The following is a 120,156-nucleotide window of genomic DNA, read 5'->3' as shown; positions in this document are numbered from 1 at the left end:
TATATAACACAGTCAGTCACCACAATTAAAGTAATTTAAACTCAAAAGTAAAGGCCCCACCAGGTAAAGCACATACAGTAGACACTCAGAATTACAAACACCTCTGGAATGGTAGCTGTTTGTAACTCAGAAATGTTCATAAAGCTTAGAAAAGCATGGTTGTTCTTCCAAACATTTACAACTGAACATTAACTTAATACAGCTTTGAAACGTTACTATCCAGAAGAAAAATGCCCTTTCTTCATAGTTTATGCTTAACATAGGTCTGCCCCATATTTGCATTTTAAAATTTCTCTCTGCTGCTGCCTGATTGCAGATGTCCAGTTCCAAATGACCTGTGTGTTTTACTGGTCAGTTTGTAACTCTGGTGTTTGTAATGCTGACATTCCACTGTATAAAATTATTTGAGGCATGTCAACATAAAACAGGACACAGTTGGTAATAGAGTTGTAATAGCTGCAGAGCGTGTTAAAGAAAAACACTCAAATAATATTGTACATGTTCTGTTGCTCCACAAAGAAGCCACAATTAAATCCCACACATATCGGAAGCTTAACAATACAAGCCACAATGCCGAGTTCCTGCTCTCTCTGTTTTTCAATTATCTGTAAAACTAAACAGGTGATATGAGAGAAATTCTGAAAGCAGTAGCTTCAACTGATGCATAATCGTTTTTCTTTAACATGTATTAAGGGTTCTCTCCTACTGGCCAAGGTGTCCCTATCATGAAAAAAAACATGAGCTGGGGCCAATCAGCCTTGTTGCTGACCATCAAAACAGACATGAATGGCCTCTGAAGTCAGAATTACTTCTCTCATCCAAATTTAATAGTGATTGCTCCAGGTAAGGCTCCTGTTTAGTAGCAGTTCTTTAGATAAATGTGCTTCAGTCTCCAAGGCTGTCACACTTTTCTAGTACTGTGCTGCTCAAGGAGGTCAGTCAGCCTCCAGAGGACAACGCTGTGGTCCCTCTGGAGGTCCTCCTGCATGACAAGGCCTTTCCATCCGCGGGCCCGCACTGGTGCTGGGGTGGATGTGGCTTGCCCTGGAGATGAGGTGGACTTGGCCTGGCCCTCAGGTAGGGTCAGTCCACCCAAAAGACAGACAAGGGCTACGTCTACACATGAACGCTACATCGAAGTAGCTTATTTCGATGTAGCGACACCGAAATAGGCTATTTCGATGAATAACGTCCACACGTCCTCCAGGGCCGGCAACGTCGACGTTGCACAGCACCACATTGAAATAGGCGCTGCGAGAGAACGTCTACACGCCAAAGTAGTACACATCGAAATAAGGGTGCCAGGAACAGCTGCAGACAGGGTCACAGGGCTGACTAGCGCTTCCGGGGCAACAGCTAGCCGCTCCCTTAAAGGGCCCCTCCCAGACACACGCAGCCTGCACAGCACGAGGTCTGCAGAGCCATAGGCACGCACACCTCGAGCGACGCAGTCATGGACCCCCAGCAGCAGCAGCAGCAGCAGCCGCCGCCAGAGGTCCACCCAGCCGCCCCTGCAGGAGCAGTGCTCGCCCTGCTCCATGCCATGCAGGAGGCAAATGAGCACCTCCTTGCCACAGAGGAAGAGCTGCCCGCAGGGGAGGAGGACGCAACCCCCAACCCTGCATGACCCTGCCCCCCGCATCGCCGCCGGCTGCAGAGCTACCCCACAAGCACCGACTGGTGGGAGTGGCTGGTGCTCGGAGACTGGGACGACGACCACTGGCTCCAGAACTTTCGCATGAGCCAGCAGACATATCTGGAGCTGTGCCAGTGGCTCACCCCCGCACTCAGGCACCAGGACACCGCCATGCGGTGTGCCCTCAGCGTCGAGAAACGGGTCGGCATCGCTGTCTGGAAGCTGGCCACTCCAGACAGCTACCGATCCATGGGCCAGCAGTTTGGCGTCAGCAAGGCCACTGTTGGGGCTGTCTTCATGGAGGTAAGAGGACCCACGGGGGGAGGGGGAGGCAGCCCTGGCAGGGGAGTGGGGGGAGGGGGGTCCTGGCAGGGGAGGGCCACACACACCCTGCTCACCCCTCATTGGTGCTCTCCCATGTGCTTCCCCTGCAGGTCGTCCGCACCATCAACGCCCTGCTCCTCCACAGGCTCGTGCAGCTTGGGGACCCGGATGCCGCCATCATGGGCTTTGCCACCCTGGGCTTCCCCAATTGCTTCAGGGCTCTGGATGGGACTCACATCCCCATCCGTGCCCCGGAACACAGCGGAGGACGCTACTTAAACAGGAAGGGCTACCATTCAGTGGTCCTCCAGGCCTTGGTGGACAGCCGAGGCCGTTTCCTGGACATTTACATGGGCTGGCCTGGTAGCACCCACGATGCCCGGGTATTCCGGAACTCGGGCCTGTGCCGCCGGCTGGAGGCGGGGACCTACATCCCCCAGCGGGAGATCCCTGTGGGGGACACCACCATGCCCCTCTGCGTCATCGCAGATGCGGCATACCCCCTCCGGCCCTGGCTCATGCACCCGTACACGGGCCATCTGTCTGCCAGCCAGGAGCACTTCAACCAGCGCCTGAACCACGCGCGCCAGGTGGTGGAGCGCACATTTGGCTGCCTCAAAGGGCACTGGAGGTGTCTCCTCACCCACCTGGATGCGGGCCCCACCAACATCCCCCAGATTGTGGGCGCATGCTGCGCCCTACACAACCTCGTGGAGAGCAAGGGGGAGGCCTTCTTTCAGGGCTGGGCTGTGGAGGCCGGCAGGGCCGATGTGCAGCCACCCGCTGCCCCCAGTCGCCAGGTGGACCCCGAAGGGACCCGGGTCTGGGAGGCCCTGCGGGCCCACTTCAATGAGGCCGTGGCGTGAACGCCGGCAGGCCCCCCACTGCCCCCCGCCATCCTCCACAACACTCCCTGCCCCTACGCCCACACCACAGAGCACCCAAGAGCACCCCCCCCTTTTCTTGTAAATAAAAGCAGACAGTTGTTCGTCAACTCAAATATCTTTAGAACTCTTATTATTATTATCAACAAAAGACTAACTATTTACAGGGAAAATCTAACATATATATATATATATTATAAATAGGGATAAGATGAAAGGGGAAGACAAGGAAGGGGAGAACTATTTACATGGGGGGTAAGGATCAACATTGTAACAGGGGTCAAATATACAAACTATTTACAACAAACTAACTTAAAACTGGGGGGACTATATACAAAGGGGGGGCCACGTCCTCGGCCCCACACCCCTAAAGTCCAACGCTGGGAGTGGGCAGCCGGGATCCCCACCTCAGCCTCAGCCCTGGCCGGGGCTGGCTGGGGGCCGGGCAGACCGGGAGATATGGCTGGCGAGTGTCAGCTGGCCCCAGGTCCCCCTCGGTGGAAGGGCCCTCGGTGGTGGGTGGCGGCGCGACGGTGGACGGTGCAGTGGCTGGAGCAGCGGGTGGAGCAGCAGGTGGAGCAGGCAGGGTGGGCGCAGTGGCGGCCGGCGTGGCATGGGGGGGCCAGGTGGTCCGCGATACGGTTGAAGGTCCGCATGTAGGCCCCCCACGCCTCCTGGCACCAGGCCAGCGCCCGCTCCTGCAGCTGGAGGTGGCGTTCCTCCACCTGCAGCCACTGCTCAGCGACCTCCAGCTGCCGATGGCGAAGGGCCAGCAGCTGGGGGTCCATCGCCGTCAGCTGGTGGTGCTGGGTCCGCTGTCTTCCCCGCCCTGGGGCTGGTCAGTCCTCCGCCGAGGGGCTGGCCTGGAATGATGGCCCTGGAGGGCTGTCCGGGATCACTGACACCTCGCCGGCGCTCTCTGGTCTTTCCGATGGTGCAGCTGCGCAACACAGGAAGGGGGGGAAGAAGAGTGGAGACAGCCGGTAGCGTGGGCCCCGAGCTGTGGCCCTTGTCCCCCCACCCCTCTGCTGCAGGTTCCCCATCCCCATCCCCGGGAGATGCTGCTGTGATGGGGTTCAGGGGTCCCCCTGCACTGCACCCCGTCCGCTGGCAGGAGTGACTCTCACTCAGCAGGTACAACAGGAGGTTTATTAGGCAACAGATGCCCAGTTTGTCACAGAAGCGACAGTACAGCAGTCAGAGACAGTCCTTCCAACCCGTCCTGGGGAGAAGACCCCGAGGGGTGCCCCTCTGGGGCGTAGCTTTCCCCCTCCTCAGGCTGGCTGCCTTCTAGCTCTCCCTTCCCCTAGCCTCTAACTGCCGCCCCCCGATTCAAACCCAGCTCGGGTCCTCCCTCCTCTTTGTTCAGGGCAGAGGTGTAACCTGCCAGTTGTAGCCCCAGGGTCATCCTTAGCCACTGGGAGCTATTCATCTTGTTTCTCATATCTAGCCTGAGTCTCGCTTTTGGACTCCCCCCACTCCATCACATGCTGCTGCTGCTGCTGGGTGTCCCACCCCCTCCCCCGGGGGACCCTAGAGGTTCCGCTCCCCCCAGCCCCGGGGATGGGGCATGGCACTGTCGTGCTGGGGGGGCAGGGGCTGATGCACTCTTCTGAGGGACATGCCACTGCTGTCCTTGGGGCCATGGTCATCTGGGCATGTGAAGGGCCCTGGTCATATCTATTACCCCCGCCCCTCAACCCTGGGGGTGTGCACCGGGGGGGGTATATACCTGATGGTCCACTCCCACGGTCGGGGGACACCCGGGGGGCGGACGCCCGGCTGGAGCTCCTGGATGGCAGGACGATCCTCAGGCTGGCGTCGCTGGAGGAGGACTCCCCCTCCTCCTCCTCCGGTGCCCCAGGGGTGGGCTCCTGGGGGGGCCCCCGGGGTGCAGGGCTTGCCTCCGGGGTGGACTCCACCTCCAGGGCCTGCTGGGGCTTCTCAGCCGAGGTATCAAGAGTGGCCGGAGAGGAGGTGGTGTGCCGGGGGCCCAGGATGTCCCTGAGCTCCCTGTAAAAGGGGCAAGTGATGGGGGTGGCCCCAGATCAGCCGGCCGCATCCCGGGCCCGGGCATAACCCTGCCGCAGCTCCTTCACTTTACTCCGGACATGATCCGGAGCGCGGGCAGGGTGACCCCGGGCGGCCAGGCCCTCGGCCAGCAGAGCGAACGCATCCGCGTTCCGCCTCTTGCTCCCCATCACCTGGAGCACCTCCTCCTCGCTCCAGAGCCCCAACAGGTCCTGAAGCTCAGCCTCTGTCCAGGAGGGGCCCCGCTGCCGCTTCCCCGCCTGGCTCCCGGGCTGGGAGCCCTGGCTCCCCTTGGGGGGGGGTCCCCTGGGGGCGCTTAGGGGGCTGGCGTGCGGACTTCGCAGCTGGGGAGGGTGTCTGGGGCAGCTGAGGGACGTGCAGGCTGGCCGCGTGTCTGGGCTGCCGCCTGCACGTTCTCTCAGCTTCCTGCACAGGAAGGGAGGGGGCGGGGAGCTTTAAGGGGCCGCTCCACGCGGCCACCATCGAGCTCAGGGGCTGGAGAGAGCGTTTCTCAATCCCTCAGCTGATGGCTGCCATGGAGGACACCACAATTTCGATGTTGCAGGACGCAGATCGTCTACAAGTTCCCTACATCAACGTTGAACGTCGAAGTAGGGCGCTATTCCCATCCCCTCAGGGGGTTAGCAACTTCGACGTCTCGCTGCCTAATGTCGATGTTAACTTCGAAATAGCGCCCAACACGTGTAGACGTGACGGGCGCTATTTCGAAGTTGGCACTGCTACTTCGAAGTAGCGTGCACGTGTAGACGCGGCTAAGGAGGGGGCAACAGTAAGTTATTCATGCAGCGCAGCCCCTCAGACCCTGCCCTCCACTGTAAGCAAAAACCAACACTCCATGGGCCAAGGGACAGGAATGTCCTGGGACCAAACCCACGTGTGGCGTGCACAACAAGCTCTGCCGCACAGGACTCCGCGGTGTATCTGGGACCGTGCTGACCGCTGCTCCCCCAACCCCCCGGGGAATGGGCTTGTCGCCAAAGGGGGCGGTATCTGGCCAAAGAGGAATTCCCTCATGGGTTGCACATGAGCTGGGAGCAGCCTGGCCCTCCCTGGAACCCTCCCCGGACCCCACAGCTATGGCTTACAGTGCTGTCTGTAGGAATGGATGTTGTCTTCCATCTGCGGGCACATCCGTGTGCCAGGAGCTGCTCTCCTCAGTGTCAGGAGTCACGCTGGCGCCCTTGTGGTCAGCCCCCTTCCACCCATTGCAGGTGCTGGCAGGGTGCCCCCCTCAGGGTCTGGGGCTCATCCAGCCTCCCATGAGGCTGGCAGCAGGCGGGTGCTCATGCCTGGGGGCTGTCTGCTGGGTCCAGGTAGTGCACACTACCTCGCACATGGTTCCACTGCTGGGACCACAGTGTGAGGTCCCGCCCAAGAGGGCCAGGTGATGCTCACAGTACACCCCATCTGCGCTTGCCTCCTGCACCCTGGGGTGTGTGGCATGTGGGATACTCACCAGAGGGACCCTTGCCCAGCTCTGAAGATGGGCGGCAGGTGGCCTGGCTGGCGGGGACCAGCTCCAGGGTTATGACCATGGTGCCACTGCTGGCCTCCAAGGCTGTGTCTACCTCTGGCCCTGGCAGGGGTTGGGACTTGGAAGCCTGCTCCTCCTCCTCCTCCTCCTCCTCCAGGGACTCTGGCTGCAGTGAGGGGACTCCAGCTCCATGTCAACAGTATGGGTTGAAGGTGATGTGTTTCCTCCCCCCCCGCCGCCCGCCCCGGATGTCGTGCAGCTCCTTGTAATAGGTGCAGATGGCTGGTCCTGCCACGAAGCGTCAGCCAGCAGCCGGTCCCAAATATAGCCCTGCCAGGGCTCTTTCACCTTCACCCACACCTGTTCTACGGTGTGGGGCTGCAGTTGGGGGACCCTCTTCTGCCAGGGCAGTGGCCATCCAGCCATAGATAGAAGCATTATGGTGCTTTGCCTTGGGGTCCCAGAGTAGCTCCTCCTTGCCCCACAGTTCGAGCAGGGCCTGCACCTTGGCCCCAGTCCAGGATAGTGACTCCTGGGACCCCATGGGCTGCTCCCTTAAGGGTCTGGGGAGGGGGTCTTGGGGTGGCTGACTGCCAGCTGTGAAGGCTTTCAAGGAAAAAGTATCAGAGAGGTAGCTGACTTAGTCTGTATCATCAAAAACAACAAGTAGTCCTGTGGCACATTATACACTAACATTTTGGAGGATAAGCTTTCATGGGAAAAGACCCACTTCATCAGATGCATGAGTGGGGGTTCCAGAGTAGAGTCTAAATGTATAGGCTCATGAAAAGGAGGGAGACTCAGTCAAGAGAAGGGCCAGAGTTGACAAGGTCAGTTCGGTCACAGAGGATGCGGCCCATTATCAGCAGCTAAGGTGGAGTTGTGAACATCAAGAGAAGAGAAACCAGGTCAGTTCAGTCAGGCAGGATGTGGCCCATTGTCAGGAGCTAATGTGGAGGTTCAGTCAGGCAGGATGTGGCCCATTGTCAGGAGCTAATGTGGAGGTTCAGTCAGGCAGGATGTGGCCCATTGTCAGGAGCTAACGTGGAGGTACTTGCCAGACACCCACTACATATGCAAGAGATGCAGCAAGGACCGTCACTCTCGTGTGGGTCTTTATAGTCACAACAGACGCTGTAAATGAAGTCCTCATTTGGAACTTTGAAGGGCGCGATCCATAGTCTGTGCAGACTGAAGATTGCCTACTGATGTGGAGGTGTGAACATCAACAGAGAAGAAACTCAAAGGAGTGACTGTGAGGGCATGGAGAACCACAGATGATACCTCTGCTGCTTGCATGCTCTCAGCTTCCTCGGCTCCCTCCAGCTTTAAGAGGAGCCAGAGGCAGGCACCATAGAGTGCTGATAGCTGTGGACAGGGTGTTCCCTTGGTCACCTGCCGCAGGGCCCTGGAGGCCTTCTCCCCTGACAGAAGCTGCCACCGGACTCCCACCCCCACCCCACTGTCCAGATCAGCTTTGTCAACAGAGGCATTACACCTCCTGGGAGAGGGATAAGACTCAACAAAATCTGTTAATTTACTGTCAACTGCCTTGGGAATCTGGATGCTCCCTGGGTTTTGTCAACAAAACCCTCTCGCGTAGACATAGTCTTACAGATTTAGTTTTGTCTTTGCTGCATCAGACTCTGGAGTGTGCTTTTCCGGCTGGTTGTTAAGTTCACTGAGGGAACCTCCTGTTTCCCTTTCTGAACTTTTTCCAATATCAATGTATCTTTTTTGAGATGAAGGAACCACATCTGCATGCAGCATTCAAGAGGTACCCATACTGCGGATTTATGTAGCAGTAATAAGATATTCGCTGTCTTACACTCTGTCCCATTGTTAATGATTCCCAGCATTCTATTGGCTTTTTTGACAGCAACTGCACATTTAGTGGATGTTTTTAGAGGACTATCCCCAATGACTCCAAGATCTTTCACCAATGGTAGCAGCTACTTTAGTTCCCATCGTTTTATATGTGTAGTTGAGATTGTTTTCCAATATGCAGCACTGGAATTTAATTATTGAATGTTATCTGTCATGCTGTTGGCCCAGTCACCCAGCTTTCAGAGGTCTTTTTGAAGTGCTTCACAGTCTGCTTTGGACTTAACTATCTTGAACAGTTTTATGTCATTTGCAAGTTTTGCCATCTCACTGTTCACCCCTTTCTCCATATCATTTATAAGTATACTGACTGTAACGGGGCTCAGTATGGAAACTTGGAGACACCACTAGTTACATCTCTCCATTCTGAAAACTGACTATTCCTACTCTTTGTTTCCTATCTTTTAGCTCTCTGATACTTATCTTTTAACCAGTTATCAATTCATGAAAGGACTTTTCCTTTTATCCTATGACTTAAGCAACTTACTTTGCTTAAGAGCCTCGGGGAGGGACCTTGCTATTCCTAAAATAAAATGACTACCAACACTCACTAAATTGCTCTCACCCTCTGCTGCCTAAACTATGTGAACAGTAAGTTCTTCAGGGCAGGAACAATGTCTTACATCTTTAAAGTTATGTACAAAATACACTATTTACTGTAACTGACCTATTCCAGACTGGCAGCTGAAAGTTTGGGGATCCCTTCTGTAAACACTGCATTGATCCTTTTAGTGCGGAATCTCCACCACCGAAATTAAGTCTGAATGGGTAACAGTGTGTGTCTTACTTTTCACCCCTAACCTATCAAGCACCTAGGTCCCATCCACTCCCACCTGATTAGCTGGGGAAAGAGGCACTGCAATAACATAGCAAGGGAAATATCTTTCATAAGTAACAGCCCCAGTGTGGGCAAACAAAAGAAAGGAAGGCAGCCCACAGATGCCCTTTAGTCATGATGTTCAACGTCAGGATCAGAAGATAGTGAGTAATGGAGCAGTGTTCCAATGCTATGACTTTAGCCACAGGTTTTTATTTATTTTTTCAAGATACCAAAACTCAAGCAAAACAAGCATTCAGAAAGACAACAGGAGTAGAACCGGACCCATTAAGCCAAAGAAAACCTTTACCTACCCTATTAATACCTTTAATGTTTTAGTTAGTATGTGGCAAGGCCATTTCAGTCTCTACTGTAGTCAAAACCCAAGAGATTAATTCTTTTTACAAAAGCTTCTGAAATCAGACCTTGGTTGAGAGGTTTTGTGCATACCTATAATTGTTCAGACTACTAAAAAGTCAAATTAATATATTTTATTCACAACACAGACTGTACATATATTTACCCACTTTAAATGAAATACATAGATTACACAGTTTACATGGAATTGAAAAGTAATACCTAGTAAGACACAGTAACTGGTAAAGTATCTACAATATTAAATTACTCTCAAGCTTATTTTAAATGTAAAAACAACTTCACACATTTCACTGTGAATCTCCCATCAGTTTCTAGGAATGGTTTCTCAAAGGCATTATAATATATAGACACAACATCTTGCTGACAAAATGTAAAACATCACAAAATTAAAATCCTCTTAGAAAAGTTGCAATGAAAAACTGTCTGTAAACTCATAAATGACCAATAATTCTTGGTCTGGAAAGTAACATCCACCTTTAAATTTGTGTAAACTAAAGTAATACAATTCACAGATCAGACTCTGTTTACACATAGAGAGATAAATGAAACAACTTGGAAGGTTTGCTTTTGAAAGTTTTTAAACAATATTTGTACATGTAGAAATTTAAACCTTCCCACATCTCCTCTATAGTGCAAGGGACAATTTGCATTACAAAATAAATTGAGGCTATAACCAACATTATCAAATCAGCCTAACTACAAAGGTCAGTACTGCCACTGATTACTTAAGCCAGCTGTGTCCAAAGCATCCCAAGCACTAGCTCACAGGGGTTCTGGATGAAGTGGGAGAATTTCATGACATACTTTGTGCTTTGTATTGTTGCCCTTTCTGGCTGGTGATCAGTTAGTTATACAATCAAGTACTTCTGCACTGAGCTTTGCCACCCAGGAAGCAAAATGATCCAAAGCACAGGATATGACATGAAGTTCTTCCAACAAATCCACAAACTCTATACAGCCTTGGCTGAAATTCAAGCAGGGAAACCCCTCCCTCCATACGCACAGCTCAGTCTAAATCTGCTCCATTTTAATCTCCAGACTAACCTGAATTACCTCACAACAGGTGGAGACCCATCAGATTAGTCAAACAATCCACCACCTGGAGCACATCCACTAACAGACTTCACAGATACTAGTGGGGACAAAGATTTCTTTGCCTCTGCACTGCCACAGAAGGTGTATTCAAAAAGTCTGTATGATGCAAACTGTCAGCTTAAGCATGAGACTTTCTCTGTCTTCCCTATCATGTCATTTTTCCCAAGTCATCCATAAACCAGGGTGACCTGTGAAAATAAAGCTAGAGGAAGAGTGTCCTCACAAACTCTATTGCTGGCTGAGCCCAATAGATCGTGATCTACCACAGGGGTGAGCAAACTTTTTATGTCAGGCCCCTTTTCATCCCTGCAATTAGCAGCACCCCTGCAACCTGTCCAATATAATCCAAACTCAGGGACATTTCAGTTACGTTCATATGAAAAAAAACCTTTCAGCATGTGTAAGAGAGTAAGTCTGCAAAACGCAAAAAACTTTATTAATTGACATATACCTCTGAAAAAACAGTAACATATTTCAACATTTTTAATGAGATGGATGAGTCTGAGACCCAGCACTGATTATGCTGCTCCCCTTATGAAATTTCGCACACCCTTGAAGGCGCCCGACCCCCACTCTGCTCACCCCTGATTTACCTACATGTTTATAGAATCAAGTCCTAATTTGAGATGAGAAAGAGACAGATATGATGTAATCCTCAGGATCAGGCAAGTCCACCAGAATCTCAGTGTATGGGCATACTTGGCCTTCATTCATAACAATGCTAAACACAATCTGCAAGAACTATGAGCTGCTTGTGTAAACGGATGTCAGTTTTAAGGCACTATTAATGCTATAGGGAGAAAAAGGAGAGTAGTGAATTAGATGCAAAGGAGGAGGGAAACAATAGAAATAAGATGACAAGGATTCAAGTACCTCTTCACTGTTTCTTAGCAACTACCAGCTGCCAATCGATAACTTCCAGATAATTTTTTAAATTAAGCTGGGGTTGTCTCTCTCTCAAAGTAAACACTGACACTCCTGCACAGAGTGTAAGGAGCAGATAAGCCTCCTGAACTCAGAACATTTTAAAGTAAACTACATATGTATGATTTAGAGTGGGAGAGAACCCCCAGCCCACAACCAGGATCAGGCCCACAAGGCTCTGGGCTCTCCTCCCCAGCTTCCAGCCTGTGGTGGGGTGGAAGTGTGGAGAGCCAGGCCTCCTGAGGGTCAAAGTCAGTCAAGCCAGGGCCAGATCCTGCCCACGGGCTTGGGTGGGGAGAGGGGAGGAAGGGGCTTCCGCATGGTACTGCTGCTGCTCTCTGTCATTCTGGGCAATCAGAGCAGCAGAAGGCAGTACCTGGGAGCAGGGCAGTGGGAAGGGTGCAGAGCCATGTATGTTGCAGGGGTGCGGCACAGGTAAGCTGCACCCCCATCGCTCAGACTCCACACTCCTAGACCACTCCTGTGCCTCTCACCCAGACCCCCTCCTGCACCCTTCCTCCCACCCAGACCCTACATCTGCAGCCTGCTCCTGCACCCCTCCTCCTGCCCAGACCCACCAATCCCCACCCTCAGCCAGTACCCTCCCTCCTGCCCAGACCCCAAACACTAAGCCCACTTCCTGACAGCCCCCTAACACAATGGGCCTCTCATTTTGGCCCCATCCCAGAGCCTAGAGGGGCCCATAAAATGTACTAACCCTAGCTCCCCAGGCTGTGTGTGCAAGGGGAACATGTATATATTTTGCTTCTCACTTGTGTGGCCTCCAATTGATTTTTCTGTGGGTCAGTGGCCCCCAACCCAAAAGTGGTTCCTCACCCTGATGTAGAGGTTAGAAGAAAGGGCAGGGAACAAGGAAGAATCCAGTCATAGTCATTAGCTCAATGTCCCCCCTCAGGCTAGTCACTTCATCTCCTCATGCCTCTTACAGCTGGAAAACTGGAAGTGGGAGGGAGGTGAAGGGAAGCAGGATCTCACTGAAATGATCATTTATAAGTACAGTGGGTAGTTACTGTATTGGAAATAAGACTGATCTGAAGAAGTGGGTCTGTCCCATGGAAGCTCATCACCGAAAAAAATCATTTTTTTTTTAAAGTGCTACATTTCTGCTGCTTTGTTTTGTTGGAGTACAAACTAACACGTCTCCCTCTCTGTAACAGTGGGGAAATAAGTTATGAAATCAAAAACCCCTCCCAGTTCCATGTTAGTAATTAAAAGCAAATTCTAAAAGCACTGGGAAAGATGCATTATGGAAACATACAGCACAACATGGGTATCCTGTCACAAAGTGTAGGAAATATATTGACAACCGTAAACAAGAAAAGTGGGTAGTTTCTGTCATGACTTTTAGAGGATATAATTAGAATAATATGCCCCAAAGTTTCAGTAAAACTTGATTTATTACAGATTGATTTTATTTTTTTAAACGGCTACCGTGTCACTAACCCTTCTGAGTTTAGCAAAGTGCCTGTTAAAACTGCACTAAAGCTAACCAGGTCATGTATTTTGCCAAGTTTATGGATTCTTGGATGCACAGGAGGCTTTGGCTCTGACTTTCAATAACTTGTATTACCCAGCTTCACTGTGCTGATTGCTACGTCTTCCTGTTTAATCAAGCATCATTCTAAGCAAAGGTTTGTCATATTCAATTAGACTGCAAAGTACATTGTTAGATCCACTTTAGGGACTTACTAAGAATCAAGGAAGAACAGTCTGAACTTTAATAGTAACAGAGAGGGAGCATCTGGGCATACGTTTTGTACGTTGGACAGACTTCTAACTCCCTTAGACAAAGAGTTAATGGGCACAAAACAGACAAAAATACTCCACATCCACAAACCGGTGAGTCAATATTTTAATGGAGTGGACCATTCTGTTAATGACTTAAGAGTTTGCACGTTACCGAAGAAAAATTTTCACACCACTGTTGAAAGGGACGCAGCTGAGCTGTCTTTTATATTCAAATTCGGCACATAAACACATGGTTTGAACTAGGATGGGAATTATCTGAGTCACTATAGGGGCTCATCTGCATCCTTGGCTTAATCTAATTCTTGACCTTCCCCACCCTTCTACCCTCTGATTTGCTCACCTTGATCATTTTTTTTCCTGATTTGTCCTCCTAGATTACTGTTTTTGGGTCTCTGTGCCTTAAATATTGAGTCTGTTCTGGTCTGGCTATGGTCTGAAGAAGTGGGTCTGTCCCATGAAAGCTCACCTAATAAATTATTTTGTTAGTCTTTAAAGTGTTACTTGACTGCTTTTTTGTTTTGATAGTCTGAACTTTGTATTTGTTGGAATGCTTTCAGGTTATGCCTATTCGTCTAATGTGAAAAAAATTATGTAAGCTAAAGTAAATCTCACTGCAAGAATCTAAAAACAAATTGTGACAGAATTACATTCTTCAGTGGAAGCTTTCCACACAATAATATTCCCAAACAATTTCTGCATTTGGAAGCATTGTATCAGGATGAGGAACCTCCAGCCCACTTAAGTCCCCTATTTAATATGACTGAGCCCCTGGCAAGTCTCTGTGCCATGGACTGGAAGCCCCAAGCCTCCGCTATCCCCTGTGGCTGGAGCACATGTGCTGGCTTGCTCTGCTGTGCGGAGAAGTCCTGAGCCTCAGCACCTCCCCTGCAGCTGTGAAAGGGCAATGCCTCAACTTCAGCACGAATGGGGTTTTGTCCCATTTTTGCTTCTCACTAAGGAACAGGTGAGTCGGTAGGGAGGGAGAAGGGGGGGGGGGGTCTTTGCTTTTACTTGGGTGTGGCTCCCAACTAATTTTTCTGTACATCAGTGTTTCCTCTCCAAAAAAAGCGTCCCCCACCCCAGATATGGTTATTTTATACAGCAACTGAGTGTTTGCTTCTCTAAGATCTACCCCTTTAATCTCAAACTCTTCCTTCTATACAGGTTCCAGGTACAGGGCATTTCTCCAGACAGATCTATTGGGAAAAAAGTCATTAAATTTGCCCCCACACCCTATAAGCTTTTCCGCTCGCCCGGAAGACAGACATTCTCTAAAAAGCATTCCCCCGGCAAGTGTTCACAATCATTTTCATAGCTTAACGTTAATCCAATTAGTCCTAAATATACACAGTCTCTTGTGTTCCACTCCTCCAAATCTTCTGGACACTGCAGAACAGATGATTAGATGAACTACGTTTTACAATAAGACCATATGTGAAATTTTAAAACTGTACCAGCCAAGCACACATACTCATGACACAGAACACTCAGTTTCTGTGCATATTTTGGCTCACTATATTCAAGAGGAAACTTATTATGAAAGCCAGAGATTAAGATCTCAAATGAATGTGGACGTACATAGGCTATCAAAATAAAAGAGGGATAGTGGTTTGAGCACAAGCATCTCCTGTAGCCAGCTCAAATGCTCTCTTTAATTTGCCTGATTCAGCTGCCTTATGCATAAAATGGAAAAAAAAGCTAGTGACTTGGAATGGCTATTGTGAGAATTCAGTTTCCAATATCTGAAGATTAAAATAGACTACTTCAACCTATTTATTTTAATTACTTTATGTTCACAATTGCCACTGATAACAGGAGTAATGCCTGTGGACAGAGAAGAAACCTGTAAATATCCATATGTGGATTTAACAATTACATTGTTAAAAAGTCACCATAACATATTTAAAATGCAGTTTAATTCTGTTCCAGCAAAGCACTTAAGGACTTTCTTGATGTCAAACATATTCCATAAAGGTCTATGGGCTGGACTGGAGCTGAACAACATTTTAGACACATTTACTCACTTTTGAATTACACTGCAAATTAAAATAGTTACTTTTCATTCTGAATGACCCAAGTAATTATAGGAAAAAGACCCAGCATACAACTGTGTTAAATAAAACATGTTTCAGAAAGATAAGCCTAGAAAAACACAGTTATGGCCAATGGGTCACTATTCACTTGTGCCCTCAGGCAAATGCACATGCCCCATTTACTGTGGATTTTTGTGCACCTCAATAAAGATATATGAAAATACCTTTGACACACAGCACTGTTTCTGGCTATGTGGAAGGCTTTTGGCTTCATAGGTGTACCCCCCGTACCCTGGAAAATAAATTGAGGACCTCTGCCCCGTGTGTCTGGAAACAGCATCCTGTGAGGCTCAGCTGCTTGAACCTAGGAAAGCAAAAGCAAGAAGAGACACCTATGCCTTTCAGGTTAATTAACTCCTTTCATTGTTACTACCAGATTATCAAGTAAATGCTATACAGACTCCCTACATTGCTACAGAATATGTTAGAGGACTCCAAAACAATTCTGCTGTAAAAATCTGAATCCTATTGCTTCTACACTGGCAATATTTTTAAATAAAAGTTACAAGCCATGTTGAATGTGAAGAACAGATCAGGAACGGAAGGTTTCAAAAATTTGCAAAGACAGCCTCCTAGGAAAACACAACCAGGGAAGGGCAGAGGGAGAGAAGTGATCTGTGCTAGCTGCTGTTAGCCAGCCTCCATTTTTAGTCAACAAAGATACCAGCACCTTCCCAAAGGAACAAAGTCTCTGCACCCAGGAGACAAAAATGTATAATTTATGTCCCACCATATTACAACCATTAATTGCGACCTATTTTAATCCATGATTTAACTGCCTGTACAGGTAATGTGTTCTACATTGTAGAACAGCCAGGCAGTCTGCATGTTGTATTGTGATACCTAGGCAGAGAGGGCGATTATGAGCAGCAGAAGGAAGGCTCATTGCCTTACATTCTGAGGTCATATGAATTTGTAATTATTTTTCACGAAGTAATTGTCAGATTTTGGACTCTAAGATGTACCTTCCATAAAGCAAAGTCAATCCGTTCCTATTCTTGGTGTGTGCTTTTAACAGCTACTTTATGTTTAAAATTTAATACTTGACATTTTCATATTATGCTCTCAAAGTGTCATGAAGAGGTATCTTTATTCCCTTTTTACAGGTGTAAAACTGAGGCATGAAGAGGTTAAGCAACTCACCTAAGATCACATGTGAGCAGGAGAACCAATACTTGGAGCCAGGTCTCTCTTGGCTCTGTTCAAGCCATCGGCCAATGTATATATAGAAGTTTTAAGAGACTAATAATTTTAATGCAAATACTTGGGCATGCAGCAACCTAAAAAATAATTAAACAGAACTGTGTACTTAACAGATTCTCTCCCCCAAGTCATTACAATTAGCAGAGATTTCACTGTAATCCAGTTTTTGCAATTTGAAAACATTTTTTGAAACACTGAAAACATTTGGAATTATTTTGCTCACTTGTAGTGGGATCCTTTCTGCAACACCAGAGAACAAAAACAACAGGCATTCTCTCCAAAGATGCTACGTAAGATGTACCATAATTTTAGGTATATACATTTTGAGGCTAAACAGTCTGAATGTACTATTCCTACAGACAGAGAAGCAGGACATTCATAACAAAACCGACGACACGAAACAATCAACTAACTGATCTGTTTAATCAGAACAGAACAGAGGCCCTGGTTCTTACCCAGATAAGCAAGAGATTCCGCTCAGGAAGATACCTTACAGATGCTCAGATGCTACAGTGACAGAATGGTATAATATGTAGGGTATATCTACACTTAAAATGATGCACTATAGCTCTTCAGTGTACACACTACCTACGTCAGGGGTCTGCAACCGAAATAACAAGAAGAGTCATTTTTTCAACTTCACTTACAAAAATCAATCCTTCAAGACCCACAATGCCTGTGAATATGAGACAGTCCTTAACGTCAAACTGTGCTTTTTATCACCCCTATTTAAAGAACAGTGCACACACAATGATTTGTACCAGTTAGAAAGGTAAGTTACCCCCATCTCCAGGCTTTATCCATCTCAGCCCCCACATCCGCCCTCTGTCCCCAGGCTTTACCCCCATCCCCAGGATTAACCTCCCTGAACCTCAACCTTTCCCCCACACCCACAGGCTTAACTCGCCCCAGCACACGCAGTTCTGCAGCATTTGCTGCCATCTCCTCCTCGGCACTGTTCTGTGGCTCCAGCAGGGGAAAGCTCAGTCACCCTCCCCACCGCTCTCCTGCCAGCTTAGACTTCCACCCATGTGGGGCGGTTCCCTGCCCAGCTGGTTTTCTCTGCCAGGCTCCCTGCTGCAGCTGACTGCTCAGTAGCTCTAGCTGCTGCCACTTAAATAAAAAAAACAAATTCAGTTGGCTCAACGGCCGGCAACTGAATTTAGTCTTTGTTTAAGCGGCAGCAGCCTCTGGAGCCACCAAGCGAAGTCAGCGGTGGTGGCACTTGGAGCCACAGGTTGCTGACCCCTGACTTACGCCGCTGGGACACGTAATCCACCTCCCAAGGGACAGTAACTAGGTCAACAGACGAATACTAAAATAAAAGTATATGTGGAGATATGTGTCTCATACAACTGGAAGGGACCTTGGGAGGACACAGAGTCCAGCCTCCTGCCCTCTTGGCAGGACGCAAGCACTATCCTCTTTTTAATCTATTTGCCCGAGATCCCTAAATGGCACCCTCAAGAACTGAGCTCACAACTCTGTATTTAGCAGACCAATCCTCAAACCACTGAGCTATCCCTCCCCCACACAGGGGGAGGTTGGTATAGCCACATTTCTCAGGGGTGTGGATTTTTCATACTCCCAAAAAACAGTTATACATATATCAGTTCCTAGCCTCCATCAGCCCTTTGACTAGCACAGATAGAGAAACAGGCAGAAAGGATGAGACTGTTTGACTAAGCACTTGCCTACAAAGGAGCATTCAACAAAGTTAATCTGAATTAGCTAAAAGTACGACTATGAAGTGGATTAGTGAAACCGAATTAAAACCCTATGAAAACAGCTTCATTCAAAACCGAAATGTCCTTAACTCAGTTTGGAAGTGAATTAAGCTAAACTCATTTAAGGCCACTTTAATTCTGAGTATCAGCCCCCACAAAGATTTAATGACATTTAAACCACTTCAAATTCACACATTTAATTAACTGGACTAATTTTCTTGGCTGTGTCTAGGTAAGCAAACCTTGAGAGAGGGTCTAAAGGCAACTGGGAGAAAATTCTGTATTATGTAGGTGTTTGGAGTCATTACACAGCTATATAGTATTCATGAAATATGTTATTTTATATATGAGGGTTAATAGATCAGCGGTTTCTTTTTAAATTTAGAACTTGCAATATGTAATGGCAAACACCAAGAGTTGATAATAATGTTATTTAAAGCATATACTTTATAGGTGTATACTCCCAACATCCTCCTGCACAATTCTTCTCAGATTCTGTCAAAAACCAAACAAATATTAGGCAGTAATATCTAAATACTGTAACCATAAACATTTTGTTTACAACAAATCTAGCCAAGAGCCCTATTGTTAACACTTACAAATTAAATCACATAATTTGTGTCTGGGGTTTTCTTTAACTGGGCCTTCCAGTTTTCAACATCATGTAGAGGATGTTACAATTAAGGTCTCTAATTAAGACACCAATGACACACGATTTTCTTCCCCATGTCCCTTTCTCTTTAATACAGTGAACCAGAGCATGTTGCCATATAATCTACTGGCACAAGAACAAAATTCCCATCATAGCCTCTCTGGGAAAACTTCTAAAATGGGATTATAACACTGTGTAGCACAAAACCATGTTTTTAAATCACTGCAGCAGAGATTCTCATTTCTACCATCAATGCTGGAAGTCAAGCACAACAAAATCTCATATAAACAAAGATGTGCAAATTGGGCAAGAACCACTGAACTATCCAGAAAAACTAGTCCTACATTACCTTAGTCATTGTAATTGTTTCTCCTAACAGGAGTCTTGAGGTCAGTTTATGAATAAATAAAGCCACAGCTACATAAGTTTCAGATTTGGGCTCTGAAATAGGCTGTTTGGTAGAAAGTTCAGTCTGGACTTACAAAGAAACCAAATCTTCCCCTAAAAAGAAACCAAATTTGAGAAGCTAACTAAGAAGTGCAGAAGTCATTCAAGTTTTCTCTTAACTTAGTGGAACTATCCTGGCTAGTCTCACTGGCAGCTTCCAAATCCTTTCCGTTTCAGATTCTCATGTACTAGCACAGGGTTGTGGTTTTAACTCAGACTGCAGGGGAATGCTAACGTTTAATTTTAGAAAAATGACAAAACCTCCTTCCCCTCTTCTCCTTTTCAAACATTCTAATCCTAAACCTGAACACTTGGCAATCTTCCTTTTCAGAAAGATACAGTCATTAGCTCCCAAGTACAGCCTTACACAGAAGATTTACTGTTCTCTCCTAATTTAAATATTATGGATGAGGGCTAATCAATGCAAGAGATCATTCTTTTCTTCAAAAATTTTGAGAGCATGCTGTCCAAAAAATCTTACTGAAATTCTTGATAAACATGTTATATGCAAGTTGCTTTCCTAAAGACCTTTTCGGTCAACAAATTAATCAACCCAAAGAAACATAATATGCAGATTTAGAAATTACATTATTATTTTCAAAATTAAATTTGAGGCCAATCCAAGCAACTTTCCTGAAATAGTGATGATTTGAAATACTGCATATTAAAAGTTTCCAGAATTTATATATATTCCTGTATTTTGAATAAAATGATGTATTTGAGTTTTTTGGGTTTTTTTAAAGATGTTTACGAACTTCAGTATTTCAACTTTTGCTTTCAGCCAAGAATGATGATCCTGGGACAGCCTCTTTCAGTCTAAAAGGAAATCTGGTACAAAGACAAATTAGCTGGTAATTGGAGAAATCTTTAAAGATCAATTACAAAGTTAACAATTCTACTTCTTATTGCTACAAACAGCAGACAACAGGGATGTTCATCATGCGACAAATGTTTTTTTTTTTCCGGGGCTTTGGCTTATGACTTATCATCCAGCTTCCACTTCAGAATCATATAGAATATCACTGGACTTGAAACAGTTACATTTATAGTAATTTATGTGTTGAGCGTCCCTCTTAACCTTAAAAGGTGCATTATCTGCAGGGCTCCCATTTTCCTCTTTCCAAATGACCCATTTGTACACTGCTTCTTTTTTGCAATACTTAATGTTTAGAATTTCTAATGCTAAAAGGCAGCTTTTTGTGAATTGTAATTTGTCCTAAACGTACTTAGGAATGTAGACTGAATGTCAGATGTTCTTTTGGTCACAGAAATAACTGAATTATTATAATACAGATTTGTGATGCAGATTCTCACTAAAGCCAATTTCTGAAAAACTGAAATAATGACAAGCAACATTATATTTAGGACATTCTTCCCTTTTTATTTTAATTTCCTTGTATGTCTAAGTTTCATTGTCAATATCTTTGTACTGGAGTGGTATTTGGTTTTATAGACTGATCAATCTAGTGGAATGGACTAAAACTATTATGCCAGTGGGTAAAACTGAAGCCACAGATGTCGGATCTCAAATGGTGCTACCATCACCAGCAGCCATGACTTTGCTCGAAAGTGAGTGAAAGTTGCGCTGTCCACTTTTCAGACTCTGCTGTTACAGAAAAAGCACCAAGCAGGTGGGCACCTTTCAGAAGATGTTGAGTTAAGATACCTGAACCAACAGTTTTGTTTCAAGTTAGTTTTTCAAGATGTTATCATGTAACAGGTTCCCATTTGCTGAACAGCTAACCATTAGCCAATGCTTCAGCACTTGATTTTTGTACCCATCTGAAGCAATGCATTTTCAGAGACATATTGCAAAGGTAACATTACAAGCAACTGTTGTCTAGGAAAGAGTTTTTATGAACTTTCTCAAAAGAGTAACTCACCACCAAGTAATCTTGAATTCATAGATAGGACGCTTGCAGTAATAATGGTTTATCAGGTGTTTATCACACACACCAATGCACTGATGATCCACAGTAATTCCTCTGTCCGACAGGTCTGTCACAATACAGTGCAGAAGATCGTATACATCAGCTACAGCTTCCCACGGGCCAAAAGATACATCTACCTCACAGTGATGTTCGAACAGTTTTGTCTCGCTTTCACTTCTTTCAAAACGTAGAGAGTTGAAAAGTGGACACTCATATGGGGTGATGGGCATTTCTTCCTTAAAAACACAGATCTTCAACTTTGCAAATCTTGCTTTTCTCTGCATGGCTCTAAGCTTAGCTATTTCAATTATCCGTTCCAAGTGTTCTAAACAACAAAGTAATAAACTGTGAATGTCAAGTGAGGAACAGAACATGTTTTAATATGGAATCTAATTACTACATCAGTGTGCCATGCATTACTCTTAACACAATGCTGGAGGCAACAAAAGATATATCAAGGGTTGCTTGCAGCTGGATATGGCACTACAATCATGAAATTAACCATTTTCATATTCAAGATTTAGTGCCTGCGTTACAGACATGCCTTAAATTCCAGTTAAACACAACCTTTTGACTGCAAGCTTTATGATGACTGCTTGAACAGTATGTCCAAAGTTCAAGTTGCGGAATAACCAAAGGATCACAAGACTATAAAAAAAAAAACACATTTTTTTGGTCTTAAGGTTGGATGTGAAGTCACATGTATGGTATCAGTCTCCAATTCAAGGTCAGTCTCAGACTGGCTTATTTTCAATATCAACAGTCTTCTCATACGATCTCTAGGTAATGAATGCTATTAGGTGCATACAAGAAACTGTGTGAAATACAGCAGTTTTGCTCATGTCTCAGAAAGCTGACAGTGCTACCTAACAGTTCTTTGAGATAGGGGCCTGTCTATTGCATGTCCACAGAGTATTTAGCCCATTTAGGCACAATACATGTAATAATAAATAGCTGTTGAAACATTTCCCAAAGACCTTGAATATACAACCTCCTACCAAAGGAAGAGATGTAGGCCTCAAGAGAACCACCTGTGCAAACTCAATGGAACTGTTTTGTTCAAGAATCTCTCTCACATTTTATGGGTTTCATCATGCTCTCAATGAAGTCTAAGGGAAAACTCATCACCTTGAATGATGGAAATACTGTGTGGAAGCTTCAAAAATGTGAAGAGCTGGGATGTCAGCGTATCTACCCGAAAGGAAAGCCAAAACTTGAATCACGGAAATGGACGTTAGGAGCCTAATACATTTGAGGATCTGAGTACGTATTACTCCTATTAACAGACAATAGCACGTGAACTTCAGGACTTTCCTCCTGTTCAAGAAAAACTCCATGTATTTGCTGCAGAACACTTAGCGCTATTACAAAGTGAACTCAGTCTTCTGAGAATTATTTACACTATACATATCAATCTACAAAGTCACTATTGCTTATTTACCTTTGTAATATGGCATTAAGCCCAGGAAAGCTTGTCGAACTTTTTCTCCTTTAAGAGGCTGGACTTCCTCTAAATTGTCCAGCAATGGTCCTATGGAATAATATTGAGCTTCCTGGTAAACTGACCTCACTCGCTCTCTTGGTGGGAGATCACCAGATCGCAGAAAGTTAAGTATGTCTCTAAACAGAAGGGGGAGGGAAATATTATTCAGTAACATCTTCAAAAATGTGAGGAAGAAATAACTTGATCATTAATCTAACATGCAATGGAGACAACATTTTACTTAGTTCAGCATTCCTCAAGTGCAGAAGGTAAGAAGCAGCTCTGATTTTAAATGGCGAATTCTATTTTCAAATGCACATTTTGAGTTTCATTTGGCATTTTTGAGCCTCCAGTTGGAAAGTGTGCTGTTTGCAAAACTAGCAATATGGGACCATAGTTTAAAAAAAAAAAACACACACAGACAGCAAACAAAACAGGATGCTTTAATCTTGCAAACTGAAACAAGAAACAGATTATAGCAGTGATGGGCAACCATTACTAGCAAGAAGAAGAGATGAGTAGCTCCCCTTTGTCTCCGTGGGTTGCAAGACTGAAACTGGTCACATGCATTAACCATGACCATAAGAATAAGACTAAATACATTAATACATGGCATGCTGAATATTGCAAAAACAAGCAGAAATACTTTAATCCAACAGTGGGCAACCTGTGACCCACATGAAGCCAACTGGGGTTCCATGTGTGACCTGCACATCTCCTCTCTGCCCTCTTCTCCCATATCCCTCACACACTGGGGCTCTGCTCCTCCCACTCCCTCTCAGCACCTTCAGAGCACCATGAATGGGCTGATTCATGCCCTGTCCCAACTCCTCCCCCGACCTCCCAGAGCTTTAAAGCCATGAACCTGCTGATTGATGTGGTCCAAAGGTGCTGGGAGGGAGGAAGAGGAGTAGGTAAGTTTGGGCCTCCCAGTACATGAGAAATGCAGGGGACAGACACGGGGTGCGCAGGCTGCACGTGGAACCCCAATTGGCCACAAGCAGCCAACGGGCTCCAGGTTGCCCACCACTGGTTTATAGTCTCCTATTGATAAGTGGTTGTAATTGTATTCATTAAATACTTATTTAAGCATAACCTTCAGCCCATTGAAAACCTCACAGACATCAAAAGAGCTCCAGGCAAGTGGGTAGTGTCTAGCTACGGAGTTGTCTTTACAGGATCAGGGCTTTCTGCAATTATTCTTACATCAAAATGAAGGGTTCATTTGAGTACGTTGAACAATGGTTTAGATCAGAATGCTCTGAAGATGGAAAAACCACTTTATAAACATTAGCTAATTAATCCTATTAGTCAACATATGACCTAAAACAAGCAAACTTAACCCTTCTCTATAATATTGCAGGAAAAATATAAAGTGCTGGCTTGGTTCTATGGTATATCTATTGTTTGACTATATATTGCTAATATCACAGTTAACTCAGTTTCCAGCAGTAAGCAGCTCACAAATGCCAAATCACCTTAATCAGACTAGGAAATTCTGTCTCTATATGTTTTGGACTTTATCACAGATTAAGGAACTGTACTGATTGGCTTCAAAGAGAATGAGGCTCTCCTCAACTGGAGAGATGAGGAACATCTCTCTGGGGAAAAGTATTTTGGAAATGAGGTTAGAAAGCCCCACATTGCTCTCTACATGCACTGGCATGATCCTGGAAATGCTTACTCTTTGGAGCAGCAATCACTGCCAACAAGTGGGACTTAACAGTCAAAATCATGCTCAAAATAAATAATAAGAAAGACATTAACTTATTTGAGATCTTTAGAAGGATAATAAACAGAGCACTGAATGTCGTACTTCCAGACATCAGCAATTTAAGAGACGTTCTTTGACCTCTGTAAAGTTTTGCCACCTATAGTACATAAATAGGTCTTTTAAAAACAATAGAAGTTTATCCTTTGCTTTCTCACTTGTTGAGGGAGTAGATGGTCCACATGCAAAACAAAGATCAACCCAACTACATTTTGCAGCATGCATTCACTGGAAAGTGAAAATCTCTGAAAAACAAAAATTTTACTCTAATCTTCAGCTCTCTCAATGCATTATAATTAAAGATGGGCCAAATTTCCTAAAAAAATTAATTATCTTTTTAGAGAAAATGTGGCAGTTTTGGATATGAATAAATATCTGTAGGCTTGAACCAGTGTCATATTTTGCCAGCATGCAAACATATCCCCCTGAATTTATATATGCCTGAAATTTAGGCAAATAAAAATCCAGGCAAAAGAAAAAGAAAAAAATAAAAAATAGTAAAAATTTGCAATTTTAATCCAAAACTCCACTCTGCCCCTCTAGTATCGGAGGGGTAGCCGTGTTAGTCTGGATCTGTAACAGCAACAAAGGGCCCTGTGGCACCTTATAGACTAACAGAAAAGTTTTGAGCATGAGCTTTCGTGAGCATCTGATGAAGTGAGTCTGCCCCTCTAGTTATTACAAATGATTAATAGAGCAGACTATTTTACATGAAAGTCAAGCTTGTAAATTTGTCAGACGACTAGTATTGCCTTTTTCTTAACCACACAATTATATTATGAACTTGGAAGCATGTCCCACGTCCCCAGATATTCCATTAAACATTAAAAACAGTAACTACCAAAGAGGACTTTATCAAATATCCTAACGTCACTGATACTCTCTTTTTAGGGTAAAAACCAACACAATGTCAACAAAAATCTCAAGAGAGGCCACAATGCTGTTACAAGAAATGTCCAACATCCAACTTCTAAAGGAAGGAAAAACTTGACTCTCTGGTTGGAGCTATTGTGTGTGTTTGTATGAATATGTGTAACTCACACACCTATGTGATTAACTGTCCCATTTAGTGATACCTTGACCACTTCACAGAGAAAGAATAAGTGTCCTCTGCAGTGTAAGCTCACAGCCCTTTGGCTCAAGCTGTAGCAACACCTACACTAAGCTCCAGCAGGCCCAAGTTCGCCTCTGGGCAGTTATATGTGCACACAAATCTATTCACTTCTGCTGTAACTTACTTTACCAACAACAACAACTAGTTATAAAAGTGTTTTTGGCATTGCAAAGTAGTAAAAACTGACAGTTTTCTGGAAGGAATTTTAAAAACTGTAGTTGCAGGTTAATCACATTGGTTTTGATTAAGAGATGCAGTTCAAATGGGACTGACTGAGAAGACTGCCTTTCTTAAAATTAGCACTTTCTACCAGAATAACAGTTTCAAAAGCAAAGCAGAAAGGACAATGCACCTACCCAAAGAAAGTTCCATCTCTGTCAATAAAGTATCTGCCATGAGCATCTGTTGGAATGTAGTGTCTTCCACTAAACATAGCAGCCAACATGGTGTCTTCATAGCGTCGTAGCGTTGATAGCCTGGTAGTGAAACACATGCCTCCTACATTAAGCGGAACAACTTCTGGGAACTGGAAAAGCAATTATATCACTTCTTAAAAAATATTCTGTGGTGCTTCATAAACGTAGATATAAAACTAAGTCCCTTGGCCCACAGAGATGTGAAAAGTCTCTATGAAACTCAGGAGAAGATTACAGAGCCAATATGGCACAAAGACAGTCTGCGAGAAGATCAAAGTCTGAAGTTTTTCCATAAAGTGTGGATGAATATAGAGAGGAAGATCCTCAGGCATAAAGGAAGGAGATTGTTTAAGGCAGAGAACTGATGCATTAAAGGCAATAACCCAAGAGTGATAAAAAGGTAATGAAGGAAGAATTTCAGAGAGAAAATGAGCAGGTAACAACAATTTTTGGCAGATATAGGTGGAGGAAGAGTTGTGCTGATCTTAGAGAATAAGAATTGCTGTTATTTATAAGAAGGCAGCAAGTATGTCTGTCTAGTATAAAAGACAACAGATAAATATGGATGAGGGGATGACATGGGTTTTGAGGGTAATACACCTGGATATCACGCAAAAAGGAATTCAGTGTCATGCCGCAAGCTAATTAGCAATGGAAACTAAACTAGAAACCCTTTAAGACTTCAGCATGAGGAGTAATGGATTCCCTGATGGAGCTCAAATGTAAGAACCTTACCAGCTCAGACGAGAACAGTGTTTCACCATCCATACCTGCTGAGGCAGCAGAGGCAGCGAGGGCCCTGCCTGAGTTGCAGTCGGAGTGGCAGGCTCTTGGAAATCATCCTCTGCATCTGAACTCGACATGGCATCGTCCAGATTTCCACTGGCTTTGTTCTGCCCTGTGACTACCACCATCCCTCTGGCTCTTGTAACCAGGTCTGCTGGGCAGGCAGCCGTGGCAATGCTAAAGGAGAGACAAGACCCAATTATCCGGATACTTTCCCTACCAGCTGCAGACAATCACAGGGCTGACAGGGAGACATAATTGCCCTGCTTTGCACAAACAACATATGACATAGTTATCAGGAAGTGAATCATAATAAGGATTATTACTGTGCTGTGAGTCAAGCTCACAGATGCACATGTATCTGGAGGAATGCAGTCCGTCTGGCAGTGCCAGGAAATCTCGTCAGACCAAAAGCAGGAGAATCCCTGTCACTGATTGAATAAAATGCTGATTTTCATTGGCTGTCCAAGTCTGTGTCTGATTAGCATACTCCTTTTTTAGCAGCAGAGCTGTCATATCCCAACTGAATTCCAATTAGTATTGGCTCACCTGCTGCTAAATAGCAATTGGCTGTTTGCAGTGTTGTGTTCTGAAAGCTGTTCTCTTATTGGTTGGAATGTACTGTATTAATCCAGTTATTGTTTACAATATTGGTGTCAAGTCATATAATCATCCTGCATCTTTCAAAGCAGTTTTGACTCTGCTGTGTGTCAGTACAATAACTTCAGATGCTTACAGCAGCGTGTTCTGCATATTGTGACTCATCTAAACACTTCTGGTGCACTTCTACCAATTCATGTAAAACGTTAACCTCAGAAATGAGCTAAAATCTAACATTCTAACCAAAAATATGATGAAGTTTTTCTGTGAAAAAAAAATCACAGTTTTGGATTTAAACCAATGCAGCCTCATGTGGATAATAAAGGTCCCCATCTTATATAGCAGAACAGCAAGACTGAGCAGGTAGAAATATTGTGTTCTCTTTTGTGCAGTATAGGGGGAACTTATAAGGGAAGGAACAGGGAAGTCAGCCAACATCACTGAATCCTCCTCTTCTGCCACAATTCTCTATTGCTTTGTATTTTCACTGTGGTCTTTTGCTCCTATAAAAATACTTGTGTACATACTGCAAGTGGAAGAATATCACAGCTCAACTTTCAGACAGCTAACATCGCACTAAATGTACATCTGCATTAACCTAACATTTGTGTCTACGGTAGACCCCTAATTACACAGGGGGTTGCATTCTTGTGCAATCCTGCCCTAAGCCAAATTTCATACAGCTTGGTGGAGCCAAGTTTCCTGTCTCCTGTGAGTGGCAGGCAGAGAGAGTCTGGTTCTGGGCTGATGCACTGGCCACTTCTCTCAGGGGCAGAAGCCCAACTCTTGGCTGTGCCACCCTGCTTCTATCAGTGGCAGCGAGAGTCAGGCTGCTGCCCCGACAAGAGTAGTTTCTTTGCTCCTGTCAGGAAGGCATCTCAGCTGCTGTCCCCGACAGGAGACAGGAAACTGACCAGCGCTGCAGTGCTCATCAGTTTTCCTGCCACTCGGAGACACGTGAACCAGAGATATGCGCAAGTCGAGTGTGCATATCGCAGGGGTACACTGTAGTCTCACTGAAGTTTGCAGCTGGTTTGTACATTACAATTTCTCTGAGTCTGTTTTGTCATGAATGGGACAGCTCAAAATAGCAAGCATCACTCCAAGATTAGGACCTTGCTTACAGGTTTTAGCTCTCTCTCACACTGACAGCCTAGCCTTGTCTCTAACATACCCACAGGGTGTCATCTTCTCTCCAACTTCAAATTCCCTCCAAAGCCTGTCAACAGAAACTCAGCAGTTTTTAGTATAACCAACCTGTGAACTGTACTAAACAGTTTTTATTCACACTTTACAAGGAAACAGGCTGCCAGTAGCCTCCTCCACAATAATCCACCTCTTTAGAATCAGTTACCATCTGCTTTGCCTCTCTCCTCCAACACTCTATCCTTTTTGGTCACAGGAGTAGGAATTCCTGGAGGCTTTGTTCTCAGATCCTGTCTGCAGTTGTCCTTCAGCACCTAGCTCTTGACGGTGTCTTTTGTTTTTATGTTTCCACATTAACAGTGACCTGCTTCCTTATCCAATGTAACTTATTTATCAAAGCCAGGCTGCTCGTACATAACTGACATACCACCACTGAGTTATTTTAAAAAATAAATTAGCAGTAATAACAAATATGATCAAAACATTTATCTGAAGCAAGAGAATCAACTTTACTCTTTTCCTCTTAACCCAACCCCTGCACCAACTTTGGACCAGCTATCCTTCATAAATGTCCACATATGTCTATAGTAGCTTTTAAAGAAAAAAAATGAACATCATTAGCACCACCAATGTCAGCTAAATTGACAGTGCTGACAGATCTAGGTACTGTAATATTTATATGGTTCCCATTATTGTAGAGTCTGAGCAACTCAGTCTTTGTTGTGTGTAGCCTCAGACATTCCAATGAGGTGTGGCAGGGCTGATGTCCTCATCTCACATGGAAGAAATGGCAGGTCAGAGAACCTAAGTGACTTGGCCAAGGTCCTGGAGAGAGTCTGTGGCAGAATAAGTAATTGCAGCTAGGTCTCCCAATATAGCATCTTAACCACTGAAACATTATTTCCATCTGAGTGTTTTAACTACCACCTATTGGCTACTTAGCAGGCTATGTGAAGTGAGTTTGATGGTCTAATTCCTGATCCAAGTGGGAGCTCTTCACTCTCCTGGTGGACACCGTGGCAGAACCCACACAGAACAGAATTTAAACATTAACCCCGCCTCCTCTCCAAACTAGCAAACTTGTTGGCAGTTTCTGCAGAAAGGCCAATGATGGACTGCTTGCAGGGCTAGTCCCCCGGGATATTAGAGACATGAGCTGGGCGAGGGTAATACTTTTTACTGGACCAACTAGTGTCAGTAAATGACACAAATTTTTGAGCTTACACAAAAGTCTTCAGGTCTGGGAAAGGTACTCCTTGTCATTACAGTAGATGCTCAACTTATGTGGGGGCATAAGTCAAATTTCCCACATAATGTGGAGGAACCAGGAAATTGAGGAAGGCAACAACCCTGGTCAGCTGGCTGGCTCCAGCGAGGGGAGGGGAAGGGAGCAGAGGACCAAGGGGCAGCTTGGCTCCCTGCTCCTTTCCACTTGGGGGAGACAGAAAACTGATCCGCACCACTTCTGGTCAGTTTCCTGGCTCCCACAGTGAGGTGAGGAGGGAGGAACCAGGCAACAGTCTGGCTCCCAGCTCTCCTCTGCTGGGAGGAGCTGGGAAACTGACAAGCACATTGTACATCCCCAGCTGGGGGAAAAAGTCAGGGAGAAGCCACATCGGCATGGCTTCTCCCAGCTGAGGAAAGCCAGTGAGAAGCCATACCACTACGGCTGCCTGTCCAGCTTCCCCCCCCCCGGGAGAAGCCACTCCAGGCAGACAGAGCAGCTTCAAGTTGCACTTAACTTGTGTAAATGCAAACTAAGTGCAACTCAAACTTGCACATTTCGGAGGTTTACTGTACAAATCTGGAACAGAATGAGTTAAGATGTTACAAGAGACTATTCCAGAAGCAGTGGGCAGTTAACATTAACGAATGATGATTTTATGGGCATAGATAATGAACTACCTTTTATGGAGGAGTTTATACATCCAAGCTCAGGCTTGAGGGATGCAGGCAGACAAAGAAAAACTACTATTACTGCCTCCCATGCCGTATTTGTCTTGCATGTGCAGAACAGTAGTCTCCATGGGCTATCAGTTCATTTACCTTTCACTGCCACTTGCCTCCATTAATCCCCAAATCCATAAAAAAAGGTGCTTTTTTAAAAAAGGACTGAAGAAAAATGAAAACGTAGCTTATAATAGAAACAGCTACTTCACTGCCTTACCAACAGAAACTGCAAAAGAGGCAAAAATCTTGTGAAGCAAGAAGCTGGCCTCTTATTTCTTCTGAAAAGGAAAATTTAATTTTTCTGATGGTTGATCCACTGAAGGAGAACAGACTGCCAACCAGCCCTAAAATAAAAATAATTATTCATGATGGGAACTACAGACATAACAGAAGACTTTATTTTCCATTAATAAAAGTCAGTTTTTAGCTTTGTAACGGCACTTAGTGCCAAAGATATTTTTACTTGAATGCTTCAGCCATATAACCACAAAGAATTCCCTTCTCTATTACTCCAAAAGCAACACACACCAGAATACTCTGCATGTGCAAACTACTGGGGATATTTACCCGTCTCCAGTCCTAACTAATTTTTAGCACAAAAACACAGATCACATCTTGGAACTAAAACGATTGAGAATTATATTCACAGAGTCCTGCAACAAAAGATGAGATCGTAACAAAAACAAGTCCTTTTAACAGCTCAGAGGATTGGGCACTACCCCTAGTCTCCAGTCTTTTGTTCAGGTCTAACTAATTCTTAATGGTTTTCATATCTTTGGCTAATTGCTCTTCAAAGTCCTTCTTAACCCTTCCTATTTCTACCTTACATTTTGCCTGCTATAGTCTATACTGGAATCAAGAGTAATCTGGACAGTTGGACATCGTATGGTAGAGACAGAGGCAGTTAGGGATCCAATACCCAGTTATCTCTTCTGGAGCTTGGAAAAAAGTAACATTGGTCAGGGCTCAAGGAGGAGTACAAAAAGGGAAGCAAAAAGACAGGAAGCAAAGGGTAGGAATAAATGGTAAATTTTCACAATGGAAGGGGGTAACTAGTGGCGCTCCCCAAGGGTCAGTCCTGGGACCAATCTTGTTCAACTTATTCATCAATGATCTAGAGAAAGGGGTAAGCAGTGAGGTGGCAAAGTTTGCAGATGATACCAAACTGTTCAGGATAGTCAAAACCAAAGCAGACTGTGAAGAACTTCAAAAAGATCTCAGCAAACTGAGTGATTGGGCAGCAAAATGGCAAATGAAATTTAATGTGGGTAAGTGTAAGGTAATGCACATTGGGAAAAATAACCCCAGTTATACATACAATATGATGGGGGCAAATTTAGCTACAACAGATCAGGAAAGGGATCTTGGAATTATAGTGTATAGTTTTCTGAAAACATCCACGCAGTGTGCAGCGGCAGTCCATAAAGCAAATAGGATATTAGAAATAATTAAAAAAGGGATAGAAAATTAGACGAAGCATATCTTACTTCCCCTATATAAAACTACGGTACGCCCACATCTTGAGTACTGCGTGCAGATGTGGTTTCCTTGCCTCAAAAAAGATATACTGGCGTTAGAAAAGGTTCAGAAAAGGGCAACTAAAATGGTTAAGGGTTTGGAGTGGGTCCCATATGGGGAGAGGCTAGAGAGACTGGGACTTTTCAGTCTAGAAAAGAGGAGACTGAGGGGCGATATACAGATATATAAAATCATGAATGGTGTGGAGAAAGTGAATACAGAAAAGTTATTTACTTGTTCCCATAATATAAGAACTAGAGGACACCAAATGAAATAGCAGGTTCAAAACTAATAAAGGAAAGTTTTTCTTCACGCAGCGCACAGTCAACCTGTGGAACTCCTTACCAGAGGACGCTGTGAAGGCCAGGACTCTAACAGAGTTTAAAAAAGAGCTCGATAAATATTTGGAGGTTAGGTCCATAGATGGCTATTAGCAAGGGGTAAGGCATGGTGCCTAGCCTTTTGTCGAAGGTGGGAGATGGATGGCAGGAGACAAATCGCTTGATCATTGTCTTTGGTTCACCTCCTCTGGGGAACCAGGCATTGGCTACTGTTGGCAGACAGGATACTGGGCTAGATGGACCTTTGATCTGACCCACTATGGCCGTTCTTATGTGGTACAGAACAGGTTAATAACAAGCCAGGCAACTGCAAACTAGAGAAATCAGCAGAATGAGAGAGATGGAGAGCACAGGATCCTATATTTCTGCTAGAAATATTACAACTCCCTGACTACAGTAGTCCCTAAAGTTACAGGAAGGTTGTGTTCCCACACCCCCTTGCATAACTTGAATTTCACATATGTAGAGGGGACGGCTTTTTCCCCAGCAGAATGAACATTCTGCAGCCAGTGAAGCAGCAGGAGCACCTGGAGCTCCTTTTGAAAGGTAAGTCCTGGAGTTGGGGGGGGCAGTTGGGGAGGGTTAAGCCTGGCTGTGGTTTGGGGCCAAGGGAGGGGGACAGAGAAGGTTAAGCCTGGGGTGGGTTAGAGCTGCAAGGAAGGCAGGGGGGCGAAGCTGAGCCAGGACCCTGCCTGGGGGTGGGGCAGGAGGCAAAGATGAGCTGGAGCCACGTGTGGGGGGGTTAAATTGGGGCCGGGTGGGGGGGAGGTTGAGCCAGAGCCATGCATGGGGGTCGTGAGCCAGGCCATGGGGGGTTGAGCTGGAACTGAGCGCCAGGGATTTGAACTGGAGCCGGGGAGAGTGGGATTTTGAGTCGCACTTAACTCGCATTTTGAGGATTTACCGTAATACATTTTGATGTAAAGAATAGTCCCTATGCTTGCAGGACTATTTGAGTTTGCCTGATTATATTGCCCTAACAAAGGAAATCAACTACTTTAGATTCTGTACTGCTCTGCATCACTTCACATTCCTTCTCTGAAGCAGCTATAAAATCACCGTTACAGATGGAACTTTTGCACAAGCATATCTGACGCTCAGACAATATTTCCTGACTTAACAGATCCCTCGGAAGGGCTGCTTCCCATCAAACGCAACAAGCAGAAAGGTCACAAAACAACAGCTGAAAAGGAGGTTAACCTAGAAAAGCTGTTTTAAATGCATTAGACACATGCCTACAGAAAATTTTTTCTGAATTTGCTCTATAGGGTCACATATTTTGTTGTTTCTATGAACTAAGCTCATAACAGGTGCCAGGGCTACTTCCATCTTCAATATGTTCTCTGTGATCCACTTTCCCATCTCTGTCTAGCTTGGGGATGTCCTGCACCTGAGCAGCCCCTCCATCATGACGGGATCTCTCTCTCCCCCTATCCTCTTTACTTATCACAACAGGGGCAACATGCCCCCAGTTCCATCTTCACCCCAGACCTCCCACCCCCATTCCCAATATTTCCCCTATGACAGAGGTGGTGTGACCTCCTTCCACCTTTCCCCCCTCCCAGGGGCTTATGCGGTCCCGCATTTTGCACCCTGCCTCTCCCTCTCTCTTTTCTCTGTGTCTGGGAGAGACACCACTCAAGGCATCAAACTTTTAAATTCAGCTGGGAGGATGGACAAAGCTGAGAGGGGGTTTGGTTGTGCCTGAAGGTGCAATGGCTGCCACCTGCCAGTTCTTTATTCACACTGTTACACCTGACCCTCTGTAATCTGGGTTCCCAATCTGGGGACACCAGTGATTTTGACCCTGGATGCGGTTGAAGCAGAGGAAGCTGGTCTGGAGGCTTTCCCCTGCTACTCCCATAGCGGCCAGGGGCAGAACATGGGAACAGAGGTCACAGAGCCACATGTCTCTCTAAGAGCAGAGTGCCAGGTAAGTGCCCCATCCCCTCAGTTACTCTCCCTCCCAGACCCCACCCAAGCACCCTCCACTCTCTGAAAAATTCTGTAACCCAGCATACCCTGTTTCCCAGGGTTGCTGGATTACAGAGATTCAAGTGTGTTTACATTGCCCATTGGCTATCAGTCCCACTTGGGGCTGACGATGGAGTCCTGTCCCCGTGTCCCCCAACAGCCGCCCAAGCTTCCATCTCGGCACAGGCTCACACCTGCCCCTCCCACTCCTCCAATGCTGGCAGGCATCAGCTTTCAGTGTCCCACAACGTTCCACTTCAGTCACTGGAAGGGATTCTTGTGAGGATACAAGTGTGAACATGAGCCACCACTTTAATGAGTGTGGTGGCTGTAGGTCAACTTAATTTTGTAGTGTAGACAAGCCCTCAGGATGCATAAGGTGCAGTTACATACAGCAGGCCTGTGGTCAAGTTCCTCCTTTGGCTCCCAGCCAAATTCCAATGCCTGTTTAAGGCCTTGCTCATATTTTCAAAGCAATTAAAAGATTAAGCTCAAGTTACTACAAAGACAGAACTTTGATCTATAATTCAGTACAATTGCATTCCTCTGGAACTCTGCAGACCACAAAGCCCAGAATACAACTATATTCCAGAAGAGATCAGGTGAATCCAGAGTCTGACCATCTTTAGGAAATATGACAAAATGCTCCTTTAGTGAAAATGAGTTTTTTCCAAGTGAAGCTCGCAATTTGAATACATTTACTGCCAATTCTGATCAGCCCTCAAACCCACCCACAGAAAACAGCCCCTCCTCCTAACAGAATTTTGACACTTGAAAGGGAGAGAGGAGTCCATGAAGTCCACTTGGCACTTCACTTTTGATCACTACAAAGCAGTGTTGCCTAAGGGACAGTGGCACGACATTAGGAGTCAAGAGACCCATTTCTATTACTAGCACTCCCATTGGCCTGCTAAGTGACCTTGAGGTTTGTTTCATTCATTCAAAACGGCCTCTATTTTGTCTGTTTGCTCCATCTGCAAAATGAGGATGAAGACCTTGAGCTCTTTGTACAGTGCTCAGAGATCTATAGATGAAAAGTACTAAATAAGACCTAGTATTATTACTTTTATTGATCTTAGATGGAAGGCACTCAGACACCCAGGAGATAGGCTGCCATATAAAACTCTATAATGTACTATTTTTATCACTGGCAGAGATATACAGATTCTACAAAGACAAATTATACTCTATTTCTTTGGCAGTAGACCAGACTACACAAACGTTTAGCTGACCAAACTACACAAGTGTTCAAAAATCTTTTTCCTCCTCCTAAGGGCATCCAACCTAAGTTACAGAGAGCATATGGCCTCCAAGAACAGAAGATGGGTTTGTCGCTTTATCAGATTCTGGCATATTTTTCAAAAGAAACATTTTGGTCTGACAAACTGGACGGGCCTACAGACTATGTAGCATATTACTCATATGTACAATAAGAAACAGGTGCTGACCATAATCAGAAAAACATCCTGGAGTTACAAATAGGATGAGTTTTCATTATATAACCCTCTTATCTTCACAATGTGAAAGCAGGAGGACTTGTCTTTGGCAATTATTTTAAATCTAACATCACGTTGGTCCTTGTTACTTAGTTATAGGATTACTCACTGAAGTAACATTAAAACTTTGAGCCTAATTTTGAGACTTGGACACCTAATAATTGGGAGCCTAATTCTGGTTATTTCCATTCTGCATCTAAGATATGTAAAGACACCATACTAGAGGCCCAACTTAAATGTATACCCCACATAAAAAAACACAGTAAGAGACCTAACAAAGAACCACCATGGCCTAACAGCCATGTTAAAAAGGCAGTGAGAGAGAAAAGGGCAGCTTTTAAAAAGTGGAAGTCAAATCCTAGTGAGGAAAATAGAAAGGAACACAAACACTCCCAAATTAAGTATCATAATGTAGTAAGAAAAGCCAAAAAAGATTTTGAGGAACAGCTAGCCAAAAATTCAAAAAATGATAGTAAAATGTTTTTTAAAATACATTAGAAGCAGGAAGCCCGCTAAAAAAGCAGTGGGGCCCTTGGACAATAAAGATATAAAAGGAGTGATCAAGGAAGACAATGCCATTGCGGAGTGATTAAATGATTTCTTTGCTTCAGTCTTCACGGCTGAGGATGTTACAGAGGTTCCTAAATCTGAACCAGCATTTTTAGGTGACAAATCTGAGGAACTCCCCCAGATTGAAGTGACATTGGAAGAGGTTTTGGAGTTAATTGATAAGCTGAATAGTAACAAGTCTCCAGGACCAGACGGTATTCACCCAAGGGTTCTGAAAGAACTCAAATGTGAAATTGCGGAGTTATTAACAGTGGTTTGTAACCTATCCTTTAAATCCGCTTCGGTACCCAATGACTGGAAGATGGCCAATATAACGCCAATATTTAAAAAAGGCTCTAGAGGAGACCCTGGCAATTATAGACCGATAAGTCTAACATCAGCACCAGGCAAATTAGTAGAAACAATAATAAAGAATAAAATTGCAAGGCATGTAGAAGAGCACAAATTGTTGGGCAAAAGTCAGCATGGTTTCTGCAGAGGGAAGTCGTGTCTAACTAATCTATTAGAATTCTTTGAAGGGGTTAATAAACATGCAGACAAGGGGCACCCAGTGGACATAATATACCTAGATTTCCAGAAAGCCTTTGACACGGTCCCACACCAAAGGCTTTTATGTAAATTAGGCGGTCCCGGGATAGGAGGAAAGATCCTTTCATGGATCGGGAATTGGTTAAAAGACAGAAAACAAAGGGTTGGAATAAATGGTAAATTTTCACAATGGAGGGGGGTAACTAGTGGTGTTCCCCAGGGGTCAGTCCTGGGACCGATCCTGTTCAACTTGTTCATCAATGATCTAGAAAATGAGGTAAGCAGTGAGGTGGCAAAGTTTGCAGATGACACCAAGTTGTTCAGGACAGTCAAAACCAAAAGGGATTATGAAGAACTACAAAAAGATCTCAGCAAACTGAGTGATTGGGCAGCAAAATGGCAAATGAAATTTAATGTGGGTAAGTGTAAAGTAATACACATTGGAAAAAATAACCCAAATTACACATACAACATGATGGGGTCAAATTTAGCTACGACAGATCAGAAAAGGGATCTTGGAGTTATAGTGGATAGTTCTCTGAAGACATCCACGCAGTGTGCAGTGGCAGTTAGTAAAGCAAATAGGATGTTAGGAATTATTAAAAAAGGGATCGATAATAAGACAAAAGATATCATACTTCCCCTGTATAAAACTATGGTATGCCCACATCTTTAGTACTGCGTGCAGATGTGGTCTCCTCACCTCAAAAAAAGATATATTGGCATTAGAAAAGGTTCAGAAAAGGGCGACTAAGAGGATTAGGGGTTTGAAACGGGTCCCATATGGGGAGAGGCTAGAGAGACTGGGACTTTTCAGTCTGGAAAAGAGGCGATTGAGGGGCGATATGATAGAGGTATATAAAATCATGAATGGTGTGGAGAAAGTGAATATAGAAAAATTATTTACCTTTTCCCATAATACAAGAACTAGGGGACACCAAATGAAATTGATGGGTAGTAGGTTCAAAACTAATAAAAGGAAATTTTTCTTCACACAGCGCACAGTCAACCCGTGGAACTCCTTGCCAGAGGAGGCTATGAAGGCCAGGACTCTATTAGGGTTTAAAGAAGAGCTTGATAAATTTTTGCAGGTTAGGTCCATAAATGGCTATTAGCCAGGGGTAAAGTATGGTTCCCTAGCCTTCAGTACAAGGGCAGGAGATGGATGGCAGGAGATAAATCACTTGATCATTGTCTTCTGTTCTCCTTCTCTGGGGCACCTGGCATTGGCCATTGTCAGCAGACGGGATACTGGGCTAGATGGACCTTTGGTCTGACCCCGTATGGCCATTCTTACGTTCTTATTTACATGCCTTCAAAGCGCCCTGAGTGCTCAGTTGGAATTTGGTGTTTTCATTTAGGTACCCAACTTTGAAAACTTTGAAAAAGCTTCAACAATGACAATATAACAATGAAAATACAACATGAAGTTCTGTGGCACCTTATAGACTAACAGATGTCCTACATGCATTTGATGAAGCAGGTCTTTACCCATGAAAGCTTACGCTCCAATATATCTGTTCATTTATGAGGTCCCACAGGACTTCTCGTTTTTGCGAATACAGAGTAACATGGCTACCCCACTGATTACTTGTCAGTTATCATACAAAGTCACTGCCCAAGAAGAACAAGGATTTGTTGTAATATTTTGTCTTTTTAAATAGAACAGATTGATTTTGTTACTAAGATGTTTCAGTCAATTATGAAAGATGAATTCACAAATAAATCAAGAGAAGAGAATTAATTATATTCTTATTTTGTTTAACCTGTGTTTTGATGTTCATTTATAGGTAGATGAAGTTGTGTCTAAAGCTGCTTCATTTCCTGCTCACCCTCAGACATCCCAGCATGCAATGGACTAGTGACATGACTTTCATCGTTGATCAGCACTGGAACAAGAAGTCTGCCTAAAAGAAAAAGATAAGCAAATCTTTCTGAGCGGGTAGTTACGCTTTCTGGTATTCTGGCACTAAGACAAATGCAGTTGAATTTGGGTTCATAACAGAGCAGGGGACTATGTAATTCACTCCAAACTCCTCCCTCCCATCCTGATATCTTGTCTAAATTGTTTAAGAGATGCTTTTTTAAAGTCATGGAAATATTTCTGTTCACAATAGGTTGTGTAAGGTGCTCTCACCTCCACACTCCAATTTTTTTTTTGTTTGTTTACATGAACAAAATTTTCGGACCCAAATTAAGCAGCTGGGAACCCTTTAGTTTTTTCAAGATCATAGTAAGGCCAGATCTAGTAAGGAAAATTATTAACAGACACTTGGTTAATAGGATATATCATTGTTCTAAATTAGGCATGGGATGCCTTAGTACCATCTAATTAATCCAATTATATAGGAATATGTCCTTCCAATTTGCAAACTGAAGTTCATTTAGTGGACAAGATCACTTCCTTGTAACTTGTTAGCTGACATTTTCCACCTAGATCAGGGGGTCTGCAACCAAAACAGCAAGAAGAGCCATTTTTTCAAATTCAGTTACAAATCAATACTTCAACAGCCGCAATGCATGTGACTATGAGACAGGCTTTAATAAATCACATCAAACTGTACCTTTTTGTCCCCCCCGTTTTAAGAAGAGCACACACAATGATTTGTACCAGTTAGAAATTTAACTTATCCCCATGCCCAGGCTTTAACGACCTCAGCCCCCGAATCCGCCCCATTACCCCAAGCTTTACCCCCTGCATTTCAGAGATTCTTGAATTATCAACGGAGAAAAATAATTTGATAGAAGACAGTTTTGACACTGTTCATTAGAGGACCCTTGGTAACGAAAATACTCTTTTAATGTACTTTACAAGTTATCTACTAGTGTCTTATTAGCTTTGATTCCTTGTGCTAACTCAAACGAGTTAGTTCACACTGGAAATTCACACAGAAAAAAACAAGATTTACACATGCAGAAACAAAATTCCATTGTATTAGGCCCCAATCATACAAATTTTCATGTGTCTAACTTTAAGAATATGAGTACTCCTTCTGGTCACCTATTAAAGCTAAGCACATACATAAGTGTCTGAATTTGTCGAGCTTCAGACTGTAACTTTCATTATTACTGCTATTCACATGAATGGAACCATAATGCCTGGCTTCTGCATGCTTACCTTTATGTTATGTTTGTGGGGAGTATGTGGGAAGATGAAGATGCTCAAAATAGAACTGATAAAACCCAGCATCAATAAATCAATTTTAATAAAAAAAAATTATTTTAACTCATAGTGTAGATGCAGCCAAAGACATACTGATAGGTAGAAATGAACAGAAACAGCATCACTTGCAGTAACCTCCCTAAATGCTGGGATCAAGTCTGCTTGTGTATACTGCCCCTTCTGCTTTTGCTAACACTAACAGTGACTAACACCAGAATCCTGCACATTGTCCCTTTCAACAGCTCTCTCTACAAAACTATTTCTCTCACTTGACAGGTTGACACTTCCAGTTTTTACACGCAGCACCAACAGTCCTCACTGCTTGCAACTCAAAGTTAGGAAGGGGTAGAGCACACTGTGAAAATCATTCTTATGCCACTTGGTGGCAGTATTCCAAACTAACCTGTTTTTTGTGTGTAAAACACCTGTTGCAGCCCTCCCAGGCTTTTCAAGGGAGGATTTCCCACTTGCCATGCAATAATTTTAAGGCAGTTTTTGGGAGTAATGTTCTCAGCTGAAGAATTTTGCTACGCGTTTCAATCAGACCTATACATTTTCAATTTTGATTTCTTGCCAGACCCTACTGAAACTATCATAATTTAAATGCTTGGTAGTAAACAGCTTTTCAAAAACTAAAATAAACAGCTCTTTCCCAGAACTGCATCCATCACCACAGTATGTCCATCAATGGGCTGCTTTCCCCTGCAGCAATTGGAAATGCACTACTGATCTGCCCATCTAGTTGCACATATCACAAGGCAGAGGATGTAACTGGTAAACAACTCTCCTCTCCCGAGGGGGAGAAAGGTACTCACTGCACCACAACCCCTCCCCCTCCAAAATAGGCAATTAAACAGAGACCTTTTTGCAGTGGGGCTGCAGCTATAAATGCTCCTGCTTCAGCTGAGGCAGCAGAGAGGAAACCCCCCCACTAACCGGTTATGGGCATTTGCTAGTTACTGGGCACGGATAGGGGTGCTCTGCTGGCATGGCACAGGGGTAACAGGCAGTCTCGCCCCTTCCCCCGCCCAGAAAGCCCCTGACTCCCGAGCCTGCCACGGCCCCTTGCGCGGGGAGGCCACTGGAGGTAGGCACAAGCAGCTCCCCCACCCTCACGGGGCAGTCTCCAGCGGGGAGAACATACGGGTCCACACAACCTCCCGCCAATGGGGAACCGTATCTAGCCCCCACTAGGGCAGGGTCCCCAACCGGGGGGGATGGGGAGGGGAGGGCAGTGGGGGGCGCGTGTTCACCTCCCAATGGGAAGCGAGGAGAGGGGAGGGGAGGGGACGACGCGCATCCTCGCCCTCAGGGGCACAGCCCGCGGCTGGGCGGAGACGGGCTGTGGCCTCCCCGACAGCAGCGCGGAGCTCAGCGGCGCCCACACGGGACGGCGCCCCGCCAGACAGGCCGTGCCCTTCCCGCTCCCCTCCCGCTCACCGGTGGCGGCAGCAAGGGCAGCAGCGGCGCGCTCACGGCACCTAGGCCGTCGGAGCGAAGCCCCGCCTCCCATCCCTCACTCTGCGTGCCGCGTCACCCGCTCCGCCCCTCAGACGAAGGCGAGGGCAGACGGAGAGGGTGGGGCCCTGGTGAGTGTCTCCTATTGGGCGGAGCTGATCGCGTGCGGGGCCCTCTGGCGGCTGCGGGGGCTGGTTGGGTACCCGGGGAGCGCTTCCCATCCCGGGGACTAGGCGGCGTCCGGTCCGGCCAGTCGGGAAGGTGGAAATCTCACGTACGGACAGCTGGGCAGGGTGTAGTGTAGGGCGTAGTGCTGCCAGCAGTCCGGCACGGAAGTAAAGCCCCCGGCCAGGCTGGCCTCGCCACGGAACGAGCCCCAGTCGGGCTGATGAACTGGAGCGATGCTGCAGCGCGCACTGGCGGCCAGTTACCTGCAAAACGCAACACCATCACCCGCGCCTGCGAGGTTGTTTACATGTTTTATGCACCCGCCGCGTTTGGCATGTTTGCGAAGCGTGGGTGCCCGCAGCAAGTTTATACTGCAGAACATCAATATATAATTCATTGGTCATGCAAATATCCTAGCTAAGAATGTATTTCAAAATATTTTTTCATATAGTCCTTCTCAAAGGCACAAGCGGGCTTGTCTGCACTTGCCCCCAACTTCGAAGGGGCCATATTAATCAGGGCGAGGGGGATTACGAATAAAGTACGGTAGTGAATATACAGTATTTCCATCCCTACGTCTACACTCGCCCCTTTTCAAAGGTGCATGATAAAGAGTGAGGGCAGAAGATGCTAATGAGGCTTGGTTTTAGGAATAAGGAGCTTTTGAAGACAGTGGTCCTTTCAAAAGGCCCCCATCTGCCTGGGCGATGCATGCTTTGAATGCAGCACTTTCAAATGGCCCCAGCCACCATTATGCTAAAGAGCCTGTTCCAACCTCATTCATTACCATGCCCCCTCTGAAAAGAAGGGGCTAGTGTAGATGTAGCCCTGAGGAATAAAGGGACTTCGAAGTAGCATGGGCACTTAGACATGCCTGCAGCTACATGCATGCTGGCACCTTGAAGTTTGAAGCGTGGAAGGTGGCGGGGGGGCAAAGAATTAGCCTAATGAAGTGCTGCATACTTACAACAGCACTTCATTAGTAACCTCCGATGGCAGGGGCAAGTGTAGAGAGTCACTGTATGAAGACGCATCTGTAAGTTACATGAAGTAATAGTGGCAGGATAACTAAAACAAATGGAAGACCCTATTTACAGTCTGAGAACATTTTTAATTTGACACTGCTGATATGCTTCAGGCTAAGTAAAGGCTGAAATTACCCCCCCTTTAAAAAAATGTAATTTGAAATCTGTGGTACGCCCACATCTTGAACATGGTGTTCAGATGTAGCAACCCCACTCTCACACAGATATATTGGAATTGGAAAATAAAATAGCAACAAAGATTAAGAGCACATAATGGCTACCCTAGGAGGACAGATTAGTAAAACAAGACTTTTCAGTTTGGAAAAAATACAACAAAGCAGGCTATGACTGAGGGCTAGACACTTGTGACTGGTATGGAGAAAAGTAAGAGAGGTAGCCATGTTAGTCTGTATTCTAACAAAAACAAAATGGCAGTCATGTAGCACTTTAAAGACTAATATATTATTCTGTTAGTCTTTACAGTGGTACATGATGCCTATTTTGTTTTGGTATGGAGAAAGTAAGTTAAGGATGTGTTATTTACTCACAACACAAGAAAGAGGAGTTATTTTCATCAAATAATAGGTATCTTGTTTAAAACAAATGAAGTATTTCTCTAAACACTGTGAACCTGTGGAACTTCTTACCAAAGGATGTTATGAAGACCCAGACTATAACAAGGTTAAAAAAACCAGTAACATTTCAAAATTTTGAGTGAGATGGATAAGCCTGAGACCCAACAGCTGCTCATGTTGTGCCCACCTTATGAAATTTCATGCCCCCAAGGGGGACCTCCCCTCCCCCACTTTGCACACCCCTGTTCTACATTTCTCTCTGCATGGTTAATGGCAATTTTTCATCCATACTTCAGGCCACAAAATATTTAGATTGAACAAAAACAAAATGTGGAATAATTGGCTAGGCAGCAGAACTGCTGGAAAAAATCTGGTGGTTATAGTGAATCATAAACTGAATGAGTCAGCAGTGTCATTGCAATTGGGAGAAAGGCAAAAATTCCAGGCTGTTTGAATAGGAGTGTTATATGTAAAAACACAAGAGGTAACAGTAAGACAGATAGCCGTGCTAGTCTATATACTATCAAAACAAAAAAGCAGTCCAGTAGCACTTTAAAGACTAACAAAATAATTTCGTAGGTGATGAGCTTTCGTGGGAAGAAGTGGGTCTGTCCCACAAAAGCTCATCACCTAAGAAATTATTTTGTTAGTCTTTAAAGTGCTACTAGACTGCTTTTTTGTTTAGCAAGAGGTAACAGTTCTGCTTCATTCAGCACTCATGAGGTCTCAACTCACATTTTGGGCAATGGACCTTCAGAAAGACATGGAAAAATTGGACAGAAATCTAAAGTAGAGCAACAAAATGACAAAAGGTTGAAAAAAAATGACCTATGAGGCAAGGGTAAAAAACCCTCTGCACATTTAATCTTAAGAAAAGAGGACTGAGGTTGGGACCTGCAAACAGTCTTCAAATGTGTTAAGAGGTGTTATAAAAAGGTTGGTTTCAATGTTCCCTGAAAGCACAAGTAGCAATCAGCTTAATCTGCATCAAGGGAGATGAAGGTTAGATATTAGGAACAACTTTCTAATTACAAGGACAGTTAGGCACTCGAACAGGCTTCCAAGGGGAGGTTGTGGAATCCCCATAATTTGGGATTTTAAAGATAGGCTATACTCAGTCACCTGTCAGGCATAGTCTACTTGAGTCTTGCCTCAGCACAAGGAAATGGACTAGAATTATACTACCTCTCAAAGTCTCTTCCAACCCTACATTTCTATGAATAAACTATTAAAGGAGGAAGGAACTGAAGAAAAACAATACAAGTCAAACAACTGATAAAATAGAATAATGTTATCTGCCTGACACACACCCTGTCATGAAGCTTTTCTGAAAAATAAGTATGTTTATAGTCATCCATTTTTAGTTATTGATTATGGTTATACAGTGTTTCATTCCAAAATATTTAAACCCTTTCATGTGTTTAAACTGACAAAAAGCAGATGCAATGGAGAGCTGCTCTGAAGCACGTGAACACTGCACAAAGCCTACTGTTGCTTGTGAAAGACAAGAAAAGAAGGCTACAGCTAACTTCAGAGGACTTTTGTTCAATAAAAAACAAAGTTTGATGTCAATCTGAAAATAATAAAGATGACTTTCAAGACAAAGCTAGTTGTTACCATCTACTTTGCTAGCCAATTGTTGAGACCCAGAAATTACAAAACTATTTTCTGTGATGCTCTCTTTTTTCTTTGGCTCTAGTGAGCAAATCAGGAACAAAAGAATTTTACTTACATATTTAGCATAGGAAATCAACTCAGCAATTGTGAAAGAAACTTGTCTTACTCCTTGTGCACCTATAAAAATATCTTTCAGTATAGATTTTTAGATTAGATTTTGACCAATTTAAATTGAACTACTTGCACTGCAGCAAAAGGAAACTCCTTAAACTGCCAATAAAGAAATAAAAGAATAATCTAGCCCTTTCATCCACAACAAAGGGATAGAGTTAGGCTAGACAGAGAAAACTTCTGATGAGAGCCCACAATAAGTAACTGAGGGAAAGACTGAAGGTATTTTCAAACTTTTAAGTTTCAGTCAATTGATCAGGAAATAAATGAGTCCATAGATAAAACTCTTTTATGGCAAATCCTCCCACTTTATTTATGGCAGTATAATTTATATTTCAATACTTTATGAACCAAAAGTTCAAAATGTTCCAACAAAGAAGTTTTTGGATTCTCCTCTCTCAGGACAAAAATACTAATGTTAAAGTGTCATATTTAGTAGGTTCAAAAATCAGTCTACCTTTTCTGCTGTAAATGTGTTTGCTAACACCATATTGTTCTTTCATTGCTTTCCTCCTCTTTAATAAGAGCTGCTTCAATGATCTTTCTTTTCTACCAAAGAAAACACAACTTAAGCGGTCCCCAGCAAGCTTCCATTAACAACCCCAATGCAAATACTAACAAAATAATTTATTAGGTGATAAGCTTTCGTGGTACAGACCCACTTCTTCACATCATAGCCATACTAGAACAGATTCAATATTTAAGGCACAGAGAACCAAAAATAGTAATCAAGGTTGACAAATCAGAATAATATCAAGGTGAGCAAATCCGAGAGTAGAGGGGCAGAAAGGAAGAGTGTCAAGAATTAGATTAAGCCAAGTATGCAAAAGAGCCCCTATAATGACCTAAAAATTTCCATCCCAGTTCAAGCCATGTGATAATGTGTCAAATCTGAATACAAAAGAGAGTTCAGCAGCCTCTCTTTCCAATCTGCTGTGAAAATTCTTCTTCAGTAAGACTCAGACCTTCAGGTCATTAACAGAATGGCCCACTCCATTAAAATGCCAGCTGATCAGTTTGTGGATCAGGAGTGTTTTTACATCTGTTTTGTCCCCATTAATTCTTTGTCCAAGCACACAACAGACTTAAACACACTCCTGATCCACAAACCCATCAGTCGGCATTTTATTGGAGTGGGCCATTCTGTTAGTGACGTGAAGGTTTGTGTCTTACTGAAGAGGAATTTTCACAACAGATTGGAAAGGCAGGCTGCTGAACTCTCTTTTATATTCAAATTCGACACATGGCTTGAACCAGGATGGGAATTTTTTAGGCCATTATAGGGGCTCTTTTGCACACTTGGCTTAATGTAATTCTTGACACCCCCCCCTTCTGCCCCTCTACTCTCTGATTTGCTCACCTTAATAACATTTTTCTGATTTGTCAACCTTGATTACTATTTTTGGTTCTCTGTGCCTTAAATATTAAGTCTGATCTAGTACGGCTATGATCTGAAGAAGTGGATCTGTCCCACAAAAGCTCATCACCTAATAAACTATTTTGTTAGTCTTTAAAGTGCTACTGGACTGCTTTTGGTTTTGATAGTATATAAACCTAGCATGGCTTTCTCTGTTACTAATGCAAATACATGTGAAATACAGGAAAAATAATTGCTAGCAAGGAAACCATGGGTGACTTTTTATTTAAAAGACAGAAAATATTTTCAGAATGATGACTAGTGCCTGGATAAAGTCCTTTAAATGTTCTAGTGAGACATTTATAATATGCAGCTATAACTATAGTACAAAGATCTTCCCTCTCAGTAGTCACACAGCCACTAACACAGCTTCCTCTGGGAGGGGAAGATAGTATAAATGACATTTCAGAGATTATTGAATTATCAACGGAGAAAAATAATTTGATAGAAGACAGTTTTGACACTGTTCATTAGAGGATCCTTGGTAAAGAAAATACTTATTTAGTGTACTTTACAAGTTATCTACTAGTGTCTTATTAGCTTTGCTTCCTTGTGCTAACTCAATAAACGAGTTAATTCACACTGGAAATTTACACAGAAAAAACAAGATTTACACATGCAGAAATAAAATTCCATTGTATTAGGCCCCAATCATACAAATCTTCATGTGTCTAACTTTAAGAATATGAGTACTCCTACTGATCACCTATTAAAGCTAAGCACATACATAAATGTCTGAATTTGTCAAGCTTCAGACTGTAACTTTCATTACTACTGCTAGTCACATGAATGGAACCATAATGCCTTTATGTTAAAAGCTGCATTAATAGTGCAAAACAAAAAAAACACATTTAAAGCATTTATCTTGAAAAATGAAATACAAAAGATCACTGCATTGTAAATGTGCATGAAATTTATTAACATCTCAGAAGTGATTTTTTTAAATAATTGAAAGATATTTACCAATTTTCTCATGTCAATTAGACTGAAACAGGCACAACTGTTCTACCAAAAAACACCATTTAGGACAAGCAGAGGCCACTTAAACAAACTTTCATACATTTAAATTTCAAATATTTCACAAACTATTTTTACAAACTCTTTAAAATTACAATCTGGAATTAAACAGATATAAACAAAAGAGCAGTTTCACCATAGTCCAGATTTTGCTTTAATTTCATTTGCAAACTGTATAAACAGTCGTATAAATGTAAGACAGTACATCAGTGAAAGTGTTGACCACATCAGAAAAGTGCTTTTATTGTTACAAGTTTAAGTGCGCTCACAGAAACAAACAAATGAACCCCAAAGAAAACAAAAAAGACAGTTTGAAGTCAAATGGGAGAAGGTTCCAAAAAAAGCAGGCCATGAACGGTACACCTCACTGATCTTGGTAAGACAGTCCTTATAATGGCATGCCAAAGAGAAAATAATTTTTAAAAGTTAGCATTTGCATACTCATTTCATTTGTTAAAAATCATTTTGCAGCTCCATGCATTTTCACAAATACAAATAATAATTCACAGTTGGAATGGCAAAAATTTCAGTTGTTCCAAAACTGCAATCCAAGCTAGGCATAGCCACTCAAACCTCTCCTTCAACTCAATATAGATATTTTTAAAGCAGGAAACCTCATCAGAAGTGCTTTGTATGGCAAAAAGTGTAATTTTTAAATCTCTGTATACTTGTAACATTTAAGATACACATATTTGTGTGCAAATTATTATTAACTTTCTCTACCATCACAAATTTTGAATGAAATGGCTTCTGAGTATAGTTTCAAGGCGATTTTGATGCTTTGAAACATAAAAACAGCACTAAACTAACTCCAGTGTCAATCAAAATAATCTGAGACATAAATTTTACGTTTGTTTATGTAACATTAAAATGGAAGCTTTCCACATTGATTTCTAAATTAAGAATGCTCCCAAACAATCTTCTTTTTATAATGCAACATATTGCTTCTACGTACCTATGTTATTTGTTTATAACTCTGTGTTGCCTTAATTTAATTTAACTGTGTTGCCTAGTTTAATTTAAGATGGGCACCAGATTTGGCCATCACTCAGAAAATTTTAAGCCAGGAGTGCTGTAAAAATAAAATCATTATTGATTACAGCATTAGCAGCAGTGTTTCCAGTAAACTGGGCACTTGGGTGGCTGCCCAGGAGAAATTCAGGTGCCGCCCAACTGTGTTTCTATTGAGAGTGCACATCCACGCATGCCTGGATGCACATAACAAAATTTATTCCACCCATGGGTAGAAAAATTTACAGGGCACACTGATTAGCAGTAATGCCTTCATTATTCACCAGTGACCCTGTACCCAGAGCACTGAAATAAGCATTCTATATCCTGGCCATTTTTGGTCCACTGACAAGTACAGTATTCTTGAGGCTGGTTCAGAATGCACGGGCCACCAAAGGAAAAACAACATATGGTTACCTCATTTTTTGTCATTTCTCATCTCCTTCAGCTAAAGAACTACCTTTAAAATATCAAATGCTTATTCTAAATCAGGAGTGAGCAAACTTTTTTATATGGTCCCACTTTTTGTCCCTGTAATTAGCAGGGCCCCCCCCAACCCATCTAGTATATTCCAAATCAATGGAAACTTCAGTTATGTTTATATGGCACGTGTAAGAAAATAAGTATACAGCATATAAAAACTTTATCAATCAGCAAATAAATGTGTATACAAAGACCCAAAACTAGTAACATTTTAATGCGATGGATGAGCCTGAGACATAGCAGCTGATCATGCTGCAACCTCTTGAAGAAATTTCAAGCCCCCAGAAGGGGGCCCGCTGCCCATTTTGCTCACTCCTGTTCTAAAACACTTTTTGTTAAAAATTAATTTCAATTTGATTTACAAAATGTCACCTATACAATAATTTTAACAAATTAAAAATGAGGATCTACTATAAAGCGCAAAGTTTGTGATTTTATATTTTCCTTTGTACATCCACATGCACCACAGTGCAGAGAAATCTGAGAATAGAGGAAATGGTTTAAATTCAGAGTAAACGAACAGTTGACTAGCAAGCTTGAAATGATTTAACACTTTCTCAGCTCCTCAGAATATTGAATTACACCAAACTGACTCGTGTGTTACTTTTGAATATGGACTAATAAGTACCTTCATATATTTCCCACTCAAAACCCAAAATAATGCAGTATATACTTTTCTATTTAACACCTACTAAAGATCTGAGATTTTAAAAAAAAACATTTACAACCAACTGAACTGAAATAATTCAAGTAGACAAATAACCTTGTGATACTCCATCTTATTACCTTATGTGCAAGATAAATCCAACAGATAGTCTACTCCACTGGTTCTGTCTGTTAAAGCAAATATATACACATATTAATATAAACTGCTACCACCCATTAAAACAAAATTAGTTATTTTCTATTACAAAAGTAACAATATCACTAATAGTACCTGTTAGCTGTTTGGTTCTTTTTATTATGCCAAAGACTCAATCAACAAAACAAATATTAAAAAAGTAAGACTAATTTAGTAGAAGCATTTCAGCTCCATTGTCAGATTTTCCAAAAGGAAAGCAATCATATATTTTTTAATACTTTTGGCACATACTTCCCATGAAGCACACTAATTCTACTGCTGTATCACAAAGATTTTTTTATTTGCAGTGTTATGCTGTGTTTGTCCAAGCATATGAGAGGGATAAGTTGGGTGGGTAATATCTATTGCCAATTTCTGTTGACGAAAGAGACAAAAACTTCAGAGCTGCACAGAGATCTTCTTTAGGTCTGGGAATAGTGCTTAAAGTGGCAGGGCTAACCATAAGCTGGAACGGACTATTAACACAAGGAGACAACACAGAAATTACTCAAACTGAAGTATCAGTTAACACCTTTTTGGACAGAGATACCAGATTACAGACTGTTGTAATGAGACAAAACCAGTATCTCTGGTGCAGGGGTTCCCAAACTTTTCAGCATCACACCCCCCTTTTGATTTTTGAGAAACCCTAACACCCCCCTCCCCTCTTCTTTACTATCATCCAACCCCCCTTTTAACAAAAAATTCAATTTGTAATTTAAAAAACACAAAATATTGACATAAAAATATTTAAAATTAAAACTAAGCACAAATAGTTTTTCTTGGCTCAAAAATGTAATAAAAATGCAATTTAACATCAAAGGCAGCAGAAACAAATGAATTTAACGTGAAAGATGACACTACATTTTCTTCATAAATTGGGAAATCCTAGGAGACCAACTATGGACCATCCAGGCTAATGGCAAAGGCCCCACCTTATGGGTGCCTGGTGTAGCCCAAGCTGGTCAGCTGCCGGATGACCATGTTGCTGGGGCCGCCCACCCAAGCCCCGCAATGCCGGAGACACCCGCCTAAGGCCCACGGGTATACATCCCCAGGAGCAAGGCGCAGGCCAGCCACCTGAGCCCCCACATTGTTGGGACCACCTGCCCACCTGAGCCCCCATGCTATGACGGCCAGCCACCCAAGCCATCCGCTGAAGCCCCCGTGCTATCAGGGCCAGCTGCCTGCCCACCCAACAGCCACCCAAACCACACACCCACTAGCCATGGGCTAACCACCCAAGCTGCCCGCCTGAGCCCCCGTGCTCCCGGGGCCAGCTGCTTGTCCAAGCCCCTGTGCTCCCGGGGCCAGCTGCCCACCTGAGCCCCCCACACTCCCAGGGCCAGCTTCCCACCCAAGCCCCCTGCACTCTCAGGGCCAGCCCCAAGCTGCCTACCCAAGCCCCCACACTGCCAGGGCCAGCCACCCGAGCCACAGACCAGTCGCTTTCGCCACCTGCCCAAGCACCTGCGTTGCCGGGGCCAGCCACCACACCAGCCACTGCCTGAGCCCTGCGCTGCCAGGGCCAGCCACCCAAGCCCTCACACTTCTAGGGCCAGCTACCTAAGCTGCCCAAGCTCCCCACCTACAGCCTGGTGCTGCTGGGGCCAACTGCACAAACTGCCCTCCCAAGCTGCAGAACAGCCACCCCAGACACCCGCGAGCCACCCGCCCAAGCCCCTTCTCTCCCCCAGAGCAGGCACCGCCAGCCCCCCCAGTCTAACTCCATCCTCCTCCCCTCCCCAACCCACGTTCACTCACTTTTGCAGGAGGCAGCTAGCTCCACGTGGGCCTTGCCAGCTACCTGCTTTCTATAGTGGCTGTGCCAGACTGCCCACATGAAATGGCAGGAGCTGAGAGCCAGAAGCAAGGGCCGGCTCTTTCTTGGAGTTGGGAGAATGATGAGGGAGGGCTGGGTCACCTCGCGCCCTCTCCTGGAATTTCTTCATGCCCCCCCAGTTTGGGAAACCATGGTCTAGTGTCTCCATGATTTTTGATGTCTAGCTGAGTTATGAAATCAAGCTCCCAGACTCGTCTTTTGAAGTTATTATGCAGGTTTCCCTTAAGGATGAGGGCTCAGGAAGTCAGTGATCACTTTATGAAAAGTGTTTGCCACAGGTGATAGGGCGTTTTTGCCTTTTATCATATTTTTAATTTTTATTCAGTGTAGAATTTCTCATGTCACCTGTGCAGTAGCAGGGTCATTTGAGACACTGGATGAGACACAATACATGTTTTGATAGGCATGTGTGACTCTTGATAGGCTATGCTGGGAGCTGTACTGATCATTGTAGCTGTAGAAATATAGCTGCAGGTTTTTCACTTGTCATGGTAATGTCTGGTACCACTATAAGCTGGCATGTCATGGTTTGTGGGAAGACTGATGAGGAGCTTGATGAGGTTAAGTGCTGCTTGAAGGACAGAAGATGGGATTCAGGAGATATTCTTTCAGGATGTGGTCCCCATTAAGTATAGTTTTTAATTCTCTGCTGTTACCCCGCTGTATGTTCCAGTTTGGGTGACAGATGACAACTTGCAGTGTTGAGCCAAGGGTTTTTTCTGTATTGAAGCAGTTTCTCTTGGGGAATTAAGAAGGCCTGTTTGAAGATGCAGTCTACAGGGCCCTGTAAGTTGAGCACTTGGACAGCCACCCAGGAGAGATTCAAATGCCCACAGAATCCTCAGCTAGCAGCTTGAGTTTCTTACGCTAGTGCATGTCTACACATATCTCAGTGCATATACCAAAATATATGCTGCACTTGGATGGAAAAAATTAGAGGGAACACTGTGAATATATACAAAATTCGTATGTACATTTGCACCCACAAAAATGAGCAGTGGATATCTTCAGATGTAGATACCTGCAGATATAAAGTAGATATCCCTGCAAATATTCAGGGTTCTAGATAAAAATCTGTATTCACATCTGCAAAAATGAGACACGGATATCCACAGATGCAGATGCCAGTGGATATAAGGCAGATATCCACAGATTTGCAGGGCTCTAGAAATCTACTTCTCTGGTGGAATGTCCTTGTTTGGTAAAGGCAGTGTAAGCACGTTAAATTGTATATGCAGGACTCTCTCCTTGGAGCATGTTTTGGGGGGTATGTGCTTTGCAATGGATACAAAGATTTTTGATGTGTCTGGGGCAGCTGCTTGATATGTGGAGATCAATGAGTGTCTTGTAGATATAGTTTTCTTTAGGGGTACACTGTTGAAGCCGATTGTGGTATCCAGGAAGTTTATGCTGGTGTGGCTATATTCTACATAGAGATTGATGGTTGGCTGGTAGTTGAAATTGTTGTGGAAATCGAAAGGGCATTTAGATTGTCTGCTCACAGGATGAAAATGTCACTGACTGATCAGACATATATCATTGCTTTCATGTCGAAATTTTCTAGAAATTCTTGAGATGGTCTAGGAAGAGGCTGCCATATTGGGGCACTATCCTGGTATCCATGGCTGTTTCCAGAACTTGGACAAATTGATTGTTGTTGAATGTAAAGTTGTTAAGGGTGAAGATGAAAAGGATTAATTTAGCAATGTGTTTAAAGTAGACAGACAATGGACAGCACTGAGATTATAGATTTTTGATGCAGCCATGATGAGGGATTTTGGAAGGCAACATTCACAGTGATAGGTCTGGGGTTCTGAAGGAGGATGTTGATGTCATGGAGTTTTGGAGGAAGTCAGTTATGTACGTCCTGGAGGAAACCTGTCTGTTGAGTAAAGACTGGTCTGAGGACAGTTTCTTCAAGTCCTGATATTCCTGCAGTAAGTGTGTCATATCCAGATATACTGGTTGTCTCTGGGGTTTCCTTCTTTGCATTTCTTGGGAAGCATGTAGAAAGTCCTGATGTGACTTTGTAGCAGATGAGGTTGTAGAGTTTCTCTTGGACTAGTCTCGGAAAGAATTTGATATCGTTTAACTCCTGTATGAATTGTGATGTGAAGTCTTGGAATTCATTATGAAAGGTGGTATAGGAGAGTTGTCAGTCAGCCTAACTGATGTAATCATCACAGTAGAGAAATACAATGGCATTTCCTTTGTCTGCTGGTTTGATCACTAGCAGTTGGATTTTAGGAACTGTACCGCTGTCCTCTCTCCACAATGGAGAGACTGTGATGGATCTGATGTTTGTTAACAATGTCACAGTTGATTTTTTTTCCTGAAGCAATCTAAGTAACGGTTAAGTATTGGGTGTGGGGGGGGAGAGATTATTGTTTTTCTTCCTTCTGCAGCAAAGGGCTCAGGGTCTCTTGTTTGAAATAGAGTAAATGGTGGAGTCTCTGAAAAAAAAGTCTTTAAATCATGATTTGAGGACCACTAACTCAGCCAGAGGTTATGGGCCTGTTGCAGGAATAGGTGAGTCAGGTTTTGAGCATGCAAAGTGCAGGTCATCAGCCTAGAGGACTATGATGGTCCCTTCTGGTCTTAAAGTCTAAGATATTACCTCATCCACATTATCTACCAAGTGAATATTTTATGACTTTAGTTTACAGGTTTCTCTTTTTTGAGAAAACTAGAACTATTACATTTTTAATTAAGCAGATTGAAGTGTAACTATCAGTTCCACAACTAAGAATAAGAAGAATTCCATTTTGAATTCTGTATAACCATTTCACTTGGAACACTACAGACATTTGATGCAAGTTAAGGACCAAATTCTGCTGACTTAAATAGGTCAATTTTTTAAAACGAGAAATTATTTGTACTTTAAATAACTGATATGGGTTTCAGGAAACATGACAATTTAGAGCTTATTAAACACCATGTCTATTAGCTTTGATCTATGAAGTATTTTAAAAATAGTTTAACATCTACTATTCAGAAATTCAAGAACACAGGTACTTCCTACTTTTTCTTTCTTTAGACAACTGTGCAGTTGCAATACATACACTGCACCTGCATACATAGTACTGTAGCTTAACAAGCCTTTGTCATCATTTAGTTCTATGAAACAATCACTGCATACTTCAAATCAGTTTGCTGAGCTATTACTGCTAAAAATCGGATATTTAAATAATTTTTCACTTTAAGCTGCACAGACACTTTGGCCAGCACTTGAGAACTGAACAAAACCATAAGCAACAGCACATTTAGCTGAGTGGTGTCAGGTTTTTAATGGCTTTATATTAGCTAAGCACAGCTGGCAAAGCATGAGCACTAACTGTTCAAAATGTCATAGCAGCCAAACACCCAGTAACAGAGCAAAGCCCATGTTAGCGTTCACACACAAAAAAGGTTTATCAGAAAGATTCAAGGTGCCCACAGCTAAGAGTTTTATGCTCTGAAAACATGAAACAGACAGCTATTCTACTTTACTCGTCCGTGTTCATTTTATCTTGCCACGGGACTTCCTTTCTACTGTCTTCTTCAGCTGGAACAAAAGAAACCAATTATGGTTTTTATATAAAATATATTTAATTTGAACTGATGGGGAAAGTCAACAGGTTTAAATGCACACGTGAGGAATTCTTCTGTGTATTTTCTTGAATCTCTATTTTGAATATAATGAGAAAAGTTAGAAGTTACCCTTAAGAAAAATAGTTTTGTCCTATTTTTTTATATTGAATTACAGGATGTGCCTATCCATTTACCCTGAGAGCCTGACACTGAAAACGTGCAAAGTTTCTGATAAACTGGTTACAAACATCATGTTAACACTGCAAATGACATAAGGAATTAAGCAAGTATATTATTAAAGACAGGGAAACTCAAGAAAGGCTACGTCTGCACTACGAGATAAATTCAAATTCATTAACATCAATTTTGTAATTCTGGAATTTATAAGTTAGAATTTGACCATCCTCACTTCCCGTGTGCTCCTCACAAAGTCGACTCATTGCTTCCACACTCAAATTGGCTAACCAACTGCTGCAGTAGTGCCTGGTGGGAACCTATCCCACAGTTGCCTCACCCCTGCAGCATTCTGGATATGCTTGCTGGTCTTTGACATCTTTCTACTTTGCATTTTCCTCATTCCCCTCCCAATTTCTGCAAATATGCTGATCCCTGGAAATAACACAGGGATCCTCAAAGTTAGACGAAAGAGGATAGAAAAGTCTCAGAAAGAAGATTTTTGACTTTATTGAAACTAATACAGGGACCCTGAAAAACATGAAGATACAGAGTTGCTGATGGGGAGAGTCTTTGGCTTTCCAGTGCACTATAAGACTTCTGTGCAATGACTGTTCTCAACTGGCCATCCACTGAGTGTCCCACCTCCCATTACTGCATGTGATCCAAATAATACAGGGGCCCAGACTGTATTTTAAAGTTAGAAGAAAAGAGGGTAGAAAAGTGTAGGAAAAAAGGAATTTTTGGTTTCCTGATTTGTTATATTGCCAACATGGAGCAATGACTGCTCTCAACCGGCCATCCACTGAGCATCCCAACTCCCATCACTGCATGTGATCCTGAAAATTATGCAAGGGCACGGACAGTATTTTAAAGTTAGACGAAAGAGGACAGAAAAGTGTAGGAATAGAATTTCGGGTTTTCCCCACCCATTATCTTGCCAACTCAGCTGCAACAACTGTGTTCTGAACTGGCCATCCACTGAGCATCCCACCTCCCATCATTGCTGAAGTAGCTGAAGTATTCCCCTCACCGCCCCCACGTTTATCTTAGCCACTGGGGGGAGACTTCCCCCAGTGGCTAAGATAAACAGCGGGGGGGAGTGAGGAGAATACTTCAGCAATGATGAGAGGTGGGATGCTCAGTGGATGTCTTACAAAAAGACTTCCCCCCACGGGCAGCAAACCATGCTGGGGTCTGGAGGAGGGGTTTAGTGGGAGGGCCAGCTGAGGTTGTCCTCCCCGAATATCTTAGCTGTGGGGGGAGGCTCCCCCCCCAGTGGCAGCAAGCCCTGAATATCTTAGCCACCGGGGGAGACTTCCCCACGGCAGCAGCAAAACCACCAGTATCTTAGGGGTAAGCGACCAGGGAGCTTTGCGACCGGGTGCTCGCGAACAGGGTGCGTGCTAACAGGAGGGAGTTTTGAGAGGCTCTCCTGGAGGAGGAGAAGGAAGGAGCAAACTAAAGCACCTTGGGGTAAGTGGCTGCTTATATTTGGAGGTTTTGGGCTTGTGTGTGTGTGTTTGTTTGTTTGGAGTTTCGAGTGCTGAGCCGAGTGTTTGTTTGAAAGGCCGTGTGCTCAGGCAGGCAGTTGGAAGCTGTGAGTCTTGATTAGGTTTGAATTGAAACACCGGGTGCTGATTGGCTGAGCTGTAGGCAGAGGGAGGAGCTATCAGGGAGGCCGAGCACTTAAACCCCGCTAGTAAGCGACCAGGGAGCTTTGCGACCGGGTGCTCGCGAACAGGGTGCGTGCTAACACGAGGGAGTTTTGAGAGGGGAGTTGAGAGGGGGAGCTTGGAGGGAGCCAGTGACTTCTATTGCCCTTAAACTAAATCCTTTATAACAACCTCTATCTGAAACATTTAATTAACCCTCATATATAATTAGAGTAGGAAATGGAGGCAGAAGCCCAGCAGCAGAGTGGGGGCTATCCTGTTTATTGTGTCGAGTGCAGTATGTATGACTACCTACCCTGTGGGTGGGTGGCGTATGTGTGCACTCGATGCAAGGAGCTCTTGGCCCTCAGAGACCGAGTGCATGCTTTGGAGGCCAGGGTGGCTGAACTGGAGGAGCTAAGGAAGTCAGAGGTGTTTGTTGATGAGACTTTCCGGGACATAGTAGGGCTGTCCCACCTCCAATCTGACAGTCCTGATGCTGTTACGGAGGATGAAAGGCTCAGGGAAGGAGAGCAGTCAATGGGAGCAGAGGGAAACCATCCCATAGTTGGGACCCTCCTTCCAGAGGGTGATGTTGTATCCTCTCGTGCCGAGGATACTTCTCCGGGGGAGGGAGCGCCAGCTGTTAGGAAGAAGCAGGTTTTAGTAGTGGGGGATTCGATCATTAGAAATATAGATAGTTGGGTTTGTGATGACCGGGAGAACTGTATGGTGACTTGCCTGCCTGGTGCGAAGGTTGCGGATCTCTCGAGGCATCTAGACAGACTTATGGGCAGTGCTGGGGAGGAGCCAGTCATTGTGGTACATGTTGGTACCAATGACATAGGGAAGGGTAGAAGAGATGTTCTGGAGGCCAAATTTAGGTTACTAGGAAAGAGACTGAAATCCAGAACATCTTTGGTGGCATTCTCTGAAATGCTTCCAGTTCCACGCGCAGGGCCAGATAGACAGGCAGAACTTCAGAGTCTCAATGCGTGGATGAGACGATGGTGTAGGGAAGAGGGGTTTAGATTTATTAGGAACTGGGGACACTTTTGGGGTAGGGGGAGCCTATACAGGAATGATGGGCTCCACCTAAATCAAGGTGGATCCAGACTGCTGGCATTAAACATTAAAAAGGTCGTAGAGCAGTTTTTAAACTAAGAGGTGGGGGAAAGCCGATTGGTGCGGGGGAGCACCTGGATCGGACGGAGACTTCTCTTACACGAGGCTCCATAGATAGGGATTCCCTAGAAGTTAGTCAGATAGGGAACATGGGAAATAATATATGGGCAAGATCAGATGTGAAACAATCGCATATAAAAAAATCCAATGCGTCTGTGAAAGGCAGACATATAAATAGTGGTAGTTTTTTAACATGCTTTTACACTAATGCTAGGAGTCTGTCTAATAAGATGGGTGAACTGGAGTACCTCATATCAAAGGAGGAAGTTGACATAATAGGCATCTCATAAACATGGTGGAATGAGGACAATCAGTGGGACGCTATCATACCGGGATATAAATTATATCGGAAAGACAGAACAGGTCGTGCGGGTGGTGGAGTGGTACTATATGTGAAGGATAATATAGAATCGAATGAAGTAAAAATCCTAAAGGAATCAAAATGTTCCATAGAATCATTATGGATAACAATTCATTCCTCTAATATGAATATGGCATTAGGAATATATTACCGACCACCTAACCAGGACAGTGATAGTGATGCTGAAATGATAAGGGAGATTAGAGAGGCTATCAAAATAAAAAACACAGTAATAATAGGAGATTTCAATTATCCCCATATTGATTGGGTGCATGTCACCTCAGGACGGGATTCAGAGATTAAATTTCTTGATGCCTTAAATGACTGCTTCTTGGAGCAGCTAGTACAGGAACCCACAAGGGGAGAGTCGATTCTCGATCTAGTCTTGACTGGAATGCAGGATCTGGTCCAAGAGGTAACTGTTACTGGACCGCTTGGAAATAGTGACCACAATATAATAACTTTTAATATTCCTGTGTTGGGAAGAACACCGCAGCGGTCAAACACTCTGGCATTTAATTTCAAAAAGGGGAATTACACTAAAATGAGGAAGCTAGTTAAACAGAAACTAAAAGGTAGAGTAACTAAACTAAAATCCCTGGAAGCTGCATGGAAACTGTTTAAAGACACGATACTAGAGGCCCAACTTAAATGTATACCCCAAATAAAAAAACACAGTAAGAGACCTAACAAAGAACCACCATGGCTAAACAGCCATGTTAAAAAGGCAGTGAGAGAGAAAAGGGCAGCTTTTAAAAACTGGAAGTCAAATCCTAGTGAGGAAAATAGAAAGGAACATAAACACTCCCAAATTAAGTGTCATAATGTAGTAAGAAAAGCCAAAAAAGATTTTGAGGAACAGCTAGCCAAAAATTCAAAAAACGATAGTAAAATGTTTTTTAAATACATTAGAAGCAGGAAGCCCGCTAAAAAAGCAGTGGGGCCCTTGGACGATAAAGATATAAAAGGAGCGATCAAGGAAGACAGTGCCATTGCGGAGCGATTAAATGATTTCTTTGCTTCAGTCTTCACGGCTGAGGATGTTACAGAGGTTCCTAAATCTGAGCCAGCCTTTTTAGGTGACAAATCTGAGGAACTCACTCAGATTGAAGTGACATTAGAGGAGGTTTTGGAATTAATTGATAAGCTGAATAGTAACAAGTCTCCAGGACCAGATGGCATTCACCCAAGGGTTCTGAAAGAACTCAAATGTGAAATTGCGGAGTTATTAACAGTGGTTTGTAACCTATCCTTTAAATCCACTTTGGTACCAAATGACTGGAAGACGGCCAATATAACACCAATATTTAAAAAAGGCTCTAGAGGAGATCCTGGCAATTATAGACCGATAAGTTTAACATCAGTACCAGGCAAATTAGTAGAAACACTAGTAAAGAGTAAAATTGCAAGGCACATAGAGCACGAATTGTTGGGCAAAAGTCAGCATGGTTTCTGCAGAGGGAAGTCGTGTCTAACTAATCTATTAGAATTCTTTGAAGGGGTTAATAAACATGCGGACAAGGGGCACCCAGTGGACATAATATACCTAGATTTCCAGAAAGCCTTTGACACGGTCCCACACCAAAGGCTTTTATGTAAATTAGGTGGTCATGGGATAGGAGGAAAGGTCCTTTCATGGATCGGGAATTGGTTAAAAGACAGAAAACAAAGGGTGGGAATAAATGGTAAATTTTCACAATGGAGGAGGGTAACTAGTGGTGTTCCCCAGGGGTCAGTCCTGGGACCGATCCTGTTCAACTTGTTCATCAATGATCTAGAAAATGAGGTAAGCAGTGAGGTGGCAAAGTTTGCAGATGACACCAAGTTGTTCAGGACAGTCAAAACCAAAAGGGATTGTGAAGAACTACAAAAAGATCTCAGCAAACTGAGTGATTGGGCAGCAAAATGGCAAATGAAATTTAATGTGGGTAAGTGTAAGGTAATGCATGTTGGAAAAAATAACCCAAATTACACGTACTACATGATGGGGTCAAATTTAGCTACGACAGATCAGGAAAGGGATCTTGGAGTTATAGTGGATAGTTCTCTGAAGACATCCATGCAGTGTGCAGCGGCAGTTAGTAAGGCAAATAGGATGTTAGGAATTATTAAAAAAGGGATAGATAATAAGACAAAAGATATCATACTTCCCCTATATAAAACTATGGTATGCCCACATCTTGAGTACTGCGTGCAGATGTGGTCTCCTCACCTCAAAAAAAGATATACTGGCATTAGAAAAGGTTCAGAAAAGGGCGACTAAGATGATTAGGGGCTTGGAAAGGGTCCCATATGGGGAGAGGCTAGAGAGACTGGGACTTTTCAGTTTGGAAAAGAGGCGATTGAGGGGCGATATGATAGAGGTATATAAAATCATGAATGGTGTGGAGAAAGTGAATATAGAAAAATTATTTACCTTTTCCCATAATACAAGAACTAGGGGACACCAAATGAAATTGATGGGTAGTAGGTTCAAAACTAATAAAAGGAAATTTTTCTTCACACAGCGCACAGTCAACCTGTGGAACTCCTTGCCCGAGGAGGCTGTGAAGGCCAGGACTCTATTAGGGTTTAAAGAAGAGCTTGATAAATTTTTGCAGGTTAGGTCCATAAATGGCTATTAGCCAGGGATAAAGTATGGTGCCCTAGCCTTCAGAACAAGGGCAGGAGATGGATGGCAGGAGATAAATCACTTGATCATTGTCTTCTGTTCTCCTTCTCTGGGGCACCTGGCATTGGCCACCGTCGGCAGATGGGATGTTGGTCTGGATGGACCTTTGGTCTGACCCAGTATGGCCATTCTTATGTTCTTATGTTCTTAGCCACCGGGGAGACTTCCCCATGGCGACAGCAAGCCCTTGAATATCTTTCCCACCCTTGAAGCCCTAACTGTGCGTAATCTATCATGGTGCTGCCTGGCAGCATGGCCAGCACTGAACGGCAGGCACATCTTTTTACGGAGGCAGGGGCTACCCACATGATGTGGATAAACATGGGAAAGACCCAAACTGTGTAGCGCCTGTGGGGGAGGGAAGGGAGTTCATACACAAATGTAAACCACTGAAAAGAAGCTTCTCGGCATGTTATGCAAGCACACTCCCCACCACAGCCTTGTTGACACGTGCTACAGTGGGACAGTGGCTGGAAATTCACAGTTTTCCTGTTACTGGAGAGCAGCAGCCAGAGCTGAGCAGTAAGGGGCATTGGGGGTTATATACAGGACACCTCTGGAGGCTAATAAATTTGATTTTAAGATGTAGTGCTTCCATGCTGGCCTTTAATCGAACTTCTGAATTCGAGCTTGACGCTATACCCATCAGGTAACTATGATTTTGTAATGCTGAGATTAGTGCACCCTAATTCAAGCTAATGGTATTGAGAGTGAAGACAGTCACGTGGGAATATCAAGCTATCTGCCTTAAATTTGAAATTACCTCATAGTGTAGACACAGTGAAACAGAGTAAAGTAACTGTCCTAACTACCAGGGTCTCACTACTCCATAGCTACGTCTACACGTGAATGCTACATCGAAATAAGCTATTTTGATGAACAACATCTACACGTCCTCCAGGGCTGGTGCCGTCGACGTTCAATGTCGACGTTAGGCAGCACTACATCGAAATAGGCGCTTCAGGGGAGCGTCTACACACCAAAACAGCCCACATCGAAATAAGGGTGCCAGGAACAGCTGCAGACAGGGTAACAGGGTGGACTCAACAGCAAGCCGCTCCCTTAAAGGGCCCCTCCCAGACACACTTGCACTAAACAGCACAAGATCCACAGAGCCAACAAGTGGTTGCAGACCCTGTGCATGCAGCATGGATCCCCAGCTGCAGCAGCAGCAGCCAGAAGCCCTGGGCTAAGGGCTGCTGCACATGGTGACCATAGAGCCCTGCAGGGGCTGGAGAGAGCGTCTCTCAACCCCTCAGCTGATGGCCACCATGGCAGACTCCGCTATTTCGATGTTGTGGGACGTGGATCGGCTACACGTGCCCTACTTCGATGTTCAACGTCGAAGTAGGGCGCTATTCCATCTCCTCATGAGAATAGCAACTTCGACGTCTCACCGCCTTATGTCAATTTCAACTTTGAAATAGCGCTCGCCACGTGTAGACGTGGCAGGTGCTATTTCGAAGTTGGCGTGGCTACTTCAAAGTAGCCGGCACGTGTAGACGCGGCTCATAGGTGACAATACTCCTGCAAAAGCACTGGCTCCAAAACTTTTTAGTAAGGCCACCCACCAGCTGCATTTTGTCTTTTTGTGACCCTTCCAGGCAAAGTCCCCTCTAATTTTTTCCATCTACATGCAGAACAAATATTGTTATATGCACAGAGGCATATGCAGAAGGGCACCATCAGTAGAAACATATCCTGCTGGCTGTGGATGCTCTGCTAATCAGCTGGGCAGAATTTGAATCTCTCCTGGATGGTCATCAAAGCACTCAGCTTACAGGCAACACTGCTCCCAAGGTACAATTTAATGGAGGATCCTCAAAATCACAGACTAATGTCCTCCTCCTTGGCCCGCAGTGAGGATGTTGACAGTCTGCAGCTGCTCCCTACACCATGAAACCACAATTTTAATCATGGCCCCAGGCAGAAGTGAGGGCCAGGAAGGGAGTGGGGTTGGGTTGTAGAGAACAAACCTCCTCCACATTCACCCCACACTGGCAACTCCTGTTGTGTGTGGCTGGGTCCAGCTCCCCACTTTGGACATTGCAATCAGGCACACAGGAATGCAGCACCCTCAGGTTTGACTCGCTTACGGACTGGGCCAAATAGGCATGGCTCTGCAACCTTGTGTGCCAGATTGTGATGCTACAAGTATGGCCCAGCCATACCTCCTCCACGCAGCGTGAGACCTGTGAACCATCCAAAACCTGCTCGTGGACCAATCCTGAGTCACAACTTATATAGGAAATACTGTTCTAGAGAAATGAAATTTCATAAAGGACATTGTGCTGAACCAGCGTCCTGTGTATACTGAACTTTTTTAAATTGCCGCTTATCTCAGACATTAATACATATTGTCTTATGGCATGAGTGTGATGGAGAGCGGAAAAAAAAAAAAAAGAAGTGTTTTAGCAAGTTATCTAATGACCTGGTCTTCCTCTAATATGAAATTCAGCATGGCTTACAGAACAGAACCAACTATGCTTTTTCTTTCATTTTAATTTGGTAATTCACTTCAATCTCCCTGTTTTCTTAAAATCACTTAAATCCTACTCCTTTGCTTACTGAAAACTTTTGTTTATAATCAAGTTCACTGTAAATTGTTATTACCTGGGAGGGCGACCACTGTGCATATCTCCCTTTCATTGATAAAATGGGCTTAACTAATTAGTCCTCCCTATGCAAATCATTTCTACATAGAGAGACCAATTTACATGGTGGTTTGATCCCTTCTAGGGGCTGATTTCCCAAGTGTCCTGCCCTAGAACTGCACCTTCAGAGTGCTGCGGTTAATCAGTGTTTGCATTGCTCCGCAGGGGGGAGGTAACCCCAACTCTGTGTCTTGGCTGGGGAAAACCAGAGGATCTGGCTCAGAGTGGCGGGGAGCACCATAGAGCAAGAAGGTAGGTGTCAGTGGCCTGATCAGCACACCAGAGAACATCTGTGACCATGCCCCATCACAAATATGTTTACTATCTTTGTGCAAAGATAGCAAAGCACTTTTTGCTCCTGGGCAAGACAATCTGCATGATGCTTTTTCAAGGCCAGATTTACAGAACAGAATGAGGCAGTTAAGATGCAGCCATCTTCTTTCTCATTAGATTCACCATATTAAAAGCAATGAAAAAATGTGGTTGATAATTTTATAGCGTACAAATGCATTGTACGGCAATTCTTCAATATAGATTAATCAGTTGAAAATATATCTGTATGATGGCCTATTTATATTTCTTAGTTCTTTAAAACTTTTTATAATCACAGGACAGGAGAATTAAGTCCTGCTTTCTCTTTTTTTAAACTGGAGATCGTTGGATTGTTAGCAGAAAACCAGTAACCACTAATGATACAGATCAAAACAGAACCCAGAGTTTGAAATGCTGCACAGATGGAAAACTTTTGTTGGGTTTCTGCTGATACTGACTCTAGATCTGTGACTTTACAACTGGAGAACTTCAAGTCTGGTATTGAAACTACAAAGGAACACCTTCTCTAGTTACTACTGCTGACACTGCCTCTATTCTAACTATTTTTCAATAGCCTTTGGGGTAGGACTATTGCAGGTATAAGCAACTCCTTATTTATTATTATAGAATAAAATACACCCAAATACTTGGGACAGATTATTCCCCCCACTCTGAAAAATTTAATTGCACTATCAAGGTCAGCAAAATGTACTGAACTGGATAGCTGAAGAGACTAAACACATCTCAATAATGTACCCAATTTTGAACTACAATTAAATTTGTGAAATACATTAACTAGTTCACTGTTCTCAGTAATTGAGGAGATAACTCATCGTTACTGCCCATGAGTGAACTGCTTTCCTGAAGTGTGCCAAAACACCATCTGCCTTGTAATTGATGGTGCAGCAGACAGATTAAATGTCTTTACTATCAACAATAATACACAAAATTCCATTTAGAGGTATTCGGAACTGAATTTGGCCTGAATGGCTAAGGTCAGATCTGAAGTTTCCCAAGGTTTCAGGAATGTTTGGGTCTTGCACTTTGTCTTAGACTCCTCTCTTATCTGGAAGTATCATGCTATATTCCATACCAGATATGCAAACAGGCTCAGGAATGCTAGGATTCACCAGGACTGGGCAGAAGAAGAGCAATGAAGATCTCAGGTTCCACGGGAAATTTTTCCTATCACCCACAAGTGAACAAGACATCAAATAGAAAAAGTAGGCATGAAACTAAATATTAAAAGCAGTATATAAGAAAGCTCCAGCATGTGGGGGCTGCGGGAATGAAATTACTGTAGACAGTAGGGCAAACTATACACAATGCCCAGTTTACAGCACATACTTCATCAGTCTTCCTCAGATGAGGAAGATCTCTAAAGAGAAACAAAATGTAATGTCCTGTAATCTCAAATCCTTTAAACAGTCCTTCCGAAGGAAATAAAGCATTATGTCTTCACAAATCTGACCATTATTTGATTATCAACTTCTATCATGTAATGCTTACCTATTCATAGGAGGAATAGCTCAAACATATGTGATAGCATTCAAATGCAAAAGTCAGTTCTCTATAAAGTGGTTACTGATAAAGTTATCTGTTGCATCTTTCTCATGCGCACACACTTTCTCCATATCACTTCACCAGAGAGAAAGAAAACAATCCAATACTGTACCTGTGGCATTTCTTTAAGAAAATCAGGAAGTTGAAATTCACCTTTATAGACCTGGGGGGGAAAGATAGTAGATCTTTGAACCGACGCTAACATTGTGTGAACTTCTAAGTGCTAACGGGAATTCTGTTCAATAAAAAGATAGGTTAGTCTGAGTCATCTGGAACTAATCATACTAATCAGCCATACCTGGAGCATGGACCATTGATTAAAATGAATTATTTAAATCAAGATTTATATCGGCAAACAGGAAACCTTGTTTTAAATAATTTTCTGCAATCGTATTTTGCATTTGTACTTTTTAAGCTAGTTTTCTAGAGTCCCATTAGTTGGTAACCACTAAAATATGTTGATCTGCAATTAAATGTAGTCTTTACAGTACATTTAGGCTTCTTTTAAGACCTAGTAGATCTCACTCTCACAACTGGTTTTTCTCTGTAGATTAGAAAAGGAGAAAAAAAAGCAGAAAAATTTGTTTAACTCCCAAATGATTTGTTGATTACTACACTCAGAGTTATTAAACCAAACTAGAACGAGAAGTCCAGTGGCTGCATGCGTGCATCTGACAAAGTGGGTCTTCGTCCATGAAGGCTTCCGTTCCAGAAAATCTGTCGGTCTATATGGTGCCACAGGACTTCTCATTGTTTTTGCAGATACAGACCACCACAGCTACCCCTCTGATACTTTTAAACCAAAACTAGTTGAATAAACAATAAAAAAACCGGAAATGAAAAAAAACCTCCAGAAGAGACTATTCCTAAATGGCACCTCAGTAAAAACTCTGATTACAGATGCTTAGTTAGGAACTTCAAACATACTGGCTAATACTTTATTTTATATTTAATAATTTATTATGGTAAATTTAAGCCTTAACATAGATTGTCAAGATCAAATTTAATTTTAAATATGTTTATTTTAAAAAATCTCCACTATTTAAATAAAAAAAAAAAAAGATTTAAATTTTAAAAAAACGCTGATTTTATTTTATCTTTTACACAGGGGTGGGGAACTCCTGGCCCACAAACTGCATCTGTACCGCAGCTTGTCTGGATCCAGACCCCTGAGGTTCAGGGGTCCCCTCCATGTCATCTGGCCCATGGTCTGGTGGAGGGTTTGGAGCCCTGAGACTCACAGGCTGGACCAGACAAGCTGTGGTTGGGATTCAGACCACAGGTTCTGCTGGGGGGCGGGGGGGTGCAGAGGCAGGGAGAACAGGAAGCGTCTCTGGGCTCTGCTGCCACCGGCTTCTGTTCCCCCCAGCTGGCGGAAGAGATTTCATACCACTGCTCCAGAATGCTGGCCAATCAGAGCAGTGGAGGGCTGTGCCTGGGCACAGCAGAAAGAAGGAGAGCAGAGCCATGTACATCTGGGGGAGGGGGCAACAGGTCAGTGCACTCCCATCAGCCAGACCCTGACCCCCGCAACTGCTCCTGCGCCCCTCCCATCTAGACCCCCATTCCCACCTCCTTCTTATGTCCTACCTCCCCAAGCCCCTGAACCCCACCTGCACCCCTCCCACCCAGCACAAAGCAATGAGAACAAGGACTGGACCCATATGAAGAGAGGTTAAAGAGACTAGGAATTTTCATCTTAGAAAAGAGGAGACTAAGGGGCGATATGATAGAGGTATATAAAATTATGAGTGGTGTGGAGAAAGTGAACAAGGAAAAGTCATTTACTTCTTCCCATAAACAAGAACTAGGGGACACAATGAAATTAATGGGCAGCAGGTTTAAAACAAATAAAAGGAAGTTCTTCACACAGTGCACAGTCAACCTGTGGACCTCCTTGCCAGAGGACAGTATGAAGGCGAGGACTATAACAGTTTTAAAAAGAGCTGGATAAATTCATGGAGGTTAGCGCCATTAATGGTTGTTAGCCAGAATGGGTAAGGAATGGTGTCCCTAACCTGTTCATCAGAGGCTGGAGATGGATGGCAGGAGAGAGATCGCTTGATTGTTACCACCAGTTTGGTTCACTCCCTCTGGGGCACCTGGCATTGGCCACTGTCTGCAGACAGGATACTGGGCTGGACGGACCTTTGGTCTGACCCAGTATGGTTGTTCTTATGCGGCTTAAAACAAACTTTATGGGACTATGGGAATCGTGGCTATACCTATGATAAGTGTTGTCCAGCTAACTAAATCATGCCAGATTACAGATGTTGCCAGATGAGAGTGCTCAACCTGTACTGCCTTTGTAAGTATCAGAGGGGTAACCAGGTAGTCTGTATCCACAACAATAATTGATAAGTCCTATGGCACCTTAATGTTTGTTCGGGTGTAAACTTCTGTGGACAAAAAGCTAAGTGCATCTGACAAACTGGGTTTTTTTGCCCACGTGAATCTGTTAGTCTTCAAGGTGCCACAGGACTCCTCATTATTTTTGCCTTTTTTAAGTTAGTCTCTTCTTTCTATATGCTGTCATGTAGAAATTCCTCCAAAATTAAAACCAACCACTAATACTTCATTAAAAATAAAAAAGAAATTAAATACAATTTACAGTATGTTATTATGAAGTAGATAATATTGAATGAAAAGATGCTGCTTCTACAAAACTGATAGTTTCTGTTATATCTGAGTGAGAGAGTCTAGGCTACATAAAGTCTGCAATAGGTTACATTTATCTTGATCTCAGATTAGGAACAGAACTATCCCTGAAATAATTACTAAATATGCTGCAGTGGCCTCATTTCTGAAGCTGAGTCAGTTTCCTGTCTGCAAAATAATTCACCCCAAATATATGACTGCAGTGCTGAACAATATGATGCATGTTGAATGGACTAAGCAAGTCTACTCTATAACTAGACTGATTAAACACATCCAAGGACCCAAACTTTGCTAAAAATATAACAAGGGAACAGGGAACCGTCTATATGTTGCAAAACCTTAAAACTTGTTATCTTAAAAGGACCGGGGGCAAAGGTAGAAGAACAACAGTGATCCACAATCCAGGCACAGCTCTCATTCACATTCTTGAAGCCATTCCCACAATAACCGTAGCTTACCACAGTAATTTTAATGAAAGCTTCATTGGTCAAAACTTCAGAGTATGGTCAATGAGATCCCAATGTACTGTAAACATCTGAGTTTTATTTTTAACAGATTTTTATTTTTTAGTTAAGCCATTAAAATGAAGCTCATCTCTCTAGACAGCTGATATGAAAGTGAAAGTGATACATCATCAATGTCATCACATTAATACTATGGAACATATCTAGACACCTATCCACAACATGAAATAATTTTACCTAATTTCATACCGTGAAAGAAATGAAACTGCCTCAGAAGCATTAGAGTATGAAATTCCATATTATTAATATACATTTTTAGTGGAAGAAAACAGCTTGTGAAAACAATAGATCTGTTACATCAAATCAAAATTTGGAACAAAAAGGACGACAAAGAGGAAGACACTACTAGCCACAAAATTAAAAATGATAACTGAGCTAATTTCTAAAATGCCCAAACACTAATTACCGCATTGTACTGAATTCAAGTGTGGTAGTAAATATTCTAGTGTGCAAGTAAAAAAGTTCAGACAGTCCAAGGACCACTATGCTACTCAATATTTTTTCAATGAAAAGGATTAGTTAATAGTGTTGGGTCTGGATTTAAATGCAGATATAATTTTCTCCCAATTATATTTTGCAGTGTATTGTTAGTTAGTGAGTTCAGTGTACAATACTCAGTCTTACAAAACAAAATTATCATGCAATAGAGATACAGCAACAGGCACATGGAAGACCGCTGTGTGGGTATCACACACTACCAAAGAAAAATAATTTTCAGCGAGTATTTTAATACTATGGCAGAACCAAGGATACAATGAAGCCACCAGTGACACAGCATTATCAATTTTCCATAAGCATAACTGGGCACAGCAGATTAGATTGATATTGTCATCTGCTATATGTGTTATTTTTCTAATGTAGATACTGAAGAAAAACTACTTTTGGTTCAGAGACATTTTAAATTTTCATAACCAAGTGGATTCTTTGTTCCATCTGTTATGATGAGTCAGTTTCCTATCCTGTGAATTCTTATTCACAGAACATAATTTAAACCAAAGTGCCCATGTGATGTTACACAACAAACACCAGAACTACAACTTTCTCAAAAGTATAATGCAAAAGGATCTTGGTTTAGGAGCTTTAAAGACTAAGAATTTGTGTGGGTTTTTACATATTCAGCTCTTTAATATTAATACATAGACTCTATAAGCCAACCAATGAAACACGATATACCCTTTAGTTCATCACTTGCAGCTTTAGTTCCCTTAAGCAATACTAGTTCAAGATCTAAACAACACTTGTACCTATTAACAAAAAAATAGTTAGTTTATACAGAAACTGTTACTCCAAACAAAGTTAGACTTCTGATTTAAGTAGGTATCTAAGTATCACCAAATAGGCTTGTTACAGACCTTAAAACTAGGGGACACTATTATAACCTCTTTCAGTTCTCATACAAATCCCCATCCCCTTCTCTAATCTCTTCCAAGGAGGTGGCAGAAAACATGCAATCCTCACAAAACAAGGAGTTGCCTGAATAACGTAGAATTAAATGAAGTAAAAAAATCTTGGATGAACCAAACTGTTCTATAGAATCACTATGAAAGTAACTCCATGCTCTAATAAGAATATAGCAGTAAGGATATATTACTGACCACCTGACCAGGATAGTGATAGTGACTGTGAAATGCTACAGATTAGAGAGACTATCAAAATTTTAAAAAAACCGGTAATAATGGGGGTGGGAATTTCAATTATCCCCATATTGACTGAGTACATTGTCACTGCAGGATGGGATGCAAAGATAAAATTTCCTGATACCTTAAATGGCTGCTTCTTGAAGCAGCTGGTTCTTGAACCCACAAGGAAAGAGGCAATTTTTGATGTAGTCCTAAGTGGAGTGCAGGAGGGGGCATGTGTAGACACAGCGAGTAAGAGTACCAAGAAAGTGCCACCATGGCTTGCTTAACCATCAGGTAAAAGAAGCAATAAGAGACAAAAAGTTATTTTAAAAGTGTGAGTTAGATCACAGTGAGGAAAACAGAAAGGAACATAAGATGTCAAGTTAAGCGTAAAATCTTAAGAAAAGCCAAAAAGGAGTTTGAACAGCAGCTAACCAAAAACTCAAAAAGTAATAGAAAAAATGTTTTGTAAGCACATCAGAAGCAGAAAGGCTGCTAAACAACCTGCGAGGCCACTGGATGATTGAGATGCTAAGGGAACACTCAAAGACAACAAGGCCATTGCAGAGAACCAAAATGAAATCTTTGCTTTGGTCTTAATGAATGAGAATAGGGAGATTCGCAAACCAGCGACATTCTTTTCAGGTGACAAATCTGAGAAATGGTCCCAGATTGAGGTGTCATTAGAGGTGGTTTTGGAACAAACTGATAAACTTAATAGTAACAAGTCACCAGGACCACATAGCATTCCCCCAGGAGTTCTGAAAGAACCCAGATGTGAAATTGTAGAACAATTAACTGTGGTTTGTTCTAGGTAATAAACCTATTCTCTAGTGTTATATAGTTCAATATTCTATTACTAATCAGCGTTAATATTTTCCAAATCATGCAGCTATTTCTGTGGAGAGGATACAAGCATTGGAGTATATATATTCATAAAGATCAAAGAAGAAAATTAACAGAAAGACTATAAATACTGTACCACGGGAGCCCCAAAAGGAGATATGTGGCTTCTCACCAAGCCTCTGATGGGTGGGCACTTAGGAAACAAGAACCAACAAAGAAATTTTATTTTTCAAGTTTAAAACTTAAAGCAAATATAGAACACAAGATAAAATATAGTGAAATGCTTCTCTGGTCACCAACACCATCCCTTCACAGCTTAACTATAGCTCCATAGTGGCCTTACTTCTGATCTGTTACACAGCTAAACCTCATTGCTGCATACTTTATACACTAAACCTTTTACAAGACAGAGCTGTTCCGTCACGCTGGGGTCAGATAAATGACGTACAACGCTTTGGATCATTACTGCAGAACACAGTCTTTTCAAAAAAACTGATAAACACTATAAGAACCCATGTGCTTGTCTCCTTGGATAACATTAAGATTGGAGACATGTCTCCAAGATCCCAAGCAGAGGATAAGCTTTGTCTTTGAAATTGAAGGGTTGATAAAAAAAACCAATGAGAAGTCACGTGGCACCCTACAGACGAACAGATTTATTGGAACATAAGCTTTCGTGGGCAAAGACCTACTTCGCCAGCTTTAATAAGACTCAGTTTCTTTCTCCAGCTATTATGACTCGTCAACAGAATTTTCTGTAGCATGACAGAGAAAATAAAGCTTGCAGAATTTATTAGAAGATGGCCCATCAGTAGTCAGGCAGAACCCCCACATTTTTTCTCTAGGATCTTATAAGTTTTCCTCTCACAGCCTCTCTGTGGTGAACCTCAGGAGTCAAAAAGAAATGACTGGAATATGCAATACTGTGTCCACAAATATATTCAATGTGGAGTGAGCCAAAGAGAAAACTGGAGCAATATGTTACAGATGTGAGAGGAAGCTGCACTGCCAGTAATAATAAAGGGATAAGCCAGTTTCAAGTGGGCATAAGTCAAAATTTAATAGTCACAAGAAACCCTTCATTTTTTTCTCTCTATTAAACTCTTACCAGATGCCTCTGTGCAAGTTCACTATTTTGGCTGAAATATAGGCAACATCAGATATTCTTAAAATATAGTAAAGTGATTAAAATGTCTTAAATTCACTAGGTAAATAGGCTTTTAGTTTGTAGCATTTTAGAAAGAACAATTTTTAATATCTGATATGTACATATGAACAAAATTACAAAAGATTCCTTTCCTTTGTGTGAGAGCATATAGAATGTTTACCTCTTATATTTCTAGGAAGAGCCACTAGGTTTATTTACATACCACTTTAAATCTCTGCTAGGTGATCCTTAAAGTGTATGAGCACAACAAAAAAACCAAAAGATTTACTTATATATGAAAAATAACTAAGTAAAGAACTCTGGGTAGAGGCATAGAGGTCTAGCGTTGAAGTTAATAGGTGCTATGTACTCATTCAGGGAACAACTATTTACTTCTCCTTCTGTATGAATTGATCTATATCCAACACAATTCAAGTTCTAGTACCACACTTCAACTTCCATAACCAATGCCTTGAATACCACATGCAGGCACACAGTACATGTCAAGCATGCAAGTCCCAACATGGAATTAATGCAGCAATTAGAGCACGATAAAAAACAGCTGTGTGCAAGATTAGCAGAACTATCTTGATATACAGCAATTCTGAAGGACAGATTATAACTTGTGAACTATTATTTATTGACAAGGTTAAGAGAAACCAGAGAAAAATTTCATTTCAATAGCAAGAATTTTATGTTTTACATAATCTGGTAATGTAACATGAATGGCAATCTATTCCAGTTGTTGGGAAAACCATCCAAAAAGTGACATATGAAATGGATGTTAACACTCGCTGCAAGTGAAGAGGATATGGTAAAGACAGAGGATTCAGTTGTAGTTATTGCTGAGCTGGATGTGAATGATTCATACTTGTAGAAGGAATTTGGAAATAAAGATTAAAAAAAAACTGAGGAAGACTATCAGCTCGTCAATAATTTGGGATGTTCTTCTCTCCATCCCACCTCCACTGGAAGAAACAGATTATTATTAGCACATGCTAAAAGAAAAAAGATCTGTGAGGAAGGAAATACTATGATGGAGCCTGGTGATAGGGGAGCCCAGCCACCCTGGGCAGAGGAACCTGGCAGAGTTTGTGTTTCTGGCCAGAGCCAGCCTCCATGGAGCTAGGGCCACATCAGCAGCCTGGCCAAGGATGAACCTGGTGTCCGCTGGGCTGGGGCCACACCAGCAGTCCGGCCAGGGTCACAGCCAGCCCCAGTGGCCAGGCATGAATAGGGCTGGAGCTGGGGGGCAGGGGCTGCACCAAGAGTCTGGTCGGGGCTGGAACCTGGACATATCCAGCACCCGTGGGGCCAGGAACAGAGCCAGCACCTGTGAGGCTGTGGCTACTTCTGGCACTCATGGGAGCATGGCTGGAGCCAGCAGTGTTGCCTGCAGGGCCATGTCTGGTAGCTCAGCTGAGGGTGAAAGCAACCTCCACAGCTAGCAGCCTGAGCATGGCTAGCTGGTGTCATGCCCAAGGTCTAGGCAGGAGATAAGGAGGCCACAGGGCTGGAGATGGGAGTGGGGAGGGCAAAAGTGGAACCAGGAGCAGGGAAAAGAAGCCAACTGTGGGGCCAGGGACTTCCCTTCATCCTGCAAATTCCCTCCTATGGGACCAGTAAGGTCCAGAAAGTACAGGATGAGTGAGGTATAACCTATATTAAATGTGAACGTTTCCAGTAAGGTGTTTCTGTGGTATGCCATTCTCTTTGCAAACATAAAATTATTTCACTGGGCATTGACAGAGTAAAGGAGTTTCTCTGAAGTAGCACGTCTTTCAAAAAGGGGAGTTTATGGCTGAAGCAGCGGGTGAGAACTGAAATGATGCCCAGGAGAGAGATATTCACATTTTCAAGAAAGAAGGGGTTGGGGGCGTGGGAAAGAGTTGTGACTCTTGTTGAAATCAAAGTCTAATGGGATGTTCAGAGTGCCTTGAGGACAATCTTTTAGAGGAGAAGTAGAGGGGAAGGCAGTCTTCTTTCTACAGCATTATGAATAATACTCAATTCCAAGTGTGCCAGGAACTCCACTGAGGGAAGATTTTCTGGATTTGAAGAAGAACAAATTAATCAGTTCTTGAGTATAAACATACCCTAGCAAGTAAGATCATTTAGACTCCATGTGGTAAGGCTGGAACAAGGCATGTCTGGAAATGTGAAGTCCAAAGAGACTGCTGGTGTCTACAGAGAATATCACCAATGACCTGATTATTAGCGAAACCAAGCACACTAGAGTTGGTGGGCAGCAGGTTTGTGAAGGTCCATCTCGACTAATCTTTCTGTCCACTCTGCATATGAGTGGAAAGGCATGGCCTCAAAGACTCAGATAGGGGGAAAAAAATTGAATGCCTATTCTCCAGGCCTAGAAATGCTAAAGCAGGAAGCAGAATTTAATTATAATTCTGTTGGAGTAGGTATTAAGCAGGTTGAAGAGACTACTTAACAGTAGCTGACTGATGACTTATTGGTTTAGCTTTGGGTCTTGCCTCACAAAGGCTAAGCCTGTCAGCCCATTTATCTTGCTAGCCAGCTGGCATTGGTACTCTGGGTTGCTAAAGAGAAACATGGCCAAGGTTTACACTTAGAGATGATAGAATGAAGCTCACCATCAAAAAGGACCATGGAACACTAGAAAAGGTTATCTAAAAGTGTCCCATAATCCTCAGTCTAGTAACTCCAGTGGCTGTTCAGGGAGTTCTTAAGATGGAGGCTGACCATCACCCAGGGAACACATTAATGGTATGCTACTCAGCACAAGTAATTGGAATGTCAGTGCTTGGCAGAAATGGGGGAAAAAAGTGTTTGATTTGGACTTCAAAGCAAAGCAGGACAGCAAAGGAGACTTAGAATAGTTGTTGCATAAAACCTTTTACCTATCAGCATAATTAAACCTTTGAAGAGGCTTCCAAGAAAAGTTGTGGAATCCTCCTCACGGGAGGTTTTTAAGCATTAGATGGGTGAACACTTGTCAGGATCAGTCTTGTTTCCTTGCTTCTGCCTTTAGTACCATGGCCAGAAATTGGTAACCTCTTGAGGTCCTTTCTAGCCCTACATTTCTATGATTCTGTAAGTTCCTTAATGTTGGAAAGAAGGCACTGCTCAAGCAGTGAATCAACTGGAAATCTATTATTACATTACAGGAGTCCAAAGCCCAAGTGTCTCCCCAAAGCCCCACTCCTGGCCAGTCAGATGACATTGAGGAGGGAAAAGATGACTACATCCTGAAGAAAAACAGCCCTCCAAGAGCCTTCTGCCATTGAGCTTGGAGAGCCTCTTTAGCATCTTCATTGCACTTCATTACGCAAAACCACAGAGTTCCAAAACGAAAGAGGAGAAAAAAAAAAACTTCTTTTCTGCCTGTTAAGACTTGAAAAATGCAAAAGAGAACAAGATACAAAGCAACTCCAACCCTGACAGAGCAACAGATTCCCAGGAGACAAACAAATGTTTAATGAAGAACTGTTTAAAAAAACCACTGTATTTTGACCTTAAACAGGAACTGGAAACAATTTATATGCATGAACAGATGTAGGTGAGCCAGTGTTTCCCTATTTTATTTGGGCACGGAACCCTTTTAAACTCAAAAGAATTTTGCGGAAGCTGGTCCCAGGCTCTGCCCCTACTAGCCCCCAAATCCACTCCCCCATCTCCAAGCTTTACCTGCCTCAAACCTCAGCCCCCAAACCTGCACCCCAATCCCCAGGCTTATCCACTCTCGGCCCCAAGCCCTCCCCTCCATCCCCAGGATTAACCAGCCTCAGCCCCAAACTGGCCCCCGAGACTAACCTATACGTACCACTGACTGGGGAACCTACACCAGGCAGCCACATGTGCCCAGCGGAAGGAAGGCTGGCACGAAGGGACATGGCTGCTCAGGTGGCAGAGCTAGTGAGGAGCTCTCTGAAACTCCATGCCCTGCTATTGCTGAAATAACTTAACTAAATTCAGTTGGTGTAACAGCTGTCTCCCTCACGGTGTCCTGCCAGCCGTTAAACTAATTAAATTTGGTTCTACTGTTTTAGTGACTTCAGGGCAGGGACCCACAAAGGAATCTGTTACTGTGATGGAATTTTCTCACAGAACCGTTATTTTCACTTTGCAGAACCCCAGGGTTCCACAGAACATCATTTGGGAAACACTCATCTAAGCAACCTAAAAGGAAGACTATTTCATTTTCCTCCTTGGTAGAGGAGTCCCTGTGGAGTTCAGGAAGGGCCTTCCCTCTTCCCTTAAATATATTCAGTTAGCAAGGTGCATCATGGGATATGGGAGTGTTTCACTTTCTCTAAAACTTGTAGGAAGTAGAAGTAATGGTCTGATCTGCAATGGTAAGTCTTATAAAGATTCCTATAGTACTCACCATTGAAGCTCTTATAACAATTCCTTGCATGCCAACATGTTGGAGGTAACAATAAAGGGGGTCATTTTCAAATAATGAGCTATTTGGCCTGCAGCTCCCATTGATTTTCAATGTAATTCGAGTGCCTCTCTGCTCATAGTGTCTAAGAAAATCTCCTTCAAAAGCTCTTACAAAAAAGTTGCAGTTAGAAAAGCATTAAGTGGGTCTGTCCCACGAAAGCTCACCTAATAAATTATTTTGCTAGTCTTTAAAGTGCTACTTGACTGCTTTTTGTTTTGATAGTGTATAGACTAGCACGGCTTCCTCTCTGTTACTATTAAATTACTATTTTGTAATCCCTATTAAAATTAAATCTTCTCAACATCTCCTCTCTAATGAAAGATGCACTTTTAGTCATCTAGATTTCACATATAAAAATACCTTACCCTTCGTGTGTTTTCAAGAACTTTTTGATCCGGTTTTCCATAATTTGGTGGGTTGGCATATGGATCATAGCCAAGCTTCGCTAACATTGGTGCAATCACTGGCATGTCTTGTAGAACGTCTGACGGTATTTTCCCAACCCATTTGGACAAAGCTTCCACATTCACTGGTTTAATTACTTGATCCGTAGATCTTTCAACTCTACAACAAGAAAAAGAAACAGTTACTATTTTTCAACCTATGTTTACTTTGTAACTCTCACTAAGGTCTTTAGAATTTGAGGTTTGTTTGTTTTGTTTTGTTTTTTTAATAATTGCATGCTTACATACAGCTGCCAATAGAAAAGATATTGCTCCATATATAGACAGGGACAGCAGGAAAAAAGAAAAATCAGGGGTTTAGGTTCCCCCCCGCCCAAGACCATAAGAAGAACAAAAGGAGGACTTTTTTTAAAAAAATTAAAATAAAAAATTCTGGGGTTAACCTCTTTTCCTTGGTCACTTCTGCCTGAGATAAGAACATGTACAATTCAGCTTTTTCATTGGGGGGCTTGGAAAACTGACACACATTGTGCTAATATAACTCAATAATACTAATATAATATAATCAGCTCCTAGGTATTTAATATATTGTCTGTAATAGATACAGAATTCTAGACTCTACCATGAAGTAAAATACTTTGATTAATTTTCTAAACTTTATTCCCAATTAGAAAAGTACATAGCTCCTTACATGTCAGTATTCTTTTCTTTCCTGTCAAAAAAGTTAAAATAAAAAATCTTTGCATAAAAAGTCGCTTGGGGAATAGTTTATCCTTGTGCCATAAATAATACCACATGGCATGTCATCATACATCTGCAATTCTAACTGAACAGCTAAACATGTATGGGAACCAACTATTGCTACATACACAGCTGTAGTGTCTGGCTACAGCCATGTAACTTACACATACCTAACTTAAATGACGTAAAGCATTTTGAGCACAAAAGACTATGTGAGGCTCCAACACCTAGCTCTCAAATGGAAGTTTTCCTCAGAAGATCTCAAAGAATTTTATGAAGACAGTACATATCATTCCCACTTTACAGATAGGAAAACTGAGGCTCGGCTTATTAAAATGCTCCTAAGGGCTGTTCAGGTGCCCACGTACAGTTTCATGAGCCAGGACTGCAAGAGGTAAGCTGGATCTCCCAGGACCACACTTCCAAATTTCCCACTGTCATCTTGCAGTCTGGAAAGAGTCCTTGCCTGCAGCTTTCTGTACAGTCCAGTGTTCCTGAAGATGCATGCATCATTCCAGATTACCCCACATTGATGTCTGTGAAATGCCCACAGTGATCCACAAGCACCTGTCAAACATTCAAGAATTATCCCTTCCTATTAATGTACTTGATGGCAACAAGGGTTGATGATAAACCCAGAACACTTATGTCATCTATTGCTTCCTCTACCACCACCCCTTCCACCCCTCAGTTGGGAAATCCCAGGTCTGCAAAGCCAGGCACTCTGCACATTTCCCAAAGTCATGTTCCTGTTTAGCAAAAGCAATTTATTGCCGTGCATGCTTGCAGCAGTACAGCACCAATGGTGGACTTCCCCAGTCCAAACTGATTTGCAGCTGATCAATAGCAAGCTCCCACCTTGCATGCCAATGAAAATCGGCTTGCATGCCATTCTTTGCACATGTGCTGAAGGTGGCTGACCCCCACTCTAGAGCTGCTATGCAAGAAGTCTTGGAGATGAGGGAGGAAGATGATAATGGTAGTCAGCAAAGTATATACACACAATGGCAGTCCCATGTGAAAAGTGCAGTAATAGCCGAGACAGTGAAACAGCTGACAACATGGAATCAAGACCTAACCGCAAGCACTCCTGTCTCTGTATGGCAATAAAGGGAAGAAAAAATGTATTTGCAAAAAATATATTTCAGTGCTCTTTCTCCCTCCTCAGCTATTTTCACAATAACCCTAAAAATAATATTTAAAAAAAGCTGGTCAAATCTTCAATGAAAAAGGAATGACATTTCTTTGCATATGTGGTCATCACAGCTGCTTTCAGTTAGGTGCCACTTGCCAAGGATATATTAACTATACTCGTTATGGCTAGACTATTACATACTACAGTACATTCCTTCAACAGCCATGCTGGCAATTATTTCAAATCACAAAAGGTTTTGTGCTGGTACAAATCCTGCATCTCTATACATCCCTACACTGAACTCTTGAGTTGATAGAAGCCAAACAGAAATAAAATTGTTATTGAATACAATCACTGCCCACTCAAGGCAACAGTGGTACCACAACAAAATGTCAGAGTATTAATCAGATGCGACTCCTATTCCAAGTCACAACTAATAGTATAGAGCACACAAGACAGGACTCAGCCAAAAATCAGGAGGTGGGAAGAGAATGTGAAGGCAAAAAAATCCTTGCCTCAGAATTCTGCAAACCATGTATCTGAGTGTGATCAATATACCTGTGCAAGAGAAGCAGCTTTCATGAGAATACAGGCTCTGTATGATATTGAAAATCTGAAATGAGTTTCCTCTTTGAGGTTTTAAAGTAAACTCCGTCAGAGACAAAGTTTTAGGACAAAGCCTATATCACTGTAGCCTAGTTCTATAAACAGGATTGTAAACCACTGTCTAGGACTGTAAATTAGTCATAAATTTCAACTTATTTCCATTTTTGTTGCGGAGTGAACACTTATTAATTGAACTTTCTGTAAACCTGTAATGTGTCATCTGACATCAGCTCTTTCATGCAGACAAAACTGTACCCTCTTCCTCAAAGTGTTTTATGCCCAATTCTGTTTTTTTTTTGTTTGGTTTTTTTTTTTTTTTTTTGGGTTGAAGGGGTAAGATGAAGCACAGCATAGGGATGTCATGGACATTTAGGCTGTGAAACATAAATCCCCATATACATTGTTTAAATGGGACTTTACTGGAATGGACACTAGCTGAAAAGTTTAATTCTAATCCAATTGAACATGGTTATATTGGCTCTTGTTATACCTTGCAACTGACTTGTCCAAAGATCTTGGAGGTAGATTCTGCAAGGCTGAGTAAGCAAAGTTCACAAGCTATCAGGGACCAAAACTATGGGTGAAAAGATTTGCCAAACTAAGAGAAGACAAACTCCAGAACTCCAAGAGAACACCTGAGAAAGGAATCACAACATCAGTGAAGAGGCTACACTAGCTTCAGACCAGTCTCAGTGTGTCTGAAGAAAGCCCTCTCTAACAGGAAGAGCCCCATTGATGCACCCTGTAAAGAGCACCACAGAACTGTTACTTATCCTTCACTAACTGGTTCTTGAAGATGCTGTTGGTGTATATCGCACTGCAGATATGCATGTGCATCATGCATGAAAGATTGGAGACTTGGACAATGGCATCTAGGAAGCATGAGTGCTTTTCCCTCCTCATGCTCCCAGTTGCATGTTGGAAGCCTCTCTCACAATTCAAACCTTGGTTCACCTGACAAACAGCAGCTTTTCAGATAACTCAATTAATAAGCAATGTTAGTGGAGTAACAAAATGAAATGGGAACCTAAAATCTGAAGGTCACAACACTCAACAATTTGCTAATATACAGGCAGAAATATATTTATTCACTCCAGCTCAAATCAGGTTTAAAGTAAGGAGATAATTGAAAAATCTTGCAGTTATAATTATATACAGTTATAATTTCAAAATAATTGTCTAAAACTAACAATTCAGTTTTGAGCCAGTTCGTAGAGGAAACAAAAGTTAAAGTACTGACAATTTATAACCCCAACATGCACTCAATTTTGGTGAAGTGGTACACACTGTCAAATATCCTGAAAAGCAAAATACATTTAACAATACATTATACTTTATTACAATATCATATTTCAAACCATGACAGACTAGCTTTGACTTAAGAGGGCAACAACTGTTAAAGAGGCCATAGGAAAGCCTTTGTAATAATCAAAACCACGTGTTATCAGTTCCATCTGTGTTCTTCTGGCCAAGGAAATATTCCAGTAAAAGAACACAATGCACAAAGATATGGAAGATCAGTGGATTAAGTTAGTAGTGAACAAACTGATTGGTCATATTTTAAGAAGAAATGGTTAGTCATTACTGGATGTGAAGCTTTATGAATAAGATAATGAGGCTGTTGAATAATAGCTGGAAGACAAGACAAAGAAAAAGCACAAACATTTACTCATACAATAGAATTAATAAAGGGACTACTATATTCTAAAGCATTATTAGGCAATGATTGGAATTATATGGGACTAACAGAAGAGTGGGATTCCATTTGAGCATACAGCCTAATTCTTTAGAGGATTAAAAATGCTAACCTTAAATAGAAGGATAATCTCAGTTATGCTATGTAGCAACTACATCAGAAAAGCCCGATACCATGAACACATGCCCTATGTTTACATCACTGCAGTGACAAAAAAAGATAAAATTAAAATAGTATATAATGTTAGTACTGAATGAAATCACACATTTGAGAAAGCACTTATGCTACAATTACAACAGTAGATATGCCCAGGGAAAGATCACAATTTATTATACTCATTTCACAGTACAAGTAAATAGACCATAAAAGTAAATACAACTGAAAACAGCCAACAAAACCATATTGAATTGTTTTACTTTGAGTGAACAGGACAGATTTAACAAAACAAAAACAATCACGTAGCACTTTAAAGACTAACAAAGTAATTTATTAGGTTATGAGCTTTTATGGGGCAGAAACTTCTTCAATCTGGAGAGAGTACTGTACATATTTCCTCAAAATGCACGAGTTAAGAGCAACTCAATATCTCGCTCCCCCAGTTCACAAACTGCACAGCTCTAGCTCAACTCCACCTCCCTGTGCCTGGCTCCAGCTCACCTTCCGCATGGCCGTGCGGCTCTGGCTCACCCCCCCGTCCCACACCCAGAGCTCCAGTTACCCCCGCAGAGGGCCGCACGTCTCTGGCTCACCCCTCCCTCCGTGCCCAGCTCCAGCTTACCTGCCACCATGCCTGGCGCCGGCTCACCCCCTTGCCCCACATCTGGCTCCAGCTCACCCCCAACAGGTCCACATGGCTCCAGCTCAACTCTACCCCTGCCCCCTTGCAGCCCTAACCCACCCCAGTCTTAATCCCCCCAGCCCCCTCCCAGCCCCAGGGCTTACCTTTCACAAAAGGAGCTCCAGGTGCTCCTGCTGCTTCCACGGCTGCAGAATGTGTGTTCTGCTGCGGGGGAAAAAAGCTTCCCCCAACTTACACAAAATTCAAGTTATATGAGGGTGCATGGGAATGCAACCCTCGAATAACTCAAGGGACTACTGTACTGGAAATAATGCTGAAAGTGAATTGGCATGACAGTTTTATAACAGAGATACAAACAAAAAAATGAAGTGAAAACTGACAAACCAGATATATAGGACCAAAGAGGGGGCAAAGAAAGGGAAGGGAGGGGTGAGAAAATTTAGTCTGACGTGCTACATGACTCATTTTCTGTTTTGTTAGGATACAGACTGACACATCTACTTCTCTATTACTATTCCTCATGCAGGACAGATTTGCTTACTTTATATTAAGTCTTTATTTCTTCACCTACCTTGAAATGGCACAGCCAATGATATGAGTCACGGGATCAAATATCACATCAGATAAGACTGATAATTTAGTTTTGGGGAAAAAACTGACAAACTGCTTCTCATTTGATAGAGCAGGCTGGTTGGTCAGAGATCCACGGTTTTTAAACTGTATTTTATACATTGAAATAATTTCATCTTTTATTTTAAACTGATGGTCTAGTAGAGAGGGAAGCTAAAGAATTAGCAATTAGCTACAAGGAAAAAAGGTTACACCTTCGCCCTTACTCAAAAGCCGTGATGTCCAACCAGTTCTGAAGCAGTAGCCAGAGACTATTGCTACGGTGAACCACCCACATTATTCTAAAAATATATTTATTATTTAAGCCAGCTAGCCACACTCACCCGGCCGAATACCCACGTGTGGCTAGTGGGTAGGGTGTTGGACACCACGGCTAGAGGAACTATAGGTGGAGTTTATTACTTCAGATATCACAAGGTGGCAGTCTAGTTGTGCATTCTGGTAGCATTTTGATATCTGCAACAGTTCTAATCTATTACAAATATTAACAGAGAAGGAGCCGTGTTAGTCTATATACACTATCAAAACAAAAAAGGGCTCAAGTAGCACTTTAAAGACTAACAAAATAATTTATTAGGTGAGCTTTCATGGGACAGACCCACTTCTTCAGACCATAGCCACACCAGAACAGACTCAATATTTAAGTCACAGAGAACCAAAATTTTGATTACTGTTTTTGGTTCTCTATGCCTTAAATATTGAGTCTGTCCTGGTATGGCTATGGTGTGAAGAAGTGGGTCTGTCCCACAAAAGCTCACTTAATAAATTATTCTATTACAAATATGTACACAATTCACAATCTTTTGTGGAGAGGTACGGACAGGGAAAACACCCTTGCAAATGTTTGGAAATTACACACTGATTTCATTACCTACATCCCTCTGTGCAAAAGGCTGACAAATAGTAGGACCAGTGTTTCCTCTGACATTCTCCATCCTTGGGTGTGTTGAGTTGTCTTTTGAGCAGGTTGAAATTTCTTAAGTGCAACACCAATGCTGAGGTTGTGTGAAGATGTGCACCACCAGTACAAACAAAAACAAAATCTAGCTATAAATATATTTTAAACAGTGTATAAGCATGTAAAAAGACAAAGAACAACTATTAAAACAAGGGATAAATAATAAGGGACAATGTTTTAGATATTTAATATGAAATCAAAAAAAAAGAAAAGCACTATTCTTGTCATACATATATTATCATCCTTTCTAACAATTCAAGCGAACAAACACACCAAAATGGGGCATAATTAAAAAGCTATATAAATAACTCAAATACATGGCCATTATGTAAAAGCATTAAAAATATGCACCACAGCCCCACTTTAACAACCTACTCCCATAGACAACTAAATCTTCAGAGTCCCCACCACTAAAGTGTCTGAAAAAATGAAGCATCTGCCAAAACATTAGCATGCTATAAATCTATCCCTCTTGCATGAATACTATCCACACATAGCTCAGGTTTAAAATGATAAACAAAAACATGAGTCAACTAGAAACAGTCAAGCTCTCCTTGCAGGTATTAATACAACATTTACTATCCAGGTAGCAAAGATCTGGCCTTAATGCTAATATTCCTCCCCAGATAAATTCCAAAACTTTATGGAAAATCACTTAGCCAAACAAACTGGATCTATGGTAAAGTCCTTCCACTTGTAACAGTCTCCCATGTATTACATTCATAACAAAACACTTAAAAATAATATCACAATTTTCAGATACCTACAACATTCCAAAAAAAATCTGTTGAGAGTCTTTCTGTGTTACCTTAAGTCACACGGCTTGAAATATGATCACGCAAATATCACGTTAGGCCTCTGGCTCCAGTAGTCAGTCACTGAAATGAGAGTCCTTATCTACAAAAGCAGCTAAGTACTTTTACGATAGAAAACCACCAGAATGAGTGGCATTAAGAATCTGTTTCCCTTCAAACAAACTGGAGCACAGGCTTTCTAATATCTCTGGGCAGATATTAAACCTGTTAAGCTCAGCATGGCCAAGAGCAAGCTCCTTATCTTTCACCCCTGAGACAAGATGCAAACTATTTTTGTCTAGAAATACAGAGAATTCACTGTTGTGTGTTCTATAAGCCTAACAGTGGAAAATGTCTAGTGCTGCCATGCTGAGATAGAGAACGTCTCTGACTTGCTGCAGCCCCAATGAGAGTTAAGTCAGAACACTCCAAATAAACTCACCATCCACAAACATCGGCACTCACCCACCCTCTCTCTCCCTCACCTAATGCAATCTGCTTCCACATTTTCCCTACCCAGGCACCTTGGAGTGGTAGGCACCAGCCACAAACTCATTCCCCCTCATTCCACCATCTCACCACACCTACCTGCCCCATGCAGTCTGCTACCCCAACCCATCTGGAGACTGAGAGAGGGTGTTGAAGCAGAAGGAGGGAGCACAAGCAACTAGCTGCTTGTGATAATAATCTCTTTCCTCCCCACTCCCAGCTGGCTGGCTGCCACAGCTCAGCTGAGACACACCACACCCCAAACTCCCCTCCCCACTGCCATCACTTACTCCCTCCCACTTTCTTATGTCCCACCAGCTGGGAGAGGCATGCTCCATAGTCCTGAGCAGTGAGCTTCTGTAGCTGAGGGAGACCTGCCCACCACCAACCAGTTTACTCCCTGTGTAGCAGCCCAGTGCCCCTGGGTAGGGCTTATTAAGCAGCTGCAGAGTCACCCTGCCACACAGCTTAGAGGGATCCTTGATTGGTAAGCAACCTTTCCCAGATGGAGTGCCAAAATCTGACCTTTTGACCTCTATATATGGTACAAGTGCTGGTGATACTTTTTTAAAGTCACTAACAGTCCTACTTACAACAGCTTTATTAATAAATAAATCAAGAGGCAGAGCTTAACTGTTTTGGTCTTTAAATCTCTGTCAAGCCTTTTTTTTTTTTTTTAAATATCTTAAAGTGTCTAGGATTTTAATAAAGGTTGAACCTCTCTTATCCCAGATTCTCTGATCTGGCCACATCTGATATTTGAAATTCAGTGATTTAATATGACAAGATGAATGACTGACCTTGCAAACTTTAGTCATCTATTACTACTACTATTATCTGGAGCCTAGGATCTGTTCTCAGGGATCAGCACCCCAATGTTTGTAGATGTTGATGGAGAGTCAACATTGTGCAAAAAAAGCTAGTTTGGATCTGCCCACATTTTTAGGTGTGCCCATTTTTAAAATACTATTCCATCAGAAAATACAACTATGATTACCTTTATAGTAAGATTAACACTGTAGAGACTGAACCTTGAAACCACCAGTGTTCTAATGGTTTATTAGTTTTGGTGACAGGAAAGTTTCTGTTGACTCAAAGGCATTATAGCCTATCATAATGAAATGAGGTGAGCCTGAAAAATCCCAGTTTCTTCCCAAGGTTCCAATATAAGCACGGACTCAATAAAAGCGATCGGGCATCCCAGTGCCTCAGAAATAGAAAACAATCTCGTCCTCCCCAATCCCTGTTTCTTAACCAACAGCTCATTATGGCTACGGTTACACATTCTCCAACAAAACATCTGTCAGAGTGCGGCCACACAGAAAAGCAGAACGAAAGAGTGATCTGCTGTGTCAACAGAGCAGCTGGACTGCTCGGCCATTCTGCCAAAAGAATGGCCAACCAGAAGCACAGCAGAAAGGGCTGCCCAGTGTCCTGGAAGCCCTGTCTGTCGACAGAAGGGCCCCCAAAGCGTCCACACAGCTGTTTTTGTTGACAACTGTCAACAAAGGTGCTCTTCCTTACCTGGGAGAGGCAGAAGATTGTCAGTGGAAGTGCCAAGTTTTGCCAACAGACTGTCAACAAAACACATTGTATGTGTGGACATGAGGCGAGTTTTGTCAACAGAAAACTCACTAGTGTGGCCATAGTCCATGTGAAGCATTCCCAGTTCATTATGTTCCATCATCCACTTAAAGGTATTAGCTAAGTGTATCGATGCAATCCACGTTAGTTACTCAAAACCATTAATTCAATGGTAATTTAAGTGTCATCCCACTGTATCCCATTTCTAGGTTATTCCCTGAGTAACAGGGCTTTTCCAAATTTATAAAGCCATCTTTCCAGTCAAAATAACCCTTTTTAATAAACAGGTTCATATAAAAATCTTTATTTAAAAAGTGTTATCCAAACTTTCAGATTGTAAGCTCCTTGGGGCAGAGGCCGTAAAGATTGTGTCTCTACAACACTTAGCATAATAAAGACCACAACCAGTGAACTGCAGACAATACCACAATAGAAGACCCTCATTAATAATGACAAACACATGAACAGTGATACCAACGAGTCAGTTTTCTTTGCATTAGATCTTCCCTTGCCAAAAAGGCAATGATTTCCCCACAGCAGCAGAACCATGATATTTTACTGATGGTTTCAGAAATCATTATGAATTCTTCAAAATCCACTCTGTACTAAATATTGGCTTAGGGTTCTAATAAGCAGCCATTCATTGCTGGTTTCCAGTTTTTAATATAATATATATAAAATCAATTGTCTTTAGGTTTTTGAAGGATTAATGAGTGTAAAGAAGAGGGTTTTGCCCACTGGCTTACCCAATTGCTTATGTTTAGCATCTATCCTCTCCAGTGTTCAGTTTATCTTACTAGTTTATTGGAATCAACTGAAGAAACTAGCGTTCGTGCTCATTGGGGGAGGAGCGTCCTTTCTTTCTTTCTTCCACTGCAAGAGTGCCTCAGCACAGGGCAGACAGTCACACAACATGACCAAGCAATTAAACTGGGCACAAGTGAGAGCTAGGACTGTTTAATCACTATACAAAAACCAGTATCTGGCAGTCTAACAGAGATGACATAATATGGTAAGAGCTTTGCAATATCAAGAAAGAAAGAGACAGACATGATTCACACACTGAAATGCTTAGGAAATGGGTAGAAGAAGAAAAAAGACTTTTCTGTATTATGGATAATAAGTTTCCATTTCTCACATTCCAGCTCTACATACAGAATAGACACAACAAAAGAGGTGATCAGTGAATAATAAGTTAGAGATCATGGGGAAGACTAAATAGTTTAAGCTCCCTCAAGAATAGCGAAACATGAATACTTCACCCAGCTCTACTCAAAGTAAAAAGGCACAGCGTGCATGAAAGACAATTAGTAAAAGATCTGTCTATAGCAGAGGGAGGAGGTTATTCAAAATACTCACCCTCTCAGAAGGCTGTGCCAAAGGACAAAGCATGACAGTTCTGGTTCTTACTTCACCGGAAGATGAAGCAGGGCAAATACGTCTTCAGAACATTTCTTGCACTGACAGTGTACTACACCAAATACCCCTTTTCAAAGTTATTTACAAAAACTAGTAATGTCAAGCCAGATACAGCAGGTCAGCTTTCCCTTTGGATTTGTTTACACTAAAGACAAAGCCTCAAGCTGATTAACTGATTACTGATCTATGAGAAGCATCCATTTAGTCTGTGAAAGCTAGCACAAACACTCCACTCCACACACATCTGTGGCATGTCTGTATTAAATTGTGGTAGCAAAATCAAATTGATTTACAATCCATTAATTTGAAGTAAAAGAAACCCTCTTGTGTAAATAACTCTGCAACACTGTACATTAGGACTTAGTTTCCTGAGGAATTAGTAAAATATTCAAGACAGAACCCTAATCTCTTAAAAAATGTACATTCTTTCCATAAGATAGGGTTAAAGATAATGCCTATGTTAAAATAGATTTCATATCTAGATTATTATAGCTTATCACCAGCTTTTATCCAAAATGTTTAAAACTAAGAAAACAAATAAAAGCAGGTGCATAATCTTCTGAAACTGTTTCAACAATATCTCTGAGATATGAACTGCTTTAGTCATCTGAGGAGGTGAATTCTGAAATCTAAATAATTGAGATGTAATCCACTGTTAACTATTTCTTACCTGATCATTTGAGCCTGTACCACTTAATTCTTAACTGAGTCTGTAACCAGACTTATTTTGCTCTGTGCATGTTTGTGTTCACATTAACTATGATAAATATTCTTATTAGTAAATATAGCAGCTTGTAGTGTGTTTTGCCACTGTCAGAGGCCTATGTGGTACAACTGCTTTCTGTGACGAGTTCAGTATGTTTTTTATCGTGTAGGTGAGACACATACACGCCCTGATAACTATGCCTAAAATAACCCAGTGTAGCCAAGTATTGGAGGGGTAGCTGTGTTAATCTGTATCCACAAAAATAATGAGAAGTCCTGTGAGACCTTATAGCCTAACATTTTTGGAGCATAAGCTTTCATGGGCAAACACCCTCTTTGTCAGATGCATATGCCATCTGTTAATCTATAAATTGCCACAAGACTTCTCGTTGTTGTTCCAGCATAGCCAGTCCTACTTACTGTACGGGGAGCTGAAAGGCAGACAGTCCAGAGTGTATTAATTTGCATGCAACTGGTTCCACTTAATGCACATTGTTCAGGTAGCCTATACTCCTTGCTGAGGTATAGCACAATATTTTCTCAGTATGCAAACATGGTTAGACAATGCAGCAGGTGGAAATAGATAAACACAGTTAGCTACAGTTCTGTTACAAGGAAACTGCTGTGCAAACTACTCTCTACCTGTTTAAAAAAAGTCATTAGCTAATTACAAACAAAATGTTTATATGGTAATGGTGATGGGACCATTGGAAGAAACATCCTCCATGCTCATCCTATGATTCCAAACTACTTTCAATACTTTATTGGATATTAAAAGCCCAAACTGCCCCTTACCCAGATGAAAAAAACCTAATGTCTTCCTTAATATAATCTACAAGGTAACTATGCATCTTCAATATAAAAAATCTGCAGCATATGCAGCATGAAGACAATGAAAAAATATGTACTGTCAAAAATAAAAAGACTACAAGGGCTACTGTAGTGGATATTTCATTTCCTACCTAATACAATAAAACCTTTGAATTCAAATAAAACTGCTGGGAAATTTCATGTCAGCCACTCCAGTGACAGAGCTTTACTGCAGAATTTAGGTTCAACTTGCTGCAGTGTAGTCAGTTTTTCATCTATAGGAACATTAAAAATGGTCATAGAGAAATGCTGTTAAAGAAAATACTCTATTGGTGAAGTTTGTCAGTCCTCACATTTCTACAAAAACCTGTAATTACACTTGGCATCAAAATGTAAACTATGTCTAAAAAATCGAGTTTAGATAGATACAAGACACCACAAAATAGTTGTACTCACTTTGAAAGAGAGACACCACCTGCTTTCCCAATCATTTCCTCATGATGCAGCACAGCTTGGTTCCATGGAATGTGGAGAAACCTTAATAAAGTTCTCATCCACCTTTCAGGATGCAATACAAGTTGTTCATAGTGTACCAGCATGCATCTTTCAAAACCTACTTCCATGCACTGGTTATACATAGTCTCTATAGCACGATTCCATTTGGTCAAACAGTCCCTGTAGCTGTTAAGGTCAAATCCGGCTATGGTGACTTTTCTAGATATCATGGAATGCACTGATGCACGACCATCCCGTACCATTAGCAGAAATTTGGCATTGGGGAAAATTCTGGCAAGATAAGTTAAGGACTTCAGAGCAAAAGGATCTTTATTACACAAATAGGGAGCAGGTTCCCCATGTTTAACAATAATTTCCAATAAAAAGGCTTGCATGGCTGAGTCTAGAACTTCATCTGTCACCCCAGCTTCATCAAGTCTGATTTTTTCTTTACTTGATCTGGCCCACATCTGCTTAACTGCCAGAATTCGAGGGATTACCCTAGTCTCTTCTCCACAGCGGATATCAGGGTGAGCATCTAGCATGGCACGCATTAGCGTTGTGCCACTTCGAGGCACCCCTCCAATAAATATTAAAGGCATGTCTTTGTTGTAAGCAAAGGTTTTATTTGCTTTTAAATTAAAGACAGTTCTTATTGTGGTTCTCCCACTTTCCATTCTCAGTGGTTGACTGCGTTCTTCTATTCTGTGGTGACATTCCATAGCATGTTGCCCCAAATAAAACACTGTCACTGAACTGATCACCAGACATGCCAATAACAAGTTCTGTTTGAGTTTTCCAACCATTTTGATACAATGGTCACTTTAAATAAACCAATCTTTTATTCCAGATTATCTTCAGATTTTCACGCCATGGAGATTATAGTCCAAGATGATCACGATCTGAGAGGGAAAAAAGAAAAAATTACAACTGCACTAAGAACTATTACAGATTAACTAACACATATCTATCACCATGCCATGTATTTCAGCTGGAGATAAATTACAAGTATACTGGTGCAAAGTCAGTACGACTGAATGTAATACACATATACAATTTTTTAAATTACATTTGTATTCCATGTTATACCATGTAGTCCCCTTGTATCAGTAATACCCCGTCACCTGCTCCAGTACAGGTACTCCACAAAGGCTTGACTGACTCATTTGTTTCTCTGTGATAGTGTCAAAGCTATGTATTGTCTACTCTTGATACTGTTTAGCAAGATAAATCAACTACATTTACACGAAAATATTGAGAATAAATTGAAACACTGGATAGCTACCACTAAAACAAAGATGTCACTTATACCAATGTCAGCAAACTGAAAGGAAAAACATTAAAGATATGTATTTCATTATTATTCCTTCAAGTTTAACTGTGCTCTTAGCATTTCACAAAACGAAAAAAGCCCACAGCTCGAGGCACGAACAGTCAAGATAAAATGAATAAGACAGATACAAAATTGTGATCTAATTTAATCTAAACTAAAATGTAAACTGGCTGTTGGAAACTGCTCAAATATTTGGAATATTAGAATAATTTTGGCATGATGGCTAAATGACAGATGATGTGGTCACAGGAAAGAGATATACAGGTACATGATTAATGTCACTTCTCATTTTCACAAATGAATTCTGCCTTCTACCATATCTGTGAACCCCCATTGCCTTCAGTAGACTTGAAGAGTTACAAGTCAAAGGAGCATCTTTACTACTTGCGATATTTTGGAGCATAAGCTTCTGTGGGCAAAGACCCACTTTGTCAGATGCATTGTCGGTCTTTGCCCATGAAAGCTGATGCTCCAAACTGTTAGAATATAAGGTGCCACAGGACTTGTGCTGTTTTTGAAGATACAGACTAACTCAGCTACCCCTCTGACATTTATTACTTGTAAAGATGCAAAGCTTTTTTCCCTACCGGAATGCCGTGGAAAGGCATTCCAGCACCTTTTTCCCAAGGGCCACCCCTCCCACCCCATTCTGTGCATGCGTGGCTCCATGCTGGGAGCTACGCAGTTCCTGCTGTCTCAGCGCCTGTGGCCCTGGAGCAACCCTGGCAGCCCCATGGGGTGTGGCGCTTGTATGGCCCCACCGCGGCTGTAGTTGGCATGGCCCCTGAAGCAGCAGGGAGGTAAGTCGCCCGCATTCACTTGGGGGCTGATGGGAGGTACCCAGCTCTGGGGAATGGGGAGAGCATTTGTGGTGGGGTGGGGCTGGAGGTACCTGGTTCTGGGGAATAGGGAGGACCCCGTCAGTGGAGGAGGGGCGTAGTTAAGCCACCAGGAGATGGTAAAGCCGCCAGAGGGCATGGCTTGGGCCCCACTGGGGAGGGACTTAAGCTGCCAGGGGGCAGTTAAGCCACTGAGTGGGTGGCATGGGCCCCACTAGGGGTGTCAGTTAACCCATCAGGGGGGCAGCTTGGGGCTTGAGTTCCACCACCTTTTTTTCCTACTGAAAAAGCACTGTAAAGATGGTATTTGAAAATTCCATACTGAGCTTAGAGGGCTGACAGGAAGGAATTTTCTTACATTTGCAAAGTTAAGAAGTTCAATATGGAGCCACTGATATAAGTGTGGAATCCTACAGGGTTTTTTTCCTAGTCTTCCTGCATTTCTCAATTCAAGGGATGGAGGAAGAAGAGTGCTGGATAGATAATATTTATGACTGTATTACATACAGTATGAGACTCAGACATTTTACCCAGTAAAAATAGGAGTGAAGTCTTCCCATATATCTCTGGAGCGCTGCATACACATTGAAAGGAGAATGAAATAATTTCTGCTCTCAGATACAATGGTGCAATACCACTTACATCTGGGCAACACCACAGCACAACTGTGTCCACTACATTCACTAAGCCTAATAAGAGACTTGTTAAATAGCAGCTACAATTTGTATTTGGCTAGTGACTTTAGAGGATACAAGTTGACTCTTCCCCTGTCATTATAAGCCAAAGATTTAAATTCTACTTCAGTTTATTCAAAAACCTCTTCAACAGAAATATGAACATTTCTTTTATGTTTTTGAGAAGAGTACAGATTGTGCAGAACGAACCGAAGTTTGCATTTCCATAATTTAAATAAAAAGTCTGATATTACAAACCCTCCAAGACAAGAGCTCAGACATTAAAGAGAGCTTCACGCACAAGTGACTTGTGGGAATGGGCTCATAATGTGATTCTGTTATCAGCAGTTTGAACAGTGATGACAGAAATTGCTGCATTACATTTGTTTCATTAGACAACCTTTAAATCTGGTATTTAGTCCTCCATGATCTCCAAACGTTTAATTCTGCCTTGTTATGCTTGAAAATTACATATTTGCATTCAAACTAGTGTTAAACTTACCAATGGATGACACAGTATATTGAAAAACCAACCACTGAAGTAGGAATGCATTAAACTTCATCTGAGGTTTCCATTAAAATATTAAGCAGCTATATAAATGAGAGGGAAATATATTAACAAATCCTGATGCAAGATTTAGCACTAAACATGGAAAAGCTAAAATCCTTGCATAATGTGCTAACATTTAACTATATAATAAAGTTTTTCCAAAATATAAAATGAAGCTGAACCTAGGGTGGAAATAAGGTGTACTTGAAAATGCGCAGATTTTCTATAAACAGGACCAGTAAATATTTTACTTCTTGGAGGCTGCTGCTACACTACCATGGTCCCATTGGAGGGGCCATGGTAATGAGGCAATTTGAAGCAAGCTAATGAGGCACTGAGTTGCACATTCAGCACCTCATTAGCACAATGATGGCCACATTAACAGACTTTGATTTTCACACTGACAGTGAAGATGGGGGCAGCTTTGAAATAAGCACCCTGCTTCAAAATTCCCTTACTCCCACAAAGCTAGTACGGAGAAAGGGAATGTTGAAGCAGGGTGTTTGTTTCAAAGCTGACCCCACATTCACTGTCAATCTGAAAATCAAAGTCTGTTCACGTGGCCACCACTATGCTAATGAGGCAGTGAATATGCAATTCAGTGCCTCATTAGCTTGCTTCAATTTGCCTCATTACTATGGCCCCGCTGACAGGACCATGGTAGTGTAGCAGCAGCCTTAGACCATTTTGAGCTTCATGTATTTATGTCTGTGCATTTACATGCTGTGTTTGAAGAAAGGTGGGCCCCTTTTCAAAAATCCAACCCCTAAGGTTAGCAATCTGAATACGTGGCTACTTTTCATTAAGTCTTCAGGCAAGTACCCACGTGACAAACATGAGAAAGCCAATTAACACAACACCAGCAAGAGCACAGACATCTCCCCTAAGTTCTGAAAGATAGTATGGAAGCCCTGATTTGTGAAGTTCTTTTTTTTTTTTTCTTTTCTTTTTAAGTAATTTCATATTTGTCAAGGTACAGAAATGAATGCTATCAAAAACAGACTAACTTTGCAAACACACACACACTCTAAGACATTCCCTCTTCTGATTAGGAAACATATGATGTACCAAAGCATTTTATACCATCCATTTTAAACACCGTCTTAAATGCATCATTTCGTTCCATAACTTTCACCAAATGGAGACAAAGATATTTTCTTGTAACAAATTGGCTCTCTTTTTACTTTCTTGAATGAATACTGGTGTTACCGAATAACTCTACCCAGTTCTGCAGACAAGTAAGCAAACTTTACTTCCCAGTCTGGATCTGCAGTAACCAAGCACAAGTAGCAGTGTTTTGTTCAATACTTCTCCCTCACCCCACACACAGGTGCAGTAAATTTTTTAGTCATACTACTTAAGAAGCTTTAGATTTAAAGACCTGCAATACCTCTGAAGCAAGAATTCTCAGTTTTAAAGAACTGAAAAGTAGCACAGTCACAAAGCCTGTCAACAGCTAAACTTGAGATTGAATCCAGGGCCAAGAGTTTAAAATATAGGAAATTGAAGAGTAGCTCTTAAATATAAGTTGTAGGCACCTGTACAGTTTACAAGAGTGCAGAGAACACAATAGCTTTTGTAAAGGTAAATGGGCTAGAGATAGGCAGATTGCACCACACGCCGGAAGAAACTGAGTTCAATCTGGTTGATCGTAGCATCCTATAGAGCTGGAAGGTACCTAGCGAGGACCTCAAGTCCAGCCCCCCACAGAGGTAAACCAAACCATCCCTTACAGGTGTTTGTCCAACTTGTTCATAAAAACTTCCACTAATGGGAATTTCACAACCTCCCTTGGAAGCCTATGTCTAAGCTTAACTACTCTTATAGTTACAAAGTTTTCCCAAACCTAAAGTAAATCCTACCTGCTGCCAATGAAGCCCATTTCTTCTTGTCCTACTTTCAGTGAACATGGAGAACTCACTGTTCTCCTTCATAAAGCCTTTAACATATTTTAGTCTGTTAACAGCCTCCCCAACCAGTTAACATTTCACAAAATGAAACATTGTCAGTATTTTTAACCAATCTTCAGACCTCTCTAATTTGTTCACACATTTACTAAAGTGTATTATCCAGAACTAAACACAGTACTCCAGCTGAGGCTTCAAAATCCCAAGTAAAGAGACAATTATTTCCGAGGTCTTGCATACAACATTCCTGGACATACATCCCAAAATGTTGTCTTTTTGTAATCACATCACACTGTTGACTCATATTCAATTTTTGATCCTCTCTAACTCCCCAATTCTTTTTATCAGTACTAGCACCTAGCCAGTCATTCCCTGTATTGTAGCTGCATGTTTGAGGTTTCCTTCTGAAGTCTAGTACATTTTCCACTTGCCTTCACTGCTATTCATCTTGTTGATTTCAAATGAATTCTCCAATTTGTCAAGGTTCTTTCGAATTCTAATTCTGTCATCCAGATTACTTGCAACCTCTCCCTCCATGGAGCCATCTACAAATTTTATAAGCACACTCACAATGTCATGAATAAAAACAGTACTGGACCCAGGACGTTGCCCTGCAGGAACTCACTAGGTAAACATCTTCTATTTGGGAAAAAACAAGAAACAAAAAAACTACCACATTGAAAACTCCTCTGAGTCCTTCACTCAGTTATTCACTCATCTAACTGTAATTGCATCTATTAGAAAACTCTCTAGTTTGTTATGGGAATATCAAGTGAGACTGCATTAAAAGCCTTAATAAAAATAAAGATACATCATGTCTACTCTTGCCCCCATCCAGCAGGCCAGTAGCCCTGTCAAAAAAGGAAGATAAGAAATCATGCAAACCAACCTGTGTCGACATTAGCCGTGTTTTATAGCCCTATTATTCACTAGAGCTACGTCTACACTAGAGAGTCTCATTGACAAAACTCAGGGAGCAGCCACACTAAAAATGCCTTCTGTCAACAGTAAAATGATGGAACATGGCACTTTTGTGGACAGCCTTCTGCCTCTCACCCAGGAGGCAGAATGCCTCTCTCGACAGAATCTGTTGACACAAATGCAGTGTGGACGCTCATGTGGCGGGGGGGGTGGGGAGCCCTCTGTCAACAGACAGGGCTTCCAGGACACCAGTCAGCCTTGTCAGCTGTGATTCTGATTGGATGTTCTGTCAAGAGAATGACCAGGCAATCCATCTGCTCTCTGTCAACAGAGTGGATTGCTTTTTCAATCCACTTTGCTGTCTGGCCCCAATCTGCCAACAGAAGTTGGGATACCTCAGTGGTATGAGCACTGGCCTTGTAAACCCATGGTTGTGAGCTCAATCCTTGAGGAAGTCATTTAGCAATCTGGGGCAAAGAACTAGGATGGTCCTTGGCCTGGGTAGGTGACTGGACTCAATGACCTCTCGAAGGCCCCTTCCAGCTCTATGAAATGTGTATGTATTTGAAAGCTTGGTCAGAAGATATCTTCTGACAGTAATGTCTGTTGACAGATTGCTGTAGTGTACATGTAGCCTAGGTATTTACAAATTGATTGTTTGATAATTCATTCCTCTACTCCTCTAGGTACTAAAGTTAATGTGATTGGTTTACAATTCCTGGGTCCTCTTTGTTCTCCATTTGAAAGATTTTATTTATTTAAGAACAAACCTGCCATTTCTACTACCCTAAAATCTTCTGCCGGTGCCAACACACATTCTGGATTTTTATACATTAGTGAGGAATAAAAGTTTTTCCCATCAAAATGCAGAGTTTCTAATACAGAAAGTCTTTTTTACCAGTGTCTGCTCAACAGCACTGGAATCTTGGAAGGTGCAGTTGGTCTAAAGATCAGAGTATTACAGTCAAACTTGAAATATTTTTAAAAAATAGTATGCCTTAACTAAGACTTTAAGGCTTTCCTCTCCAGTGCAGAATAGCTCATATAACCAATGTGAACTACATGTGTTTTTAATTTTGAAGAGCTCTGAACACTCATGTACCGCCAAAATTTTCATGTCTCCCTCACAAATTTTCCACCCTACTCAGAAATACTTGTTACTTACCCTTATTAAAGTGCCATGGAAAACATTTCTCTATTAAAATCCACCCAACGGTCAGCTCTCTCTTGACCCACTGGGCATTCTCCGCCTCAGCATCTGGAGTTTTCTTTAGGCTAGTGCCCTTCCCCAGAGCTGTTCCTCACAGATGGATCAATGCCTTGAAGCCTCTACTGGTAGCAAGCAAGTCTCCTGCAACCCCTGTCTGACACCTAATTGCTCAGCCTAAGTACCATATTAGCAGAGAAAGACTGCTATAACATTCTCACATATGGCCAAATTTCTGCAGAGCAGACTCTCCTCCTCACTTACTACTAGAGCAACTAGTAAAAGAAAAAAAGTCAGACTATGTAATGTATTCTAAGTGCATACGTAGAGGCACTAATAGGAAGAGGCTGAATTAATTATTGGGTTACTCCTATTTATATGAGTGGTTTTACAATACATGGAGGAAGGGGGAAAAATGGGACTTTAGGTTTCACCCAATGTCTCTCCACAGAAGTGGTACCCGGCTCCATAATCCCTTTTAATCCTTGCAGCCGGTTTGGATCTGTTATATGGATGTACATTTTTATTGCTCTCCTTCAGGAAGTAGGCTAGTAACTTGTTTTTATAAAACAGAACAGTTTCTTTACAGAGCTCAAAGACCAGTTTGAGAGTGCTTTTGTCACCAAATGCAGAAACTGTTCCTTTTGGCCTCATCCAGCTTCAGCTTTTAATTTTAAATTACAGGTGAAACTGTTCTCTCCCCAAAACTGCTAACAAACAGTAAATGAAGTTTTCCCCTTGTCATTAAAAAGACTTGGTTAATAAAAACTAAAAGTTACCTTGTCTATAACTAGTGTTCTTTGAGATGTGTTACTCATGCCCATTTCATGTCTGTGTGCTCACCACAAGCACCAGTTCCAGAAGCTTTTCCCTTAATTATATCCATAGGAAAGTAGTTCTGGTACCCCCAGGAGTAGCATCTGCATGGTGCAGAATAAGGGGCACTGCCAGTATCCCCCACTATCAGCCCCTTCTTGCCAGGAACTCCAACAACGAAGAAGGAGGGCAGCTCATGGAATGGATGTGAGCAGCACACCTTGAAGAACACCATTTACCAAAAATGGTCTTTTCTTTGAGTGATTGTTCATGTCCATTCCATGTTAGGTGCCCCCCCCCAAGCATAATCAGAGGCAGGTTCATGAACCTACCACTTGTTATACAGTCTAGTGAACCCAGCATCATCTCTCTAACTTGCACATGAAGGTGTGTTGTGCTGTGAACATGTGGACTAAGGACATATGGCCCTGCAAATATTCTGTATGGGAACATGTGGTAGAAAGGCTGCCATGGATGCCTGAGCTCTAGTCAAATAGGCCCTCATAATCAGCAGTGGTGAGACCTGTGTCAGCTAGTATCAAGTCCAAATGCAGAGGTGATCTGGTTGGAAATCCTTTAATGACATTGGGAGGACCTTCATCCTGTACACTGTCATGAGTAAGAGCTGGGTTGAACTGTGGAAGGGCTTAGTACATTCCAGGTACAATGACATGCAGCCATCTTTCCTCACTAGAAGCTTGTGGCTTGGAACAAAAATCGCTGGGAAAAACCATGTCCTGGTTACCATGGAAAGAAGAGACAAAACTTTAGCAGAAAGGCTGGGTGAGGTTGCAGTTGAACCTTATCTTTACAGGATGCTGCACACAGTGACTCCAATGTCAGGGCTTTAATCACAGACACTTGTCTAACTGACATCACTGACACAAGGAAGGCAACTTTCCATGATCACTGGAAAGGGAACAAGAGCCCAGGATTCAAAAAGCAAGATAGGAGAACAAACCTGGTAAATAGCTTTATATTTGTACTTCCCAAGAGAATTTGCTGCATCTCCTCAGAGCAGGCTTGCTCCTCTTAGTTTATCCATGCAGCATCCACTCTGTGAGGTGGAAGGAAGTGTGGCTGAGGTGCAGGAAGTGACAATGATCTTGAAATAGAAGGTCTGGGCAGTCAAGTAGTGGCCAAAGAGTGACTATTGCTAGATTCAACAACGTGCTCAGTTGGCACTGGCATGGCAACACCATGGCAATTATAACTCAGGCCGATACATCAGATCTCCCACCCATGAATGGAGGAAAAAAAGTATCAGAATGTCCTAGCTCAGGTTTTGTAGGGAGCAAAACTGATACTTCCTTTTCTGCCTCAGAGTGAACAGGTCCATTTGGGGAGTTCCCCACCTCTGGAAGAGCATTTGAATCAAAGAAGGATCCGCTGAGGTGACCCACAGACAGAGGGGCCTTTTACTAAAGGGTGTGCTCTTCCTTGCCTGTTGACATAAGACATCAAGACTGTGTTGTCAGTAAGTATGCGACCCACTCAGCTGGATAGCTGCCAGGGGAAAAACCATGCAAGCTAGGCCAAATGCCCTCAGCTTTTGACATTTATCTGTAACCTCTCCTCTGCAAACTCCATACCTTGCATCTGCATCATGCCAAGATGCTCTTCCCATCTCAAGTCCAAAGCATCTGATATCAGTCACACTGACAGGCACGGGTTGTTGAAAGGTACTCCCTCAACGACCATCACAGGAGTGGGCCACCACAGTAATGCAGTGAGTACCCAGCAGTATGTTGTCAACTTTGTCTAGATGATCACTGTTTGGGGCACAGATTGTAGCCAGCCACTACTGGAGAGGTCACATTTGGAGCCCCAAGTGGTGTATAATGTACCTACATGCCACCATGTGGCCCAACATACACAGGCAGACCCTGACTGTCCTGAGCAGAAACCCAGAGAGTCCAATGAGGAGGTCCTTCATCGGCTATGTCTATACTGGCCCCAGAACTTCGAAAGGGGCATGATAATGAATCTACATCGAAAGTAGCTTTCGATGATGTACGGCTCATCTACATGGGTTTCCTTTTGAAAGGGGAATAGGAAATGAATATGCAATGCCTCATTAGCATAATGGCAGCCATAGCACTTCAAAAGATTGCCACACTTGTGGTTGCTGTCCTTCTATATTCACCACAGCCCCACACTCATTCTAAATAAATGCCCCTTCTCTTCCCCAGAGTCAGGTACCCTCAATCCCCACTCCGAATTAATGCTGGCAACTCGCCAGAGGAGCAGATGGGGCTGCCAGGGTCGGAGCCGCTGGGGCATCTGGAGCCACTGGGTCCGCCAGAACAGTTAGGGATGCCGCAGCCAGAACCTCTGAAGCCACCACCAGGGCTGGAGCTGCAGGAGCCACCAGGGCCACCACATACTTCTCCCACCAGGGGTGGGGCGCGTGCATGAGTGGGCGGTACTTGCATGTAGCTCTCAGAGGAGCAACAGTTAAAGGCTCCAAGAACCAGAATCGCCATACCACAGTGTCCTGTTTGCCATGTGACAAGTGGCGAATGTATTGGACACCAGAGACTTAATAAATAAAATTGTTAGTCTTTAAATGGACTAACTTGCTGGACTGCTTGCAGGACTGCTTGCTTTGTTTTGCAAGATACAGAACAACACAGCTACCTCTCTGACACCATTTTGCAAGTCACACATTACCCAACAGTATCTACTGGGTACTGGTCTGTAATACATTCCTACTTACCGAAGCTTACATACACATAGATACACAGTAGCAAATTTACCCCATGTTGCTCAGGTCCTTAAATCAATCATGATGTGGGGTTTTCTTGAAACTAAAAGGAAAATGTATGTGCTTTATTTAACGACTGCGCACCTTCCCTGAGCCTCTCCTCACACTCAACCACTTGCTGGTTTCCTCCCTGTTCGTCTGAGGGAGCAAGACAAAAGTGCACAGCTAGCCTGCCCACTGCCCTCCCCAGCCAGAGTGAAGAATGCAGCAAACTGTACACTTTTCCCTTATTCCCTGACAATGGGGAATGGGAACAGCAAGCAACAAATAAGTCCCTCCCCGGTCTCCCCATCGGCACAACCAAACCTTTACCTTTCTTTAAGTTATTATAAGAGAAAGCTGTATGCTGAATGTTGAAGTCTTAGCTCTTACTATTTAGGCATTCTCAGACACACAGAAAGATACTCACAAACTCTCTGAAATATCTAGTAGGTATTGATTTTTATCTCTCCTGATTAATAAAAATATAATCATACAAGAACAACCACACTGGGAAAGATCAAAGGTCCATCTAGCCCAGTTTCCTGTCTTCTGACAGTGACCAATGCCAGGTGTCTCAGAGGGAGTGAACAGAACAGATAATCATCAAGTGATCCCTCCCCTGTCACCCATCCTCAGCCTCTGATAAACAGAGGCTAGGGACACCACTCCTACCCATCCTGGCTAATAGCCATTGACGGACCTATCCTCCATGAATTTTATCTAGTTCTTTTTTGAACCCTGTTAAATTCCTGATCTTTGCAACATCCACTTGCAAGGAGTTCCACAGGTTAACAGTGCACTGTGTGAAGAAATAATTTATTTTAAACCTGCTACCTATTAATTTCATTTGGTGACCACCAGTTCTTGTGTTATGGAAGCAACCAAATAACTTTTCATTGTTCACTTTCTCCATCTATCCGTCATGATTTTATAGAACTCAATCATATTTCCCCTTAGTCTCTTCTTTTTTGATGTTTTTAAAATATCAATAAAATATTACATCTCATTGAAAACTAACTGCTACACTTAAATCTTATCACAAACATGATACACATACATTTACAGTGTCATAAAAACGACTTAATGGCTCCAGACAGTCCAGCCTAAATACTGGCTCTTGCTTTTTGAAAGCTCTGGGCTTTCAATTTCTGTTTCTCAGCAGACTAAAAAGCAACACGTGCAAAGAAAAACACAAGTTGGATAAAATTGTTTTTGTTCTGTGTGGTGGTGGACGTTGGCCAAACACAGCAGAGGAGTTAGTTAAGATGATGTCTTAAAGACAGAGAAACAATACACAGGAAAAAATGCAGGCAGCATAGAAAGGAACAGTGGAGCCGACAGGAAAGAAAAAAAAATGACAACATTTTTCAGCACACACACAACTTCTTGTATTCCCCTGACACTCTTGCTACAGAAAAGCTATCATGGCTTCCAGGTGTAAGAGAGATCCTCTCTGGGAATATTTTGAAGAAATTTGTTCCCTGGATAAAAAAGGAAAATGTGTCAAGTGTTAGCAGTGCAAGACGACGTAGGGCCTAGCTGCAAGAATGAAACATCATAAGAAAAATTGCTTATTGGGAGAAAACGATGTGGATGAAGATATGGCTGAAGAATTGTGTGTAACAACTTGAAGAATGGTGCATTGCAAAGTGAATTATTTAAGACTCTCTCTATGCCCTTTAGTATAAGCTTGATTTGACAAGTAAATTCCCAAGCTATTTCCTGGGTTTGATGTTGCTAAAAATTTCTACTTAGCTAATCCTTATGGACTATTAATTAGTTCCCTAGGTTTGGAATCTATCACTCAAATATACAATACAGAAAGTTGCACTTAGAGAAATCTAAAGTTGCTAGCTGCCACTGAGCGTCATTTTCTTATATTACATAATACATTATTTTGGAACATCATGGCCACAAATGGTTTACATGTAATGATGTATTCCCTACTTTACTTTAGCATAACTCAGCTTCTTCCCCCAGAGAACACCATTCTATACTTGTTTTCTCAAAAAGCACAAAGGCCAGTGAGTTCAATGGCACTTACTCCAAAATTAAGTGTATCCTCAGCACAGTCATTTTTAGCTTTTTTGATAACTTGATTTAAACCACCGATTTAAATTACTCCCCCTGGTAGACAGAGACAAATGTACAACTGATTTGATAAATCAAATATAAATTAGCAGAAAAATTAAATACAATTTAAAAAAATATTCCATAGCCAGATTATGTTAAATGCCCTGCATGAACTAGTGCAATTTAAGGGTAAGTTACACAAGTAAAGCCCAGTACATGCCAAGTTATTGTTAATAGGATAAGGTTTCTCTTCCCATCATATTACATAAACAAAGAAATTACAATTTTTAAAATTGTTCTGTTAAGAAAAGTGGAGCTGCCAGTACTCACTATAGCATTTTAGTAGCCGAGTGCATTTTAAAGTTCAAACTTTAGTTAGGTGAAAGGAGTAAGAGAGAGACAACTCTAATCATTTGCTACAGCTACTGTTTGGCCAGACACAGCTTTCTACAAAATGGAGTTACAGGGGAATAGCACTGCAAGTGTCTTTCTAAAGAAGGTCTCGAACATTCTGGGGCAGTTAATTAGTCCTCCACTTTCTTCTCTTGAACTTCAGGTTAAACCTCTGATAATTGGGCCTCTTCCCTAACTGAAGTTGTATTGTTCAGATTTCTCTGGGTTTTGTCTTGCATTTTCCTGAGTAGCATGCTTCAATTTTTGGCCAAAATGTTTCTGAAGAGAATTGTTGGGAGGATGGTTTGCCTTATAGCATCTGGTTTTGTTTTATCTGGCCACCAAACCTCTCTCTGGAGCTTATTCATCCCCTTGATATAACTCAGATGAAGATAACTTGAGCAGAAGAACAATGGCTAATTTCTCTCTCAGTAGGTATAGACAATTCAAAACTATTTTTCCCTGTTCTGAGAAGTTCTTTAGTTTATGTCTTCACCTATTAGATTTCCACTCCAAACACAAAGGAAATAGGGCTCCCAACTCCCGAGAATTCACTTGTGAATGGGAAACCCTTCTACGCCACACACCCTAAGGTTTTCCTTTCCTTCTTGGGCTTGGTCTACACTAGGAGATAAAGTTAATTTTAGGTGACTTACGTTAAATTTCTAAGGAAACAGTCCACACTGCAGAGGCCATTCTGTTGACTTTAAGGGCTCCTAAGATCGACTTTTGTATTCTGGCTTTTCACAAGGAGTAATGTCAAATTTGACACTGTATGGATGACCTTAGGGTAGTGCAGATGAAACACAGTAAATCCTCGATTTTACAGACCCTGATTTAGTGGACTATGGGACAAATGGATGTCTGCCTGCCCCTCCGTTGTTCCCAAGTCCACTAGGATCCATAAAGTCCTAAATTCCGCCCCCACCCCCGCAAAAAAAATATGTCCTAGAGAAGCCAACCCTCCTCCACCAGATCTGCAACAGGCTCCTCCCACCAGGGGAGGGGCGCTTACAGCAACACTCATATACAACCCCCACCTCTGGTGAGAGAACACGTGGTGTCTCCTTCAAGTTGCACAGCAGGGCCCAGCAGCTCCAGCCACACTCAGCAGGGTCCCAGGCACAGGTCCAGCAGCTCCAGACGCACAACGGGGTCCCTGCAGCACTCCAGCGGCAGTGGCAGCTCTGGTGCATCTCCAGCTTTTTTTTCTGGGGGGCAGGGGAAAGGGGAAGAACTGGGGCTGAGGGAGCCTGGCGAGGGTGGATGGACAATAAACCCTAGCATTTAACAGATGTTCAGGAATAATGGACGCCCCCCATTAATCTGTTAAATTGAGGGTTTACTGCATTGTGAAATTCTACATTCTTGGCCTCCTGGAGGTGTTCCGTAGTGAGGTGCCCCCATGTGACCACTCTGGCCACCACTTCCAGTTCCACTGCTTTTCAAGTGTGCAGGAAACAGCCTGGGAAAGTTTGAATTTAATTTCCTGTTTGGTCAGCATGGTGAGCAGAAAAGGCAGCACACCTCAGACACCCATCTGGCCATGAATTAGCAGGGTCACAGATGAGCTCCAGCATGAAGCATGCAGAAGATCCAGGACCTCATTTTAGGAGGGTAGTGAAGCACTGGAATGTGTTACCGAGACAGGTGGTGGAATCTTCATCCCTAGAGGTTTTTATATCCCACCTTGACATAGTCACGGCTGAGATGATTTAGCTGGGGTTGATCCTGCTTTAGGCAGAGGGCTGGACTAGATGTCCCTTCCAGCCCTAGAATTCTATAATTCTATGACCAGCCTTGGGACCACTTTCAGTCACCATATGTTCCTTATGAATGTCTATTAGTCTGAGGCTACATGTATTCTATAAGATAAATTCAAAATTTATTAAAATTGATTTTATAATACTGGGTTTTATAAATTCAAATTTGAGTATCCTCACCTCCTCATGTGCTCCCCAGAAAGTCAACTTATTACTGCTACACAACTGGCAAACATTGACTGCTGTAGCAGTGCACTGTAAGAACCTATCCCACAGTTCCCTCATCCCTGTAGCATTCTGGATATTTCTAATGGTGCAGCATGGGGAAAAAAATGCCACACAAGTGGCTGTAGGTATTTCACATCATCTTCTCACATGGCATTGCCCTCATTACCTTCCTGTGGTAAGCAAACATCCATTTTTCCAGGAGGGAAGAAGGAAAAGTAGGGCATCAACAAAGATCACCAAATTAACAGAATCTTTTGCTTCTACAGATAGTCCCCAACTTACAAACAGCTTACATTCCAACCACCTGGTCGTAACTCGATTCAGTTGTAAGTCAGAAACACCCTTATACTGTAATCCCTCAAGGTACAAGCACAACCCCTGAACAGCCTAACTGCCATGCGGTGCAGTGGGGAAGCAGCTAGCACCATGCAGAGCAGAAAAAAATACCAAGTGCTCAGCTAGCAGAGGTAGAGACAGTACCACAAACTCCATGTTGGGACTATTTGTGATGGGTAGATGCACTCAGAGCGCTGCTAGCAAAGAAAGGTGTTTCTTAGCCTCTCATACGAGCATAACCCCACAGTCATAGCCCTCCTGGTCCTGAACTGAAATTCACGGTCTTCCTGTTACCTAATTCCTATGCACCTGCTAAGCAGTGGAGATGCAAGCTGACAGAGCAGAGCACTGTGAGGTACATATGGGATACCTCTGGAGGCTAATAAATTTAGTTTAAAGACATGGTTCTTCCACACTAGCTTTCATGCAAATTTTTAAGATTTTAACTTGACACTACACTTCATCAATGTTATGATACCAATATCAGTGCTCCCTAAAATTGAGTTAATGGTATTTACTGTGAAGATAGTGACACTGTAATATCGCACTAACTGCCTTAAATTTGAATTCATGTCATAGTGTAGACATAGCCTAAGGAGACTAACAGCTCTTTTTGCAACTCAGAGAAAGCAGGAAAAGGAGCACTAAACGCTAATATGTGATAGGACAAGCTGCTCCGTCGTGCCCAGAACAACCGCACTTCTCTTCCTAGCCTGCTGGGGGATGGGCAATTTTCACTGTCCCAGCCAAGGTATTGGGGAGGAGGGAAAGCCACATATGTACAGGCTTTACAGGCAAGCACATGTTGCAGTCTGGTAATTCATACAGCTATTTTGCAAAGCCTTCCTGATTATCAGTTCTGCTTTGTTCTGCTCTTATTGCCCTGGTGTCTGGCTGCTCATAATTACTGGCCAGATGATCTGCCTGTACCTTCCAGCCTGGCATGAAATTCCCCCCCTTGCTCTCACAGAAATTATGAAACACACAGCAAGCTGCCACCATGAGGGGAATTTTTGCTGTTGGTTTCAGGGGAGGAGAGACATGCATTATGGCATGTTGATGACACACACCCACAATCAACTGTGGCACATTTTTCCCCAACACACATATGGACAGAAACCCACATTGCAATGGAGCAGCAGGAACTGTGGGACAGGTAACCACACAGCACTGCTGATAAAGTTGTATCTGGCAACAGTAATGGGGACACACTCCATCAACTTTATGCACCTTTGACTTTACAAAATTGAGTGCTAGAAAACTGACCTTAACAAATTCAACTTACTTTTGTCTCTACGTGACTTTTGTCTCTACATCATACCCTTAGAAAAAGGCTCCTTTCTCCTCCCTGCTCCTTCTTGCCTGTCTCTCTGAGGAACAAAAGGGCTTGCTCTGGCCCACAAATCCACATCCCAAAAGGTTGCAAGTCTCAGCCCTGCAAGGTCTGAAGTCAAGTTACCATTCTGGTGAAATTAGCCTATGTGCTCAGAGATGGTGGCCTAAATCTGCCAATCGAAGCTGTAAAGGGAAACCTATTTGACAGTGACATCATAAAGGAGCTAAATCTCTTGGCAAAAATACAGCAGAAAGGGGTGGTTTGAAAGGATGAGGTGGCCCAAGTGGCCCAATTAATTGTTCATTAATGTCCAAAGTCATTTCTTACACTTTCCTCCATTACCTAGAGCTGAGAGAAGAGTCTGCAGACAACAGTTGCTGATAATACATGCCTGAACAGTTACACATTCTTTCCATACAACTTAAAAGTAACTTACTTCTGTCAGACTCCCTGGGAGCTGGGAAAAGAAATAAGATAGGAACCTCCAAAAGATTCTGCTTTGCTGACACTTAGTTCTTTGAACCAGATGGTTTTCCTGTTCACAGAGAGGCTTAAGTAATCCCCGGCTTGCTAGGATCTTTGTGGACAGCCCTTGCTTATTTTGCTCAAAGAGCTAATGCCTATCCAGTCAAGTCTTCTTCTAGCTTAGGTAACACAGAAGAACTGATAGGCTCTTCAATTGCTTGGATCACACTCCTTCCAGTGTGTCTCAAGCCCAGTATTGTCCTTTAAGGTGCAAGAAAAAAAAAAACCGTAATGCATTTTTAAACCTTCCTATGCAAAACAAAGGCTCTAGCCTGCCACCAAATACACTGTGGGCATAGGAAATAAGGCATTACAGAAGTCATTAGACTAATCATTGGACTAAAATATTACTATCACATTCTTAAAGAACATAAAAATATTACAGGTGGACCAAAATGTCAAGTTCATTGAGCTAGGACAGCTACATAAAAAGTTTAATTACAAGTGTTAACCATCTTAACATGAAGTAAAATACTCAAGCAGGACACATTTTTTTTCTACCCCTCACACCTCATTCTTCCCCAGAATTCATTAACCCAGCTCAACAGGAAACAAACCAAGTAACACTTTGTTTAAAATCAGCTATTTCTGGAACCTGGCTCTTTACTCTTGTACCTTTATACAATTACCTTTATACAAGCAGCCTTTTGCTTCTCTGTCTTTAGCCTTATTTAGATAGTTCTACCAGTGATACTCTCCTAAAGATACTTTGCCCCAGATCCTTACTATTTTGACACTATTTTCTATAAGAAAGTACCCCAACAATAAGGTCATCAGGATATCAAGAAATACTGAAAATCCCTGTGAAACAGGTCCTCTAATTCAACCAGCTGGTCTTTCATATTGTTCTCTACAAAGAAGATTGTATAAGCAACTTAACAGAAACAAAACGTTACAGCATTGAGAAACACAACTGAAGTATTTATTGGCTACCACTCAAAACAGGTGCATAAATTGTTCCTTTCAAGGAAAGCCTGAGACCATACTCAAGGGATATTATCAATCACCCTTCCCCATTCACTCTAAAAAATGAACATTTCAACAGCATTATAGAAGTACAAAGCAATATCCAAACATCAGTCCTCATGACATCATTGCAGGTGTGATGGGGTTCTGGGGTCCCCCAAGCTCTGCACCCCGTCCGCAGGCAGGAGAGTCTCTCACTCAGCAGGAAAACAGCAGGTTTATTAGCTGACAGGACACAGCATCGTACAGAGGAGTCAGTACAGCCGGCAGAGACAGCCAGTCCAATCCATGTTGGGGGGAGGACGCCCCGAGGGGCCCCCAGAGCCGGGGCCTTGCCCCCTCCTTTGTCTCTCTCTCCCTCAGCCCAGACTAACTGCTTCCAACCCCCAGTTCCAATTCAAACCCCTCAGGCTCCACCTCCTCCTTTGTCTCCCGTACAAAGGTGTTACCTGGTCGTCAGGGTTACCCTCAGCAGGACCCCACACCCTCTGTGAGCCACTCACATACACACAGGTATCCCCCACTCCATCACATCTCTCCCCCCTTCCAGACCGAACTGAGCGGGGTCACTCAGCCGGTGACCTGGGGAAGTTCGGGGCCCTCCCCTCGTGATCGGGCATCGGCTGTACCCTCGGTGCTTCCCTTCATGTGCACCACCTCCATGTCATAATCCTGCTGGGGGAGGCTCCAACTCAGGAGCTTGGTATTGGCCCTTTTCATGTGATGCAGCCGGACAAGTCCCTTTAGTTCCCTCAGGCTGGTTGGTCTCCCTGCTTCGGCCCCGGTCCGTCAGCCACGTTCTCAAGTCGGGCAGGCAGAGCCCATACAGATGCTGCAGCATCAACAGATCAAATAGTTCTTTTCTGGTCTGGGCCCTGCCCTGTGTGACCACCAGCCCATACAGCTGCTCCGGCAAATGTCTGGAATTCAGTTACAGTCCAGTAAAAGAAGGTACAAATGCTTCCACCCTTGGCATTTAGCCAGACCACCAAAATGGTTGTGTGCCTCAGTTTCCCCTTCCATGCCACACAATAGGTTTGGAATGTTCCTCCTCACGTGAGAGGTTGCAAGACTAGTTACAGGGAACAACGGTGACATTTCAGAGTTACAGACTCCTTCAACATACAACTCATGCTTCTACATCAATGTCATCATGTCACATGGCTCTTTCCAAACCTTCAGTACATGGTACAATTCTACAGCTTTTGGTAGCAGCACCCCTTGGTTACAACAGTCAGCGTGAGTAACAGAACAAACCCATTGCAACTGCACATTTACGTTGCTCTTTGGTAGACCACAACCTTTGTGCAACAGCCTTGAGAATCTGGTATTTTGGGGATAAATGGCTGAGGCCTTTCTTAGCACCATCAAGTTCTAATCTTCTCTCTTGCCCCCTGGGGTGGAAATTTGATCTCTCTGGCTGTGCCCTCCCTTCTAACAAGAGCTGGGCCATTGATGATCTCAGGGAGACGGCCCCCTCCCAGCCAGCCTGGAAATTTGCAAACCAAACTGCTTTCTGAGAGTTGTTTTGTGAGTCCCAGACGCAGAATCCACATGGAGGAATCCCTGTTTATCCCTTACTGGCCCACCAGGCCCACAGCATCTTTGTCCTTTTACCTCCAACTACTGCCTCCCCATGGAATCAGAAGTGGAGTCCAGTATAAGAATATAAGTGTTTCCATCATCTGGAGATGGGGAATTGCTGGCGCTCTCCTGCATTCTACAGAGACTGACTGTGCAGCTGTTTTATTTGGTTCTCACAGGGCTGCTCACACTACCTGATAGTTTTCACTTTACTTGCACCAGCTTCCAATTCCTGAGAAACTTTTACCCTGCCTGCTTTGGACCCTTGCAGAGCACAGCCAGTGGTTTCACACTCAGGCAGGTCCTGGCCATCAGGAGCTGAAACAAACTTCTCCCCAGGCAAAGGGCTGCTCTGGCTCTTACAGACAGACAAGCACCTTTCCTGTTCACTCTCCTCCACCTCACTCCCATTTTCTGCAGTCCCCACAGACGGGTCAGGAAAAGTTTCAGGGACATTCTCTTCCTCAAGAGCTCCCCCAAACAACAACTCACCCCTGTCTTGCTCCACAGCGGCACTGCTCCCTTGAGCCACAACCAGCTCCTGGGGTTCACCTACACCCAGGATCACTTCTGGCCCATCAGGCAGATTCCCACATAATCCCCCTCCAAGCAGACAGCCAGTACCACCGGACAGAAGGTTAGGGTCCCTTTCCTCCCTTCTCCTACCAGCTCCTTTATCTTCATCAGTCAGCGTAACTCCATTGCCCGTCTGTTCTTGTGTCCTGGCGAGAGGATGACTCTGGTAGGACAGAGTCCTCTCACCCCCTCCCAATAACACCTCAGCATCAGGCAAAGAACAAGTACCAGAATCGTCTGGTCTCTGGGATTCCCTGATGATCCTAACTGGATTAGACCAAGTTAAAGCATCATCCCCCCTGAGAGACACAGAGGCAGGCCCACTTCCCATCTGGGCTTCAGCTGCCCTCAGATCCAGCTCTGGGATCTTGGCTCCATCTCGAGCCCCCACAGGCTCAGGCAAAGGATTCACTTCCCCAGAAGCAGAAGCACTTTTTTTTGCACCAAGGACCAGTGTCCTTAGCAGGGATACCACTGCCCATCCCAGAGCCATTCCCTCTGCTCCAGCCCCCATGGCTGGATTCAGAGTCACACCTGGAATGCTCTTTTCTGGTGGATCCTTCTCCAGCCACCCCAGGCTGGTGAATCTTCCTCAGACAATGGGCTAAGTTCCTCATTGGCACCTTTTCCAAACGCAGGCTCTGCTCTCTCCCCAGGCTGCTGCTGCTGTTCAACACAGACAGACAATGGGAGACACTCTCTCCTTTGTCCCAGCCCCCGGCTGGTCTCCACACACACACAGAAGGTGAAGCAGCTTCTCTCACAGACAACTTGCCATTCCCAGTGTATCAGCTGCTTTCCTGCACAGACACACAGGCACCTTCCTCGGCCCAGGCCTGGAAAACTTTTTGCAGGTCTGTCTTGGCCACTAGTAGATGATGGGTTGGAATCGCTCCTTCCCTCCTTGAGCTGCGGCAGGCCACTCAGTTCAGAGCTCCATGCAGTCCAGGGTTCCCTGCCCCGATCCGGGCTCACCTCTGCAGGATTCTCCTTAACCTCAGCTCCGCCACTGCACATCCACGCTGCCTTGTCCAGCTTCTTTAATCTCGATTCGGTTTCCAGGTGCTGCCACTTCACAGCGGAGTTGCTCAGCGTGGTTGCAGGCTCTCAGGCTGATGCCCTCTGCACCCCACGATTCCTGGAAGAATCCCTTCAGTGTGCCAGGCTTCTTGCGGGTCACAAGCTGCCCGGGGTTAGGCTGTAGGCCCCTCCGCCCTCTGGGACCGACTCCAACAGACTCCCAGCGGAACCCCTTCTTCAGTGCGACACCCGCTCTCAGGGACCATGAGCACACTGTCTTGGGAAGAACTCATTCAGCGTCAGCCTCCTCAGGGGTCACTTGTTCCTGGGGGTTGGGCTCTCGGCCCCTCCACCTTCTGGGACCGACTCCAACAGATTCCCAGGAGTAACCCCTCCTTGGGTGTGACACCCCCTCTCGAGGACCACAACCGCAGTTGCCTGGGTTCGGCCGCAGGCCCCTCCGCCTTGGGGAACTGCACCTCACTGCCCTTCAGCACACCTGGGTCTCGCAGGCCCCACTTCTTCCAGGGCCCTGGTCACTTACTGCTGGATGCTCCATCCTCGGGGTGCAGAACATCCCACTTCTGACACCAGTGTGATGGGGTTCTGGGGTCCCCCAAGCTCTGCACCCCGTCCGCAGGCAGGAGAGTCTCTCACTCAGCAGGAAAACAGCAGGTTTATTAGCTGACAGGACACAGCATCGTACAGAGGAGTCAGTACAGCCGGCAGAGACAGCCAGTCCAATCCATGTTGGGGGGAGGACGCCCCGAGGGGCCCCCAGAGCCGGGGCCTTGCCCCCTCCTTTGTCTCTCTCTCCCTCAGCCCAGACTAACTGCTTCCAACCCCCAGTTCCAATTCAAACCCCTCAGGCTCCACCTCCTCCTTTGTCTCCCGTACAAAGGTGTTACCTGGTCGTCAGGGTTACCCTCAGCAGGACCCCACACCCTCTGTGAGCCACTCACATACACACAGGTATCCCCCACTCCATCACAGCAGGTAAATAAGAATTATCCCTATTTTACAAATTGATTGACAGAAGCAGAGAAATTAAATAACTTGCCCAACGTCACAAGTCAAGAGCAGAACTGGAATTAGAAATATGGAGGTACTTATGTCTAATGTTATCCTCAGTCTTCTAGATCATACAGTATCTCCACGTTTTATGACTGTTTTCCTCATATTGAGGTCTCTCCTTTTCTATCTTATTTCCCCATTTATGTGACAGTCGCATTTTGTTTACATAAAAGGATTAATAGAGAACAATCACTTCAATCCTTAACACAATTTCTTAATGGAAAAAAAAGTCTGGTTCTCCTCTCCCCTTCCAAAAATGGCCTCTTTCCATCAGTTTATTTATGCATTTTTTTTAGTCTCCTAGTTCTCTTTAAATAGACATAACAAGAGAGAGCCAAGTCCCAAACCTGTACTCTCAAGACACCTTTCTTAAAATTGTTGAAGATGTGAGACAATTCATCAGAACTAGAAAAACCTAAATTAAGTTTTTATGTTGCCAATTTATATCACTGCTGAATTTGAAATTCCCATAGTAAGGAAGACTCACATATATGCATTTAATAGGATTTCGTTATTTGCAGGTAAATCAGCCCACAGCAATCAGATACTGGAAGGACTGTGAAAGGTGCCCATATTGCATGTCCTACAAATACATAAAAAGTTAACCATCAGGTTAAGGACAAAGTGAGCCGTTTTCCTTTTTTTTCTCCCACTGGTAACCTAAAATATCTTCCCATCACCATTCCTTACATTCTTCTGACACTAAGACAACTCTTGCTACCTATAGTTATTTGTTTTTAAATATCAAGAATGAAAATTTAACCCAACTGATTTCTCTATTCAACTACAGGTTAAAACTCTTTAGTCCAGCACCCTTCAGACCCAGCTGGTGCCAAAGCAGAGAATTTGCTGAACCACAGGAGGTCAATATTGTCTAGCAGCATTAGCAACACTTCCAGTGCTTCCTGGGCTCTGAGAAGACATTTAGGGGTAAATTAAAGCATAGAACACTGAGAGCCAGGAATGGTGGCTGGAAACAAACTTAATGAGACTGCAGAAAACTTGGCCACACCCAGGATAAGTGGACACCCAGATAACTAAAATCCATGACAGACCTCAGGTATTGCCAGACCAGAGAGTACTAGACTAGAGAGGTTCAACTTGTTCAAAAGTAATACACGGACCACAAGATTTCTGTACCGAAATCAGGGGAGTTGACTCTTCTCATCTGAATCATTTGAAATCAGCAAATTTCATTCTTGTTTTAAATATCTGTATTAAATTGGCTTGTCTGATTCAGGGATGGTGCTTGGTCCTGCTGAGAGAGCAGGGGACTGGACTCGATGACCTCTGAAAACCCCTTCCAGTTCTATGAGATAGGTAGGTAGGTATACATGTACATCTGGCTAACAAAGCTATCGCATTACATGAGTGTCTGCTATAATTTCATACTTCACATTTTTATATACTCATCCCTCATTTAATGAGTACTTTACTTACCAGTACTCACTAAAACAAGGGACACACACACCTACCTTTGTTCACTAAACGAGTGAACTTCCCCCACTTACATGAGCAAGCCGCAGGGTCCATGGCTAGGGGGTGGGGGAGACCCGCAGCCCATGGCTGGAGCAGAGCCAACCTCAGCAGCCCTGGCCAGGGGGTGGGGAGACCCGCAGCCATGCAGCTGGAGCCTTCTCCCTCCGACATGCAGCTGTCTGACAGCCCTGCATCTGGGGGAAGAGAAGGAGAAAGCTCTTAGCCTGGCTCCCTCCCCTGACCTAGCCCAAATGTGAAACTGACCAGCCATGAGCTAATCAGTTTCCAGGTCCTGCAAGCCATGGGGGAGACTGTAACCAGACCGCCCCTGGTTCCCAGCTCCTGTTACTCCATGAGCCAGGAAAACTGACCAGCCCTGGTCGTTCCTGGCTCCCCTCCCCTTGCAGGAAAATTAGAGTTATGTGGGTAACTTGAGGATTTACTGTATTAGTCCCCCCTACCCACCTCACAGATGTCACCCTCTGCCAGGTTTTAACACTCCCCCCCCGCAAGGTCCCAAACTGCCTCCAGCCTTAGGCCTCCCCAGCAGCCCCAAACCACCCCCAGCCTTAGAGTCCCTCAGAGGCCCCAAACTGCTCTCAGCCTTAGACTCCCCCAGCAGCCCCAAACCACTCTCAGGCTTAGACTCTCCCCTGCAGCCCCACACTGCACCCAGGCTTACACCTCCCGAGCAGCCCCAAACCGCCCCCAGCCTTACACCCCCCCAGCAGCCCTAAACTTCCCCTAGTCTTAGACCCCCCACCCAAATCCCTAAACAGCCCCATCCTTAGACACTCCTCCTCCTCTCCCTGCAGTCTCTTCACTGGGGCTGCTAGGCTCCCCCAGCCCTCCTGCTCCCAGCAACTAACTCAAGTGTTAAGGTTTCAGCACCTAGGCATAAGGTAATTGCTATCCCTAGTGATAGAGAGAGCTGCTGGAGATGGCAGCTATCTCTGTTTATAGATATCTGCCTGAAGCAGCAGTGTTAAGAAACTGCAAATGGCTTCTTTCCCAGTTACATGTGACTGGGAAGTGCCCAGCTAGTGACCCTTAACATGTTTAGGTCCTGACCCTAGGTTGGGAATCCCTGCTCTACATAAACACACTACATCCTCTTTCTGGTGCCAAACTATTCAAATACATCAGAAAAGTACCTAAACTCTACTGGCTTATGTCAAGTTACAAGTACTTGGAACAAACTGGAGACTTTTACGTGCATTTTAATGGGAATTTAGTGTCGCTCTTATGAGTTTTTGCCTACAAGCAGAAACTTGGGAACCAATACTGCATATTCGCAGGAACAGATTTGGAAGTTCTGGAACACACTCTTCATGCTTACATTCCAAAAATTAATTACTAGATAGTTACATAGCTACATCAGTCACACTAAAACTATTGTGTACTTCCAATTGAAAACCATATAGAAACATATTTCTGTATTACAGACGTTTTATGTGCAGCTTCTACATACACACTCCCATCATACTCCCCCTATATTACATTTGATCAAAGAGTAAACCTGCAATATACCCATTAGCAACAGCAGAACTGTAGTTTGTTAAATGCCTCCAAGGTGCATAACTCTATTTCCAATACAGTATCATGCAGTTCCAGTCCCCTGAAGAAGTTTACTAATCTATTTCACAAGACCTGTATTTATAAAGTACAACCCCCTGCATCCGCAGAATAAATGTAACTGTAATTAGGTGATTTCTAAAGTGATACAAAACATGAATACAGTAATTTCTGGAATTATACTGACATGCCCACATAGGGCTAATATTGCAAGAGATTATTAAACAGCTATATACACACACTGCCTTTTACATCCCTAATGCATACATTTATGCCTACTTCAGATAGTGCAGTAATACCTACAGATCAATAATATACGACAGTCATCTTACAACACAGCTTAACTGACAATCTTAACCAAACAGTTTAAAACAGCTCTGCTCTTTAGGATCATGTTAATCAATTTTATGGTTTTTTTTTCCTGATCACAATAAGTCACATCTGTCCTGAAGATTAAAAATACATACACAAGGCATTGATTAGAATAAATCAATTTTCTTTTTCAGGGCATTTTTATTATTTAGTATCATGTACTAAATTAACACTGTATTAACAATGAATTATCAGAAGGTTTACAAGATGCAGGTTACGCAAAGATTCTATAACAAATAGTCTGGTTTACATATAATTGTAAAGATTAAACTCAAAGTTAAAATGACAGTGAAATATGATTTCTGTCCCAATAAGGAATCAAGAAATAAGCAGCTGCTCTGTTCTAGGACTTGTAATTTTAGGAGATACCTTACAATACTGCTAGTTGATAATATTGGCACCATAAACACAGAAGTAAAGCTGCTATAGCTGATTTGATTCTGCAAATGACCCAAGTTACAACATACGCCTTCTTTTTTTCCTCACCCTACGTATCTGACAGCTATGAAAAGCTAGCATGACTGGATTCCATTCTCCTCTCTGTGTCAACATGCTGTATACAATTCAGATTAAAAGGGGGGAAAAAATCAGTTCTGCAGAAAACAGACAGCCACTAGGAGGCCAAATCCTATTAGAAAATCCTTCGCATTTCTACGAATATTGGAAGCAGCTTTCAAAAATTGATCCCAGCCTTTTCTGGAAGAGAATTCATTTAAAGTTGAAAAGCTGAAAACTTTTTTCTCTTTGGTCAGAAAAGAACTGACAGTATGTTGTATCTCTAGACTGTGCACACATATTGTATGATGGGTAGTAACAGAGAGGAAGCCGTGCTAGTCTATACACTATCAAAACAAAAAGCAGTCAAGTAGCACTTTAAAGACTAGCAAAATAGTTTATTGGGTGAGCTTTTGTGGGACAGACCCACTTCTTCAGACCATAGCCAGACCAGACCAGACTCAATATTTAAGACACAGAGAACCAAAAACAGTAAGCAAGGAGGACAAATCAGAAAAAGATAATCAAGGTGAGCAAGTCAGAGAGTGGAGGGGTGGGGGAGGAGGTCAAGAATTAGATTAAGCCAAGTATGCAGACGAGCCCCTATAGTGACTCAGAAAGTTCCCATCACGATTTAAACCATGTGTTAATGTGCCGAATTTGAATATAAAAGCCAGCTCGGCTGCTTCCCTTTGAAGAACGGTGCAAAAATTCTTTTGTGAAAATATTGTATGATGAAATGTTCAAAGCTCTCTTAGCATAAAGGTAGTAAATAGAGAAAATGCATGTATTAAAATCTATGTTGTGCATATAAATACAACAGGGCACTCCTACTGAAAATCACTGATTTCCAGAAAGCCTTATTTTATAACTTAGGATGGAATATTTGTCCAACATGGTCCAAAAGAGTTACTCAACAATGGAGCTCTGCTCTGCTATACTTCTTCATAGAAACCATCTTATAACTAATTAAACTTCTCCTGCTATGAAACTGTTTTATTCAGCAAATAATACACAGTTATTTAACACGTTCTTCCAAGGTGAAAGAGCAACCGCCTACTGTATAAGGAGTTTATAGCACCTCCTAGATTTCCAAACAGAGAGCACAGTCACAGCAAGGCTACCAAAGGAAAACAGATAAACCCTAGCACACAACAGGATTCCTTGCCACTGTCACGTCCACTTATTGTATTATGATGAAACTGACAGCCCCACATGGCCAAGAGAAGAAATGGGAAGAGCAAAGGCTTAGCAGCGGAGACTGGAATGAGGTGGTCTTGGAGACAGAGGGGAGCATGATGGAAGAGTTATGGTGGGGATGAAACGTGATTTGGAGGGGGGATAAAAAGCGGATGGGAAGGCAGGGCTTGATAGGAGCTGGGAGAAGGGGCTTAGTCATGGTGGGGGTGATGGAGGAATAGTTCAGAGGCATGCAGGGGCTGGATCACATTTGGGTGTAAAAGGGCTGGCCCAGGGCTTGGTCACAGGGAGACACATCTTAGGGTGGGTCACAGTGCAGGATCTCAGGGGGCGGGGCCCAAGGGGCGATTAAGTAGGGGTGAGGAGCTAGGTCCCAATGGGGGATTTGTGGGGGTGGGGAGGCGCTGGACACAGGGGGAAATAAGGAGGGGTGAAGAGCTAGGTCACGATGGGGGATATCGGAGGGGCTGGGCACAGGGAGATGGGGGGAAGAGCTGAGACACAATGGGGGATATGGGAGGGACTGGGCACTGGGGGAGAAAAGGGGGGGAAGAGCTGAGACACAATGGGGATATCGAGGGGCTGAGCACAGGGGTGAGACAAGGGGGAAGAGCTGGGATACAATGGGAGATATCGGGGGGCTGGGCACTGGGGGAGATAAGGGGGGGAAGAGCTGAGACACAATGGGGGATATCGAGGGGCTGAGCACAGGGGTGAGACAAGGGGCGGAAGAGCTGAGACACAATGGGGGATATCGGGGGGCTGGGCAAAGGGGGGATAACAGGGGGACGCGCTGGGACACAACGGGGGATCTCGGGGGGGCTGGGTCACAGGGGCTGAGGAAGAACGCTCACGGGGGGAGGAACGGGGCTGGGTCAGGGGGTGTTCCATGGGGGGTCCCTCCGGAATAACCGTCGCGGGAGGAAGGAAGCGGGCGGGGGGTGACCGGGGGAGGACAGAGCTGGGTCACAGGTGCGGGGGGAGGTTGACGCGGGGGTTGACCCGGGGGCTCGGGAATAACGGTGGCGGGAGGGACATGGGGGAACCGGGGTCCCGGGGCAGGGCCCAGAGTTCCCCGGTGGGGGGGGCAGCACCTCACCTGCACTACGCCAGGACGCAGACGGGGCAGGCGGTTGGGTCACGGCTCCCGCTGCTGCCACCGCCGCCCCGCCGCTGCCACCGACCGGCACCATCGCTCTAGGGAGCGCCCGCCCGCCGCCCGCCGCCCGCCGCCCGCTCCCAGCCCTCAGCCCCCCGTGCCGCTCCCCTCCCCTGAGCCCGGCTCCGCCCGCCGCCAGGCTGCCATGGAAATCACAAACACGCCCTGATTGGTCGCACTCCGGCCCGGAGCCGGTTTGTGTCGCGGGCACTGATTGGTCGCAGGGGCTTGACAGTTGGGCGGGCGTGTCTCAAGAGGTGGGCGTGGTTGCCTCCATGCTCCGGCGATTGAGAAAAAAGGTCCCCTCGAGCCCGGGAGAAGCGCGGGAACATCTGCGTCAGCTGTTGGATCTGGTTATAGCACGAGGGTGTTCGAATGCCTGAGGAAACAGCGGCACGTGAGTGAAACACCTGCCTGCAGACTTGGCTTGGAAGCAACGGTCTCTCTGCCCCTTTGAACATCTGGTTCGAGCAAAAAACATTTGGATTTAGAGCAACAGATAGATCAACATCTGGCCACGATGTTGGATGAGCAGCTGGATTTAGGTTTGCCTGGATGAGTAGCTAGACAAACAGCTGGATCTGGGTGAGCACATGGAATCCT

The 120,156-nt window shown here is 43.2% G+C and overlaps 2 protein-coding genes across 15 annotated transcripts; both read right to left on the bottom strand.

Moving 5' to 3' along the window:
- Positions 1-12,035: 12,035 nt before the first annotated feature.
- Positions 12,036-41,664, bottom strand: KCTD7 (potassium channel tetramerization domain containing 7). 9 transcript variants are annotated; one of them, XR_012648201.1, is made up of 8 exons: positions 41,588-41,663; positions 38,751-38,891; positions 26,846-27,038; positions 26,016-26,185; positions 22,733-22,911; positions 19,263-21,616; positions 18,708-18,756; positions 12,038-16,611 (listed from the first exon to the last, which is right to left on the bottom strand). XR_012648201.1 is itself a non-coding variant. In XM_075014104.1 (7 exons), the coding sequence occupies exons 3-7, from the start codon at positions 26,987-26,989 to the stop codon at positions 16,566-16,568; spliced, it is 912 nt and encodes a 303-aa protein (XP_074870205.1). In that variant the 5' UTR covers positions 26,990-27,038; positions 38,751-38,891; positions 41,588-41,663; the 3' UTR covers positions 12,043-16,565. The 9 variants fall into 9 exon arrangements, 6 of the variants coding, with proteins under 6 accessions (XP_074870205.1, XP_074870206.1, XP_074870201.1 ...); XR_012648199.1 differs by lacking the exon at positions 18,708-18,756 and having other exon boundaries at positions 15,526-15,635; positions 16,475-16,611; positions 21,244-21,616; XR_012648200.1 differs by having other exon boundaries at positions 12,036-16,611; positions 18,708-21,616.
- Positions 41,665-46,671: 5,007 nt separating this feature from the next.
- TPST1 (tyrosylprotein sulfotransferase 1) lies at positions 46,672-119,614 on the bottom strand. 6 transcript variants are annotated; one of them, XM_075013393.1, is made up of 9 exons: positions 119,494-119,603; positions 114,785-114,946; positions 90,365-91,305; positions 77,504-77,702; positions 66,031-66,081; positions 55,247-55,317; positions 51,695-54,226; positions 49,876-49,923; positions 46,672-47,982 (listed from the first exon to the last, which is right to left on the bottom strand). In XM_075013393.1, exons 3-6 carry the CDS (start codon positions 91,207-91,209, stop codon positions 55,273-55,275), a joined length of 1,140 nt encoding a protein of 379 aa, XP_074869494.1. In that variant the 5' UTR covers positions 91,210-91,305; positions 114,785-114,946; positions 119,494-119,603; the 3' UTR covers positions 46,672-47,982; positions 49,876-49,923; positions 51,695-54,226; positions 55,247-55,272. The 6 variants fall into 6 exon arrangements, with proteins under 6 accessions (XP_074869494.1, XP_074869492.1, XP_074869493.1 ...); XM_075013391.1 differs by lacking the exon at positions 114,785-114,946 and having other exon boundaries at positions 119,494-119,614; XM_075013392.1 differs by lacking the exon at positions 114,785-114,946 and having other exon boundaries at positions 55,263-55,317; positions 119,494-119,614.
- Positions 119,615-120,156: the final 542 nt, after the last annotated feature.

This window comes from Carettochelys insculpta, chromosome 19, assembly GCF_033958435.1.
Source record: "Carettochelys insculpta isolate YL-2023 chromosome 19, ASM3395843v1, whole genome shotgun sequence".
Lineage (NCBI taxonomy): Eukaryota > Metazoa > Chordata > Testudines > Carettochelyidae > Carettochelys > Carettochelys insculpta.
The sequence above is the reverse complement of the archived record's forward strand: the minus strand, read 5'-3'. Positions and strand labels throughout refer to the sequence as shown.

Bases quoted from the DNA above. Each gene is read 5' to 3' on its own strand.
- KCTD7 (XM_075014100.1), bottom strand. From the start codon at position 26,989: ATGGTGGTAGTCACAGGGCAGAACAAAGCCAGTGGAAATCTGGACGAT. The intron at 26,186-26,845 runs GTATGGATGGTG...TTGCTTTTCCAG, and splicing joins TGCCTCTGCTGCCTCAGCAG to TTCCCAGAAGTTGTTCCGCT. The intron at 15,636-21,243 runs GTGAGTTACTCT...TTGCTTTCCTAG, and splicing joins GAATTCAAGATTACTTGGTG to GTTCAAGCAGCTGAGCCTCA.
- TPST1 (XM_075013391.1), bottom strand. From the start codon at position 91,209: ATGGTTGGAAAACTCAAACAGAACTTGTTATTGGCATGTCTGGTGATC. The intron at 77,703-90,364 runs GTGAGTACAACT...TTCTTGTTGTAG, and splicing joins GGTGGTGTCTCTCTTTCAAA to AGTTGAAAGATCTACGGATC. The intron at 55,318-66,030 runs GTACAGTATTGG...CTTTTGTTCCAG, and splicing joins TTCTTAAAGAAATGCCACAG to CTGAAGAAGACAGTAGAAAG.